This window comes from Cetorhinus maximus, chromosome 15 (genome assembly GCF_964194155.1).
Source record: "Cetorhinus maximus chromosome 15, sCetMax3.hap1.1, whole genome shotgun sequence".
Classification (NCBI taxonomy): Eukaryota; Metazoa; Chordata; class Chondrichthyes; order Lamniformes; family Cetorhinidae; genus Cetorhinus; species Cetorhinus maximus.
In genome coordinates, this window is record NC_135893.1 from 21837668 (window position 1) to 21981846 (window position 144179).

The 144179-nt window shown below is 43.0% G+C and overlaps 2 protein-coding genes across 2 annotated transcripts; both read right to left on the reverse strand.

The window, feature by feature from the left end:
• Positions 1-3409: 3409 nt before the first annotated feature.
• On the reverse strand, positions 3410-7324 carry tmem240b (transmembrane protein 240b). Its single transcript, XM_078558017.1, has 4 exons — positions 6990-7324; positions 6702-6808; positions 5790-5998; positions 3410-5124 (listed from the first exon to the last, which is right to left on the reverse strand). Exons 1-4 carry the CDS (start codon positions 7044-7046, stop codon positions 4976-4978), a joined length of 522 nt encoding a protein of 173 aa, XP_078414143.1. The 5' UTR covers positions 7047-7324; the 3' UTR covers positions 3410-4975.
• A 468-nt stretch (positions 7325-7792) lies between these two features.
• On the reverse strand, positions 7793-110870 carry ssu72 (SSU72 homolog, RNA polymerase II CTD phosphatase). The gene is made up of 5 exons (XM_078558060.1): positions 110678-110870; positions 96303-96446; positions 13889-14028; positions 13680-13798; positions 7793-8085 (listed from the first exon to the last, which is right to left on the reverse strand). Exons 1-5 carry the CDS (start codon positions 110755-110757, stop codon positions 7984-7986), a joined length of 585 nt encoding a protein of 194 aa, XP_078414186.1. The 5' UTR covers positions 110758-110870; the 3' UTR covers positions 7793-7983.
• Positions 110871-144179: the final 33309 nt, after the last annotated feature.

The window sequence follows — 144179 nt, forward strand, 5'->3', positions numbered from 1 at the left end:
CAATAGAGTTTGTGGGAGGAAGTGAAGACAAAGGCTTTGGTTTTCCCAATATTTAGCTGGGACAAATATCTCCTCATCCAGAATGGGAGGTTGGACAAACAGCGTAACAAATAAGAGGCTGTGGAAGAACAGTATGAGCTGATGAGGTGGAGCTGGCTGTCATCATGTGCATGTGGAATCTGACGTTGGGTTTGAAATACTATGAACAGCTCTGACCTCCATAGTATCAAAAGGATAGAGGAGCTTTAGAAAAAGTGCAAACAAAACTCCACAAACATGATACCAGAACTGAGAGGCAATTCTAATCAAGAAAGGCTGAACAGGCTGTGGCTCTTTAAACTAGTAAAAGAGAAGGCTTAGAAGGGATAGAAATCCTTAAGATTATGAAAGGGTTCGATAGGGTAGATGTAAAGAAAGTGTTTCCACTTGCAGGGGGAATCCAAAACTAGTGGGTGTAAATGAAAGAAGGAATGAATGGGTGGGTGGGTGGGAGGGAGGGAGGGTCACATGATATACAAAGAAATAGGGGTCACTTGACACACAAGGGAGTCGGCCTCACATCGGACACTAAGAGAAGAGTCGCAATGTACATAAAGGGAGGGTCATATCGCAAAAAAAGGCAAGTGCGATTATGCTTACATACACAGGTTTATATGATAAAGATGTGGAGAAATCATATTATACACAGTAGAGGGGGCTCACATTAAAGAATATAGGGGCAGGAAAAAAAGGCCCTTCACATATGTGTGATCAGGCAAAAATAGATGCTCAGCAAAGGAGGAAACATTAGGAGGGGTAACTAAATGCTTGGTCAAAGAAGTGAGTGTTTAAAGGGGTTAGGATGTGGAGGTTTGGTAGCAAATTCCAAAGCCTGGGGGCTGAGAGCTAAAGATAGGGTGAAGCATAAGTGATTCCAATTACTATTAGCTCTAATTATCTGATAATTCAACCTTAGCACTAAATTCTTCCTGTAATTTACATTGCTTAATACAAATTTGAGTAAAATATGAGTGAATCATCAAGAGTAAAATGTATGCACCAAAGGGAGAGATATTATACTTGAAGGGTGGAGTCACATTGAATACATGGTGGAGTTACACTGTACACAAATGGCAACGACTAAGACAAATTAATGGGGCAGGAGTCACATTATACGCAAGAGTAGTCATGTTGGACATAAAGGGCCATTACAACACAAATGGAAGGGTTGACAGTAAGGGGAAGTGTTTGATGTCTCACAAAGGAGGTACCTTGCACACCAAGAGGGTCACAGTGTAGACAGACATGACAATATTCCTTTCCATTCATTATGATTCAGTCATTTTATCCATCCAGCAGCAATCATTTAATTTGATGTTTGAATGACCTCCATACAACCTCATCCACCTGCAGTGAACAAGCCCCAACTTCAGAACAAATCCACTGACCAGGGCCTTAACTTCAACCTCCCTCCAGAGATATAAGCTACCACAAGACTGGCAAACCCATAATATGCAAAGCAAACTGTCTGTACCAACTAGACTGCCGGTCCCACCTAAACACAATGCAAGTTGTCATAGTTGTTAGCTTTACAAAAAAAGAGGCAATTTTAAATATTATGGACATGAGCAGAAAACTGAGTGCTGGGAATAAACAGCAAGTTGGTTAGCCTAAAAAAAATAAGGTTTATTAAGATTTCTCAAGAGGGCCTCCATCATTGAAACCCTAGAGTTTGTTTGATCTCAAATAACAGCCCTACCATGTCACCACTACAGCACTTTCAGAATGAGTTGTGTCCTTGTCTTAATCACCTTCCTGAAACCTGATCATATGTCGCCTTGTTCTGTTGCTCATGTACCTAAGAGTACTGTGTCAAGTTTCCTTTCTCTCTATTCCATTATGGATCTAATGAAGTTCTAGAAGGTGCCCTCTGCCAGGCTAAAGACTGAAACTTATCAAGTTATTCTTTACAATTCATCCCTCTGGCACCTCTGTTCTCCTCTGCATTGTCTCTAAGGTCCAGATGCCCCCTTTTGACACAGCAACCAGATTTATACCCAGTACTCCAGTACAGGCTCAGCATAGCTCCAACTCAGTATTCCAAGTGCTGGCTGTTCAGTTTCAGCATGGTCTCTTAAGGGTTTTTAACTCATTAATCTAATATCACCCAGTATATACCTTGTTTACTGCTGCCTCATAATGTTTACAGATGGTCAACCACCAATCAATTTACAGCACTCTTTCATTTACCACTTTGCAAGTTCCATCACAGCCCTGGGGTGTGCTACCTTGTATTAGTACATACTGAACCTTACTCACCACTGATTACTCAGGTGTAAACCCAGACAAACAGTCTTAGCAAAGTCTTGACTGTCTCTTGAATCCAGTTCTACCTGCAAATTTAATGATCTTGCATTGAGACCAACAATCCTAGGGCATTCATGTCAATCAAGGAAGGTGGGGGAGTGGGTCCCAGCACAGAACATCCTTCAATACTTGCCCGAATGCAACCTCGCTCCCTTATGGTATTCCATTTATTAATCCCAGTTCATATCTTACACTTGATCCTCAGTTCAACCAAGAAACTAAACAAGGTGACATAGATATAATTTTAAATATAAGAGATTTAAGAGAGAGCATTAGAACCTCTAACATTTTCTTTAAAAATTCATTCATGGGATGCGGGCAACACTGGCTAGGCCGGCATTTATTGCCCATCCCTAATTGCTCTTGGTGGTCATGGTGAACCACCTGCTTGAATTCAGCTGAGTGGCTTGCTAGACCACTTCAAAGGGCAGTTATGAGGCGACCACATTGCTGTGGGTCTGGAGTCACACACACATCAGACAGGGCAAGGACAACGGATTTCCTTCCCCAGAGGACATTAGATTGACATTAATCAATCAGATGGATTTTAAAAACAATCCAGTAGTTTCATGGCCATTATTACTGATATTACACAGAGGTTTTTAAGGTTGCGGGTGCACTACCAGAGTTTGTAAATTAAACAGAGACGATGTCAACACTTCGGAATAGATTAGATAGGTGGTTGTAGGAAAGGGGGATAATGGAAGATGGGCGGCACAGCTTTCCAGTCATTGCGATTTAGCAAACGGGACTTTGATTATCAGGAGTTCCAGTTACCAGGTATGGTTCTGCTTATGGGGCTTTAGTAACCAGGTATGGTTCTGCTTATGGTCCTGCTAATGGAGTTCTAGTTACCAGGTATGGTTTCACTAATGCAGTTCTAGTTACCAGGTATGGTTCTGCTTATGGGACCCCGGTTACCAGTTCTTGTTACATTAGCCATTTTCATTCTATTCATTGACTCTTTCAGTACTTCACAAATTCCCTGCGATATTGGTCATCCATCCCAGGGGACTGACTGGAGATCTGGCAGCACAGAAAAAATCTAATCTTTACACAAGTCAACATCGAAATTACTTTTAATTTTTTTTCTCTGACACGTTTCACATTCACCTGTTCCATATTTTTATGCATTTTGTGCCTTCAGCCCACCTCATCCTTACACATTTCACACACATTTCCACAAGATAACAAATCAGCACTAGTGAGAAAGGAGTTAACACTTAACAGGCATTGGAACAGCTCATATACCCCACTTTACCCGATCTCTCACACCAGTCAGAATTGTTCAGGTACCTGAGAGCTGACAGCACTGGAGACATGCACAACTGGCTTTGTGGAGATTTATGGACATTCATGGTACTTTCCTATGGGGAAGTGGGCAATTCAAGGTTATTTGTAACGGAATGGTCCAGATGGACTGTGTAGGGGGTTTTCCAGCCTAGTTTGCTCTTGTATTACTAACCAACTGCCATCAGAGCCCTGCTCTCTGTATTAGGTAGACATTCCAGCCTCAGTTAAATCTCCTGTGCGTCGGCAGTGACTGGAGCAGGACTGGCTTGTACCAACCTTCCAGTTCAAGGGGCTTTGTATAGAGACAATTCCTGCGCAGGGCAAAGGAGGGAGGGTGGGATGGGGCGGGGGTGGGGTGGGGGGCGAGATGGGAATGAAGGGAAGAGGCAATTTAACAGTCCTCATATTTAACTACACAAAAAAATTACAAATTTATAAAATATCCAGTTCCTTCTGTTGCAATATTAAACTTCAATAAAAGGAGGAGCCATGGGAATTTATATTTTTAATGATGGTGGGTTGTACAGAATACTGTCGACTATTAAATCTTTACACTTGTCCTTGGGTAGCATTCTGCAGAATTGCACATTTCTAAATTGCTTCAATGGATGGGGTCTGTGACCTGATTTTGGCCTCAAATCGCTTGCTCGATGATGCATGTCCACTTGTATTACTAGAAACCAGAGCAATTTCAGGTCTAAACCTTTCCACTTTCAAATAAAAAGATTCCTCATGAGTGTCTTCGAACAAAAACATTGGGGCATTTTAAAGTTTAAACTGATAGAGTGGGATAAACGTCTAACTCTAACTCCGCACTTGAGTCCCCTCACTCTACAGTGACCCCGGGGCTAACACTTGCCTGGGCCGGTGCAACTGTTCAGGCCGAATGCATTTCATCTACAAATTATGGGTCTTAAAAGTGGCCTTTGAGAAAGGGGAGCCTCATTTAGTTTATCAAATTGCACCGATTCTGATTTACTGGTGGGTTGGTGGGTGGGTAGGTAGAGGGAGGTCAGTGTGTACAGGCAGGGAATGGGAATCTGATAACAAATATTAATATGACGGGATGATTTGCTAAAAAGTTAAAACCAGATTACCAGTGAGTCATCTCCGAGCATCTCTTGGTCTACGTACTCAAATAAGAAAAGATTATAGAGAAGCAGCCGCTTTGGGCAGTAACCCAGGGTATTTACAGAACGTACAGCTCACTCCGGCTGCCTTAGGACAGCCACCATCTCATCGTTAGGAGCAGTGTTTGTTTTTGATCCGGTTTGAAAACGGTTCGGAGTCTCCACAGGCTCCTAGTTTTGAGTCCCAGCCTCCTGCCGGTAGAAGGTTACAGGTGTCGAGGGCTCGGGTGCCCATTGTGATATAGTTTCTGTTTGATATGCACCATGTTCCCCGCTGAATCCTCGTATTGCCGGTGAGAACGCCTCCTGAAATCCTTCAGATTACATAACCTCGGAATCCAGGACCAGGAGTTATCTGAAAAAGGGGATGAAGCAGTAGCTTAAAGAGGTGTATAAGTATGTGTGTATATTTGTTTATACACTGCAGCACCAAAACCCACCCTCGCATCCTTTAACTGAGTCACTCGCTCAATCCAGATTCACCGCACCCAATGCCTGTAACACTTGCTCAATCCGGATTCATGGCACCCAGTGCCCGAGTCACTCGCTCAATTCAGATTCATGGCACCCAGTGCCCGAGTCATTCGCTTAATCAGGATTCACTGCACTCTTTACCCGAGTCACTTGCTTAATCTGGATTCACTGCACTCTTTACCTGAGTCACTCACTCAATCTGGATTCACCGCTCCCTTTACCCGATTCACTCGCTTAATCCGGATTCACTGCACTTTACCGGAGTCACTCACTCAATCCGGATTCACCGCTCCCTTTACCCGAGTCACTCGCTTAATCTGGATTCACTGCACTCTTTACCTGAGTCACTCACTCAATCCGGATTCACTGTACCCAGTGCATGAGTCACTTGCTCAATCTGGGAGGTAGGGTTAATGAAGGGATTTAAACGGAAAGAGCCAAGCTTTGGGCACAGGCCAACCCACATCCAAAAGCCTCATCTTCTTCCCCACCAGCACCTCCTTCCCATCCTCAGAAACTAGGAGCGGTATTTGAGGATTGACTCACCGTAACGCCTGCTTGTCCTCCAAGCCCTGACGACACAGTGAAGGACACCATCCATCCACACCAGGAACCAGCTGATACAGAAGCCCAGGAGCAGGCCCAGCATCAGGTCAATCTCCTGCTTTGTCACATTGTCCGTCACAAAGTAATTTTCTGAGGAATCGACCACAGACTGATCGGCATCATAGGGAATGACGTAGTGAATATGGTGCCTGAAAGAGAGTGGGGGAGAGTTAGAGTTGGGGGGAGAATGGCTGGGAGAGCACAGAGGCTGCAGGCCAAGCGGGAATGGACAGAGGGTGGGGAGATAGAGGGAGGGTGGGTGAGAGGAGGGGGTGGGGAGATAGACGGAGGGTGGGTGAGAGGAGGGGGTGGGGAGATAGAGGGAGGGTGGGTGAGAGGAGGGGGTGGGGAGATAGAGGGAGGGTGGGTGAGAGGAGGGGGTGGGGAGATAGAGGGAGGGTGGGTGAGAGGAGGGGGTGGGGAATAGAGGGAGGGTGGGTGAGAGGAGGGGGTGGGGAGATAGAGAGAGAATGGGTGAGAGGGAGTGGGGTGATAGGAGAGGGGGTGGGCATGAATGGAGGGGTGGGGAGGCAGCAGTGGTGGTGGGGGTAACAGGACAGGGGGTAGGGAGTGAGGTGAGAGCAATGTCAGGGCTAGAGGAGGGGGCGGGGAGACAGGAGGGGCTAGGAAGCAGAGTGGGCTGGGGAAACAGGAGAGTGGGGTGGGGAACAAAGTGACGGGGAGGGGAGTGGGGGTGAGAAGGGGTTGGTGGGGGGGGGGAGGGGGGTAGAGTTCTGTCAGAGATTCCAGTATCACAAGAGTGAGGAGATTTCTCGGTGCTGAGGCCGATGGCGGTGGGGGACACAGGGGGGGGTGGGGGTGGGGGCGAGGGAGGGAGAGGCGGTGACTTACCTTCCACAGTTGCAGTGACAGACCCGGTCTTCGCCTCGTAAATGCGGGAGGATATAATTGTGGAATCGGTCCAGCAGAGCGTTCATATCCACGATGCAAGCTATCGCCTGTAAAGAGCCGACAAGCAAAGGCAGAGCAGGTGAGGGGGGTCTGGGCAGCAAGAACCACAAGCCGGACGAGCAGCTGTGAAAGGTGCCGGCTCGGAAACACTGGCCGCCGCCGCCAGCCTCATGCAAATTACCGCAACACACAGCATGCAGCAGGCGGCCGGCCGGCCGGCCTCCTTACCATCACCATGGACGTCCCCACGAACATGAAGATCATGGTGTTGGCGGTGAGGAGCATAAATCGCAGTCTCTGCTTCCTGCCGTCCGGGTGCAGCGTGTCCTCGGGCACCGGTCACTCAGTGGCCGCTCTCCCCGTCTCTCTGTCCCGGGAGAGTGTAGCCAGTCCTCCCGGAAACTTGACCCTTTCTCTCCCTCCCTCCCTCCCCTCCACTCCACCCCCCCTCCACACACATACACACTCTCTCTCTCTCACACACACACAGTCCTGTCCAGCCCCTTCCCCCCCTACACAAACAGCCCCCCCGCCCCCCTCACCCGGACACCCTCACATGCGCCACATTGCTGCCGAGGCTCCGCTTCCTGCCGCAGTTACAAATTGATCCGCCCCACAGTCGATAAATAATTCAGAGGCAGGGCTTGGGATAGGGAGGGTGGGGAAAGTGGGTGGGTGCAGCAGAGCCCGGGGATGGGGGGGTAGCAGCACAAACCCTTGAGGGGTTTTTGGGCAGATTGGAAGGATTCCCCCTCTCCTCCCCCCTGTTCAGAGGGGCTTGGCGAGCCCCATGTCCGCCCCTGTTCCGGCTGACATTGCAGCTCCCAGAGCCTGGGAGCTCTGTGTGTGTGTGTGTGTGTTGCTGCCAATTTGTATTCACTACCACGTCCCCCGGCTCACATTTAACTTTGATCCCACAAATTAGCGCCACATCCTGAGCGACTGCCCCCACCCCTCTCTCCCCACAGTAAAAAGGGCCTTTAAATGTGAAATGAAACCATTGGAGAAATAAACACACGAGGGGGCTAGGCTCTGACCAAGGGTTTTTTTTTAATGAAGCTTCATGTTCGATACACTTTGCGCCATCGTCAGATGGAGACTCGGTTCTACAAGAGAGATTCATTCGGACACATTACAGGACCAGCGCCGAGCAGCGATTCAAACTTAAAATAGACTATAAATTATATACAGATTAGCACTGCAGAGCCCACCGCCCCTCCCCTCAGTAGAAGCAGACAGTGTGAAGGAAGGTCCGGCCACTCTTCTCCTCCAGTTCCTGGATCAACTCGTCAATCTCATTCTCCATGTCCTCGGTTCGCTGAATCTAAAGACAACCAACATTGGCAAAAGGTCAACATTTAGTCCCGGGATTGTGTCGAGCTGGGAAAGGGGGAGAGAGAGAGGGGGGCAAGAGAAAGTAAAAGGGATGAAGGGAGGAGCAGAGGAATAGGTCCCATTCGGAAAACGATACTAGGGCAATGCCAGCTCATTGGCTGATCTCTGCCCAAATGAAAATTAAACCACACTCCCTCCCTCCACCCCCACCCCCCCCCCCAACACCAACCGAATACTAAATGTCACCTCCAGCTTTCCCAGCTCCAGATCAAGGCCTTAGCTTTCTCCCCAGTCTTGACCTCACACGAACCACAGGCACTATCCAACAGTGCCAGCTCCCATCAAGGTCATGCTTGTTCCCAAACTGGGCTCCTGGCCCAAATCCACAGAGCTCAGCTTCAGGGAGGTTTCCCCTCTTGGAATTCAGTCCACATCCTGGCCCAGCTTCCAACAGGAACACCCCCCATTTTATCAGAGAACCTGCCGTCCAGTCTGAAAGTCCAAGTCCCATGACCTGATGGCATGACTAGTGCCACCTCCCCCTTTCTCCATTCAACCCCATAAAAGACTTAAAACTGTAGAAACACAGCAACATTTTAAGAGTGTAAGAGAGCAATAATGCAAGCTAATTACTGCAAGTTTCAAAAAGAGCCGTGACTAGATTTTATAGACAGGAAAATCTAACCAAGTCACAGTCTGGGAAGAAACAATCAAGTTTTGTATAAAATTACACTATTGTGGTAATTAAGAACCTCAACCCACCTCTCCAGTCAGTGCCATATTGATTATAAACTAGGAGGTCAAAAATGAAATATCATTCAGGTATTAGCCTGCAGAATGCATTAAATCAGGCACCATGTTTTAATGAGGCCATTTAATTGTTTAAGCACTGAGCTGTGGTGGCCCTTACAAAGGCTGGGCCCATGCCAGGTTCAATGCTCCTCTCTGCTGGGTTTCTCAATGTTACCATGGGAAGGGGGGTACACCAGGGCCAAGTATTTCCCCACAGTGGCAAAGGAGAATCACACCTCTGCTATAGGCCAGCATCCCATAGCAATGGGCCCAGTGGCACTGAGTTCCTGGATCAGCTTGTCAATCTCATTCCGCATGTTCTCAGTTCACTGAATCTAAACACAATCACAGCTAGCAGCTTGGTCACACTCTCACCTGAGTCACAAGGTTCCGGGTTCAAGTCGCACTTCATGACCTGAGCATTCTAGTGCAGTACAGAGGGAATGCTGCACTATTCGAGGTGCAGTCTTTTAGAGGAGACGTTAACCTGAGGCTCTGTCTGCCTTCTCATTGCATTATTTTGAAGATTGTCCTGGCCAATATTTATCCCTCGATCAACATCACAAAACAGATTATCTGGTCTTTATTACATTGCAATTTGCAGGAGTGTGCTGTGTACAAATTGCATCCAAGGGTACTGAGGGAAGTGAAAGTGGAAATTGCAGAGGCACTAGTGATAATCTTGCGGTCTTCCTTAGACACAGGGGAGGTGCCAGAGGACTGGAGAATTGCGAATGTTACACCCTTGTTCAAAAAGGGGTGCAAGAAAGCTGCCAACTAGGGACCAGTCAGTTTGACCTCAGTAACAAGGAAGCTTCTGGATACTATAGTTCAGGATAAAATCAACAGTCACTTAGACAAGTGCAGGATAATTAAGGAAACTTGTTGGAATTTTGAGGTGGTAACAGAGAAGGTTGATAAGGGAAACACTGTTGATGCAGTGTATATGGATTTTCAAAAGACATTTGATACAGTGCCACACAACAGACTTGAGCAAAATTCTAGATCATGGAATAAAAGGGAAAGTAGGCACTTGGATAAGAAATTGGCTGAGTGACAGGAAACAGTAGTGATAAATGGTTGGAGGAAGGTTTGTAGTGGAGTTCACCAGGGGTCAGTGTTGGAACCCTTGCTCATCCAGATATATATTAATGACCTACACTTTAGTATTCAGGGCATGATTTCAAAATTTGCTGATGACGCAAAGATTGAAAATGTTGTCAACTAACGAGGATAGTCTTGAACTTCAAAAGGACACAGGCATATTGGTGGATTGGGCAGACAAATGGCAGATGATGTTCAATGCAGAGAAGTGTGAGGTGATCCATTTTGGCAGGAGGAATATGGTGAGACAGTATAAAATAAAGGGACGGACTCTAAAGGGGTTGCAGGAACAGAGGGACCTCGGTGTGTATGTACATAGGTCATTGAAGGTGGCAGGGCATGTTGAGAGGGCAGTTAATAAAGCATATAGTATTCTGGGCTTTATTAATAGGGGCATTGAGTATAAGAGTGAGGAGGTCATATTGAACTTGTATGAAACACTAGTTTGGCCTCATCTGGAGTACTGTGTCCAGTTCTGGGCACCATACTAGGGGATGGATGTGAAGGCATTGGAGAGAGTACAGAGGAGATTCACAAAAATGATTCCAGGGATAAAGAACTGTAGCTATAAGGATAGATTGGAAAGGTTGGGACTGTTTTCCGTGGAGAAAGAAAGGTTGAGTGGAGACTTGAAAGAAGTATTCAAGATCCTGAGGGATATGGACAGGATAAATAGTAAGAAACTGTTACCACTTAAGAGAACACATTCAAAATAATTGGCAAAAGTAGTAAATGTGAAATGAGGAAAAAACTTTTCACCCAAAGGATGACTGGAGTCAGGAACAAACTTCCTGAATGGGTGATGGAGGCAGGTTCGATCGAGGTATTCAAAAGGGAATTGGATTGTACCTGAAAAGAGAGAATGTGCAAGGTTATGGGATAAGGCAAGGGAGTGGGACTAGCTGAAATGCTCTTTCAGAGAGCAAGTGCAGACCCTCTTTCTGTACTGTAATGGCTCTGAGGTTATGTCTCCAGTATCACTGCAGCAGTGTCACTACAGTACAAAAGTACTACATTGGCTGCAAAGTGCTTTGAGCTGTCCGGTCATTGTGAAAAGCTCTAAATACAAGTTTTTCTTTTCATTCAAGAAAGGAGATAGAAAACAGGAAACTATAGGGGTCTGACATCAATAATAGGGAAAATGCTAGTATCTATTATGTAGATGGTGAGAGAGCTCTTCGAAAAACATATGATTAGGCAACGTCAACATAGATTTATGAAAGGGAAACTGTGTTCAACAATCTATTGAGTTTTTGAGGTTGTAACTAGCAGGATAGGTAAGGGGGAAACCAGTGAATGTGAAATTTTGGATTTTAAAAAGCATTTGATATCAGGTATCAGACCAAAAGAAGTTATTACACAAAATTAGAGCTCTAGGACCAGATCTAAAATATTAACATGGACTGAGGACTGACTCTCAGGCAGAAAACAGAGTAGGAATAAGCAGGCCATTTTCAGGTTGGCAGGTTCTACATAATGGGGTACCACAAAGATCAGTGCTTAGCTCTCCGCTATTTACAATCTATGATAATGGCATAACAATATTCTAACAACGACATAGACGAGGGGACTGAGTGTATTGTATCCAAGTTTGCTGACATTACAAAGTTACGTGGGAAAGTAAGTTGTGAGAAGGACACAGAAAGGCCACCAAGAGATGGAGACAGGTTAATTGAATGGGCAAGAACAAGGCAGGTGGAAGTGCAAAGTTATCTACTTTATAGGAAAATAGAAAAGCAGAATTTTTTTGAATGGAATGACTGGGAATGTTGGTATTCAGAGAGACCTGGGTATCCTTGTACATGAATCAAAGTTAACGTGCAGTACAGCAAGCAATTAGGGAGGAAAATGGTATGCTAACCTTTATTAAAAATGGATTGAAGTAAAGAGAGTGAACAGGTCTTACTGCAATTGTTTAGGGCCTTAGTGAGACCACATCTGGAGTAGTGTGTGCAATTTTAGCCTCCTTACCCAAGGAAGGATATGCTAGCCTTGGAATGAATGCAGCAAAGATTCACTAAACTGATTCTTAGTTTGAGGGAATGGTCTTTAAGGAGAGACTGAGTACACTTGGACTATATTCCCTGAAACTTAAGATGAGGAAAGGTGATCTCATTGAAACATATGAAAAAAAAATGGGATCGATAGGGTAGATGTTGGAAAGACGTTTCCCCTGACTGGGGAGTCTAGAGCCACGAGTTACAATCACAGAATGAGATGACTGAGGAGAAACCTCCTCATTCAGAATGTTGTGGAACTTTGGAATTGTCTATCCTGGAGAGCTGCGAATGCTCAATTGTTGAACATATTCAAGACAGAGATTGCTAGAATTTTTGGATACTAAGGTGATAAGGGATATGGGGATAGTGTGGGGAGGTAGAATTGAGGTAGATCAGCTGTGATCTTACTAAATGGTGGTGCAGGCTTGAAGGAACAAATGGGCCCCCTCCTGCTCCTATTTCTTCTGTTCTTATTGCAGTATTGAGTGCAAGTCTGCAATGGCTTTGCTAAACACATTTTGCTCAATGACTCCTGAGTAGGAAATTAATTCAAAGACGTCCTGGAACTGAGCAATGTTTCTTCCCTTCGTGTAGTGTCTAATGGCTGGATTTCCAATTGACAGTGCAGGAGTTTGTCTAAAACCACTATAAGCCATCAGCTTCAAAGATCCACATATTGTGCATTATTACTAGGTGAGCAAAGAATGAACTCAGCTGGGAACGGAGGTTAATGCTTAACAGTGATGTAAAATTTCATCAGGTTGTCCTCTCAATGGTCTATACTCAAAAACAATTCTCTTTTGGGTGTTTCTGCACAGCATGGACATCATTTGGTGATTGAATATTTTCCACTCAATGAATCTTGCTCCATGGTTAGACACTCATCCTATAGTTCCACAAGAACTTGGCATTAGACTCCACAGCACTTCCACAACTTCCAAGATTTTGAGATTAACATTCCCACACTATGATTATCAACCAAACTTTATAACCTTATGTGAAACATCACTGTATAGAATCCATCCATACTTCAGTTTCTTTAACACAGGAAATGTGGAACAGCAAAAGCTGTAGAGATTGGGCAGTAAAAGTGAAAGGAGTGCCAAAATTCCAAGAGGAATTGATATTTTAGAAAAAATTCTATATGGAGTCACGTCAACATTTTAGCACCAACAATATACTGACTGCTTCACCCAAGATAAGCTTGCAGGAATCAAATTTGCATACTTCTAATCCAATTTTGTCAGGGATACGCCTGCAATAAAAGTGGCATAGCTGTAACAAGATGGAGCCTTACACAGAAAATCCTCGAGTTGGGCACAGGACTAGTAATTAGAAATGGCACTGGCCAGTCTTTCAATCAAAAATAGCCCAATTTCTATAGATTGTTTCCCACTCAGGCCACGGCTATCTCCTGTAGCACGCAGAAGGCAACGAGTTGCAAAGCATGTTCCATATTCACTACTCCATCTGGTGACAGTAACTATGTAAAGTTCTTGCACAACAATCTATATTGCAATGTGAACAAAATGTGGTAGTGTTCAAAAAACAGATACATTCACCTGCGAACATTTGTTTGGGTAATAGGAGATCCCATTTGGATTCATTGTGGAACGTTATTCTGTGCAGCGCACTGTTTCATATTCTTCCCCAGTCCGCCCAATACACAAAAGGTGCAAACACTTACACATTGGCACAGTTCACAAATGAGGAAAGCTCCGATTGTGGCTTCTTCATGATTATCCTGAATGTCCACGTTTATGACATGCACTGACTGGAATGTCTCCTGTTCCCTCGAGTTCAGATCTGGGAAATCATAACATGGGGCATCAACAAACCACGTTTCACAAGCAGCTAGGTCAAAGGGTTGGCGAACACAAGGGATGACCTTTTTACCTTCAAGCACCTGATCGTATACTCGCTCCTCACAGGTCACTATCAGATCAAACTGGTCTTTGCAGATCTGGAAACGCTCCGGTCGAGATTTTATCCGCTTGTTTCTGTCCAACATGTGGAGAATTCCGTTCTGTGTATATCTGCACTGAGGTCAAGGAACTTAATGTACACAAGGCATTAACTATAAACTTCCACTTGCCTGGATGAGTGTAGCTCCAACAACACAAGCTAGACGCCATCCAGGACAAAGTAGCCTGCTTGATTAGCAGCCCATCCACTACCTTCAACATTCACTCCCTCGACCAAGGTACAGTGGCAGCAATGTGTAAAATCTACAAGATGCACTGCAGCAACTCACCAAGATTCTTTCGACTGCACCTTCCAAACCTGCAACCAAAGGACAAGGGCAGCAGGTGCATGGAAACACCACCACCTTCAAGTTCCCCTCCAAGCCACACGCCATCCTGACTTGGAACTATAATCGCCTTTCTTTCACTGTTGCCGGGTCAAAATCCTGGAACTCCCTCCTTAACAGCACTGTGGGTGTACCTACACCACATGGACTGCAGCGCTTGAAGGCAGCAACTCGCCACCACCCTCTCAAGGGCAATTAAGGATGGGCAATAAACGCTGACCTAGCTAGCAACACATCCTGTGAAAGGATTTTTAAAAAAGATTTGCATTTGCCATAACCAATGCTTGTATGCTAGACCCAGTTTGTAGATTGAAGTCAAGCCAACCTCATCAATTTACATCTACAAATCACAACTCTGGGCTGAATAAAGAGACAGAAATTCCTACAAGTTGGCCTGATGCAGGCTCCTAATTTGCTTGTTGCCCCTTATATACATACAAAAATATTTTTTTTTTTTGTTCAAGTACTGTGGGTGTCACTGGCTAGGCCAGCATTTATTGCTCATCCCTAATTGCCCCAAGATGGTGGTGGTGAGCTGCCATCTTGAACCACTGCAGGCCATGTGGTTTGATACACTCTCAGGGCTGTTAAGGAGGAAGTTCCAGGATTTTGACCTAGCGAAAGTGAAGGAACCGATTTATTGCAGGAGCATCTCACAAAAGTAATAAATGGTTTTGTTCAAGAGTCTTGAGGATAAATTATAAACCTGTACAGCGTATGGCACTGGTAACTTATTGGCACCAGCAATAATGGAACACTTTGGCCCAAAAGCATTGACAGCAATGAATTGCATTTTCTCAGTGTAATCATCCACCACTATGACATTTGAAGTTTAGGCAGTGAATAAGTTCCTGAGAGGGAAAACTGTTTTCTAACCCCAAAGTTTTACATTAAACATCAGGCTGCAACACTCAAATCTGTCATCACAAACAGCAACAACACAGCCTGGCATGCTGCAATCAGATGGGTTACAGCATGGACAGCCTGATGGTTTGATTACTGCTATGGACAGGGTTTTATGAAACCCAGCAAGCTAAATTATCACTAGTACTCTGTAATACAGAAGCACACAGCAGCTACTTAGAATAATGTGCTTCATTTGGTATTGAGCTAGAAGGTTAGTCAGATGGTCATAAAATTACAGGCTAGATCTCTCCCCCACAGCTGCACATAGGAAAGGTTTCAGTTTGTAAGTATTGCGATTTCTATTGAGATTTAATTTCTCCTCTAAAGTCCTCTAATGAAGTTTACCTGGCAGAGGGAATATCCTATTAACCATCACATATACTGGACATCTGCCATCTAACTGACTAAGCTTTCTATCCAAAAACCCAAGTGCTTGAATCAGTTGCAAAACCAGGGCACCAATAAGAACCGTTAAGGTAAAGGAGAACATGTAACTTTATGGGGAGAAACTACATATTTTAACTGTTTTAAATAGTTTGTAGACTGAGTGAGTGAGGTGGTCAGGTTTTAAGATGTGACACACTGGTGATCAGCTCGCTAACACAGTAAGCCATGAAGATAGCAGCCTGAAAATTCAGCTGAAAAGATACAAACACTACTCATGTCAAAATAACTCACCCCATCTCACTAGGATCTGCTCTGTTTAATCACTGGAGGAGAGACCTGATGGCTGACATTTCTTCTCAGTGTATGGTTACACACAGAAACCAAACAAAGATAAATTTAAACTTTTGAAATATTTTAGAATGGGAACTGCTGTCCAGCTTTTAAGGTTTCTTTAGGATGGTTAGTTATAAGTCATCAGGAATTTGAATTCCAGGAAACTCCATGCTAGCAATCCTACAAAATGAGATTCTGGAAAGGTGGCCATTAAGATAAAATTGACAGTTCATCTCAATCATAAATATAAAAAGGGTTTTCATGAGCAAATTTTGGCAGGTTTACACTGAATTTGTGCAAAATAGGGTCTCTCCAACACAGGTTTGAACTCTCAGAATTCTGACAATCTGGACCAATAGTCCAACCATTTGGAGACAGGAAACACTGGCTCATGAACACCACTACTGAGGATAGGCTTCCCAGATACCTCCAGGCGAGCAAGTACATGCCCCAACATCACTCAAAAGCAACGATGGGGCAGCTTAAATTCAAGTTGTGTGTCTCACGAGATGAACAACCACCAAAATTGACCTGGGTTAGCAGCTCTGTCAATCAATTAGACATTAAAATATGTTGGATTTAAATTCTAACTAGCTACTGTGCTTTGGCTGCTACAGAATGTGTACACGTCAGACCCCAGTAGAGATAAGCAAATTGCTTTAGCCTGGTTGATTCTTCAATGTAGTCACTCCCACAGACTGCTACCAATTCAGGATTTTCTTTACACAAATGATTGGTTAAATTGTTTGTGGTTATCTTGTTCAGTAATTAGCTTTTAAATTCCTTACAACTTAACACTGGAACTAAATGGTACCAGAATTGCCATTAAATGTTCATACATTTTAATTTGCTGCAATTTTCTCCGAAATAATGAGAAATCTGGATTCTGACTCTTGCATTCTGATACAATGAGAGACAGCAATTGTCAGCTCCAGATGGAGATAAAGAACTGGTATGTAAAATAACATCACCTTTCATAGCTTCAGGGTGCTTTGCAGCAAATGTATTACTTGCGCAGGGTGGTCATCTTTGTAATGTAGGGAAACTCGACAGCCAATAACTTGTTAGTGCTGGCCAAACAGACACACGCATTGTACTAAAGAGTTAGGAGGTAAGTTCACACCAATATCCATCTCCTGCTCACAAATTCTGCCTCAGCTGGAATGCTGAGACATGTAGTACTGACGATCAGCCAGCCCCACAGGGTATTAGGATAGAATGATGCAGAGTACACTACCTAGCATGCAGTCATGTCCAATCAGATAGTTAGAAGTTATTATAAAAGTAAAACACTGGGGATGCCGGAAATCCAAAACAAAAATAAAAATACCTGGAAAAACTCAGCAGGTGTGGCAGCATCTGCGGAGAGGAACACATTTAACATTTCGAGTCCGTATGACTCTTCAACAGAAGTTCTTCTTCACCTGTCACTTCAGGTAGCCTCAGTGCATGGCATTGCTTAGAGGGAAGAAGGACTTGTTAAGGCAGTGTGTAACTGAACCACACCAGTGAGGGCCAAGTTTGACTTATTCTGAGTTAACAGATCTAAAATATGCAGAAATACCACAATTGGTCTGTGCATCCCTGCACTTTTTTGGGGGGCGGGGGGTGGGAACGGCACTGGGAGTAGAGAGAATAGACTAGATTCTTACACGCAATTTCCACCCAGCAATTTTTTCTCAACTAGAAAGCTTGCAGAATGGGCTATGTCTGGTCAGGCTCATTTGTCTTTCACTCCAGCTAAACATCCTTTCGACAGTTACTACTCAGAGCCATGGGAAGAATGGCACTGGGTCAGATACAGATGGGCAAGCAGTAATGGCGGAAATTGGCCTAACAACAGTCAGTGCTTTCAGAAGAGGCAAAGAGAAAACACAGGAAAAAAAAAGGTTAAGACGAAAGACCACAGAGTGAAGGGTTTGTACTAGGGTAGGTCAGCGACAACAGGCAGATCATTTGTAGTTGATCAAACAGCAGGCATCACACTGAAGTGGTAAAAAAGCTCTTCTGGAGTAACGGTGAGGGGGGTCAAGGGGTGGGGCTGCAGGAGGCAGGGTGGAAACAAGATGAAGATCAAAACTTACATTCTTGTGAACTAAGCTGTTCGGCAATTTGAGGCAAGGTTAGGCTGAAACCTGTGTTAGTGCTGAATGGATAGTGTCAAGTAGTAATTGCATTTATAGTGCGTAGTTAGTGTGCAGTACATTTATACTACTTGACTTTCACAACCTCAAGATCTTACCTCATTCCTTCTCCTGGGTCCGAGTACAGGTAAAATTAACTAGTTACTAATGGACGAGGCAGAAACGTGAAACTGTCAGAAATTCAGTGATGTCTGGAAATGTTAATACAGAACAAACAAAAACAGACACCAACTCAGAATATGATCATAATGAAACCGCCAAAACATTCTGCTGAGTACAGAAAGATTTATTTTAAATATACAAGTCACTGCAGACTTTTACATCAACGTTCTGAAAGTTTTATGATTAAACCAGCCTAGATTAATTCACCATTTATATCCACAATTATCCTGACTGTTTACATTTCACTACTTAAACACATACCTGTTCCCAGCACAGAATGTCAGGGCACATCACTGCTCCATTCTCTCTCTCTGGAATATCTGATGACTAATTCTGGCTTTTCATCTTAAGCGCGCCAAATATGGACAATTTGCTCTCTGGTGTCCCCAGGCAAAACTTCATGTCCGAGATCTAACTTTTCAAGCATCAAAACATTTTGCCCTTCAATATATGTTCATTTTAATAATGGAGATGCAGAGTAGGCTGAGGTTAGGGAGACATCCCAATGCAAAAAAAGGCTGTGCATTTAAAGCATGGGTTCGTGGATCAGTTTGTCACAATGTTAAGAAAACATCCTTCCCTACTCCAACATATCCCCACCTCCTGAAACTCAAGTACAACACAACGCCGACCAATAGCTGAGCATTTGGAGTAGGAGCTGGAGTGGGAGAGAGAAAGAGTTTGCTTTTTACAGATTGGAAAAACTCTGCACCACAGTCAAAATCCTCACTAGGCATTCAAGCAACTTGTAAAACTGTATCTGCTTGAATAACGATTGACTGCACGCTAGTGTTGACTACCAAGCACCCAGGTTTCATCTAGTAAAATAAAAGCAAAATACTGTGGATGCTGGAAATCTGAAATAAAAACAAAGTGCTGGAAATATTCAGATCTGGCAGCATCTGTGGAAGGAGAAAAAGAGTTAACATTTCAAGTTAAATATGAATGTTCCAGAACTCTTTCTCTCCACAGATTTCCCATCCTGCTTTTAATCCCCAAGTGTTATCTGGTTGATTCACATGGAGATTAGGGAGTATGGACATCTTGAGCGGAAGGACAAGTCCACGAGGTGGTCATTCATGAAATTTGGAAAATTGAGTTTGAACAGACAAATGCTCTTTTTTCATTCCAAGTCACGTGTATGCTCGGCAAGCATGCAAAAATTACAGTCCAGCCTCTGTTGACTCAGCCAAATCTGCTAAGGCAACTGTTGGGTTTTTCTGCCTCAGCATGCAGTGGGGAAAACAACCCTTGCTCACCAGTTTTTTTTCCCTCATGAAGGTCCTTGGAAGTGGTTCTATTTTAATGGAGAATTTTGCTCATCTTTAATGCTTAGTTATTAATGCTCTTTCACACCAGTTCCCGAATATGAAAGCACTGTCCATGTGAGTTAGAGTCTGAACGCACTTCAGGTACAAATGGCCTCAATCTACTGTACATCTACAATGTGGTCAACAGATTCTCACCACGTTTTAATTATTACTCAAAAGGCTATTTAAAGCTGTATTTTCTTCCATCTAATGCTTCTGCTGTGGCAAGTCACTTCTTTTTCCTCCTCTCTTGTAGGTTCTACTGGGCCACAGTCCTCTTGGAACCCACAGCCTCCAAATACTCTTGGTGCGAGCCTAGTCTTTCTCCGAAGCCCAGGTTTCTTGATTGGACAGCTTAACCGTGCCCTCACCCAACTTCTGCATACACTTTCTATTAGGGAGTCACGAGACAGCGATCTGGACAGGAATGGGGACACCAAATTTCCCCTCTCCAACTCCAAGAGGCCAATTTCAGTGTGGTAACCAGCACCTTTGTTGGGCTGGCTAACAGCACAAGCCAGAGCATTTTTTTGGTCTGTTTGGCTCATTCTCTGACTCAGTGTTGATGAGGCAAAGTGTAAACACATTTTAAATTCAGCTTCAGCTGAGAAGTTTGGGGATATTGCCCTTCATATCTGCACCACTTCACCAGTTATTCCAGGTGGAGTTCACTGGAGGCTTCTGGTCTAAATTTACTGCTGCACTTACAATGAAAGATCGTCTGTGCACAATCTATTATAGCCCACATGTGAAGCAGACAAAAAGAACAGCTGTCCCATTAACTGCAACTGCTTTTTCTAACCATTTGAGTACAAATGATCAGAGAACCAATTCCACTCCATAACAGGTGCAAAACAACCAGAACAGAGTATGGATCTGATTATCCACATTCATTATACAGCCTCATTACAGTCTAGGTTCAAACATGGACAAAAGAGCTGAATGCCAGAGATGAGGTGAGAGTGATTGCCCTTGACATCAAGCCAGCATTTGACCGTGTGTGACATCAAGGTGCTCTAGCAAAGTGGAGGTCAATGGAAATCAAGGGGAAAACTCTCCGCTAATTGGAGTCATACCTAGCACAAAGAAAGATGGTTGTGGTTGTTGAAAGTCAATCATCTCAATTCCTTGACATCACTGCGGGAGTTCCTCAGTGCAGTGTGAAGCCAAACCATCTTCAGTTGCTTCATCAATGTCCTTCCTGCCATCATAAAAGGTCAGACCAGACATGGGGATGTTTGCTGATGATCACACAAGTTTCAGCACCATTTGCGACTCCTAAGATACTGAAGCACTCCATGTGAAAATGCAGCAAGACCTGGACAATATCCAGGCTTGGGCTGACAAGTGTCAGGCAACGACCATCTCCAACAAGAGAATCTAACCATCGCCCCATGACATTAAATGGCATTACCATTGCTGAATACCCCACTATCAACACCCTGGGGGATAGCATTGACCAGAAACTGAACTGGACTAGCCATACAAATACTGTGACTACAAGAGGTCAGAGGCTAGGAATCCTGTGGCAAGTAACTCACCTCCTGACTCCCAAAGCCTGTCCACCATCAACAAGGCACAAGTCAGGAGTGTAATGGAATACCCTCCACTTGCCTGGATGAGTGCAGCTCCAACAACACACAAGTAGCTTGACGCCATCCAGGATAAAGCAGCCCATTTAATTGGCACCCAATCCACAAACATTCACTCCTTCCACCACCAATGCACAGTAGCAGCAGTGTGCACCATCTACAAGATGCACTGCTGGAACTCACCAAGCCTCCTTAGACAGCACCTTCCAAACCCATGACCACTAGCTAGAAGGACAAGGGCACATGGGAACACCATCATCTGGAAGTTCCCCTCCAAGCCATTCACCAACCTGACTTAGAAATATATCACCATTCCTTCACTGTCACTGGGTCAAAATCCTGGAACTCCGTCCCTAACAGCACTTTGGATGTACCTACACCACATGGGGACTGCAGCAGTTCAAGAAGGCAGCTCACCACCACCTTCTCAAGGGCAATTAGGGATGGGAAATAAATGCTGGCCTTGCCAGTGATGGCCACATCATGAACAAATCAAAGAAGTTCTAATAAAGGGTTGGTGTTGCATAGAATCTCAAGAATAGTACAGCACAGGAGGTCATTTGGCTTATCACATCCGTGCTGTCTCTTTCAAAGAGCTATCCACTTAGTCCGTCATCACTCTTTCCCCATATTAAGTTTTTCTTTTCTCCAATTTATCGGATTCCCGTTTGAAAGCTACTATTCAAACTGCTTCCACCACATCCGGCAGTGCATTCCATATCCAAACCAGTTGTTGTGTAATACAACTTGTCATGTCACCTCGAGCTCTTTTAATCACAACTTTGTCATCTAGTTATCGATCCTTCGAACATTGGAAACAATTTCTCTTCGTCTAAACGCTTCACAATTTTAAACACCTCCATCAAATCTCCTCTTAGGGAAAACAAACCCAGTTTCTCTAGTCTACCCACGTGGTTGCAATCCCTCATTCGTGGAAACATTCTAGTAAATTTCTTCGGAAACCTCTCCAAAACCTTCACATCCTCCTGATGCGTGGTGCTGAGAATTGGACACAGTACTTCAACTGGGGCCAAGCTAGTGTTTTTTGAAATAGATTTAACATAACCTACTGGCTTTTGTACTCAGCGACAATTTATAAAACCTAGGATCCCATATGGTTTATTAACTGCTCTGTTAACCTGTCCTGACACATTTGAAAATTTGTACAAACACTTGCCCCCTTTGAAATTGTACCATTTAGAATGTATTGTCTCTACTCATTCTTCCTACTAAAATACATCAGCTTCACACTTTTCTGCTTTCAAGTTAATCTGCCAAGTGTGCACACATTCAACCAGCTATGTCCTTTTTGAAGTCTATTACTAACATCCTCACTGTTTACTACACTTCCAAGTTTCATGTCATCTGCAGATTTCAAAATCGTGCTCTGTACCAAGTCTAAGTCATTGATGCATGAGGAGCTAATGTAAATGTGAATTTAGATAGCATTTTGATTGCAAACAGGCCAACAACTTGCATTTATATAGTGCCTTTAACGTAATACAACAGCCCAAGGCACTTCACAGGATTTCACAAAATTTGACCCCAAGCTGCCTAAGATCAGGGCAGATGATCAAAAGCTTGGTCAAAGAGGTAAGGACAGTTATGAAAGGATGCACAAGAGATGGGGAGGTTTGGTGAGGGAATTCCAGAGCTTAAGGCCTTGGTAGCTGAAGGCACAGCCACCAATGATGCTCAAGAGGCCAGAATTGGAGGAACACAATCTCGGAAGGTTGTAGGGCTGAAAGATTAGAGATAGGGAAGAACGAGGCCATGGAGGGATTTAAAAATAAGGATGAGAAATTATTTTTTTTAAAAAAGGTAAATTTTATAGTCACTGCAAATAGGCCAAACACCAAACTGCAGCCCTTCCCCAGGATTTTGAAAAAAATTTTGATTCCATTAAGCTACATCTTCAACTCAACTGATTTTATTTGCTTCAGAGGTGTTCCCTATCCAGAGACAGTAGATGCATTCTGGGACTTTCACATTCCTACTTTCGATTTACACATTGCAATCAAATTCCAAGTTAAATTGAAGCTAAGGTTAGAGATTTGCTCTGTTTTGTCATTAAATCCCCAACATGCCCATACCAGTTTGTTTTCTCATCCACAAGCAACTCTTTTTGAATTATTTCACGGGATGTGGCATTGCTGGCTAGGCCAGCAACTATTGCCCATCCCCAATTGCCTTTGAGGTGGTGGTGGTGAGCTTTCTTGAACTGCTGCAGTCCATGTGGTGCAGTTACTACACCCACAGTGCTGTTTGGAAGGGAATTCCAGGATTTTGACCGAGCGATAGTGAAGGCTTGGCGATATAGTTCCAAGTCAGGATGGTATGTGGCTTGGGGGAGAACTTGCAGGTGGTGTTCCCATGCATCTACTATCCTTGCCCTTCTAGGTGGTAGAGGTCATGGTTTGCAAGGTGCTGTCAAAGACGACTTAGTGAGTTGCTGCAGTGCACCTTGTAGATACGGCAACTATGCATCGGTGGTGGAAGGAGTGAATGATTAAGGTGGTGGATAGAGTGCCAATCAAGCAGGCTTGGCCCTGGTGTCGAGTTTCTTGGGTGTTGTTGGAGCTGCACTCATCCAGGAAGTGGAGAGCATTCCATCACACTCCTGACTTGTGCCTTGCAGATAGTGGACAGGCTTTGGTGAGGCAAGTTACTCATCACAGAATTCCCAGTCTCTGACCTGCTTGCTTGAAGATGGAAAATCATGATGGCAAAGTTTCTGATGTACCTTTGAAGGGTGTGTATCATGGCAAGTGTACCTTGATCAGCCAGATACAAATGATTCAAATTCATCATGCTGGAGTCCACAAACCACACTACTGATAAGCCCACAGCAGGTGTATTTGTCAGATATGGATTGCACAGCAATACAGACTCCCAGAACCAGGCTGATGTCAGCATCCCAATACAGAATAGAGATGGAGGTCCGGTGGGAGCTTAAACTAGTAAACTTGGTGCGAGGGTGGAAGGATGGAACAATTTAGCTTACAGCGACTGGATCAACCACTTGGCAGTGACTTGTGCCTTAATTGAGAGAGCTGTACCAAAGACTAGTCAAGCAACAGCCTGAGAGTCACACTCACCAAAGCATACCTTACAACCAATGTCCCAGACTCCTCCAACAGCGTCCCTGGCTATGTTCCACAAAAGGCAGCACAATGGTATACAGTTGGGAGGGAATGGAGCTGGGAGCCTTCAATATTTGACTCCAGACCCCATGATTTCTCACATCATCAGGTCAAATATGGACAAGGAAACCACCCGGCTACCACCTACCTTCCTCAGCTGATGAATCAGTATTCCTCCATGTTGAACAGCACTTGGAGGAAGCCCAGAGTATCAGGTACAGAGTGTACTCTGCATGGTGGACTTCGGTGTCCATTGCCACAAGTGGTTAGGTAGTACCACTACTGACCAAGCTGTCCAGAAGGGCTTGGCTGCCAGCCTGGCCCCACAGCAGGTGGTGAGAAAACCAAGAGGGAAAAGCCTACCTGACCTCATCTTCTCACCAATTTGTCACAGACGCAACTGTCCATTACCATATAGGTAGGAGGGACCAGCACACAGTGCTTATGGAAAATAAGTCCCATCCTCACACTGTAGACACCATCATGTTGTGTGGCGCTACCACCATGTTAAATAGGATAGATTCAAAACTAGCAACGCAAAACTGGCCATCCATGAGGCACAGTGTGCCAGCAACAGAACTGTATTTCACTACGATCTGTAAACTCATGGTCCAGCATATCCCTCACTACCATTACCATCAAGTCAGGGAACCAACCCTTGTTCAATGAATATGGAAAAGCATGACATGAACAGCACCAGGCACACCTAAAAAAAAAAAGGTGCCAACCTGGTGCAGCTACAACACAGCACTACATGCTAAACATCAGAAACAGTGTTTTAAGACAGAGCTAAAATGAGCCCACAACCAATGATCAGATCTCACTGCCATATCCAGTGATGAATGATGGTGGACAATTAAACATTGGCAGGAGGTGGCTCCAGTATTACCCCCATCCTAAAATGGTGGCAGAGCCAAGCACGAGTGCAAAAGACAAGACTGAAGTATTTGCAACTTGCAACCATCTTCAGTCAGAAATGTCAAGTGGATGATCAATCTCAGACTCCTTATGAGGTCCCCACAATCACAGAAGCCAATCTTCAGCCCATTCGATTAACTTAACATGATATCAAGAAACGGCTGAGTATATTGGATACAAATCTGGGCCCTGACAACGCCTGGCTGTTGCGAAGACTTATGCTCCAAAACTAGCTGCATTTCTACTCAAGCTGTTGTATTACAGCTAAAATACCAGCATCTACTCGTGCCCAGCTATGTCCCACCCACAAAAAGCAAAAATCCAATTCGGCTACTCTCAATCAGCAAAGTGATTCAAGGTGCCGTCAACAGAGCTGCCAAGCAGCACTTACACCAATAACCTGGTTACCAATGCGGAGTTTGGATTCCACCAGGACCCATCAATCAAGAGCTCATTGCAAGTTTGTTCCAAGCCAAGGAGCTGAAATCCAGAGGCAAGATGAGTGTGTCTGCCCTTGACATCCAAGCAGCTTTTGATTGAGTGTAGCATCAAGAAACCTTAGTTAAATTTAAGTCAATGGGAATCAGGGTAAAATTCTCCAGTGGCTCAGGTCATATCTGATGCACAAGATGGTTGTAGTTGCTGGAAGGAATCTTCTCAGGCCCTGGACTTTAATCTCTGGAGCAAGAGGATGATTGAGGGGCAGGTGTAAATTAATAGAACTGTTCAAAATTCTGAATAAGTTTTGACACATTGTTTCCATTGAAATGCTAAGAAACAGCATAAACTAAGGATTGGTACCAGAAGCTTAAAGGGGAGGTCAAAAGGATTTACTTTCTATATAAAGGGTTATTAGAAGACTGAATGCATCAGAAGTGTCCACTGAAGCTGAGTCAACCATAGCACTTGAGGAAACTTGGCGAACAGTTACAAAATCACAGTAGGGAAATGAAATTAGAGTAGCTGTTCCGCAATGAAGCCAACACTGGCACAGATTCAACAGGTCAACTCACCACCTCTGTGCTGAAATGTTTATGCTCCTATAAATGAGTTAGAGTAAATCAATGCATGCCTATAAGATCCACACACTACAAAAAAACTACAACCTACAACAGTAAAGCTTCTTTTTAGATGCTGCTTCAGATTACAGACACCTCAACTTCCTGAGCTACATTAGCTAACTGGAATCCCGCCTGAACAAGTCACTAGAAACAGCATACAACTTCCAAAAAAAACAGATCTGTGCAAAATACAACTGAAACACAAACTGCCAGGAAAACAACTCAACTGTCTGCTTTAAACCCACCCACACTCAGTCCTGTGTAGCTATAAGGGCAGCTGGTTCAAGTCAGTCAGCTCTAAGGTTGCTCCTGAAAAGCAGATTTCAACTATTCTGGAGCACACTGACACATGCCTGAAACCCAGCAAATATGAAATGCCTTGAAACCATTTGTTTTACGTTCAAAAGATACACAACTCTGACTGCCACAGAAAAAGAGTGACATTTACATCTCATCTTTAATACTGTAAACTTCCTAGGAAAACGGTGTTGAGCTGAGGTTAGGAATGGTGACAATAGCATGGTTGAAAATAAGGATGTTGGTGATCACCCTGTGCTGAGGACAAGGCAGAAACTGGACTAGTAGTACTGGTGATACAGTAATAGTTTTGAAGGAAAAGGGAATCATTGAGCTAAATTCCAGGACCTCTTGGAATAAGAGGGCATTCGACTGTGGATAAGGAAACCCAGATAATGAAGTAAATTGGGCCCATTTATCTACACTTACATCACATTAAACACTATACGGTATCTCAAATTGTTAAAAGAACAAAAATATCTTCAGAACAGAATGAGACCAGTACCTCCCACTTCCAAGAGGGGTTTGCTATGCTGTGGTTCAATGAACTGCTTTCAGTTGTTGTTACCCAAACTAATTTTCTTACTTTCAATCTCAGTTTGGTTCTGTGCATCTTTCAGCCACGTGCATTCTCTCTCTCTCTCGTCTTCAAATAAAAAACCCTTTGTACAACTTAAAGAGACTAGATGACAGAGCTAAGAGTTTTGAGTTTCATAACCCTATTCTTCCAAATATTTTCTAATTTTATTAAGAGCTGAAAAATTCTTCAAAAGCAAATGGAAAGACCGCTCAAATTTTCAGACACAATTTCCATCAATAGGAATTGAAGAATTAAAAAAGTGTTTCACACAGCTTTGGGACAACTAAAAAAACCCAAGGATGAGCCAAGATAGTGGAGCGTTAATCAGGAGAAGTTGACCCAAAAGACAACCTCAAGTATCTACAAGATTCACTCAACCTATCAAAGCAGAACAACTTGTTCTGTGGGTGTCAAGACAAAGTTGGTTAAATTGAACTTTCTGAATCAGCCCTTGATTGTCAAGATAGATACAGTGAAGTATTTGTAATTCAGGATACAAATAGAATCTCTGCATATTTGAGTCTGGAAAGAGTTTTTAGAAAGACTGCTGCAAACTTATGGATCAGATAGGGAGACCAGAGTGAGGTAGTTTTCAGTTAATTTATATTGCCTGAATATTCACATTTCATAGCTTTCTCTTGAAATGAAGCCAGAAGTGTTGCTGATAATTCTGTCAGTATCATTTGCATTATAGGTATGCAGTCTAGAACTTGAAGTCCAGTCATTCTACTGAGAACGGCTGTACTTTGCAATGTGACTTTAGTCAGCCTGGCGATGCTGGCAATTAAATTAGCTGTTTCACAAAAGCCTCGCTTGTGGGGTGCTAGCAGTCGCCCCAACACGATCCTTCACACTTCATCAGGAACATAACTTGGTAAAGCAAAACCAGCAAATCTTCAGCTTATATGTATTTTAGCACTCAGATTTCTGTACAGCGGCTGGTGTGGGAAGTGTTACTTTCTGAATTTAGGAGTCATAGAAGCAAGTCTAAAATTCTGCCGAAGGACTCATGCTGTTAAACGATAGCTGCGAATATCAACCGTGAAAAACAGATCACTGTTGAGGACATTGTTTTAGAAACTGCACTGCATCTTGTTTGTAGAAAGCAAGAGACATTGGGATAGCACAAGGGGACAATGAGGAGGGAAGATGATGTAACCTGTTTTAAAGATTACAATAGTTTTAGGGTTAAAGAAATTTCAGGGATCTGTGGCAAATTGTGTCAGAGAGTAGGCATAAATTTGCAATTGTTTTAACTTGTAGTATTCAAAGAGAATGAAAGACAATGTAGTCTATGCCCTGCATAACATCACTTCACAACAGCTGCTGCAACATGAAAATGAACATTCATAAAACCTTTAAAAAATTATACATGTCTCTGCATGACCCATTTGTTAGCTTAGGCCCATTTCCATTAGCAGCAGGCGGTTGCTAGGAGATTGTCTAGTGGATCATTTAAGGACATTTTAAACAGGAACTTGCCCATGGCATAAATTGAAGACCAAGAACAATTGCAGAAGCTCAGTGTATTGAAGGGAATGCCGCTGAACAAAATTAATACCCAGTATCAGAGTATACTGGGTGAAGTTAAAGTTTAAGTGAAATACAGTACAGCTGATTTAATTCTGCTTCATTTTAAATTACAACTTGAGCTCAGGGGGAAAAAGATAATTTCCAAATTCTTCAAGCAATGTTGCCATTGTGTGCTAGTAACCATTTTGATGAAACCCTGTCCTATCATTCAGTAAATTACCCAATTCAGAAAGGAACAAATTTATCTGCAATTTTAAAATAAGAACTTGATATAGATATAGATCAGCCGCTTTAAAACAATGATAAGTTCAGAAAGTGACAAATTGTGATATTGCAATCCATCTGTCAACTTCAGATGATGGCTGGCAGGCAAAAGCACCACTCAACACAACACATCATCATACAAAAAGCACCAATTTCAATTTCTGGTCTGCACTGAATGGACTAATCTCAGCTGGGGTGCTACAATTGCCCTCCATGCTGGGGCTGGAAGGGGGCAGATGAGGTTGAAGGAGAGAAAGAAGTGTGGGTAGGGAGAAACTTGGTATAAAATATTTACATTGGTTGAAAATATAAGTTTAAGATTTGAGAATTACTGGTTATGGTTCAGAACTAGTCCTTATGCTATGCTCTATAGAAATCACAAATCCAATGCTAGAAAGTTATTGAGATTGGGATACAAATATTGGGCTGCAGCACAAATTGGCAATTGTGATTTCTCTTAACTTAGCCTCAGCTTTCTGGGAACACACATTCATAACAATGAAAGAACTTTAACTGAACACCCACAATCACTGTACATGTGGATAGGAATTTGGGAATGGTACAGTCATTGGATGGCATGAGTGGGATCTAAAAACAACATGCACACAGAAAAGGGAATAGATTGCAGGCTGGGGCATTCAAAAGTAGAGATGTAGGACAGCAGGGGAGGGGGGGGGGAGCTGAACAGATACCTTCAGGTATCGAGTTTTGTCTGCGGCTGTGTATAATATTGTCACTTGTAAGTTAGGAGGTTATGATTCAAGTCCCATTTCAGAAGCCAGGGTACAATTTAAGCTGACACTCCAGTGCAATGCTGAGGAAACACTGCATCATCAGAGATGCAGTCTTGTGGATGAGACATTATATCATCTGAGATGCCCAAAAAATATCCCACTGCTCTATTTTGAAGAGGGATTTCTCTTGTGTACTGCCCAATATTTATCCCTTCAAAATCAGTAAGAGAGCTTATCTGTAGAAGCTTGCTGTCTGCAAACTTTCTACTGCATTTCCTACTTTACAACAGTGCCTGCACTTCAAAATTATTTCACTGTCTGTGCAGAACTTTGGAATGCTCTAGCAGTCATGAAAGGCACTGTATAAAAACAAGCTCTTTCTTTCTGTATTTAAAAATCAGAAAATCTCCACAGCCTGACTTTTCTTCAAATCCATAAGCGGATAATACTTTGCAACCAGTGTTCCAGCAGCTACAACACTGGCATTCACCCAATGTGTAAAATTGCCCAGGTATATCCTGTCCACAAAAAGCAATACAAATCAAATCCGACCAGTTACCGCCCAGTCTCCTCTCGATCATCAGCAAAATGATGGAAGGCGTTGTCAACAGTGCTATTAAGCAGAGCTTACAAAAACCTGCTTACTCATGCTCAGTTTCCACCAGGGGTCTGCGGCTCCTAATCTCATTACAGCCTCGGTCCAAACACGGACAGAAGAGCTAAACTCAAGAGGTGAGATGAATGCAGTATTTGACTGAGTATGGCAACAAGGGCTCCAGGCAAAATTGGAAGTCAATGGGAATTTGGGGGGGGAGGGAAAGAGACAGAGAAAAAGAGAGTAAACTGTCCACTGGTTGGAGTCAGATGGTTGTGGTTGCTGGAGGCCAATCGTCTCTGTTTCAGACAGGCACGAGTTCCTCAGGGTAGATCTAAGTCCAACCACCAGCAACTGCTTCAATGACCTTCCCTTCATTTATAATGTCAGAAGCGGGGATGTTCACTAATGATTGCACAATGTTCAGTATCATTCTCAACTCCTCAGATACTGGAGCAGTCTGTGCCAATACACAGCAAGACCTCGACAACTTAAGTGGCAAGTAACATTCACATCACAAGAGGTAGAATTTAAAGGAGCATCTTAAAAAGGAAGAGGTGAGGCAAGGGAATATTGAGAAATTAGGGTCTAAACAGCTGAAGAAAATCACCAATTCTGGGCTGCAAGATGGATAAGAGATCAGATTTGGAGGAATGCAGAGTTCTCAGTTGTAGGAGGTTGCAGAGACAGTGGCAAGACAGTGGAGGGATTTGAATGCGAAAATTTTAAAATCAAGAGGTTTCAGAGGAACTTAACCCAACGTAAGGCAGCAAGCAGGGGAGTCATCATGAATGGGATTTGGTGGGCATTAGAATTTGGGCAGCAGCGTTTTGAATGAGCATAAGTTTACAGAGGGTAGATGATGTGCGACTGGTCTCAGGAGCTTTGGAACAGCAGAGTTTGGAGTTAACAAAAAGATGGATGAGGGCTTCAGCAGTTGTTGGACCAAATCAGGGATAGAGATGGGTGAAAGTAGGAGTAGGCTGCCTTGGGGATGAGGATGAAATGAGATCAGAAGCTCAGGTCAGTGATGGGAGCTTTGTGCTACTAAACAAGCGCTGTTAATACCACTGAACATTATGCACCTCCACAAATAGCTCTGCAAACTTCACATTATAAGCACCAGAGGGTACGCAGGGTACCAGCAAGACAGTTAGTGTTGCTAATGCAAGAATCAACAAATTTATCAATAGCTGCTACAAGAATTAGAGGTTACATGCACCAATATCATCAGCACAGTGTTAACCTTGGGGTTTCAACCAAAGATAGAATGTTGTACAGTAAAATGGGGAAACGATGGATGAATGCACTGCCCAACAATGCCAGTTCTGGCAGGAAAGTACAATATGCACTATTCCGAGCACATACGCCAAACCCATATAGTATCAGGGATACACAGTTTAGTCCTTGAAGCTTCTGCTAGCCAAAATTTTAAACAACGGTACCTAATCCAATTGTTCTAGTATTTGAGTCAGAAATTTTCCTTCCATCGGACATCAGAACACAAGAGAGGCTTCAATGAAGCATACAGACAAAATCTTAAATGGAGATTACATTTGAATCGTAATAAATTCCTTCTAATTTTTATACTAAATTTTTCTTTAAAATAGTTACAAACTGCAGGCATGCTCATTTTCCAAATGCAGGGTTCCTTATTTCAGTTCATTGTGGGGAGGCTGGCACACTAGTAATCCAGAGACCCAGGGTATTGCTCTGGTAGATGATGGAATGGTGGAATTTGAATTGAATAAAAATCTTGAATTAAAAGTCTGATGACCATGGAACCAGTCGATTGTTGCAAAAACCCATCTGGTTCACTAATGTCCTTCAGAAAAGGAAATCTGTCGTCCTTACCTAGTTTGGCTTACATGTGACTCCGGACCCACAGCAATGTGGTTGACTCTCAACTTAGTGGGCTAGGCAAGCCACTCAGTTGTAACAAACCACTACAAAGTCACAAAAAAATTAACTAAACCAGATGGACCACCCGGCACTGGTATCGACCTTGGCACGGAAACGACAGCAGCAATCTCAGCCCTGTCAACCCTGCAAAGTCCTTACTAACATCTGGGGGCTTGTGCCAAAATTGAGAGAGCTGTCTCAGACTAGTCAAGCAACAGCCTGACAGTCATCCTCACAGAATCATACCTTCCAGATAATGTCCCAGATACCACCATCACCATCCCTGGGAATGTCCTGTCCCATCAGCACGACAGGCCCAGCAGAGGTGGCGTCAGTGGTATACAGTTGGGAGGGAGTTGCCCTGGGAGTCCTCAACATCGACTCTGGGCCCAATGAAGTCTCTTCGAATCAAGTCAAACATGGGCAAGGAAACCTCCTGATTACCAAATACCACCCACCCTCAGCTGATGAATCAGTGCTTCTCCATGTTGAACATCACTTGGAGGAAGCACTTGAGGGTGGCAAGGGCGCAGAATGTACACTGGGTGGGGGACTTCAATATCCATCACCAAGAGTGGCTTGGTAGCACCACTACAGAGCCCAAAAGGACATAGCTGCCAGGCTGGATCTGCGGCAGGTGGTGAGAGAACCAAGAGGGAAAAACATACTTGACCTCATCCTCACCAACATACCTGCCGTAGATGCTTCTGTCCATGACAGTATTGGTAGGCGTGCCCACCGCACAGTCGTTGTGGAGACGAAGTCCTGTCTTCACGTTGAGGATACCTTCCATCATGTTGTGTGGCACTACCACCGTGCTAAGTGGGACAGATTTTGAGCAGATCTAGCAACTCAAGATTGGGCATCCATGAGACGCTGTGGGCCATCAGCAGCAGAATTGTACTCAAACACAATCTGCAACCTCATGGCAAAGCATATCCCCCATTCTACCACTGCTATCAAGCCAGGGGATCAACCCTGGTTCAATGAAGAGTGCAGGAGGGCATGCCAGGAGTAGCACCAGGCATACCTAAAAATGAGGTGTCAACCAGGAAGCTATAACACAGAACTTGTGTGCCAAACAGCATAAGCAGCAAGTGAGAGACAGGGCTAAGTGATCCCACAACCTACAGATCAGATCAAAGCTCTACAGTCCCACCACATCCAGTCGTGAATGGTGGTGGACAATTAAACAACTTACTGGAGGCGGCTCCACAAATATCCCCATCCTAATTGATGGAGGAGCCCCGCACTTTGTAGCAAATGCTTCAGCCTTATCTTTTGCACTAATCTTCAGCCAGAAGTGCCGAGTGGATGATCCATCTCTGCTTCCCCCAGAAGTCCCCAGCATCACAGATGCCAGTCTTCAGCCAATTCGATTCACTCCATGTGATATCAAGAAATGGCTGAAGGCACTGGATACTGCAAAGGCTATAGGCCCTAACAATATTCCGGCAATAGTACTGAAGGCTTGTGCTCCAGAACTTGCTGCGCCCCTAGCCAAGCTGTTCCAGTACAGCTACAATGCTGGCAACTACCTAGCAATGTGGAAAATTGCCTAGTTATGTCCTGTACACAAAAGGCAGGACAAATCCAGCCTAGCCAACTACCGCCCCATCAGTCTACTCTCGATTATCATTAAAGTAATGAAAGGGGACATCAGTGCTATCAAGCGGCACTTGCTTAGCAATAACCTGCTCACTGACGCCCAGTTTGGGTTCCGCCAGGGCTACTCAGCTCCTGATCTCATTACAGCCTTGGTTCAAACATGGACAAAGGAGCTGAACTGCAGAGGTGAGGCGAGAGTGACTGCCCTTGACATCAAGGCATCATTTGACATTATGGCATCAAGGAGCCCTAGCAAAACTGGAGTCCATGGGAATCAGGGGGAAAACTCTACACTGGTTGGAGTCATAACTAGCACGAAGGAAGATGGCTGTGGTTGTTGGAGGTCAGTCATCTCAACTCCAGGACATCACTGCAGGAGTTCCTCAGGGTAGTGCCCTTGGCCCAAGCATCTTCAGCTGCTTTATTAATGACCTTCCTCCCATCATAGGGTCAGAAGTGGGGATGTTCGTTGATGATTGCACAATGTTCAGCACCATTTGCAACTCCTCAGATACTGAAGCAGTCCATGCCCAAATGCGGCATGACCTGGACAATATCCAGGCTCGGGCTGACAAGTGGCAAGTAACATTCGTACCACACAAGTGTCAGGCAATGACCATCTCCAACAAGTGAGAATCCAACCATTGCCTCTTGACATTCAATGGCATTACCATCACTGAATTCCCCACTATCCTGGGGGTTACCTTTGACTAGAAACTGAACTGGACTAGCCAAATAAATACTGTGGCTACAAGACAGGTCAGAGGCCAGGAATCATGTGATGAGTAACTCACCTCCTGACTACCCAAAGCCTGTCCACCATCTACAAAGCACAAGTCAGCAGTGTGATAGAATACTCCCCACTTGCCTGGATGAGTGCAGCTCCCACAACACAAGAAGCTTGACACCATTCGGGACAAAGCAGCCCGCTTGATTGGCACACATCCACAAACATTCACACCCTCCATCACCGACGCACAGTAGCAACAGTGTGCACCATCTACAAGATGCACTAAGAATTCACCAAGGCTCTCTCGACAGCACCTTCCAAACCCACAACCACTACCGTTGAGAAGGACAAGGGCAGCAGATAGATAGGAACGCCACCACCTAGAAGTTCCCTTCCAAGTCACTCAACATCCTGACTTGGAAATATATTGCTGTTCCTTCACTGTCACTGGGTCAAAATCCTGGAACTCACTTCCCAACAGCATTGTAGGTGTACCTACACCACATGGACTGCAGCAGTTCAAGAAGGCAGCTCACCACCACCTTCTCAAGGGCAATGAGAGATAGGCAATAAATGCTGGCCCAGCCAGCGAAGCCCATATCCTGTAAATGAATTTTAAAAATGTTGAGCCCGGAAGGTACCGGAGGAGCCCAGTTGGTAGGAAGCACCTTGGTCCTCCAATCATCAGGGAACTCTCTACCACTCCGTTCCCAGCTACCAACAGCATTCTGATGGTTACCAGTGGCTAGAAACTTAACTGGACCAACCATACAAATACTGTGGCTGCAAGAACAGGTCAGAGGTTGGAAGTGATGTCAAGAGTAACTCACCTCTTACTCCCCAAAGCCTGTCCACCATCGACAAGGATGTCAGGAGTGTAATGGAATACACTTCACTTGCCTGGATGACTGCAGCTCCAACAACATTCAAGAAACTCAACACCATCCAAAACAAAGACTTGCTTGGTCCCCCATCCACCTTAACTGTTCACTGCCTCCACAGTAGTAGCAATATGTACAATCTATAAGATGCACTGTAATAACTCACTAAGGCTCCTTTGACATCACTTTCCAAATCTGCAGCCTCTACCACCTAGACAATGCAGCGGACACACGAGACCACTAGCACCTGCAAATTCCCCTCCAAGCCACACACCATCCCGACACCAAATGCAACTCCATTCCTTCACTGTCGTTGAGTCAAAAAACCTGGAGCTCCTTTCCTAACAGCACTGTAGGTGTACTGACACCAAACTGACTGCAGCGTTTCAAGACAGTGACTCACCACCACCTTCTCAAGGGCAATTAGGGATAAACAAAACATTGCTGGCCTTGCCAGCAACATTCACACCATGAATGAATAAGAAAAATCAGACTGGAAACTCTACTGGGCAGTGGGCATCCTCCTGGTAACCAGATCAAGACGAGATGCAACAAGGCTGAATGGAGGACATTTGCACAGCTGCCATTTCGAGAAGGATATGCAGAGATTCATAACTGGATGGAACAAAAAAAGGTTCAAAACAGAAATCACTGAGAATAGGCGGTGTTAACTGTAATATCTATTAAAGTGACCTGTTGATGTCTAAAAGAGATGCATCAGTCCATGACAATATCAGTAGGAGTGGCCACCGTACAGTCCTCGTGGAGATGAGGTCCCATTTTCACATTGAGGATACCCTCCATTGTTTTGTGTGGCACTACCATGGTAAATAGGATAGATTTTGAACAGATCTAGCAACTCATGACTGGGCATCCATGAGGTGCTGTGGGCCATCAGCAGCAGAATTGTACTTGATCACAACTGTACCCTGGCATATCTCCCAATCTACCATTACCACAAAGCCAGGAGATCTACCCTGGTTCAAACAAGAGTGCAGGAGCAGCATCTGGCATACCTAAGAATGAGGTCCCAACCTATTGAAGTTACAACACAGGACTACTTGTGTGCCAAACAGCATAAGCAGCATGCATTAGACAAAGCTAAGTGATCCCACAGTCAATAGATCAGATCTAAGCTCTGCAGTCCTGCCACATCCAGTTGTGAATGGAGGAGGACAATTAAACAACTCACTGGAGGTGGCGGCGGCTCCACAAATATACCCATCCTCAATGATGGGGGAGACAGCACGAGTTCAAAAGATAAGGCTGAAGCAGTTGCAACAGTCTTCAGCCAGAAGTGCCGAGTGTATGATCCATCTCAGCCGCCTCTGGAGGTCCCCAGCATCACAGATGTCAGTCTTCAGCCAATTTGATTCACTCCACATGACATCAAAAAACAGCTGAAGGAAATGGATAGTGCAAAGGCTATGGGCCCCGACAATATTCCCGCAATAGTACTGAAGACTGCTCCAGAACTTGCTGCACTCCTAGCCAAGCTGTTCCAGTACAGCTACAACACTGGCATCTCCACAGCAATGGGGAAAATTGTTCAGGTGTGTCCTGTACACAAAAAGCAGGACAAACCCAACCCAGCCAATTACCATCCCATCAGTCTAATCTCCATTCGTAAACTAATGGAAGGGATCATGAAGAGTGCTATCAAGTGGCACTTGCTTAGCAGTAACCTGCTCACTGGTGTTCTATTTGGGTTCCCACCAGGATCACTCAGCTCCTGACCTCATTACAGCTTTGGTTCAAACATGGGCAAAAGAGTTGAACTCCAAAGGTGAGGTGGACTGCCCTTGACATCAAGGCAGCATTTGACCAAGAAGGTGTCAAGGAGCCCCAGCAAAACCTAGCCAGTGGGACTCAGGGGAAAAACTCTACGCTGATTGGAGTCATACCTAGTACAAAGGAAGGTGGTTGCGGTTGTTGGAGATCAATCATCTCAGTTCTACGACATCACTGGAGGAATTCCTCAGGGTAGTCTACTAGGCCCATCCATCTTCAGCTGACCTTCAATGACCTTCCTTCCATCATAAGGTCAGAAGTGGAGATGCTCACTGATGACTATACAATGTTCAGCACCATTCACGACTCCTCAAATACTGAAGCAGTCCATGTCCAAATGCAGCAAGATCTGGACAATATCCAGGCTTGGGCTGACAAGTGACAAGTAACAAGTAACATTCATGCCACACAAGTGCCAGGCGATGATCATCTCTAAGAGAGAAACTAAGCATCATCCTTTGACATTCAATGGCATTACCATCGCTGAATCTCTTACTATCAACATCCTGGGGTTACCATTGACCAGAAATTGAACTTGACTAGCCATATAAATACTGTGGCTACAAGAGCAGGTCAGAGGCTAGGAATCCAGCAGTGAGTAACTCATCTCCTGACTCTCCAAAACCTGTCCACCATCTACAAGGCATGTGATGGAATACTCTCCATTCGCCTCAATGAGTGTAGCTCCAACAACACTCAAGAAGCTTGACACCATCCAGGACAAAGCAGCCCGCTTGATTGGCACCCCATCCACAAACATTCACTCCCTCCACCATCGATGCACTGTGGCAGCAATGTGTACCATCTACAAGGTGCACTGCAGGAACTCACTAAGGCTCCTTAGACAGAACCCTCCAAACCCATGACCGCTACCATCTAGAAGGACAAGGTCAGCAGGTGCATAGGAACACCACCACCTACAAGTTCCCCTCTAAACCATACAGCATCCAGACTTGGAACAATACTGCCATCCCCTTCACTGTCACTGGGTCAAAAGCCTGAAACCCTAACAGCACTGTGGGCGTACCTATACATGGACTGCAGCTCACCACCAACACCTCAAGAGCAATTAGGGATGGGCAATAAATGTTGGCCTAAAACGATGCCCACATTCCATGAATTTAAAAAAATGAGCTGCACTTGCCCATTCTGCATTCCCACAGAAGTAGCACAAGAAGAAAGATAACTCAACACTGCAATTACTCTTAAAAATTTGGAGTAACTATAATGGTTACTTTCTGACACAACCTTGCTTTTTAATAGCTTTGAAGCTAGGCCTTGAAAATTACTTCTAAAAGGACTTAAAGGGTATTGAATGGCAGTGAGTTAGCATACTGACTTTTCACTTCCAGAATCCGCACTCAAATCGTGTCCAATTTGATGGGACTCATGCTTTTTTAGCTGCTTGCTACTCATCTTGTGTGAAGTAAGCTGCAGCAGTTCCAACCCAGCTCCTGGAAGGTGGAGCTCTCAAAACCAAACTGTAATTTAGCACACATGGGCAACAGTATACGCTGGTCTGGGTAATGAAAAGATGCACATGGCTCAGCAGAATGCACTCTTCCCTGGCTACAGTCAAGTCTACTGTTGGACCATAGTGAAGAAGTTTTACACAGCATCAAGATCCGAGGTCAGCTACAGCACAGCTGCATGACAGAACAAGAAAATACTCAATTTTCCAGGACAGAAATCCCTCACATTGACTGGCACAACTTTTCTTAAATTATGAGATTGTAGTGTGCAGGTAATGATGATTGCTGCTACCCACTCACTGCAATCAGTTTGTGGGCGGTGTCAGTTGTGGATGGAAGGTTTCTTCAGATTAAATTCTTCTCCAAACCATTAAAATAAAACTGGCATGGTGCTTTTCTCAATTGGCTGACGTGTATATTGGTAGCTTTCACACAGAAATGCCCCAGAGAAATGGCAGCAGTACTCCTGTCAAAGTTGTTGAATTATATCTCATGTCAAAACCTTACTGCAATTTAATAGATCACTTTTTATGTTGAATTTGAGTAAACAGCTATTGTGTTGTGCAAAATCATTTCATACCTCCAAGCCCTTGATGTTGGAGTTGTTGAAAACTTGAACATTTAAGTGCTCAGATTTTGCATCACTGACGCATTCAATAGATGCTCCACAGTAGTAATTTAATGAAATAACTCTCAAACTGCATATACCTTCCTTTGAGGACTTAGGTGGGGGGTGCAGGTGGTGTGGTGAGAGTCAGGGAAGTTCTTTGCGAAAAATCTAAAGACTTAAGCCCATGAGGCATAAATGGAGTAGAGGCCACAGTCTTTAGGAGCCCATAAAGATTATTTGAAGAGCTGTTGGTTTCTTAAACATTAACTCTACATTATCTGGAGGAAGGTCCTGAGCTAGAATACAACTGCACCCCTGTTCCATACTGCAAATAATTCCTAGTTTCTGGGAGAGTCACAAGAAGTTTGCTTCCCACAGCTAATCCTGCTTCAAAACAGTGGTGTTGGATGCTATTTATACAAACTTCCAGAAGGCATTTGGGTAAGATCGCATACAACAAACCATTAGCAAAAGTGAAAGGAAGTGGAACTGGAAGCAACCAATTGACATAGATTGGAAATTAGTTAGGAGTTAGAGAAAATAGGAATAATAGACATACATGCCAATTTGAAAATGTGACCAATGGTTGCCCCCTGAAATCTGCATTGGAGCTTCACCTTATTAAATTTACAAATGAATTAGATGAAGGAACAGTCATACCTCCAAATCTTCTGACATCAAAGTCTAGGTGGCACAGTAAGTAGTGTAGAAAGGAGCAGAAGTTGCAAAACGGCATCAATAGATTAAGTGAATGGGAAAAACTGTGGCAAACTGAATTCAATGTGATGAAGTGTGAGATCAGCTGCTTTGTATCTTAGAGCTAGATCAGGGTATTTCTGAAATGCTAAGATGCTAGGAACATTAGAGAAGCAGAGATTTAAAGATCTATGTACAGAAATCATACAAAAATTTTTTTTTTTTTTTTTTAAAAGTGGCTAATGGAATGTTAGCCTTTATCACAACGAGAGCCAGTATTTAAAAAGGGTGAATGTTAAGCTACAATAAAGCTCTGGTCAAAACCTTATTTGGAATACTGCATTCAGTTCTGGCACCACACCTCTGGAAGGCTATATTGCAGCCTTGGAGGGGTTACAGAGCAGTGCAGATTCAGAATGATTTTGGAGCTAAAAGGGTTAAATTACAGAGGACAGTTGCATAAACTAGGGTTTTATTCTCGCTTATAGAAGATTAAGGAGTGATCCAATTTAGGTGTTTAAGATTATTAAAGAATTTGTTGAGCTAATCTTGAAGGGGAGATTTAATCCTGAGAGATTTGATCGAGGTGTTCAAAATCATGAGAGATTTGGAGAGAGTTTTTTTGGGATGTGGGTGTCACTGGCTAGGCCAGCATTTATTACCCATCCCATTTATTACCTATGCCCTTGTTCAGAAGGCATTTAAGAGTCAACCACATTATTGTGCATCTGGAATCACATGTAGGCCAGACCAGGTAAGGACAGCAGATTTCCTTCCCTAAAAAGGACATTAGTGAACCAGATGGGTTTTTTTTTTATGACAATTGACAATAGCTATTAGACTTAGTTCCAGATTTTTATTGAATTCAAATTCTACTATCTGCCATGGCAGGATTCAAACCCGGGTCCCCAGAGCATTATCCTGGGTCTCTGGATTACCAGTCAATGACAATACCACGGCCTCCCCAAGTAGATAGAGGGGAACTGTTCCCACTTGTGAAAGGTTCAAGAACGAGGGGGCAGAGATTTGAAGTGGTTTGCAAAAGAAACAAAAGCTACATGTGAAAAAACTTTTTCACACTGGAGTGGCTAGGGTCTGGTGTGGTGGAGATAGGCTCAATCAAAACAGTCTAATTCCCTCTTGAACGTTATCTGAAAAGGAAAAATGTGCAGGGTTACAGGGAGAAGGCGGGAGAACAGAACTTGGTGAGTTTCTCATTTGAAGAGCCTGTGCAAACACAATAGGCCAAATGGCCTCCTTCTGCACTGTAACAATTCTGAGATTCTGTAAAAGAGGATATCAAAAAAAATACAAAAGATGATAGGAGGGAAACTATTTCTTCTGGTGGGAGGGTTCAGACCTAGGCTGCACAACCTTAAAATTAGAGCTAGGCCATTCAGGAGTGAGATCAGATGCACATCGCATGAAAGAAGAAGAAATTTGGAACACTCTTCCCAAAAAGCTGTTGAGGCTAGGTCAATGATCTAATTGATGGCAGAATAGGCTCAAGGGACAGAATGACCTACTCCTGCTTCTATTCAGAGTCACTGAAGAGGATTGCAATTCTAAGTGACTCAAATCCTATCTTTGTTAATGTCAGTCCATTGAACAAATGTTGTACTTAATGCATTAAAAGTTAATGCTTAACTCTTAACAAATTTAACCACAAACAACTACAGCCATGTCATTGTAAAAGGGTACATGACAGGCACACAAGTAAGGAACAAGTGATCTTCCAGGTCCTGCAATACATAATCAGCAAAACCTACTTTGGCCATTTGATGCAGTTCAATAAGGCAAGAGGCTCAAAATAGCTTCAAACCTGTCCTGAAGGGGTAATTTAACATTATAACCAAACTGCCTTTTTAAAATTGTACAGGAAGGTGGTATCTGCAGTGGTGATGCATTTGTTCACACTATTACCTACTTGCAGCCATAACAATCATGGTCCATTACAGGCTCTTGTTCTGTTGGGGGGTGGGGGGTGAAAAAGAGGGGTGCTGGAGGAGGGTAGGTAGGGAAGAGAAGTATGTGGAGGAAATCTCAATTCAGAAGCACAAATCTCATTTCTTAAATAAAAACAAAAAACAAAAAACTAAAAACTACTGCGGATGCTGGAAATCCAAAACAAAAACAGAATTACCTGGAAAAACTCAGCAGGTCTGGCAGCATCGGTGGAGAAGAAAAGAGTCGACGTTTCAAGTCCTCACGACCCTTCAACAGAACTGAGTACAGTTAGGAGAGGGGTGAAATATAAGCTGGTTTAAGGTGGAGGGGGGGGGGGGGGGTGGGAGAGAGGTGCTGGTTGTAGGGACAAGCAAGCAGTGATAGGAGCAGATAATAAAAAGATGTCACAGACAAAAGGATCAAAGAGGTGTTGAAGGTGGTGATATTATCTAAGAAAATGTGCTAATTAAGAATAGATGGCAGGACACTCAAGGTACAGCTCTAGTGGGGGTGGGGTGGAAAGACTGACAGGGCATTAAAGGTATAGATTTTAAAATAATGGAAATAGGTGGGAAAAGAAAAATCTATATAAATTATTGAAAAAAACAAAAGGGAGGGGGAAGAAACGGGGTGGGGATGGGGGGAGGGGGAGTTTAAGATCTAAAGTTGTTGAATTCAATATTCAGCCCGGAAGGCTGTAAAGTGCCTAGTCGGAAGATGAGGTGCTGTTCCTCCAGTTTGCGTTGGGCTTCACTGGAACAATGCAGCAAGCCAAGGACAGACACGTGGGCAAGAGAGCAGGGTGGAGTGTTAAAATGGCAAGCGACAGGGAAGTTTGGGTCTTTCTTGCGGACAGACCGCAGGTGTTCTGCAAAGCGGTCGCCCAGTTTGCGTTTGGTCTCTCCAATGTAGAGGAGACCGCATTGGGAGCAACGAATGCAGTAGACTAAGTTAGGGGAAATGCAAGTGAAATGCTGCTTCACTTGAAAGGAGTGTTTGGGCCCTTGGACGGTGATGAGAGAGGAAGTGAAGGGGCAGGTGTTGCATCTTGTTGCATCTCATTTCTTGTTGTGACTGGCCATCCAGAGTCAAGAAATGTGACCTCCATGATCAGGAACAGAAATGGGCAGCTCTTTCTGCAAAAAGCTCACATCTAGACAATCCTGTTTCGAAAGGCCTTAAAGAATCAACAATCCATTACTGATAAACCTGCACTGTCCCATATCCTGTATCGGTCTAGTTTTACAGGGATTTATCATCCTGACCATGTCAAATTACCTAGCTTCAGAATTTAACTTGGAAGGCTCGCCCTTAAAACCAGAAAGCCCCTCAGTTTTCATTTAGCATAATCCCAAAGAGAGAAAAAACGTGCCTTTATATAGCACCTTTTTACAATCTCAGGGTGTGCCACATCAGTTTCAGCCAATGAAGTATTTTTGAAATGCAGTCATTGTTGTAATGTAGGAAATGCAGCAACCAATTTGCACATAGCAAGCTCCCAAAAACATGAGATAAATGTCAATATAAGTTGTGATAAAAGCAAAATACTGCAGATGCTGGAAATAGGAAATACAAACAGAAAACACTGGAAAAACTCAGCAGGTCTGGCAGTATCTGAGGAGAGAGAAACGTTTCAAGTCCTTATGATCCTTCCTGTTCTGTTCTCACTCAACAGATGCTGCCAGTTTTTCCAGCATTTTCTGTTTTTATATAAATTGTGGTGTTTGTTGAGAGCTAAATATTGGCAACAGCACCAGGGACAATTGCTCTGCTCTTCTTTGAATAGTGCGATGGAAACTTATGTTAGCTGCTTTTACTCCCCAAGAGGGGTGTGGCACAAGTGTCAAATGCTAGGGTAATATTCAAGGTCCCCAGCCAGTATGGATGGAGTCATTACGGCAAGCACTAATATCCTGAGCACAAAGGACAGATCTCCATTGGCAACACAAGTCCATTACTTGAAGGCTAAGAAAGCTTTGAAATATTCAGATAGCTACCTGATCAGTTCTTGACTCGTTAGCCCCCAGACAACATAAGTGCATTTTGTAAAAGTACACATTTCCCTCAATTTCAACTTGCAGAACAGAAAACAGGTTTGCTACCTTGTTCTTTAGGCAATGAAGGAACAGAAATAACACATTTTGTCTGATTGAGGTGACCTTTCGCGATTTACTGGATGACTGGCACACATGCAAATACATTGCCATGGGAAAGAGTCTTCCATTCAAGCTGCGACATTTACATACACCTCTAAGGTTTATGTTTGTTCAATATGGATTATCGACAGCCGCTATGGACACAACCAACTTGGGAGTTTAGAGAACTTGGGTGGAAATTAGAAGATCCCAGAATGAGGGATCCAAGGTCAACAAGGTTACTTGCTAAAGTTCAGCCAGTTTACCAGGGTAGATCACTTGCAAGCTTCCTGCTAGTTGTCCAGTTAGGTCCACTCGACCCATTAAAACTGCAGGGTTATCTGAAACTTTAAATGGAAAGAATTCAAGCCCCAACAGCTCTACCTCTCCAGATTCCATTGGCGAGCAAGGCTGGGTGGTCAATCGATGGGGCCTTGGTGGTGGAAGTTTGGAAGCCATCCAAACTTGATGCTTGGGCATCAGATGACCAGCTGGCTTCCAAACTTCTACCACCAGGCATGTCACTTGGAACAATAATCCCAAAAGAGACCTCATTTACTTCTTCGACTCTCCCCATTCCCAACTTTCAGAATGAAAACAGTCACAACTTTCAACATGGCAATGGAAATCTACAGGATAAAGCTGCAGTGGTTTTGTCAACAGGACTTACCTTGAACATTTTAAATCTCAGGCAGGTCAACATTGAAGCATGGTCTCTTCAGTCTCATTACTTCCCCATTGGCCACACCCAAGTCTCTCCTAGCCCATGTCACACCCAGCTGATTGGTTTCCTTAATTTTCATTGCTGACCTTCTCAACCAGTGAGACCATTAGAGAATGGTTTATCTTTCTGCAAGACACTACAGATGATCAACTCACCATTACAAATACCCCATAGCCCTTCCCAGGCAATTAGTTACCTTTGGAGTGTAGTTAGTTATGTAGTTGAATGTGGCAGCCAATTCATGCATAGCAAGATCCCAAAAACAGATGAGTTGTGTTGCCAGTTAATTTGTTTTTGATGGTGGCGGTTGTTCAGTGAAGATAACTTGGAGGGAACTTCCACTTTCAAAATAATGCCATGGGTTATTTTACTCCCATCTGAACAGGTAAGCAGAGTTACGATTTAGTAGTTCTGAAAAAGAGATGTCAAAGCTTTTCATCTTGCACTCATTAGGACACTTCACAGGAATACCAAGGGGAAAACAACTTATACTATATGAAGAGTACTGATTGGTTGGCAAGAGGGCTCTGATTGGTAGAGGTTGCCATGGAGAATGCAACAATTGATGGTGACTGACAGTTAGTTGCCAAGTATTGTTTGAATTTAAACCAGACAGCTTAACCCTGATTGGTCAAGGCATTGCCCTGAGGAATGAGTCAGTGAATGGCTGTCACTTAGTTTGTTCAGCTGAAACAGTCACAATGTGTGTACACGTTCGTTCTTTCTGCAAAGAAAAGGGCTCTGTGTATTAATAAGTAGCTTCCATATATGCAAATGCACCACAACTGACAATCTTAAATTGGTTGCCAAAGTAATTCTTAGCACATCGAGGATTATTTAGCAAATATTGTCCAATTGCAGAATCATACGTAATGTTGGACATTGCGTTTTGAATTTTGCAGGCACGGGCAGCTGGTTGGTACGGTCTGTACCTTGACCATTGCGAACAGCGGCTGGGCCACACTGCTTGATACGATCCGCCAATCTTTGGGGCATACGGCCTACATACCTAGCATCAACACTGGCACTGAAATTCACCATTCACTAAAAGTCATCATATATGAATTTCAGTGTTAATATGATACTAGGTATGTAGGCCATACATCCCAAAGACTGGCAAATCATATCAAACAGCATGTCCCAGCTGCTGTTCGCAATGGGCAAAGTACAGACCATACCCAACCAGCTCTGGCTTGCAAAACTCAGTGTCTAATATTAGATATGATTCTGCAATTGGACAACATTTGCAAAATAATCCTCAGTGTGCTAAGAATTACACTGACAACCAATTTAAGATCGACAGTCAGGCTCGCAGTATGGCACATAAGCATAAACTGGAAGCTACATCTATTAATACACAGGGCCCTGCTCTTTGCAGACAGAAAGAACATGTAGACACATTGCATCCGTTTCAGCTAAACAAAATAAATGACAGTCATCTGCTGACTCAATCCTCAGGGCAATGCCTTGACCAATCAGGGTCAAGCTGCCTGGTTTAAATTCAAACAATGTTTGACAGTTAACTGTCAGTCACCATCAATTGGTGCATTCTCCATGGCAACACCTCTAACAGAGTCCACTTGCCAACCAACACTTCAGTATAAATTGTTTTCCCCTGGTGTTGGTGTTCTTGCAAAAAGTGTCCTGATGAATGCAAGACAAAAAGCTTTGACATGTCTCCTACATTATCCATTCAAATCCTGGAGTGGAGCTACCATCCATGACATTCTCAGTTGCAAGAGTTTCACCAAGCTGATGAGTGGCAATAGGTTACATAAAAGCCAAGCCCAAACTGAAGGGCAGCTGATGAATAAATGAGCATTTTTTGAGTCTTTCAGGATGTCCCAAAGTGCTTCATAGCCAATTAATTATTTTTCAAGCTTAGAGGTTGTATATGTTTGTTTCACTAAGTAGGCAAGGCAGCAATAAATTGGTGCACAGAAAAATCTCACAAATAGACAGACAAATAGCTAATTTGTCTGGTTCTGATTTAAAGAAACCTTGGGATTGACTTCCTGCATTGTCAAATGTCTGTGAAAACAGCATTTCCAACAATGCAATACACTGTTTTGAAGTGTCAGAATTGGGTGAGAGCATGGGGTTTGAACAACTTTCTAACTCACGTGAGAATGCCACCAACTGAGACAAGCTGACAAGTAGCAAAGGATTGCAAAAAAGCTACTTGTAACAAATCTACTAAAGAAAGCTGCAGAATCGGCTTGGTGAGATGACACACAGTAGTTACCCTGGAGTGATTTCCTGGGCCTAGCTTCCCTATTTTACACCAGGCAATTAAATGCAGTATTTAAGCTCAAGAAGCTATTCTGGCAGATATTTTTAATTCAATGCTCTACATATTAAAGTTCATATAGCTTGCTCTGTATTAGAAAAATAGGTCACTCTCCTCAGATCTAGCTCGACACCTTGTGGCGAGTATTGGATTGCTACAGTCCTTTAAGAGAGAGAGAGAGAGAGAGAGAGTGTGTCAGTTCGAGGGGACAAATGATTGGTTTAAATTGTGATGTGCCATGTTGACAGGAACTTTGCCCAATTACCTTGGGGAATGATCAGTATTTCTTCAGTTCCCCCCCACCCACCGCCCCCCCCGAATGGGCCAGTCTTTTTCTTCACCTCTCAAGACAACAGTATTTCTTAACGAGAATAGTTGCAAGCATTTGCTGTCTATTGAAAGAGGTCAGCTTAATAGGCTTGTATTTTTCTTATCTTTCATATGCATGTCCAGATTTTTTGGTAAAACTTTGTTTACATCACATGCTGGTTAAAATGCTTAGAGGTAACCTCTTCCTCAGGGATTCGTACCTCATAGACACTAAGATTTCCCCGACAGAACTAACTGGAGAAAACTTGCATTTATATAGCACCTTCAAAGTTCTAAGACATCTCACAGGAGCGTAATCTGACAAGAACATCGACATCAAGCCAAAAGGAGACAACATTAGGGTGAGTAACCAAAAGCTTGGGCAGAGGTGGACTTTATAAGTGGCTTGAAAGGAGAGGTAGTGAAGTGCAGGAAGAAAATTTTAGAGCTGAGCATAGGCAACTAAAGGCCGAACATGGGGCAAAGGAAGTGGGGGATACACAAGAAGCTAGTGTTCGAGAAATGCAGCATTCTCAAAAGGAGCATAGAGTTGAAGGAGTTGCCAATATTACAATGACTACACTTCAAAAATATTTAATTAGCTACAGAGCACTTTGCGAATTTTTGACAATGATGGCGCAAGAGCTAGAACTTCGAGGTCCAAAGGCCACTTACAGGTGGAGGATCCTTCACAAAGAGGGTTTGTGTTGCCTTTAAGCACACGAGGAAGGCCATGGGAAACCACTTCATGTACTTCTTTATCCCTAGTCATATTGCTCATTAAAATTGAAAATGGGAGGCTCCTAGTAGCAACTGAAGAGGAAAGCGCAAGACAGCGAGGTGTGGATAAATGACCAGAGGACTTGCTATTTGGCAGGTCATCATCACTGCATGTTGGGGCACTGAGGTCACGAGGGCTTCTACCTAAACGCAAGTTCATTCTTATTGTAACCTCCCCCAGCTTTAAAGAGAAGAGGGAGGGTGTGAAGGAGTTTAAACACAAGGGTGAGAATTTTAAATTCAAGGCACTGGTGGCCCAGAAGTCAACATAGATCAGCAAGGGGTTTTGGGTGAACGGGAGTTGGTGCGGCTTAAGATACAGGCAGTTTTGGAAGAGCTCGTGTTTATAGAGGGAAGAGGTGCCTCAGTTTCTTCCTCCTCAAACTACTTGCTATTCAACTCTGATTAAAAACCCTCACAACCTTCTAAACTCAATGGGACGCAAGCCAAGTTTATGCAACCTGACTTCATAATTTAACCATTTGATTCCTGGTATCCTGATGAATCTACACTGTACGCCTTCTGTTCCCACAGACATCCCACAGCAATCTTCTATTGTGAGGTTGGATACATGCAAGTCTTCATGGCATGCATGGTCCCCCATATTTACATGCACAACAGCTCAAGTAGCTTCTGTGACTACTTCACAAAGCTAGTGAGCTTTACCCATTCAGTAATTTATCTGTTTTCACAGTGGGCGAAGAGGACAAAATACCAGTGGCACAAGTGAACCTAAAAAACAAAGAACTTAATGGAACTAATACAGGTTTTAAAAAACTGTTAAAATAATAGGATTCAAGGTAGACAAATTGCCAGCTCTGATGGCTTCTACCAGTTAGCCAGAATTTTTCAGCTTCAGCAAGGATTGTGCCTTTGGATTGGAAAATTTCAAATGCCATCCCATTATTTAAGGTGGGAGGGAAGGAGAAAAGAGAATTACTGACCTGAAAGTTTCAATGTGGGAAACTGTGGAATCGCAGAGGCAGAGTAACTGAGCAACAGTTGAACAAGTATCAGCTGATCAGAGAATCAGCATGGATGTGTGATGGGTAGGTCACATATGATTATTGGCATTTGTTGAGAAGGTCACAAGAATGGTAGATAAGTGTGTCTCTGGGTGTTGTCTATATGGATATCCTTAAGGCATTTGGTAAGATTCTGCCCAGAAGATTAACAAAAATGATATGCGCTGAATTGAAAGCAACTTATGTTATGGGTAGGCAATTGTTTGGGAGGTGGGGAAGAGTATGGATAAAAGGACTCATTCTCTAATTGGTGGGATGTAGCAATGTGGTGCTCCCCAGGGATCTATGCTAGTGGGGCATCAGCTTTTTATATTAGTATATATTAAAGATTTGGGTGAAGGAGTGGAGAATTACATTGCCAATTTATAGATTACATCAAGTTGGGGCAATAAGCCATGTGGATGGAGGAGGAAGTTATAAGGGGTTAGTTTAAGTGGGCAAAATTATGGTAGATGGAGTACAATGTGGGAGGTGTGAGCTCAACCACTTTGGATTAGAGATAGACTGGAATTTTTCCTCAATGGCAAAAGACTGGAGGAGAAAAGCAAATGGATTTCGGTACTCATGTAATCAAAATCAATAAAGAGCTAGAGCACAGATATAGAAAGTAATGACAAAGGCTAATTCAATTTTGCTTTCATCTCAAGAAGGTTGGAATTCACAAATGGCTCAGATTTGTCCTGGAAAGTAACTTTTTTCTCTTTGGCTGTAATGAAACCAATGCTTGATCGAGTAACTTCAGATAGAGATCACCAATGAGGAGCAACTTCTTCAGTGAGATAAAGCAATAGTATGCAAACAGGGCTAAGCTATTCAGCCCTTCAAGCCTGTTCCACCATTCATTTAGATCATGGTTGATGTTTACCTTCACTCTGTTTACTCAGCTTTGAATCATAGCTCTTGATACCCGTACCCAATAAAAATCTGTCTACTTGAAAAGCTCAGTTGACCCAACACCCAAATCTTTTGGGGGCACGAGTTCCAGAATTCCATTACCCTTTGTGCCAAAATGCGTCCTGATTCCAGGCTCCACCTCAAAATACTGCATTCAGTTATGGGCACCAAACTTCAAAAATATACTGGCACAATGAATACCAGGAATCAAATAAATTATGAAGCTAGATTGCATAAACTTAGGCTTTTAACCCATTAGGTTTAGACAGTTGTCTAATCAAGGTGTTTAAAATGAAAAGAGGTTTAATGGAGTAGATTCTTCTGGTGGGGGAGTCCAGACCAAGAGGACATATCTTTAAATTAGAGCTAGATCATTATGAAATGAAATCAGGGTACACTTTGACACAAGGAGTAATGAAATTCTGGAACTCTGTCTCCAAAAGATTATGGGGTGCTGGGTGAACTGAACTTTTCAAGTAGAGAGATTTTTATTGGGCCAAAAACAAAAATTGCTGGAAAAACTCAGCAGGTCTGACAGCATCAGTGGAGAGAAAGACAGAGTTAACCTTTCAAGTCCACATGACTTCTTCAGAAGAGATGCTGTCAGACCTGAGTTTTTCCAGCAACTTTTGTTTTTTTTTTCAGATTTCCAGCATCCTCAGTATTTTGCTTTTATCCTAGATCTTTATTGGGTATGGGTATCAAGAGATGTTATCCAAAACTGAGTAAATATAGTGAAGATAAACATCAGCTACAATCTAAATGAATAGTGTAACAGGCTTGAAGGGCTGAATAGCTTACTCCTGTTTGTATACTATTGCTTTATCTCACTGAAGAAATTAGTTCTCTTTGGTGAACTGAATCTGAAGTTCCTTGATCAAGCATTGGTTTCATTACCGCCAAAAAGAAAGTTACTTTCCAGGACAAATCTCAGCCATTGTATTGTGTCTTAACGTGATGACAGGACATCAGCTAATAATGAACATCCCCATGGTAAGTGACCAATTTTAGGTCTGGAAACTGTCTTATACTGGAAAGTGTGCACATCCATAAGATTAAGCTGGTCTGGGATGCCCTCCCCCCCACCCCCTTATTCAAAAGTCTTGCTGATGCTTATATGTATGATCAATGGTAATTTGGTTTCAATATTAAAAGGCTGTTTATATTGTGGAACTATATCTTAAGTCTCTATCTGAGATGTGAAGAAAACTGGGCAGAATAAGTGTTAAAATTGAGAACTTTTAAGACAATGGTCCACTAATTATCCTAATAGCCACTTGCGAACTGGAGTAACAGTTGCCCTCAATACCTTTAACAAACACTCAGCTTTGTTAGGCAAGGCTACTAAGGGGCTCGAAGATAAAGATCAGCCCATAATCCAATTGAATGGCAGCACAAGTTCAGATGGCTAAACAGCCTACACCCACGCTAGGTTCCTAAGCCTGTTTTCACTAAACGTGGATAAAAACATAGCAACATCCGTTCCTTGTAGGCCATCAAGTCAAGTAGTGAGTTACACTCCAATGCTCATCATCTCTTCCCCATAACCCAAAAGTGTAAAATGCTGATAGATTTCACAGTCTACTTCTTACTACGTAAATCTCCTGCTCAGTAAGATCTTAAAATGAGTTCAATATGGCACAACCAGCAAGGTGCTCAAGAAACTTACAAACGAGCATGCAACTCATCACAAGAATCATGATTCTTGGGGCCAAGTTGCTCAACAGTTCAACGGAGTACAATTAACCAACTATCCAAGGAAGATAATGGTATTTGTTAGTATATAGATCAATTTGAAATGGACTTTAAGACCACTTTCGTGTACAGAATGGCTGTTGAACTACTTAGGTCTACTGAAATAGTCTTCGAGCAGACTGTCACAATACTGTCGTCTCTCTTCAGTGAGATCATTTTCTTCAGGTGCTTTGCAGCTTGAGGCATTTGATGAAACTTTGAGATGGAATTTACATAATCACCTTTTAGTCATGTGCTTCAATAATTTGAGCATGAAACATCAACTCCCATTATAAACCTAATTGGTGGGTTTGCAGAGAACTGTGGTGCAGTAGCTAGCGTCCCTGCCTCTGAGCCAGAAGCTCTGGGTTCAACTCCCACTCCAGGACGTTCATAATACAGACATCAACCTGTAAATCCTTCCAACATGCCTATGGTGGGCAGTAAGAGCAGGAGACTCCTGGTCAGCCAAGCTTGATGTGGAGTGGTGCTCCTCAAACGACAGCCTCTGACTTCAGACTAGTGACCTGATCCAGGGAAAGCAAGCTATAGAAAACAGACAAGCATGTGCTTTGCCTCATGCATCTCTAGATGTGGGAAGCCTTCTAAGTCTAAGAACTGATAACACAGGTAGAAGTGGTACCTACAGTACTGAATGTCACAAGACAGAACTGTTCAGAAAATTAACTTAAAGTTAAACTGATTACCATATTGTATTCAGTTTTTTTAATCATTTATCTTTAGGAAGAATTTTAAGTATTCAGCTTTCAATGTACTTTTAGGAAGAGGTACAACACAATAGTTGGGTGCTTGATTGGTTAGGAAAATAAACCAGAGGCAAAGCTGCCTCTTATCCATGTAATGGAAATCGCTAGTCATAATCTTAAATACAAGATAATGTTAGATCCTGTCCCACAAAAGCAATGTGCATCCAAATGGATTGGGCCAGGGAAAGGCCAGCATGACACCCTGAAAGGTTGTAGAGATCCCCAGTGCCTGAACTACACATCAGGACAGATCTTCCTGAACAAAAGGTCAGTATAATGTCAAATATGCTCCTGTAACTAAATCAGTGCTCAGTTCCATTATAAGTTAACCTCTGCAAAATTCAAACCAAGAGTTAGGAGATGATCCTTTGTCAGGTTTAGAACTGCTGGAGTAGATGAGTGCTCTCTATGCATAAATCCATCCCCTCTCTCCCCATCCCCCAAATTAGGAGCTGTACCACTCCATGTGATTATAGAGGGTGCCGCAATTAAAGACAGTTTCATGGTTGGCATCACCAGAAACCAGTCCATAAAAAAACACACTGAATTTCAGTTTAAATAGATTCTTCACAAGATCGGAGATAATTTACACAAAAGCAAAATACTGCAGATGCTGGAGGTCTGAAATAAAAACAAAAAATACTGGAAATACTCAGCCAGTCACACAGCATCTCTGGAGAGAGAAACAGCGTTAACGTTTCACATCTGTGACCTTTAATCAGAACTGCGAAAGTTAGAAATATATATTGGTTTTGTACAAGTGCAAACCAATTGGTTTAAACACGAACAAAAGGGATGGTCTGCAATAGAATTGAGGGCAGCAAAGACCAAATGACAAAGCATTTCATGGTACAAGGCCTAAAGGAGTAGGCAAAGTAGAGACACAAATGATGTGTAGAGGAAATAAAAGAACAGAAAACGTTTGGAGTATTCAGCTGGTCATTGAACTGAAATGTTAAGTCTGTTTCTCTCTCCACAGATGCTGCCTGATCTGCTGCGTCATTTCAGCATTTTCCATTTTTATTTGATTTCCCTGCAGTTATTTTGCTTTTGTGTACATGTTTAGAGGAGGTGTGAATAGCAGGATCCTGAATAGCTGCTGTCCAAAGGCAAAGAAAGAGGCAAACAAGAAAGGGAAAAAAAGGAAAACAAAAAATTAAAAATGGGGCAGAGGTAACGATCTAAAATTAATGAACTGAACATAGAGTCTAGAAGGCTGTTAAGACACCCAGTTGAAAGAGGGCGTTGCTTGTTGAACTTCAATGGAACACTGCAGCAGTTCAAGGGCTGAAAGGTCAGAGTGGGAGCAAAGTGGGAAATTAAAATGAGAGGTGGGTGGAAGCTTGGGGGGTCACACTTGCAGACAGAATCAACATGTTTCACAAAGCAGTCACCCAGTCTGTGTTTGATCTCCCCATTGTAGAGCATGCCACAGTGCACAGTGAATAGTGTTCACTAAACCAGAAGTAGTAGAAGTAAATTGCTGTTTTGCCTGGAAGGAGTGTTTGGGGCCTTGGATGGTGAGAAAGGAGGCAGCAAAAGAGCAAGTGCTGCATCTCCTGTACTTCCATGAAAAGGTGCTGTGGGAAAGGGAAGCAGTGTTGTAAACGATCAAAGAATGGATCAGGGTATCGTGGAGGGAATACTGAAAAGGGAGGGGAAAACATGTTTCATGATGGCATCATATTGGTAGTGGTGGAGGATGATCAGTTTGAATACAGAACCTGGTGGGGCGAAAGACAGGAACCAGGGAGCTCTACTGTCTTTCTGAGGGAAAAGAGGCAGGGGCAAGAGCTGAAGTGCATGACATAGAAAGGACACAGTTGACGACCCTTTCAACTAGTGAGGTGGAATCCCCGACTGAGCAAAAAGGAAGATACATTGGAAGCATGAATATGGAAGGTTGCACCATAATGTAGTCTTTACATGAAACTAGGTGGGTTGGGGGGGGAAGAGAGGAAGGTGTGTGTGTGAGAGGAAGTGCAGTCAAGGTGACTGTGGGTTTATAGTGAATAGTAGTTGATAACATATCCCCAGAAACAGGAGTCAGAGAAGTCAAGGAAGGGAAAAGTTGGAGATAGACCATGTGAAGGTGACAGAAGGGTGGAAATTGGAAGCAAAGTTGATGAAACTTTCCAGTTCAGGATAAGAGCAGGAAATGACAATAGTCAGGAATGTAGCAGAAAGAGGCGAGGTAGGACAGGAACAAAATGTTTCACATAAAAAAAACCACGCACAACTAGGACCCATGCGAATACCCATAGTACACCTTCTTAATTGGAGTGAGTGAGTGAGTGGTATGGCGAACAAGTTCAGCCTGGCAGAGTAATGAGGTGGTGGATGGAAACTAGTTGGGCCTCCAGTTAAGTAGGAAGCAGAGAGCTCTCAGACCAGGGTTGTGGGGGAATAGAGGTGTAGAAGGATTGGATGTCCATAGAAACTAGGAGTAGGCGAAGAGGCTTATATGCCACCCAGGACAAAAATTACTACTCTTGAATAGTAAAGTTCAAAGCAATCAGGCTGGCCATCATAGGTTTATAATCCTATTCCTTAGATCAAATAATATTCTCCATAGCTTAATTATCTGAAGATGTATTGGTTGTGCAAAAAGGAGAGCATCAAGATTTACAACTACAAAAACAGAATTTAAGTCTAATCCCAACACTGGATCAATATACTGCACTACAACTTTCTAACCAATGTAATGATTTTCTTACACTGAATGAGATTCATATATAGGAAGCACCAGAATTCATACTGTAAAGGAACAAAAACCCAAAAGAAACCACAACCCAGGGATCCAAATCAAAACAAACATGATTGAAATAAAAGCAAAAATGTCAGCCAAAATCAAATGAGAGAAATCCAGATAATGGAGCTCTAACAATTTTCAGTTATACATTTCTCCACCTCAACTTCAATGGCTTAAGTAAGCTATAAACAATTGGAATTGAGAGTTTAAGCCATAACATGTTTCAAATATTTCTCATTAAATATGGACATTTTGCCAACAAATTGCTGGGACTAAGACTGCTATAGAACAAATGTGAACATACTGAAATGTCAGTTAGTTCAGGACTGCAGCTGGACTTCATGTGATAGGGTTGCATCCAGAACTGTACTTAGAAGCTGGACTAAATTTAGTAGAGTTTATCGCAATTACTATTCCTGTGTCAAGAAATTACTACCATATCGATCACCAGTGCTCTGAAGTCAGTCAAGCTTTGAGGATAAAGGAGAAACGCTGTTCATTCCAGAGCAGAAAAATAATTTAAATCCCCAGTTCAGATATGGTCCTATCTACTACCTTGAAGTTACCAAAAGATTTTAAATGCCGATTTGATTAAATGCTTCTCATGATAGCCATCTGGAAATTTAGACAGACTGAAATACAAACAAGCACATGTGGCTGCTTAAACTTTCCAATACTGCTTGGACTACAGTAGTCAAAGAAATAACTTCAAAATTTGGTTCCAGATCAATGGAACAAAGAAACAAAATGCAGCTAAACGTTTTAGCTTGGTTTCAAAAACAAGTTCTTATTGAGCTGGTTTTAAACTTGAAAACACCTCATCTTGTGTATGAATTTAGCTACCCCAGAAATTCAATTTTTACACCTTTTTGATGCTTGTGCTCAGATGCAGTGCAGGCTCTACCTTATATACCCTGTTCAGATCTGCCCCGTTCCAATCACTTTTGTTAAATAATATTAAAAAGCTAAGAGTCAAGCTTGAATACTGATGATGAGTGCAGATGCTGCCTGAAACATGCCAGAAAATGGTTAGTTCTGCTAGCTTGTGAATCATTCCTTTGAATGAATACGGTCTTAGCACCTATCAGTCAAATTAAAGTTACAAGGCTTGCAAAATATAGCATTTAATACTTTTAAAAATGCTTGCAGATGCTAATAGTAAATAAAAAGACTGAAAAGTGGTAAACTGCCACATTTAGCACCTACATATGAATATCTGTCAGCAGAAAATACCTGAATATCTGTGTACTGTTTCAGACATTCAAGAGACCAAATCCTTTTCAAAGTCATATTTTTTTTTTATTGGGTTTAAAAAGTTGACTACATACATATTCAACACAGTTCAACACCCATCACTTCTAACCCTCCATTTAGTTTGCTCATTCTAGATTGCCACGCATCACTATACAGCCAAGAGGCAAACCAGTTCCAATATTCTGTGAACACTTCCTGGCAAACCGCTTGCTTCATTGCTTCCTCTGTTTTTTTTTTTGGGGGGGGGGGGGGGGGGTCATGCCTAATGTCCATTCAATCTTGCCCGAATGGCACAATTAAGGTCAGAAATTTATATCAGAAATGGACACGAAGCTACATCCTGGCTCTGAGCACACTTCATAGCAGTTATATTGCATCTAACTCAGAAGGATTAAAACAAGCAAATGAAATTTATGCTAAAGTTCAGTAGCTGGTAAAGTCTTATACACTAGAGATGCAGAGCAGACGTACAAAAGTTACATCAATTTTCAAGATTGCTGCTTTTTAACCAGCAAAGGCCCACTTGGGGGTTTCTGCAGCATCTACCCCAGAGGTGGGTAATTTATTCCCCTGTTCCTAATGACAAAATCACCAGTAAGAGGTTAACACCAATCAACTCAACTTTGCTTTCCAGGTGAAATTCAGCTTGGTCACTTGATAGCACTGCAGTGGTATCAGTCTTGTGGATTCAAACCCCACAACAGGACTTCATCTGATAATCTGGGCTGACACTCCAGTGTAGTACCAAGAAGCTGCTGCATTATTGAGAGGCGACTTCCTTTGGATGAGATATGGAACGGAGATTGGTCCCATTCAAAATGCAAGGTTGTGTCTTGCGCCAAACTCAACTTCTCCCTAAACCAGTAAAGGCAGATTAACCAGGGCTTGGCATCTTGTTGGACACCGTGGCTGAATATCTGCTTGTGTTTGTCCACGCAAGTCCAGGCACCCTAAAAAGTGCTATAAAATTACAACTATTAACTGAACCCTCAATGGAATGTTTAATGATTACAATAAATCCCAGTTAGTGATTTAATCACTAATCAGCAGCTCAAAATGATTACAATAACAGATAGCCAATTCTCCATTTGTACCACTCCTCAGTGCAAATAGCCTTTAACAGCTGATTAGTCTGTTCCTCACCATCAGCATGTCAAACGTCAGCTAGTAACCCTCAATTTAACAATTCAGCTTTGTGGGGGGGGGGGGGGGGGGGGGGTGTGTGTGTGTGTGTGTGTGTGCGCGCGGACGATTGGAACATTACCTTCACCCTTAGCCAAAGTCCAAGTTCCGACTTTGAAGCATAATTTTAACGGGATCAGGAATTTTACAAACCGCTGTTCAGTGGCATTTTATGCTAGGCAGCCAGGTTTGTATCAACAACTACCTTGATTATCTTTGCTGCAGAAGCTAATTTTTCACCACCTCTGGAAAACAAAGTGACTGATACTGACTACTATGGGCAACAAGTACAGCTTCCAAAATGTAATATGTTCACAATAAGCAGATGCTGTTGCATTGGAGTTTAGGAGTTTATCAAATGAAGTATTACAAATTCAAAAAATGCATCTCACTTTCCATGTCCTCTTATTCCAAGCTTCTGCAAAATAGTTGGGGTGTAATGACATCACCCAGTTTTTCCATACCACCTTACATGGGCTCCACCCCAAATGTAGACACAAAACAGAGGGTAAACTGGCCTGTGTGTTATTTTATGCCAGTGGACCAGAGAATGGGGATGGGCAAGAAAGGAAAGTCAAAGCAGGTTTAAATCACCTTGATTTTCAAGATTAGATCCATCAACAACAGCACTTTCTCAAGTTTCAAGGATTTCTTCAAGTCCAAAACTTATACTGGTACTTCAAGTTGGATCCCTCTGCTTTCTCGCCCATTTTCCTTGGTTATGTATGATATCCTCAAGGGAATAAAGAGACAGCTTACATACATTTATTCATCTTCCAGTAAAAGATTCACAAACCAAATATGCAATATCTTACTGTTCCATACCCTAGGTGTCATCTTGCTTTTCTACACTTAGTCATGCTCAAGACTTCACCATATAGATACTGCAAAGTCTATGGACCCTGACGACATTCCAACAATAGTGCTGAAGACTTGTGCTCCAGAACTGGTTGTGCCCTTAGTCAAACTGTTCCAGCACAGCTACAATACTGACATTTACCCAGTAAAGTGGAAAATAGTCCAGGAATGTCCTGTCTATGAAATGCAGGACAAATGCAACCCAGCCAATTACCATCCCATCAATCTTCTCTTGGCCATTAGCAAATTGATGAAAGGTGTCGTCGACAGTGCTATCAAGCAGCGCTTACACAGGAATAACCTGCTCACTGACACTCAGTTTGGGTTCCGCCAGGCCCACTCAGCTCCTGATCTCATTACAGCCTAGGTCCAAACATCAACAAAAGAGCTGAACTCCAGATGAGAGTGACTGCCCTTTATATAATTATGATTTGCCAATGTACGACATCAGTGGCCCTAGCAAAACTGGAGTCAATGGGAATCAGGGGAGAATAGTCTCCACTGGTTGGTGTCACAGCTAGCTCAAAGATGGTTGTAGTTGCTGAAGGTCAATCATCTCAGCCCCGGGACATCGCTACAGGAGTTCCTCAGGGTGGTGCACGAGGCCCAACTATCTTCAGCTGCTTCATCAATGACCTTCCTTCCATCATAAGGTCAGAAATGGGATGTTCGCTGATGATGGCACAATGTTCAGCACCATTCGCAACTCCTCAAATACTGAAGCAGTCCGTGTTCATACACAACAAGACCTGGACAATGTTCAGGCTTGGGTTGATAAGTGGCAAGTAACATTCATGCCGCACAAGTGCTAAGCAATGACCATCTCCAACAAGAGAGAATTTAACCATCCTCCCATGACATTCAATGGCATTACCATCACTGAATCCCCCACTAACAACATCCTGGGGGTTACCATTGACCAGAAATTAAACTGGTCCAGCCATATACATACTCTGGCTACAAGAGCAGGTTACAGGCTGGGAATTCTACAGCGCATCTCACCCCCTGGCTCCCCAAAGGCTGTCCACCATCTATAAGGTACAAGTCAGGAGTGTGGTGGAATGCTCTCCACATGGCTGGATGAGTACAGCTCATGAGTACAACACTCAAGCTCAACACCATCCAGGTCAAAGCAGTCCACCTGATTGGCACCCTATCCACCACCTTCAACATTCACTCCCTCCACCATCACAGTGGCAGCAGTGTGTTACCCTCTAAAAGATGCACTGCAGCAATTTACCAAAGTTCCTTCGACGGCACCTTTGAAACCTGCGATCACGACAATCTAGAAGGACAAGGGCTGCAGCTGCATAGGAACACCACCACCTGCAAGCACTCCAAGCCACACTATCCTGACTTGGAACTATATCACCGTTCCTTTAGCTTCACTGGGTCAAAATCCTGGAACTCCCTTCCTAACAACACTGCAGGGGGATCCTACAACACATGGAGTGCAGTGGCTCAAGACAACAGATCACCACCTTCAAGGGCATTTACGATGGGTAATAAACGTTGGTCCAGCCAGGGTTGCCTGCATCCTGTGAACGAATAAAAATAGCATTTCCCCTCCATGTCAAAAAATAAATCATTAACGATCAGCATTAAGCTGACATTCAAGTTTGCCTAGAAAGATTCTTCACTGCACTACTTATATGCAATGTCAACTCTATTCTTACAACCTGCCACCTGCATGCTTGGTAATGTGGCATCAGCAAGCATAGAACCAACTGCTAATATTCAGCGCACCGTACTGCAGCAAGTGAATGATTAGAGGATCAACATCAAGGCCACTATCGCAGAATGCGCTTTGGATTATACTAAATAGGAGAAACGCAATGGTAAGGTCAAGCATTAGGGTTCTTAACACAGAATATTTGATCTTCTCAAGGAGGAAGAAGCCCTTCCTAAGGCTTGGTACTCAGATCACTGCTTTTCTTGATATATATTAATGACCTAACTTTGGATGTGCAGGGCACAATTTCAAAATCTACAGCTAACACAAAATATGGAACAACAGAGAACTGAGGGCATTGGTCTTTTAGACAACATAGGCAGATCGGTGGAATGGGTAGATATATAGCAGATGGAATTTAATGCAGAGAAGTGTGAAGTGATACAGTTTGAGCAAAAGAACAAGGAGGCACAATATAAAGGGTACAATTCTAAAGAGGATGCAGGAACAGAGACCTGGGATTATATGTCGACAAATGGTTCCAAGTGGCAGGGTAGTTAAAAAAGTAATTAAAAAGGTACATGGGATGGTGGGCTTTATAAATAGAGATAGAGTTCAAAAGCAAGAAAGTTACGATTAACCTTTAAATAAATAAAATGCTGGCTCAACCTCAACGGGAGAAGTGTGTCCAATTCTGAGCACGTCACTTTAGCAAGGATGTGAAGGCTTTAGAGGGTTTGCAGATAAGATTTACTAGAATGGTTTCAAGGATCAAGGACTTCAGTTACGTAGACAGATTGGAGAAGCTGAGGCTGTTTTCCTTACAGAAGGTTGAGATGAGGTTTGATAGGGGAATTCAAAATTGAGGGACGTACATAGAAAGGAAATATTCCCATGGCAGAAGGGCCAAGAACACCAATTTAAAGTGAATGGCAAAAGAACCAACGGCGACATAAGGAATAGCCTTACACAGCAAGTGTCAAGCATCTGGAATGCATTGTCAGGAGTGTGGTAGTGGTGTTCAAAAGGGAATTAGATAAATGCCTGAAGAGATATTTTGCAGGGCTACGGGGCAAGGGTGGTGGAGCGGGGCTAGCTGAGTTGTTCTTGCAGAGAGTCAGTACAAACACAGCAAGCTGAATGGTCCCCTTCTGTGTTGTAATCATTCTATGACTTATTATAGACACTGATAGACAAGGAAAGGAGCCCATGAAGTTTCATGGCATCAGGTCAAACGTGGGCAAGGAAACCTCCTGCTGATACCACCTACAGCCTCCCCTCTCAGCTGATGAACCAAGACTCTTCCATGTTGAACACAACTTGTAGGAAGCACTGAGGGTGGCTCAGGCACACAAATGTCCTCTGGGTGGGGGATTTCAATGTCCATCCCCAAGAGTTGCTTGGTAGCCCCACTACTGACCGAGCTGGCTGAGTTCTAAAGGGCACAACTGGTAGGCTGGGTCTGCGTCAGGTGGTGAGGGAACCATTATAAGGGAAAAACCTACCTGACCTTGTCCTCAACAATCTACCTGTCACAGGTGCATATGTCCATGACAGTTTGGTAGGAGTGATCACCGCACAGTATTTGTAGAGATGAAGTCCTGTCTTCACAATGAGGATACTCTCCATCCTGTTGTGTGGCACGACCACCATACTAAATGGGTTAGATTTCAAACAGATCTAGCGACTCAAAAATGGGCATCCATGAGTCGCTGTGGGCCATCAGCAGCAGTGTATACAACCACAATCTGGAATCTCATGGCCTGGTACATCCTCCATTACATCAAACAGCGGAATCATCCCAACTTCAAAGAAGAGTACAGGGGGTCATACCAGGAGCAGCTCCAGGCATACCTAAAAATTAGGTGTCAACCTGGTGAAGCTACAACACAGGACTACTTGCATTCCAAACAGCAAAAGCAGCATGCAACAAACAGAACTAAGTGATCTCACAACCAACGGATCAGACCTAAGCTCTGCAATCCTGCCACATCCAGTCGTGAATGGTGGAGGACAATTAAACAACTTACTGAGGAGGCAGCTCCACAAATATCCCCATCCTCAAGGATGGGAAACTCAGCACATCAGTGCAAAAGACCAGGCTGAAGCACTTACAGCAATCTTCAGCCAGAGGTGCCTAGTGATCCATCTCTGCCTCCTCTGGAGTCCCCAGCATCACAGATGTCAATCTTCAGCCAATTCAATTCACACCACGTGATATCAAGAAACGGCTGAAGGCACTGGATACTGCAAGAGCTATAGGCCCTGGAAACATTCCCGCAATAGTACTGAAGACTTGTGCTCCAGAGCTAGCCATGCTCTTTGCCAAACTGTTCCAGCACAGTTGCAATCTACCCAGCAAAGTGGCAAATTGTCCAGGAATGTCTGGTCCACAAAAAGGACAAATCAAACCCAGCCCCATCAGTCTACTCTTGATCTCTAAGGGCTCATCGACAGGACCATCAAGTGGCACTTATGTACCAATAACCTGCTCCGTGACACACAGTTTGCTTTCCTCCAGGCCCACTCAGCTCCTGACCTCACTACAGCCTTAGTCCAAACATGGGCAAAAGAGCTGAACTCCAAAGGTGAGGCAAGTGTGACTGACCTTGACATCAAAGCAACATTTGACTGAGTGCAGCATCAAGGAGCCCTAGCAAAACTGGAGTCAACTGAAATCATGGGGAAAACTCTCCACAGGCTTAAGTCATACCTAGCACAAAGGAAGATGGTTGTGCTTGTTGGAGGTCAATCATCTCAGTCCCAGAACATCACTGCAGTTGTTCCTCAGGGTAATGTCCTAGGCCCAACCATCTTCAGCTGCTTCATTGGCCTTCCTCCTCCCACACCCCCCCAATCATAACATCAGAAGTGGGGATGTTCGCTGATGATTGCATAATGTTCAGGGCCATTCGCAACTCAAGTACTGAAACAGTCCATGTCTAAATGCAGCAAGAGTTGCACAGCATTCAGGCTTGGGCTGCTAAATTGCAAGTATCATTCGCGAGCCACAAGTGCTGGGCAATGACTATCTCCAACAAGAGATATCCCAACCATCTTCCCTTGACATTCAATGACATTATGAATCCCCCACAAACAACATACTGGGGGTTACCATTGTCCAGAAACTGAACTGAACCAATCATATAAATACTGTGGCTACAAGAGGTCAGAGGCTAGGAATCCCGCAACGAGTAACCCACCTCCTGAGTTCCCAAAGCCTGCCCACAATCTACAGGATACAAGTCAGGACTGTGATGGAATACTCTCCACTTGCCTGGCTGAGTGCAGCTCCAACAACACTCAAGAAGCTTGACACCATCCAGGACAAAGCAGCTTGCTCAATTGGCACCCTATCCACCACCTTCAACACCCATTCCCTCCGCCACGATGCATAGTGGCATCAGTGTACACCATCTACAAGATGCATTGCAGCAAGTCACCAAGGCTGCTTCAACAGTAGCTTCCAAACCCACAACCTCTAACACCAAGAAGGACAAGAGCTGCAGCTGCATGGGAACACTGCCACCTGCAAGCTCCCATCAAAGCCATACACCATCCTGACCTGGAACTATACCACCATTCCTTCATTGTTGCTGGGTCAAAACCCTGGCACTCACTAACAGCACTGTGGGTGTACCTACACCACACGAACTGCAGCGGTTCAAGAAGGCAGCTCACCAACAGCTTCTCAAGGCTAATTGGGCATGGGCAACAGAAATGCTGGCCTAGCCAGCGATATCTATGCTCATGAAAGAATAAAAGATAAAAATTCTCTTGGGCAGAAAGAGACAAATGCAATATTCTCTATATTCTAGATTTGTCTTGATCCCATGGCTTACAGAACCAATCTCTTCAACAAAGACTCATCCCTGGTGAGATAGGCTCAAGGTCACAGGATCCTGCTCTTTATAACAATTCCTAAACGTTGAAGGAAGTTAAGGAGATCTCAGAAGAAGACATTTAGTTGGACTTCACCAACCTTAAAAGAACTGTTTTCCTTCTTTAAATTGAAGATCCTTCACATACTATTAGAATAAACCCCAGAAGCAATCAAAGCACGGGTTCCACTCTCACTAACTTATCCAGAACAGCTTCAACCAATTCAGAGTCGCAGGGAGTCGGAGCCTATCCCAACAGGCAATGGGCGCTAGGACGCCAGTCCATCACAGGGTGCGCGCACACAGACACACCATCTGAACATTTACTGTAGCCAATTCACCTAATCAACATGCCTTTGGACAATGGGAGCATCTGGTGGAATCCCACACAGACACAGGGGAGCATGCAAACTCCACAGGTACCAGAGGTCAGGATCGAACCCGGGTCCCTGGAGCTGTGAGGCAGCAGCATTAACTACTGCACCACCCCCAAGCACAGATTTCAATTTATATAATAGAAAACCTACACAAGCAATCCTCATGCCTACAGCATCTCTTAAGACTTGGTCTCTTCAAAATTGCTCCTTCTATTCCCTCCCAGAGTAAAACTTAATCTACATACAAAACATTAAAAATGTAGCAATATTCAGGGTCTCAGCAATAACTTTAGAAAATACACAAAATTTGTTGACTGTGTCATACATCGCCAGGATACCCAAAAGGGTGTCTGCTACTTGAGTAGTGAGTATGTGAATTCACACTAACTACTTAATGACACTTGTCTTGCACAATTCTGCACAAGAACAATTTAAGTTAGAGGTTTAGAGATATAACTAACACAACTAGCTGGTGTTTCAGACGAGGCAGAGGAAAGAAATTGATGGAATAAACTGCATAGAATGGACGTGTTTATAACAGTCCAGCTTCCATTATTCCCAAAGTATTGAAATGGTTCTGGCTTCGGTCAAGAAGTGCGTCTTCTGCGATAGTAACCAAGATGCTTTCTTTCTCCTTGTCTCTTAGTCTCCCGACTGCATCTTATAATTAACCACAACAACCTCTGCCTCTAAAGTCTAGCTACATGACACTGCCTTGCATGGTTTCAACTTGCACTAGCTTTGTTTGGATAGACATCTCCAGTTACTCTTCACATACATGCACCATTGTCCCCCACCCACATCCACCACAAACACCTCCATACAATCAGATTGATCAAGTCATCAAGCCATGGTAACTTGTATTTACCTGATTTTTAATGTCATAAAACATCCCAAGCCACTTCACAGTAGCGTTATCTAAATTTCACACCAAGCCACATGAGGTAATATTGGGCAGATGAAAAAAGGCTTGGTCAAACAAGTAGGTTTAAAGGAGCTTAAGGTATGAAAGGAGGAAAAAGGGGTAGAAGCTGAGAGTTTTAGGGAAGGAATTCTGGAGTTCAGGGCCTTGGCATCTGAAGACAAGGCCACCAATGGTGGAATAATTAAAATTGGAATGAAGAAGCCAGAACTAGAGGAGCACATATCTTGAAGGGCTGTAGGGCTGGAGGAAGGGTGAAACCACGAAAAGCTTTGAAAACAAGGTTGACAATTTTAAAATCGAAGCACTGCTTAACTGGGAGCCAATATAGGCCAGCAAGTACAGACGTGATGGGTGAAAAGCACTTGATGCGGGTTAGGACACAGGCAGAATTTTGGATGACTGCAAGATGACGGAGTGTAGAATGTGGAGGCCAGCCAGAACATAAGAAATAGGAGTAGGTCATTCGGCCACTCAAGCTTGCTCTGCCATTCAATAATATCATGGCTGAACCGACTCTGGCCTTAACTCCACTTTCCTGCCTGTACCCCATTACCCTGACTCCTTTCCCAATCAATAGCCAAGTTTAGAGCTAACAAAAGCATCATTACTCTCTTCAACAGAAGATCTGGAAGGCTCAAACCAATCACTGCCCCACCATAAAATGAATTCTCTTGCCACTAACAAAGCCCTGTTAGCCACTACAGATGAACAAGATTGTAAAACCTTGACATCCTATGTTGACCAGAGCTCAACTTCAAATTGTACATCTTGCCCTTCATAAAGATCATTCAACTCAACCATGCCACACATGAAATGCTTAAAGCTCTTCACTTCAACTCTAATTCCAATGCATACCTTGCTAACTTGGTACCCTCCATTCATACTAACTTGTCCAAACAAATTGCATATGTAATTCCAATTACCACATTCCACACTAATCTATAATGACTAATCATTCCCTTCAACACATTAAATTTACAATCCTCATCCATCCCTCAAATACCTTGTTTCCTTTCTTCTGTAACCACCTCCACATACTCAATACCCTTCATTTGAACTAAAAATTTTAGTACTCAGATCACCAAATTTTTGTTAGGCAAGGGTATTAAAAGGATCTGGAACCAAGGCAGATAAATAGAATTAAGATATAGATTATCCAAGATCCAACTGAATTACAAAACAAAGGGATGAATAATCTACTCCTGTTCCCACCTATTCTCCCCTACCTTCACCCACCTTTGGTGGCAGAGAGCTTAGCTGCCTTGGTTCTTCCCCAGAGCCCTCCACCTCCACTATTTATTTTTTAACGGTAGAAGCAAATCTCGTCACCCTAATACCTCCAGACTTGTTCTATATTAAAGATGCTGCATAAATGCAACTTTTGTTGAATGTCAATTGACAGAACTGATTCAAGCACTTCTAGTGAATTACCAAGCATGGAATCCTTGATATTTCTGCTTTGGTGGCATATCTTCAATGATATACTCTGTAATGAGCCACTTCTGCTCAAAAAAAGTTGAAGGTTAGCCACGTCGAAGCATGGAAATCCACTTAAAAGATTTGACTCTGAAATAAAAAGAGCATGTATACTTTAACACTAAGAATTCATGTATCTGATTTTAATCTTCACTGACCCAAACTCTGTTAAGTGTCTGGATTTTTATTTAGGTGTTGAAATGTTTCAGGCGTTCATAGGTGAGGAACATTTGAGTTACTTGTTGCGTTAGCCGTGGCTCAGTTGGTAGCACTCTCACCTGAGTCTTAAGGTTCCAGGTTCAAGTCCTCCAGGGTTCGAGAACAAAAATCAAAACTGACGCTCCAGTGCAGCACTGAGGGGGTGCTATATTGTTGGAGGTACCAATTTTCAGGTGAGACATTAAACTTAGGCCCCTCTGCCTGCACAGGTGGATGTAAAAAATCCCATGGCACTATTCTGAAGAGCAAGGGGGTTATCCCCAGTGTTCTGGTCAATCTATATTACACAAGAGAGATTATGTGGTCATCACATTGCTGTTTGTGGGAGTTTGCTGTTTGGCTGCTACATTTCCTACATTAAAACAGTGACAAGTCAAAAGTATTTTATTGGCTATAAAGCGCTTTGGGATATCTGGTGATCATGAAAGGTGCCTTATAAGTGCAAGTTGTTCTTTCTTTGTACTACCCCCCCATTTTATAGAGTTTGATTACTTAGACCCACTTCCTCAAAAAGGACATTATTCTAACATTCGGGGAGGCAGTGGAATCGTGGTAATGTCACTGGACTAATAATCCACAAGCCAGGCTAATGCTCTGTATGACCTATCCCACCAGCAAGACAAACCCACCAAAAGTGGCAGCACAGTGGTATACAGTCAGGAGGGAGTTGCCCTAGGAACCAAGATTGACTCCAGGCTCCATGATGTCTCATAGCATCAGGTCAATCATGGGCAATCTCCTGCAAATAACCACCCACCAAACCCCCTCAGCTGATCAATCAGTATTCTTCCATGTTGAAGACCGCTTGGAAGCAGCACAGAGTTGCAAAGGCACAGAATGTAGTCTGGCTGGGGGATTTCAATGTCCATCACCAAGCACTCCTACTTGACCCCGTCCTCACCAATCTACCTACTGCAGTTGCATCTGCCCATAAAATTATTGGTAGGAGTAATTACCGTCCAGTCCTTTTGGAGACAAAGTACTATCTTCACATAGAGGAAACCCTCCATAATGCTATTTGCCACTACCATCATGTTAAATGGGATTGATTTTGAGCAGATCTGGAAACTCAACCAGACACCCATGGGACACTGTGAGCCATCAGCAGCAGAACACTATTTAAAAACAATCTGCAATCTCATGGCCCAGCATATCTCCCACTCTACCTTTACCATCAAGCCAGGGCACCAACCCTAGTTCAATGAGTGCAGGAGGGCAAGCCAGGAACAGCGCCAGGCATACCTAAAAATACAGTGCCAACCTACTGAACCTACAACACAGGACTACTTGCATCCCAAACCAGGAAGCAGCATGTTAAAGACACAGCTAAGTAATCTCTCAACCAACAGATCAGATCAAAGCTCTGCAGCCCTGCCACATCCAGTCCTGACTGGCAGTGGACAACGAAACAACTAATTGGAGGCGGCGGCTCCACAAATATCCCCATCCTCAATGATGGAAAACCCAGCACATCAGTGCAAAAGACAAGGCTGAAACACTTGCAACCATCTTCAGCCAGAAGTGCTGAGTGGATGTTTAATCTCAGCCTCCTCCCGAGTCCCCAGCATCACACATACCAGTCTTCAGCCAATTAGATTCACTCCACGTGATATCAAAAAACAGCCAAATGCACTGGATATTGCAAAGACTATTCGCCCCTGGCAATATTCCAGCAGTAATGCTGAAGACCTGTGCTCCAAAACCAGCTGCGCTGGTTGTTCCAGTACAGCTACAACACTGGCAACTACCGGGCAACATGGAAAAAGGCCCAGGTATGTCCTGTCCACAAAAAGCAGAACAAATTCAACCCAGTCAATTATTGCCCCATCAATCTGCTCTTGATCATCAGTAAAGGGATAGATTGTGCTATCAAGTGGCACTTACACAGGAATAACTTGCTCACTGACAAGTTTAGATTCTGCCAGAGACATTCCACTCCTGATCTCATTACAGCCTTGGTCCAATGATGGACAAGAGCTGAACTCAAGTAGTGAGATGGGAGTTGCTGCCCTTGACATCAAGGCAGCATTTGACTGAGTGCGGCATCAAACTGGAGTCATTGGGAATCAGGAGAAAATGCTTCATTGGTGGAATCATACCTAGCACAAAGGAAGATGGCTGTGGTTGCTGGATGTCAACCACCTCAGTCCCAGGACATCACTGCAGAAGTCCCTCAAGGTCGTGCCCTAGGGGCCAACCATCTTCAGCTGCTTCATCAATGACCTTCCCTCCATCATAAGTTCATAAGTGGGGATGCTTGCTGCTGATTGCACAATGTTAGTACTATTCGCATCTCCTCAGATACTGCCCGTATGCAGCATGACCTGGACAACATAGTCAGCCAGATCAGTAGCAAGTAACATTAGCGCCACTCTAGTGCCAGGCAATGACCATCTCCAACAACAGTGAGTCTAACCAGCTCCCCTTGACATTCAATGGCGCTACCATTGCTCAATCACCCAATATCAACATCCTGGGGCTACCATTGACCAGAAACTGAACAAGCCATATACTGTGGTTACAAGAACAGGTGAGAGGCTAGGAATTCTGTGGCATGTAACTCACTTCCTGACTCATCAAAACCTGTGCACCATCTACAAGGCACAAGGAAAGAATGTGATGGAATACTCTCCACTTGCCTGGATGAGTACAGCTCCAACAACACAAGTAGTTCAACACCATCCAGGACAAAGCAACCTACATGATTGGCACCCCATCCACCACCTTAAACATTCGCTTCCTCCACCACCGTGAAGCAGTGTCTGCCAGCTACAAGATACACTGCAGCATCTCACCAAGGCTCTTTCGACAGCACCTTCCACACCTGCAACCTCTACCACCAGAAGAGCAAGGACAGCAGACCCACGGCAATATAACCCATCTGCAAGTTCCCCTCCAAGCCCCACACCATGCAGAAGCTATAATACTGTGCCTTTAGAGTTGCTGGGTCAAAATCCTGGAACTCCCTCCCTAACTGCACTGTGGGTGTACCTACACACACATGGACTACAGCAGTTCAAAGCGACAGCTCACCATCACCTTCTCAAGGGCAATGAGGGATGGACAATGTGACGCCTACATCCTGTGAAAGAACATTAAAAAAAAATAGCCTGCTCAGCTAGCGAAACTGAACAAAGATCCAATTTTTTGCTGCCTCGTTGAATTATATATAGCATTACATGGAATAGGCAACCCAGGATACAACTCGTCAGTCAGGCTACAAAGCCAAAAAATAATTTAGTGAAAGGTAAATCTAAAGTCGAGCTGAAATAAAATCTCATCCTACACAAAATCTTCAGTGAGGTAAAAAGTCCAAGGAACTTCATGGGGGTGGAGAGTCCACAGACAATCAAGCAGAAACTAAGTAAATCTAGGGGAAGAAAATTCTGGAGCACCCTACAGACGTCCTTAGGAAACTAAAGGCAAGATACTTGCACGTTGGGAAATCCTCTTATGGACAAAGAATTCACAGATCCTACTATCACTCGTTTCTAATTAAGATCCTGGTGAAAGCCGAGCTGGGCACCAAGCAGAAATGCAAGCCAGAAGGCTGATCAACAGTTAGTCCTTAAATCAAGCCAATAGGAGAAAAATCTTGTAGAGCCTGGATATTTTCGAAGGGCATTCCTTACAATTTAAACACTGGATAACAAAAATGAGCATGAAAACTAATTGGAGTTCTGCCCTTTATCAAACTAATTAAAATGAACCTATGTCTGACATTTGTCCTTCTGGCTGAATACCATGGAAAGAGTTTGATCAAACTGATCACCTTGGTTAGTTACTAACAGTCACATTGTCTATGTGGGGCTTCCTTACTGATACTGATTTGTTATGCTTTACCCCCCCAAATCACAAGGTTTACAAAAAAGTTCTCAGGAAAGGAAAGTTAAAGGAAGTTGTAAGAGGTCTTGGAAGCAAGTTTTTAAAATGCCAAATGTGATAAAATTCAGTTAGGAAAGTTGAGAGATAAAATCATAAAGTGCATCTCAACCATTAAAGTTTGAACCCAGAAAGCAAAGTGCAGTACAAAGGTGAAGATTAGTTAAGCTAGAATATGATGACTGTGACCAAAAGATGACAATGGCCATGGATAATAACTTGCCTAGGCTTTCTTGGAAAAAACTCTATTCCAATGAAAGGCAGGACTATTAAACACCACAGCAACTGTGTTATGCTGTGAGCGATATACCTTTTTTTAAAACCAGCGAGACATAGTTGATTACCAGGTTCACATTCTAAGTAATTTTTAACATAACTCGAACTGTACCTTTGCCTAGATATTTGATGTGGTAGAGGCCTAGAGGGAGTGGTGTTGATATTTGCAGGTTATATCATAAACGTTAATTCTTTAAAGAGCAAAGGAAACTGAAAAGGGATTTTGATAAGATGCAGGAAATGGTTTAGAAATTGGAATCCAATAGATATTAAGTGGGGGGATTGCACTCTGAAAAGAAGTAGACAAAGGGTTATTAGAAAAATCAGATGGATTTAGATGGACAGGATCACTGGACATTAAAAGGCAACACACTGGATTGATAAGGTTGTTTAAGAAAATGCTATTGGAATTCTAGGCTCTAATCCTGAAAGGCACAGAACATAAAAGCTGACATAGATAATGGCGAGTCCACATAAAACTTTAATAGGGCCTCGGTTAGTGTATTGAGTACAGTATTGGACTCTACAATACAGGAAGGATTGATGCCTTATAGTGATGCAACCTGATACAAGGAAACAAATACAAAAGAGAACAATTCTGGGCTTTTGTCATTATAGCAATGCGGATTAGGTGATACGACAGAAGTGTTTAAAATTATGGAAAGAAAGAACAGGGTATATGGAAGTAGACTCTTTCCAGTAGTTGAGGGGTCCAGAACAAAGGGCCATAGATGCAAGATTGAGAGCAAGAGAAGCTTCTTTACTTAGAGCTGCAAGGATGTAGAATTCACTTCCAGGGTTAGTGATTGAGGCAGTAACATAGATACAATATTAAATTGGATAGATAGACAAAGGCGAAAAGAATAAGGGGCAAGACAGGTAAATATGATTAGGACTATTTTCTCAGGTGAAACCTAAACAGTAACACCGACTAGTGGGGCTAAATGGCCTGTTCCCCACATTGCAACTCTTACATATGCTACAATGCACTCAATGTTATGCCTACTAGACCATTGTTTATTAATATATCCAAATTATATGTGCAACCATCAAAGCCGAGCCTTGTGATGTTATTACCTGTAGTTGTTTTATCATGGATGTTAAATAAAGTAGTTAACATACATCAGTGCTTGATCCATTTAGCTCAAGTAACTGTCTATATAGTAGGGACAGGCTTATGTGAGCCAGACTGAAGGGGAGGTAATTTGAGCATCTTGCAAATCTTTTGACCCAATTTGACCATCCAACGTCTTCGAAAAATTTCAGAAAGATTTGGCTGACAATAGGTTATTTATTGGAAATTTGGATACATTTTTTTCTCATCTATTCCGACATTTAGCCTTCAGAAACCTCTTCAAAATATATTTCTACTTTTCCATGTCACAGAGAGCAAAGTACATTGGGAAGAAAATTCTAATGTTAAGGATTCAGATGGCTTGAGACTGAATGATAGTACCATCAAAAGGAATGCACAGAAATTTAAATATATTCTAGAGGGAGGTTGTAAGCAGTAAAGAGCTCTGTAAACAAGGACTTTCAATTCACCAAGTTGAGGAACAGGGTTGGTTGGTACAACAAGAACCAGAATGATGTTTGAGGACAGGATATGGGCTACAAAATTCAAGCTAACTTAGAGGAGTTTACCTAGGCTGAGACTTGAGCAGGCAGTTAAAAAGAACAATGGGAAAAGTCAAGCATGGTGACAAGCACAAGAATGAAGGCTTGAGCTTTGGAAAAGGGTATTTTTGGACAGGTGTTGGTTATGGGGATTGAAAGTCAAGCAGAAAATTAATAACTATACACACATTCAAGTGTTAGTCAGCAGTCAAAAAAGCAATGAGATTTGGGGTGCTAGGGAATGTTCCTGTGACAATCCAACAGGATAGATGGGATTAATCCTATCAATGGTTAACTAGAGGAAGCCCTGGCTCATCTAAAATACTGGACAGACAGCAAGATGACAGCAGCAGACAAGAGTGGAGGATGAAGCAGAAAGATAAAATTGGACATCACTGGCATACAAATGGAAGCTGTTGCCCCATGCCTATATATGTCAGAGGGAAGACGCAGATGAATAAGTGAAGGTTAATGTTAGTATCTTGGGACACAGTGGAATGATCATACCCAAAGACAGTGAAATCCAAGACACAATGGGTGCTAGGCTGGTCAAATTAAGCACACAATAAAACAAGGTCAATACACCAATAAACTTATCCCCAGGTTTTGTAGTAACTGAAGAATCTTTACCCTTGAAGATACAACCTCAACTTCTCTCAGCTTTCAGGACTTAACCACATAATCTAGATGATATTCAGTGCAATACTGAGGGAATTTTGCATTAAATCTTCTGATTAAACCAAGGCCCTGCCTGCCTATTTAGATGGATGTAAACATCACATGGTACTTTTTCCAAACAGCAGAGTTCTCCCTGTGTCCTAGACAACAATGATCTCAAACAACAGCAAAGCAGATCAAAAGCACAAGACTTCAGATATCCAGGACCAGCATACACAGAGTAGAAAGTGCCGAAAATACTTAGCAAGTCTAAAATGTTAACTGTTTTTCTCTCTACAGATGCTGCCAGACGTGTTGAGCATTCCCAGCATTTTGTGTTTTTATACCAAAATAGATCAACTAGCTAGTAAATTACTGTTTGTGGGATCTTACTATGGACAAATTGGTTATGGTTCTTTCAAAGTGATTAGCTGTGAAGTGCTTTCAAGCATTGGAGGGGACATGAAGGGCAGTACATAAATGCAACTCAATTGTCAATCATTTTGGCAATTGGATATAGTGTCAGAGAACATAGATTCCCATCATTAACTCTTGTGCATCTAAATCATTTGGATGTTGCTGCTCCAATATTTCCTGAATAAAGCTGCTCCAATGATGTCCTAAATTAATTATGAGCACATCCAGCCTAGTTTGTCAGACAGATCTCCAAGTTAAAATCCACAGGAACCCAGAAGAATCAACAGAAAACAATAGGACAAGAGGGAAAGGAGTGGCAAAAGGAGTACAGCAAGTGTGAATGCTTAGATCCTAGCAAGAACCAAATGCACTTAATTGTGTAAACATTAAAATGAAGACAATATAGTTAATCTTTACAGGAGGATTTAAATCCATTATGCAACCAGACAGATAAATGGCAAATGAAAATACTGAATAATGTAGTCTAGCACATTGTAAGAGTGTCATATGTAAACAAATGAAGTAAACAGAATTAGCACATGACGACTTTGGAAAGGACCTGGAAGTGACAACAGATTTATCACCATCAATATTAAGGCAATGTAGAGAAATGATTAAAAGATCATCGGCACACTTGGCCAGATCAGCATATGCCTACAGATGGTTTTACTGAGACTACAGACCAGCTAATTCAAACTGTGATGGAAAGCTTGGAAACAATAACCTGGCATAAAATTAACAGTTACTTGGATTAATTAAAGAAAGCCAGCATGAATGTTTCAAGGGCAAATCATGTTTAACTAATTTGATTGAATATTTTTTAAATGAGGTGACAGTTGATGAGTGTAATCTGGTTGATGTGGTGTACATGGGCTGCCAAAAGGTGTTTAATAAAGTGCCACATAACAGGCTTGTCAGCAAAGTTAAAATTCATGGAATACAAGGGACAGTGGCAGCACGTTGGATGAGTGATAGGAAACAATAGTGGTGAGTGGTGCTTTTTCAGACTGGAGGATGGTAAAGTGAGGTTTGTCAGGGGTTGGTAATAAGGACAACTGCTTTTCTTGTCCTATATTGTCTTAGACTTGGATGTGCTGTTAGATGACACAAAACTTGGAACCTGTGCAGATAGTGAAAGACTTCAAGAGAACCACAGACAGACTGCTGGAATGGGTAGACACGTGGCAGATGAAATTTAATGCAGAGAAGTGAGGGTGATACATTTTGTGAGGGAGAGCAAGGAGAGGCATCATAAAGTGAAGGCTACAATTCTTAAAGGGGTACAGAAGCAGAGAGACCCGGATACATGTGCACAAAACATTGAAGGCGGCGATGCAGGTTGAGAAAGTGGCTCATAAGGCACACCGGATCTTGGACTTTAAAAATAGAGGCACAGAACACAAAAGCAAGGAGGTTGTGAAACCAGTTATGAAGATAGATAGAAGAAGCTGAGGCTGTTCACCTCAGTGAAGAGGGGTTTGTGGGGGAATTTAAGGTATTCAAAAATCATGAGTCTGGACAGGGTACATGTTCCCATTAGTAGAAGGGTCACGAGCCAGAGGATAATAATTTAAGGTGAATGGCAAAAGAACCAGATGCAACATGAGGGAAAACCTCTCTACACAGGATCTGTAATGTACTGCCTGAGTGTGTGCAGGAGATGGATTCAACCATGTATTTCAAAAGGGTATTGGATAATTACCTAAAGAGAAAAAAAATTGCAGGGCTACAGCAAAAAGGCAGAGACTAGCTGAGCTGATCTTGCAGGGAGCTGGCACAGTCACAATAATCTGAATGGCCTCCTCTTGTGCTTTAACCATTCTATGATTCTACTTTATAACATACAAGGAAGATCTCGTTGAATACTGACCTCACACTTGAAAGGAAACATACATGCACTGTAGAAGAGAAACAAGAATGATTCCAAGTATAAGTACGATATGAGTAAAGACGAAAGTGGCATAAACTATAGTCTGGAGAAGTGATTAAGGGACTAAGTATTAAATGGTATAGGTAAGGAAAATGGAATTTACTTTGCTTGGCTAGAACAAATTTAAATGAGTAAAAAAGTAAGTTTAAAATCATAGAATTGGTTCTTGACCTTTGCAATAATCTATCTGCAAGTTATTGAAAACAAAGTGCTGGAAATACTCAGATCCAGCAGCATTTGTGAAGAGAGAAACAGAGTTAAGGTTGAGTCTAATATGACTCTTTGTTAATAGCTGAGCAATTCGATGACACCACAACAATGGAAATACGAGGACAAAATTTGATGCATTTATGGTCTTATGATGTCACAATTGTCATTTGCTAGATCTAGCGTGAATAGGGCTGTGCACATCCACACCATCACCACTACCAGACATCCAAACAGACAAGGAAACTTCTAGCTGGTAACTTGTATTTACATAGTACCTTTAACATCATAAAACATCCAAGGTGATTCACTGGAATGTTACAAAACAATATCTGACACCAAGCCATGTAAGGATATATGTATAAAAACAAAAAGCTAAAAGCTACTGCGGATGCTGGAAATCCAAAACAAAACAAAAACAGAATTACCTGGAAAAACTCAGCAAGTCTGGCAGCATCGGCGGAGAAGAAATCAGTCAACGTTTCGAGCCCTCATGGCCCTTCGGCAGAACTGTCGAAGGGCCATGAGGGCTCGAAACGTTGACTGATTTCTTCTCCACCGATGCTGCCAGACTTGCTGAGTTTTTCCAGGTAATTCTGTTTTTGTTTTGTTAAGGATATATGTAATTAGGGCCGATGACCAGGAGCTTGATCAAAATGGTAGGTTTTAAGAGTGCCTTAAAGAAGAGAGAATAGTAGAGTGCTGGAGGGGTTTAAGGGAGGTTGTTCCAGAACTTTGGTCCTTGGCAGCTGAAGGTGTGGCGAATAATGGTGAACTGATTAAATTCAAGGATGCACAAGACAGAATTCGAAGAGCACAGGTATTTAAGGACTGTGGGGCTGGAAGAGAATTCAGGGATATTAAGAGGTGATGTCACAGACAGACTTGAAAACAAAGATGAGGATTTTTTTTTAAAAACCAAGGTGTTACTTAACTGCAAACCCATGTAAGTCAGCAAGAATAAGGTTGATAGGTGGATGACACTTGGTATGAGCTAGGATACACAGCAGAATTTGGGATGACCTCGAAGCTTATGGAGGACAAAGTTTATGGAGGTCAGAAGAAAGAAGCCAGCTAGGAGTGCACCATAATAGTCACGTCAAGAGGGAGTAAAGGCACGGATGAGGGTTTCAGAAGATTGGCTGAAGCTGGGGCAGAGTTGGGCAATGTTACAAAAGAGGAAGTAAGAGGCTTTGATGATTAATCAGCTGAGGGAGGGTAGTAGAGGGTAATCAGTAATAATCTACACTGAGCACTATTTGCAGGTAGCACTAAGTGGCAAGGAGTCAGAATGTACTGTGGGTGGGGGACTTTAATGCCCATCAAGTCTGGCTTGGTATTAACATCACTGACTGAGCCATGAAGGGTGTTGCTGCCAGGCTGGATTTGTGGCAAATGGTGCCAATGCCAACATGGCAAAATAACCTACTTGACTTCATCCTCACCAATCTATCTATTTCTGGTGTCTGTATTCATGATAACTTTGGTAGGTGTGATCACCACAATCCTCGTTATGACCAGGGCCTTTCACATGGAGGGGACACTCCATTGAATTACATGGCACTACCATCCTGTTAATGAAGATAGTCACAGTTCAAAACTGATTTATGAGGCGCAGTCCATAAGACGTAGGAGTAGAAGTAGGCCATTCGGCCCATCGAGTCTGCTCCGCCATTCAATGAGATCATGGCTGATCTGATAATAATCAACTCCACTTTCCTGTCTTGTCCCCATAACCCTTGATTGCCTTACTGATTAAAAATCTGTATCTCAGCCTTGAATATACTTAACGACTCAGCCTCCACAGCCCTCTACGGTAAAGAATTCCGCAGATTGACTTCCCTCTGAGAGAAGAAATTCCTCCTCGTCTCTGTTTTAAATGGGTGTCCCCTTACTCTGAGAATATGCCCTCAGGTCCTAGACTCTCCCACAAGGGGAAACAGCCTCTCAAGCCTGTCAAGCCCCTGAAGAATCTTATATGTTTCAATAAGGTCACCTCTCATTCTTCTAACTCCAATAAGTACAGGCTCAACCTAATCAACCTCTCCTCATAAGAAAATCCCTCCATACCCAGGGTCAACCTAGTGAACCTTCTTTGGACTGCCTCCAATGCCAGTATATCTTTCCTTAGATAAGAGGACCAAAACTGTTCACAGTATTCTGGGTGTGGTCTAACTAGTGCCTTGTACAGTTTTGGCAGGACTTCCCTACTTTTGTATTCTATTCCCTTTGAAATAAAGGCCAACATTCCATTTGCCTTCCCCATTACCTGTTGAACTTGCATGCTAGCTTTTTGTGATTCATGTATGAGGACCCCAATTTCCTCTGTGCTGCAGCTTTCTGCAGTCTTTCTCCATTTAAATAATACTCAGCTCCTCTATTCTCCCTGCCAAAGTGCATAACCTCATATTTTCCCACATTATATTCCATCTGCCAAGTTTTTGCCCACCCATTCAGCCTGTCTATATCCCTCTGTAGACTCCTTGTGTCATCCTCACCACTTCCCATCTATTTTTGTGTCATCCACAAATTTGGCCATATTATTCATTTTCCTCATCTAAATCATTTATATTGTAAATAATTGAGGCCCCAGCACTGATCCCTGTGGCACTCCACTAGTTACAGGTTGCCATCCCGAAAATGCCCCCCTTATCCCAACTCTCTGCCAATCCTCTATCCATGCTAATATATTACACCCAACACCATCTTATTAAGTAGCCTTAAGTGTGGTACCTTATCAAATGTCTTTTGGAAATCCAAATATATTTCAACTACTGGTTCCCCTTTATCTATCGTGCTTGTTACATCCTCAGAATTCTAATAAATATTTTAGGCATGATTTCCCCTTAATGAAGCCATGCTGACTCTGCTTGATTAGTTTATGTATTTCTAAATGCTCTACTATTACATCCTTTATAATAGAGTCCAACCTTTTCCCAATGACAGACGTTAAGCTAACTGGCCTATAGTTACCTGTTTTTTGTCTCCCTCCCTTTTTGAATAGGGGTGTTACACTAGTTGTTCTCCAATCCTCTGGGACTTTTCCAGAATCTAAGGATTCTTGGAATATTACTACCAGTGCATCCACTATCTCTGTAGCTACTTCCTTTAATATCTTAGGATGCAATCCATCAGGTCCAGGGGACTTATTGGCCTTTAGCCCCATTAGTTTCCCTAGTACTTTTTCTCCAGTGAGTTATTGCGTTTATTTCCTTCCCCCCTTTTGCTCCTTGATTATTTAGTATTTTTGGAATGCTATTAGTGTCTTCTACCATGAAGACTGAAGCAAAGTATTTATTCAACTCCTCTGCCATTTCTTAGTTCCCCATTATTATTTCCCCAGCCTCATTTACTAAGGGGCCTATGTTCATTTTGGCCTCTCTTCCATTTTATATATTTAAAGAAGTTCTTGCTGTCTGTTCTAATATTACTTGCTAGTTTACAAAGTTTATTTTCTCTCTCTTTTTTTGGTCATCTTTTGTTGGTTTTTAAAACTTTCCCAATCCTCTGGACTACCACTAATCTTTGCCACATTGTCCTCAAATATTGAAGCAGTCCATGTCAAAATGCAGCAAGAACTGGACAATAGCCAGCCTTGAGCTGACAAGTGGCAAGTAACATTCGCAACACACAAGCGCCAGGCAATGACCATCTCCAACAAGAGAGAATCTAACCATCACTTCTTGACATTCAGTGCCATTACCATCACTGAATCCCCTATCAACATCCTGGGGGCTTACCATTGACCGGAAATTGAACTGGACTGGCCATATAAATACAGTGGCTACAAGAGGTGCCAGAGCCTAGGAATCCTGCGGTGAGTAACTCACCTCCTGACTCCCCAAAGCCTGTCCACCATCTACAGGGCCATCAGTCAGGAGTGTGATGGAATATTCTCCACTTGCCTGGATGAGTGCAGCTCCAACAATGCTCAAGAAGGTTGACACCATCCAGGACAAAGCAGCCACTTGACTGGCACCCCACTCACAAACATTCACTCCCTCCACCACCAAAGCACAGTGGCAGCAGTGTGTACCATTTACAAGATGCACTGCAGGAACTCACCACGCCTCCTTAGGCAGGAACTCCCTAACCCACGATCCAGGACAAGGGCAGCAGACATATGGGAACACCAGCACCTGGAAGTTCCCCTCCAAGCCACTCACCATCCTGACCCAGAAATATATCACCATTCCTTCGCTGTCACTGGGTCAAAATCCTTTAACTCACTCTCTAACAGCACCCTGGGTGTACCTATACCACATTGACTGCAGCTGTTCAAGGCAACAGCTCACCACTACCTTCTCAAGGGCAATTAGGGATGGGCAATACATTCTGGCCTAGCCAGTGATGCCCACATCCCATGAATGAATTAAAAAAAAAACACTTAAGGGCCTCAATTTGCGGTGGGGTGGAGAGGCTATTCCCAGGGTTTCCCGCACTGGGATTAATCGGGCCAGTGGTGGGAAGGGAGCCAGGTCCCCGCTTGCCATCCTCCTGCCTGATTAAATGCCTCACCGAGACCAAACTCACCACAAGGAAGGGCATTAAATTCCTTGAGCAGACAGCACAGTAAGACTTCAGACTTTTATTTGGGCAACTCCATAGTGGAACCTGTTATTTATGCATGCAATGCGAGATATTTACACATATCAGGTACTGCTTGCCTCTACGCTTCAGTTATTGCATGTGTATATTTGTTTCCAAACAGGCAAGATGTATGGCAGGTTCTACCAGGTTAAAGTAATGGACAAAAGAGAGGGCATGCCTACAAATCCAACAATGAATTACATCACACTGTAAAGATAATTGTGATGGTAATTGTTTACTTTGGCAGTTGTATTGAACTACACAATTACGGTTTAGCACATAGACACCATAACACAAAAAGTATGATCATTAGGTGTTAAAAAAGTGTAATTTCCAAAAAATTTCAAGTGTATAAATATATATTGGCCTGGATTTTGCTATAGTAATGGTGGCAAAACTGTCAGTATTCGCTGTCATTACTCCACTGAAACTGACAGCAACTTTGAGAGTTCGGACATGAGCAGAATAATGCAAAGAGTGTGCTGTAGAGGTTCCCACGGACTGCTAACTGCCTTGCAAACCATGAATGGATGAGTAGTTCACTTTCATGCTATTCGTCTTGCTGTAAAAGCCCTGGAAAAGTTACACCTTGGTGAATGAGGTGTAACCGGGTTTCCAACAGTGTACAAACTTCATAATTACTGCCAAACACACTCACTGGCCCTGAAAAAAAATTAAATTTGTGGTATATCAGGTTTCTCCAGAATGATAATACTACATACTTCTAAAAAAGTATTTTTAATTCGGGTGATCAGCAACAGAAGTGCATCACCACACGCTTTGTAATTTCATCTTGGGGAGATGTTGGCGTAATGGTAATGTCACTGGACTAATAATCCAGGGGCCCAGGCTAAAATTCTAAGGACACAGGTTTAAATCCCACCACGGCTGGTGGTGGAATTGAAATTCATTTAATAAATCTGGAAGATAAAGCTAGTCTCAGTAATGATGACCTTGAAACCATTGCCAATTGTCATAAAAACCCATCTGGTTCACTAATGTACTTGAGCAAAGGAAATCTGCCATCCTTACCCAGTCTGGCCTGCACATGACTCCAGATCCACAGCAATGGGGCTGACTCTTAACTGCCCTCCAAAATGGCCTGTGAACCAAACCAATTAGTTCAAGGGGAAATAGGGATGGGCAGCAATTGCTGACCGTGTCAGTGAAGCTCACCTCCCATGAAGGAAAAAAAATGGTCTGGCTTATCCCTCACCATCAAGGTGGCCAACCCGGATCCAATTGAGAATGTAGAATATGCACCAGGCACAAGTAAAAATGACGTGCTAATCTAGTGAAGTTAATACACAACATGCATACTAAATAGCGGAAGCTGGCTATGAGCATAAAGCAATCCCACAACCATCGGATCAGGTCAAAGCTCTGCAACCCTGCCACATGCAGTAATGAATTTAATGGGCAATTAAACATCTAAGTGAAGGAGGAGACTCCATGAGCAATTCTATCCTTAATGCTAGAACACTGCATTTGAGCACAAAAGGATGATGTGTGTACAATCTTCAACTGGTGTGGTTAATTCTTTTCAGCCTCGTTGGAGGTCCCCACCACCAGAGACACTTGTCTCCAGCTACCTTGATTCACTTCATGAGACATCAAGTAACAACTAAGAGCACTAGACACAGCAAAAAATGCAGCAGCAGTGCTGAAAAATTGAACTAGTAACATGAGAAATCTGTTCCAGTACAGCTGCAACACTGGCAATCAGCATCAGCCAGCCAATGTGGAAAATTGGCTTGGTGTGCCCTGCCCACAAAAATCAGGACAAATGCAGCCCAGACATTTAATGCCCCATCAGCCTACACTTAGCAGCAGCAAATGATGGAAGGTGCTTAATGTGCAATCAAGCAGCATTTAGCAATAACCTGCTCACTGATGCTAAATTTGGATTCCGCCAGAACAATTTGGCTTCCAGACCTCAATACAGCTTTGCTCTAAACATGGACACGAGAAGTGAGGCGACTGCCATTGTGGAATGCCACCCTTGATGACAAAGCGTGGCACGTAGTAAAACTGAAGTCAAGTCGGAGAAAAACTCTTGTGACCGAGTCACACATTACAACCACAACCGTCTTCCTTTGTGCTAAGAGGTCAATCATTTCAGCCCTAGGGCAGCTTCCTAGACCCAACTATCTTCAGTTGTTTCCCTCAATGACCTTTGCCCCATGATAAAGTCAGAAGTGGTGCTGTTTGCTGATACCTGCAGTGTTCAATGCCATTCGCAATTCTTCAATGAAAAAATCCAATGCAACAAGCACTGGGCAACATATAGCCTTTGGCTTAAGTGGAAAGTAGCATTCACACAAGAGTGCCTGGCAAAGACCATCTGCAAGAGCAGCATATAACCACCTCCCCTTGACATTTATTGGCATCACCATTGTCAAATCCTCCACTATCAGGCAAGTCACCACTCCATCTCATGACATTCAATGGCATTACCTCACTGAATCTTCCACCAACAACATTCTGGGGGTTACCATTGACCAGAAACTGAACTAGACTAGCCATATAAATAAATAGTGGCTGCAAGAGCATGTCAGAGGCTGGGAATTCTGCAGAGAGTAACTCACCTCCTGACTCCCCCCAAAGCCTTTCCACCACCTACAAGGCACGTCAGGAGTATGATGGAATACTCTCCACTTTCCTGGATGAGTGTAGCTCCAACAACACTCGAAAAGTTTGACACCATCCAGGACAAAGCAGCTGACTCGATTGGCACCCCATCCACCACTGACTCAAAGTGACAGCAACGTACCATCTACAAGATGCACTGCAGCAACTCAACAAGGCTCCTTCAGCAGTACCTTCCAAACCCACAACCTCTACCACCTAGAAGGACATGGGCTGATGCATGGGAAGAACCACCATCTTAAAGTTCCCCTCCAAGTCACTCACCATCCTGACTTGGAACTATCTCGTCATTCCTTCACTGTCACTGAATAAAAATCCAGGAACTCCCTTCCTAACAGCCCTGTGGGTGTAATTATACCACATGCATTGCAGTGGTTCAAGCAGCAGCTCACCAGCACCTTCTCAAGGGCAATTAAGGGTGGGAAATAAAAATGCTGGCCTAGCCAGTGGCTAGGGGCATCCAGTGCCAAGGGCATCCCATGAAATAATACAAAAAAAAGTCCAGAAACTTAACTGGGCCAGTCACAAAGACTGCAGCTATAATAAGGTCAGAGTCTGGGTATCCTATGGTGACTGGCTTATCTTGTCTAGTCTTGGATAGTCACGTGGCACAAGTCAAGTGTGATGGAGTAGTCTCCACTTAGTTGCATGCTCCTGCAACAGTGCTCAAGATAATGAACACCAAAGGCAAATTCGGTCACTTCATTGGCACTAGCTTAAACGTCCACTCCCTCTACCATCAGCTTACCATGAGTGCAACATATACAATCTACAGGATGCATTACAGCAAATCACTAAGGATTTTCATCAGGATCCCCCAAACTAGTGAACTCCAGCACCCAGGACCAGAATTCCAAGTTTCCCTTCAGTTACACACTATCCTGAGGTGACAGATTGCTCCTTCATTCTTAGTGGGCGAGAACCCTGGAACTCAAACAATTTTGTGGTTGTGCCTTCACCATATGAACTGCAGCAGTTCAAGGTAATCCATCATGGCAGTTGGAGGTGGGCAATAAATGCGTTGTTAGCAATGTCCACAACCAGAATGTAAAAAGGTCCACAAATTCTACCAGAGTTGCTGCATTTAACATTCAATGGTTTTGAATTCTCAAATGAAATGGCTAACCAATGAAACAATTGTTACTGGACTACGTGAAGCTCAAGATGGAAAATATAGAACATAGTTGCACACCTTAAGTGATGTTAGAACTGAATACTAGTACATTTCTACCCAGTGCCAAGGGGTAGGAGCCAATTGGCACCAAATCCACCTGATACATGGGCATATGAGCTGGTTCATGCTTTCCAGCATGAGGAAAAAATATTTTTGCAGTTTTGTCAATTACATTCAGGTTTTAGTCATCATAAAACCAAAATGCCTGCCATGTTTTAAACGTGGATGTATAACTGCTCTGTGTGTTCATTTGCACAAACCTAGACCACCCCTCACATTGTTCAGGTATCTCAAGAGGTGTTCCAGATCTGGGTTGTGGCAGCAGTTGGGAACATCTGTAGTCTATTCAGAGCAATAGCTGTAGAACAAAAAGGATCACTGGCTTTCCACCACTAAAGATTTTGGCAGAATCGAAGACTATTTAAGAAAGTTCACTTGTACCAGTTTCCCAAGATAAGTCAAACTACACAAAGAGAACCCTCACACATGTAACACTAGTGCACATTCCAAAAAAAAAGGTAATCCTTGCATTTTTGAGTGTAAAGATAGAAATTAATCTCATCATCCATTCTGGAATTATACTATGATGAACACGGCACTCTCTCAACCTCGAAATTCAGTTAATGAGCTTCTATCAATTCCAATTAGTTTGCCCCAAGTGGGTCGACTTCAGGAATAACAAAGGAACTGGCAGCAATGCTAGAAGTCTGGTGGGATTTAATTCAAAAATATAGGGCTAGTAAGCAGCTCCAGACCTGCAGCAAACTCCTTTGCATGTGCATGCCTCCCAAATCATAGGAGTTTTTCTGAGGCACCCTGCATGAACAGTTAATCACAGGCATCTTTCTAGATTCCCAAAAGGTCCAAAGTCAGATAACAGAGAGACAATAACAAAGGCATCAACTACAAATTTATACATTTCAACCCCTTTAAAGGGCTCGTCATACAGTAGGGGGATGGGGGAGGGGTGGTGGTGGTGGCAGTGGTGGGGGAATGATGTAATTCGGCACAGAAACACAGCAAGTTAACAGCAGCCAGCCAGAGCTGCATTGAGCATTTGGTGCATTTCTAGTTTCAGCACACTCTTGATCCTTTGTAATTCAGTTGCAGTAAAATCCCTCACCTGAATTCTTGGACTTTTAAAACCCAAGCTTGAGCTCACTTAATTTTACCTACTAATTGTTTTAAACACTTAACCTGGGAGGAGCTGTTTACATGATTCTACACCCTACATTTATTCTCAAAAAAGATCCATTGATAAACTCTTGCCAAAGCTACCCATGAGTTAGAAATGAAGCTACATGTGCAGTAAGTATTTACAGCAAGTAGCAAAGAACTCTAGCCCTCCATTTAACATGGGGAAGTATTACCTACTGACTCATTGGTTCCCTCATGTACATGCACAGTGCATGGGAGAAACATAGGGAAATCCAAAGCAAAGGGCCATAAATATAAGACCGTCACTAATAAATCCAATACGTTTTTCAGCAGAAACTTCTTTGCCCCAAGAGTTTGGAATGTGGAACTCACTGCCACGAGGAATAGTTGAAGTAAATGGCATAGATGCACTTAAAAGGAAACTAAATAGGTTATGCTGAAGTTTAGGTGAATGGAGTAAGAGGTGCTTGGTATGGCACATAAACACTACCATGAACCAACTGTTGGGCCAAATGGCCTGTTTATGCTGCACATTCTATGTAGCTATGTAATGAAGCTTTTCTTAAAAGCTTGACTCATTTTCAGGCACTCTAGTCTGATATCTGAAAAGAGAGTGTAATGTGTCATCAGTCACTGATTATAGGAAAAGCCATAAACTGGTTAATGGCAGATTCTGAAGGCCATCTAAATGTAGCTAAGATTAAGTATCTTAAGACTCAAAAGCATAGATGGCATTATTGAAAAAAAAATGCATGAATTCCACATCAGGCCCTGAAGTTAGGGATTCTGTTAATTTTTCAATATGATTCACTGCCAAAGAATGATTTTCACGAATGTAATGAAACTCAAATGATTCATGCAGGTAACATTCACCAAAGCAATACCAGAGCACAGGAAGCATAAAATAACCAGAAGTAGCTTCTCCAATGATTCAGGATAACACAGGACCATAAAAATCAGGGAGGTTCCTGCTCTTCACAAAGCAGCTGAAGTTTCAACAAGAGTGCTGCAAAATGCCTTGGAATCCATGGGGTGAAGAGGTGGAAATCTCATGGCTATCCTGCTGGGAAGCACACCTTTGTAGCTGTCAAGTGAGTACAATGCAGCTTATCTGTGACCCTGCCAATCCTCTATTTTCCCCATGTAGTGCAACATACTGTTAATACTCACTATTGGTATTCGCAAATGAAGGGACCACTTGACATGGGATTAAAGGGATGCTGGCCCTCTATAGAACAGCACCAGAACATGTCAGTGCCTTCAATCGTAGGCAAGAGCTAGAAGGGATCATTATATTTACTCTATGATCATCTGAATGGAGAGTTTATTAGGGACACACTCAAATTCTAGGAAAAATGTTGAGTTTTACTAATCAAATTGAATCTTTAGAATTTGCTAGGATGAACAAAATCTTGGGTTCACAGACAGCTTTTGATAAGGTGCTGCACAATAGGTTCCTTTATAAGCTGATTTTTTGGAATAGATGGGAAGATGTCAAGACTGAACTGAAAATTCCTACATGCATAAATTAATGGTTGTAGATCAGCTTGGAAACGAATTACCAGTGATGTCCAGGAGGGACCAGTGTCATAGTTTTTACTATCTTCATTACCAAAATATAGGCAACTTGTGCGGGCAGCAAGGGGAAGAAATGGTCCAAAAATTTGTGGATGATATATAGGTCCAGGCAAGCACTAGGACGATTCAATGGAAGAGTGGGCCTACATTTGGCATATGGCATTTAACACCGTTGAATGTTATCCAGGCAAACAGGGCCAATGCCATGTATACTTACACACCACAGGGTACAAAATTAAAATCCATTGAAAAATAAAAATATTGCTTTGGTGCTTAATTTTCTTAAGGTTCGCAAAGAGTGCCATGAACCAATACCCAAAACAGAGTATTAAGTTGCATCACTAGAGCCGTTTAATTAAAACAGAAAGCATCATGTTGTCCTTGCACAAGATTCTGCTTAGGCCACACTCAGAAGTGTCCAGATTAGAGGGGAAGGGCTGACAGGAATTATACAATTTCGGTCACCTCGGTTAACTGGATACAGGCTTTTTTTTTAAAAAAAGAGAAGCGCAACCTCAAAAGGCCGATTCGTTCAAGGTGCTTAATCTAATGAAGGGCCTAGAATGTGTTTTGATATTAGATAGGTTAGGGAAAACCAGGGAGCCATGCATATAAGTTGCACAAGGGGATAACTAGGTCACCCAATATCAGAAGACCTTTTTTTCCAGGTTCATAGATCTACAGAGCAAATTAGTAGCACAAAGTGCAAATTTGCTACATATCGTCAACATCATGCACCTGGCTTAGATGGCTATCACAGCATCAGGAGAGACATCAAATATTATAAAAACAAGGTCAATCTGGTCTCCTGGCCTAGCTGATCGCCTTAAGCAAGAGAAGAATCACCCACTTTTGTCCCCTCCCTGGATTGGTCATGATTTAAAAAAGCAATTTTTCAATACATATTCTCTCCTGGGGTGTGAGCATCACTGATAGGGCCAACATTTGTCGCCCATCCCCAATTGCCCTCGAGCTAAAGGGGAGCCGCCTTCTGGAACTGCTGCAGTCCATCTGGTGCAGGTATCCACATAGTGCTGTTCAGAAGGGAGTTCCAGGATTTTGACCCAGCAAAGGAGGACCAAACCCCACCACCTGCAAGCTCCCTCCCAAGACAGGATGGGGTAGGACTTGGAAGGGAACTTGCAGGCGGTGTGTTCCCATGTGTCTGCTGCCCTTGTCCTTCTAGGTGATAGAAGTTGCAAGTTTGGTAGGTGCTGTCAAAGGACTCAGTAAGTTGTCGCAGTGCATCTTGGTGTACAATGCTGTCACTGTGCAGAAATGGTGGAGGGAGTGAATGCTTAAGATAGAATGCAGATCAAGTGGACTTTGTCCTGGATGGTAACCAGCTTCGAGTGCTATTGAAGTTGCACGCATCCAAGCAAGTGCAGAGTATCCAACTCACTCCTTACTTGTGGCATTTATGCAGTAGATATGTTTTGGGGATTCAGGTGAGTAACTCACTGCAGAATTCCCAGTCTCTGACCTGCTCATTGCCACAGTATTTATATGGCTGTTCCAGTCAAGTCTCTAGTCAATGGTGAGCCCCAGGGTGTTGACAGTTGCGGGATTCAGCGATGGTTATGCTGTTGAAATATCAAAGGGAGACGGCGAGTTTCTTTCTTGTTGGAGATGGTCATTGCCCAGCATTTCTATGGTGCAAACGTTACTTGCCACTCTTCAGCCCAAGCCAGAATGTTGTCCAGGTCTTGTTGCATAGGCACAGACTGCTTCAGCATCCAAGAAGTTTCAAATAGTACTGAACAATGTGCAGTGAACATCCCCACTTCTGACCTTATGCTGTAGGAAGGTCATTGATAAAGTATCTGAAGATGGTTGAGCCTAGGACATGATTACATAGCTGGAGGACAAGGGATGTTATGAACACACATGATCCAGTGTGGCAGACTAGATTGATTTTTTTTCCTGTCCAATGCTTTGCATGAAAGGAAGAAAATTGGAGCAAATTTGTATGGCCTTTTTTGCTGTGCGCTATACAGATGAGTCAGATATACTGTTAGTACACAAATGACTATACTTCAAAAGATCTTTAACTGGTTGTGTTTTGGAGTATACATGAATAAGATGTTTCTCTGCCTTCTATGACGGCCAATTTAATATGGATTACACTTGACAGTTAGCAAAATAATGACCAGAGAATTCTCAATTTGCCATTACAACTAGACCGCAGACAGAACATCTATATAATGGATGATGTGCAGGGAAATTATGAACCATAATTTAATCAAGGGATCACAACATAGGCCACAAGATTACTGCTGAATGTATTGGCATCAATCTGAATTTCTACAGTATTCCTCAAGCAAAAATAACTTGACAGAACCTAAAGTTAAATCACAACCTTGTTACTTTGCCCACAGCATCCATTGCTCCTGTTCAAACAGTAATATTCCAATTCTACTGGCAAGTTGAGAATTTTCCTCATTCAACTGTTGTGTGTACACAATTTAAAATGCCAAACCTACCCCACCACTCCCACCACCCAAACTGGAAGTGCCATTTTGACTTAGGCAGGTTGGGGGACCTGCAGCTGCACATTTAGTGTGACCCAATTTCCAAAACAGCATATTTCACAGAATAAAGTAACAGGCTGTTTTCCATCTGTCACACTACCTGTCCTGGATACAGCAGAGGCTGGGGAGGCTGCTAACATAATTTAATGTTAAAAATAGATTTTGAACAAGAATATCCTAAGGAGTACGTAAAGGCAGCACATTTTCTGCATACTACATTTCTAATATTCAGTGTGGTAAGTGACACTGGAGATATACACAAGTTGAAACAGGAGGGAGAAATCTAAAAAAATTGCACAACAAATGGTAATTGTACAGTTAGATTGCAGAGCAAATAACTTGCAACAAAAAGCCATTGCAGCAGTAGGCTCAGCAACTTAACAGGTGCAAAACGAATCCCAGCTCCACCCACCCAACAGAAAACATGGTATTGCTGAAAAAGAGACATGTCCAGGCTTTTTGTCTTGCACTCATCAGGATACTTGGAAGAATACCAATACAAAGGGGGAAAAACAACAATTTCCTGACAGGTTTTAATGGGTTCCATCCTGCATTCAAATTCACCTTTGAAATGGAACAGTCAAACGAACTCCTCTTTCTTGACGTACTATGAGAAATCTGCCAGGGGATTCTCTGCTACGGTCTACCGCAAGCCTACCTTCACTAGTCAATATACGCGTTGGGATTTTTGCAGTTCCAGATGCTGCAAGCTTGGTCTTATTGACAACCTTGTAAATGGGGCCCGAGCCATTTGCTCACCATGCAAGCTTGATGCTGAAATAAGGCACATCAAAAGCATCCTGCAGGATAATGACTACCCTGATCAGATCATTTCATGCTGTATATCACGCAAACTCATGAACGAGCCTCAGGCCGTCACTTTCAGTCCTGAAGAGTGCCCAGTCTACCTCACCTTGCCCTTCCAGAGTAATCTCTCTCAAAAATTTGAGCAACAGGTGAAAACTAACTGTTTCACGCTACTACTATGCAGTAGCAACATAAGCGGTATTCGCCACTAACAGGGTGCTGTCGTCAAGCCAAAAAAGCATTCTGCCTATCACACAAATGAATAATGTGATATATGAATTTCAGTGCCAGTGTGATACTAGGTATGTAGGCCATACGTTCCAAAGACTGGTGGATCTTAACAGTATGTCCCAACCACTGTTTGCAACAGGCAGGCTGCAGACCATACCCAACTAGCCCATGTTTGCAAAACTCAAAACTGTGTCCAACATTAGATGTGATTCCGAGATTGGACAACATTTGCTAAATAATCCTGTGTGCTAACAATTACGCTCACAGCCAACTTAAATCATCAATCAGGCTTGGAATCTGGCACATTTGCATGTACTGGGGGCTACAGGGCCCTGCTCTTTGCAGACAGAAAGAACATGTACATACACTGCGTCTGTTTCAGCTAAACAAAATAAGTGACAGCCATTCGTTGACTCATCCCTCAGGGCAATACTTTGACTAATCAGGGTCAAGATGCCCTGTTTAAATTTCAAAAAAGGCTTAGCAGTTAACTGTCAGTCCCCATCAGTGGTGCATTCTCCATACCAGCCGATTAGCACTCTTCGCACACGGTATAAATTGATGTTTTCCCTCTTATATTGGTATCCCTGCCAGCAAGATGAAAAGCTTAGACATGTCTCTTGGGTTGAGTGCCTTTTGAACTCTCTTCCTCAAAGGCAGCTGCAGAGTCTTTTAAGGCAGAGCTAAATAGATTCTTGATTAACAAGGGAGTGAAAGGTTATTGGGGGTAGACAGGAATGTGGGATTGAGGTCACATTCAGATCAGCCATGATCTTATTGAATGGCAGAGCAGGCTCGAGGGGTCGAGTGGTCTAATCCTGCTCCTAATTCTTATGCTTGTATGTTGTTCAGCAATACTCAAGTTCTGTACTACCAGAAAACAAGGTCTTAGGATGCAGAGCCAGAGGCTGACTGTATCTATAGCACAGAAATCACTTGGCCCAAATGATCAATGCTGGTGTTTATACCAGGTTTGGAAACCTATGGTACAAAGGTGGCACACAAGCTGATTGTCCGGTCTAAGCAGCCAGGGCAAAAATCGGAACCGGAGTTCTGATCGATTTAAAACAGGTCCTTCAGTGTCTGTGTCAATTTCAGCAAGTTGCTGAGCTGCTGCTTCCAACATTCAGGTAGCAGCATGGCTCCAATTTTATTTTTTGAAAAGCCCACCTGAAAGCCAAAGCTGCTAGAAGGTAAGCAGCAGTGCAGCAAATATCAGGAGAGCGGTCTCAGTTAAAAAAAGAAAGCCAAAGTCCCTGCAATTTTAGAACCAACTGATGCTGTGCATGTAAGGATGGGGGTTGGTGGGAAGGTTAATGGGGGTGTTATATATTATAATTACATATAAAGACCTAATAAACATTAAAGTGTATTACTGGCGCGCAAAACCTTAAATTAGAGCGAATAAATGAAGACTCAGCACAACACTTCTGACAGGTTGCTGACCCCAGTTTATGCAGTTAACTTCTACAAAGTACTGGCCCAGCTCCACAGTGTAGAATTCTGGTCATCATATCAAAATAGAGGCTTCAGGGATCTGAAAATGGTGCAATGAAAGGCAACTAATTCAACACCTTGATTTAGGTACAAAGCGCCAAGTTACAAAAGCTAAGAATATTTACAAAGGAGAGAAGGTAGCTTAGAACCATCTTGTTGACTATTCAAGAGCCTAAGGGCGACAGATAAATTGAATCCTAATAGAATCATAGACTAACAGGCACATGGACCATATAAAGGGAAAATAAACTTGATTCAGATTTTTAATTACTTTACATGCAAGACACTGAAAACTTGGCTTGCAATCCCAGAAATTGTGCCATGTCAGCAAGTCAAAGCAGGAGACGGATACATAATTAGCAAACAAAGGCTATGAAAGGTAGGAGGTGGTTTTTAAACTTAGGAACTGGCCAGATGGATTTGGTGTGGCGAAGCGCAAATATAGATCCACCCAAGATGAGGTAGGGACAGAGAAAATTTAAAAGTCAAGACATCTTCAAATATTTACAATTAAAATTAGACACAAGGCCTGTGTGTGTCTGCTCTTTAACAAAGCTAAGTATTTCCCAAGAGAATGCCCCTTACCATTTAGCTTTATCTGGTCAACCCAGAAACAGAATTTAAAGCAAAACTTGGCAGTTTCAGTTTCTAAAAAGTTGCAGGCAAACTAACAGCTAATCTTCTCAAATTTTAGGTGAGACTACTCAGAGGTGAAATACATTTGTTAATCATTATGTATATCAGGTTAAATGACCATCTTATAGTATCAGTAGCCTGAGTATTATTTCAAGATATAATTTAATGCATTGTTCAGATATGCCAGGCAAGTGTCATCAACGGATCTTGTAAGTACTGCCCATGCCATTTTATGAATTAATCCATTTTTATTCCCCAATTTAAGCATGGAATTAGGCGGCATTAAACTGAATTTTAAAATCTGGCTGTTACGTCTGCTGCACACTTGTGCATTCAGTTCCCAGTCGCCCCTTCTATACCTTGTTAAACTAGAGACATACTCGGCCTTCTACATTACCAATTTCTTGTTTTTAATAAAGGCTCCAATTACCGTCTTAACTACTTTCCACAAATGTTAACCGCAATCTCAAACCAAGCAATTTTTATGACTGTTGGGGGTGAACAGGAAGAAACAGCTTACATATTTTAAGTGGACAGCTAACTGTACCAAAATCCTTAGTGTAAATGAAGTTCAGGGCACCAACAGTTTTGTAAACCCACTAAAGCACACATCTATATCCTTCAGGTTATGGTTACCCAATCCTGTAAAACCAATAAGCCTTTGCAGCAGCAACTGAATGGCTATCAGGATTCCACATTAGACAGTGGAGTCCAGGGACCAGCACCTGACAAATGTTATAAATGAGGGAATGGTGCATGGAAGTTTCTTTGACATTATGTATCAAGCCTATTTAAATGTTCCTGCAAATTTTACAGGAATTGGAAACAGGTAGTTCACATGTCCAAGTTTTGTGTCTTCATGAGCCACAATGCAAAGGCTGAATGAATGCTGCAATTAACTTGCACATCTGTCAAGCTACTGATATTGACAGCTTTTATGTTCTAATTTAAAATCATCACTGGGGCAACTGCACAAAGAACAACCAGTTGCAAGCCTCTGGGACAAACAAGCAATGAATCAAGCACAAATAGAAATGAATTGGGCCAGGCTGCCAGGATTCGAGGATCACCTATAGCTTGGCAGCCTTCAATTTGGTCACCAATGGCTCAATGTTCATGCTGTTTAGAATGCAGCACACTGCTGTTACAAAGTTACTGCTTACATAGCTAAAGCAATTCATTAAACAGAAAATGGCGGTAGTTATATCTCAACTAGATTGTATATCAATTTCCCTCTTCTCCCAAGGAATGCTGCAGTTTGAAGTTTGTTTACAAAATATCCACAAACATTTAAACCTTAACTTTCCTATTTTTATCCTTTCATTTTTAACAAAGCCAGTGATGTTAGTGAAAGTTTGGGAAGCCAAACAACTGCAAATTATTTAACATGGGGTGTTAAATACTGAACAGATTTTAAATGCCTACTTAAATACTATTTAATTCTATCCTTTAATTAAAACTGCCAAATTTTCCCTTCTCTTCAAGTGAATACATTGAATGAAGGTACAGAACTTTAAAGGTAACTACAGTAGAATCAGAAGTATTTAAGGTAGAGATGTATAGTGAATGATTTTAAGCTAATCAGTATTCTCTCCATGCTATTTAAGTGTACTCTTGAGTAGTGTCACTTACTGCCTGTGCTATTTAAACACACACTGAATTCTACTGTAAGGTTGGTTTCCTGATTAACAAAAACAAGAAAATGAATATGGTTGCAATGAAGCATTAGTTAACTACAGCTTAATGATATTTAAATTTAACCATCCATTTTATCTTTAGTTTCCTGGATTTTAGCGAGGGATAAATAAGTCTATCTGCTATAACTAAATTATACAATTTTCAAAAAGGTCTGCACAACAATCATATCAATTTGCAGAATCTGGACTAGTTGGAAAACAGATTTTGTGGACTAATTGGAAAACAGATTTTGAACCCAGTTTTCAGCCAACAAAAGCTACCGGAGAAAAAATTCTTCCCATCTCCAAAACAGATGGCATCAGCAGTTGAAAGGGAAATGAATTAGGAATATCTTAGTTAGGAAAAAATAGGGGAAACTATGTAGGTAAAAGATATATTTGTTATAGAACTAGTAACACAAGTTCAAATAAACCAGAACAGAAGGGAAACAATTGAGAAAAGGATAAGAAGTAGGTGAGCACTGGTAAACTGCCCATTTAAAAAACTAGGTAAAGTTACTTTTAGCAATTAACTTGGGTGCAGGGGCAATCCAGTGATCATTACCACTGGTCTAAGTAATTTCAATGCAGTATTAGTATTTGCTTCAACCTGGGCACAAACTAAGAAAAGAATTGGCCAGGCCAACTGGAGTGGCGGCAATGAAGGCACTCACCATCTACTGGTTAATGTTCCAATATTTTCTATTCAGTTTACTTACTTTCACCTTTCAACCAGTGTGAATGTCACTAGTCGTTTGCTCAGAATTGACTGTTACCAGATGTTTAACTTCCAAAATTAGTTTAATTATCTAATTGCCAGTGAATTTGGTGCATGTACTAGGGATTACATATTTAGTTCAATCTCAGAATGATAATGTGGAGTCTAGGCAAGATTTCCCCCACAACGTCAACTACTTTGAATTCAAACGTGGGTCAGGCCACATTTCCTGCATTAAATTTTGGCATTCCAAGATCATTGGAATTCAGATGAATTACGTACACTGAATAAGAATCAAGGACATTTAACATCACCGCACCCTCGTAATTCAGTGTAATAATATCTTTGTCATTTACACTCCTTTCCTAAGACTGTTCTAGGCAACAGTTAGAACTACAATTGTCTGCTCCCCACTAGAAAAAAGTACCAAGTATATTACTAGAGTTACATCATTCAGCTCTAAATTGGCCGTTATGATTCTGCTATACCTCAGTGAAGAAAAGGGATGCCCTGTACGAAAGATCTTATCCCTTCAACTTAGAAATGATGTACCTTATATGATCCGGTGTACCCTAAAAGGGAGAACTTAAAGCTGAAAGGGGGAAATTTGCTGGATATGCAGTGACTGAACCAATCTGCCCCTGCATTAACTACACATTATCGTGCAACCTGTAAAACAGGAGTTATTCTACCTGCGCACAGCTGTGCTTAGTGTAACACTTGGATTAATTGCATTACTCCACTAAAGCAAACTGACAAAACACCAGAAGGCGCAGGAGACCTGACTCATCCTTGGCATTGTATTTTCTTACCCTTTGAAATTACAAAACTGCAGCATAGGTGCGCCACTACAATAAAAATACAAACACAGACACCTTGGAACCAGTGACCTAAAAACAAAGTGTGCCTCATGGATACAGTTCTTTGTCTTTCCTAATGAGATCACTGTACATCTGATCATATGTAGTTTTGAAATCGTATATATTTGGCTTGTCCGGAGCCGGTCCCGGTAGCTTCACGTGTGTCCCTGTTCCAAACGATCGGACATTGAAGCCTTTTTTACTGTAAAAGAGGGGAGAAAATAAACCAATTTAGAATTCAGAAAAATCTCATGAATAATTCCAACTTAAATCTATTTTAAGAAATCTCTAAACAAGCCAGAATTGTATAAATATTTTTGGAATCTAGAAGATACAATGCAGCTTGATTTTTAAAGGTCAATATGTATCCCATTAGCAGAAATACACAAGATAAACATCTCAAAAGGGTTCATTTGAAACACAAACTAAACTGATGGCAGATAGGGAGGCAAATTCCAAACTGCTCAGAAAGAAAGGTGACAAGGCATTGGTGGCAAAATCTTGAGTGTCAGAATCAGCTAGGTAGTGATGTTGGATGGAGTGGGAGAGGGATAAGATGGGTGCGATGCTGGACAGAAGGCTTAAGGTGGTCTGAACAGTACTCAACTACAGTCACTATGAAGCCAGAAGTTTAAATACTAACTAAATAATGCTTTCAGGACTTGCTTTGCAACACATACACAAGGTCATTAGCCAGCCAATTGATTTTAGTTACATTTTCCACAATTTAACAATTAGGGTACAAGTCATCTAAATGATATGACGATCTTTCACTAACTATCATAAGCCTGTGACTTCAAGGGTGAACTTTCAGATTCCACTTTCCAAATTGTACGAATTGTCTGTCTTACTAATTGCGCAAATGCACAAAGACCTTGTATTTCAGAAACATCACTTCAAAGGTTGTCCACTTCCATTGGGTAGCTATTTCCAATAGTGTGTATATATTTATATGAGCACTGCCTGCCCATGCACTATCGTTCATTTGTTCCAATTCACTCCCAGGTCACTGAAAGCTTGGAATGCTAGTCTGATTTTAACAGTATTAGGGATTTTTTTAATCCCATCACAAAAAGTGCATTTACTTCAATGCCCCATTTTATAAATACGAGCATAAGGCAATCCAGTTCCAGCCAGGTTTTTCCCAATGCCTCCACAGTAAATGGTGTCACAAGGCAGTCCCCAGATGCTTTGCCTTGTCACAATAATAGTTATCAAATGCCAAAAAAGTCACACCTACTGACATGCTTAATGGCTAGCTATTCCAATATAAAATCACAATCAACAGATGAGAATTTGTGCCAATGCTTTTGCATCAAACAGATGTACAGTTTCCTGCATGTAGCAAATTGCATATTTGCCTTTTGTTTATTCAAAGTGCACCCACAAATTATATAAATAGCATAAAAAGAAACTGGAGGCAAGTGTGGTGCACAGCAACTGCAAAATGGTTCAGTTCATTCTGCAGGTAACTTCAAGTCGCTGCCTTGCATAGACTATGATCAGAAAGCCATCAAACTGCCACAAGCAGAGTTTAAAGAAAACTTTTTTCAAACAGCAAAAGAAAACCAATCCAAATGCAATAACAACCAATATTTGCAAAAGCAAGTTGCACCAACCATTGGACATTGAGGCTTACTAACATGGGTAATCTAAAAATGTTATGAACCAAGATACTTAAATTCAGTTAAGTAGTGATGGAGGAAGTGGCCACTGCACCTGCTCAAAGATTTGGATGTTAAACTTTAACAGAATAACCACTACAAGCAGTTGCAAAGTCACATTCTGCATAGTCACATTAACGCTTCTGATACTAGAAAACCATTTCCGTTAAAATTTTATGTAGAAGCCTCAGGAAACTAAAGTATCAACCACTGATTTTAAAATGTTGTTTGGCTATATAAAAAGGGTACCAGTTTCTATGCACACCTTGTGGGTTAGCTATCATCACTGCCTTCTCAATTCTTTAGGATCAGAGGAAAATCAGAGGAATTGGCTGGGTAACCAAATTGCTATTCGAGCTCCACAACCCCAGGAAAAAAATTCTGGTGGATAAAGCAAGTGTGACATATATGGGTCACTATGCCAATTGGGGTCCAAAGCCAGGTTCTAATTTGATTTGGCCTTGCAGACTCAAGCAGGCTGCTCCAACTTTGAATTGAAGCCACCTTCCCAGGGGAAGGTCTGTCTTATCATGCAATCTATGACAGAACTCAGCAATTCAAAGTTACTAAGTTCAAATAATTAAAAATAGAGCACATTATTATTACTCACCACTTGAGAATTATCTCCACCATATAATCGTTAAGTATTTCTGATTATTGTACTGCAGTATGACCCCATAAAAATGCTATATTTTGAAAGATTAAAGCTTGCAGACAATAAATGCAGTGCTTGGGATGGTATTACTCAACACAGGATAAGAAAGGTTTTAGGTTCAATTTTTGTTTTCTAAGTTAGTTGATCTCAGCCAGGGTAGCATTAGAGTCACCTGATCTCAGTTTTTGGGTGCAGGAAGAAAAAGGACATCTCAATAGGCTGTCAATACCCCTTCCTGGAAAGCGCACAAGAATGTTGGGCAAAAGCTGGTCATCTGGGCAAGGAATCAAAGGCCTCCAAGGAACTGTACCCCAGCAGCAGTCAATGAGGACAGGGAAAACTTAGTTTTATGCAAAATTGACTTTAATGCTCAGTGACAAAGAGCAAATGGAATTCACTTGATTAGCAGTTTACAACCATGATCGCTTTCCTTTCCACATGGAAAACTCCACTGCATCAGCCCATTAAACACATTGTGGCCTGAAACAGAAGTTTAATGTGCAGACATTAAAATTGGTAGATACCAATCAATTGGCGACTGCTCATTATACATTTCACACAAGCATGGCCAAACAAAACATGCATACTAAAAATGTAACATTTGACCTACAGAACAGGCAGGGATGTAGAAAGTAATAGGAACTCCCACAGGATTCATTTTCACTGCTCTATTTAAAGTGCTGCTCGACTGTTGAACCCAAAACCTCATTCTTCTGCTAAGGAAGTGTCCTGTGTCAAGTCATTGATCAGGGTAGGTGCAGGATAATGTAAAATTAATGCAAATGGTAGGATCCCATTGATAGGAAACCAGAATAATCCCTGTATCTAGTAAAATTTACTGAACCCTACCTAAATAGCTTTTCAAAGAGATACAGATGAAAATAACTGGCAAAATAATCCAAGAGAATTCTTTTATTTAAACACAGCAAGTTCAGATTTGGAATAAACGATGAGGAAAGGTGGTGGAAGCAGATTCAATTGCAACTTTCAAAAGGGAATTTTGCCTTGACTAATGAGCCAGCAAATGGCTGTCATTTATTTTGTTTAGCTGAAACAGGTGCAGTGCATACACGTTCTGTCTGCAAAGAACAGGGCCCTGTGTATTAATATGCGTAGTTTCCGGTACAGCTTTGACATGCCTCTTTTTTCAGCAACGTATCTGCTTGAAAGGGAGAAATATGCAAATTTGGGCGAAGAGTGGGACTATTTGAACTTCAAAGAGCCACCATGGTCATGGGCTGAATGGCCAGGTTGTGCGCTGGATGATTTTACGACTGAATGTTCAGCACCTCCAAGAACTTCTCTCCAGGAAGACTTCACACCAGATAGCAAGATAAAACTACCCAGCACCCAAAAGGCACTACATTCCAATGAACTAATCTGATGTCACCTAATCAGACCTTTGGATTATCCAGCCTGCCATTTATGAATGATCTGGACGTTGATATTCTTGAATTCAGCGATTCCAGCTGGGAATAAAGCCACTGAATACAGTTATAAGCAAAAGCTGCAAATGCCACCCAGGCAGACAATATGGTGGAACTCTGTTGATGCAGGAAGAGAAATTATGTCAAGTTCACAGTACATACCTACTTCAATATGAATCTGAGGTTATCAGATGGTCCCCCAAGTTGAAGTCCTTTCATGGGATGTAAGCATCACTGCCAAGGACAGCATTTGGTGCCCATCTCTGATTGTTCAAGGTGGTGGCAGTAGTGATGAGCCAACTTCTTGAACAACTGCAGTGGTGGTGCATGTGGTGTAGGTGCACCCAGAACACTGTTAGTAATGGAGTTCCAGGGTTTTGACCCAGTGACAGTGAAGGAACAGAGATATAGTTCCAAGCCAGGATGGTGTGGGGCTTGGAGGGAAACTTACAGGTGGTGATGTTAAATGATGAATTGTAGAAAGGATACATAATCTGCACTAGTGATTCTTGAAACAAAGATGACAGGGAACTCAAGCCCATCTCCATAGTGACAGACAAGAATTCTTTCCAACCTTCGAGACAATTTTCCTATGTCCAAGGTGTCTCTGTCCAAGTAGTGCTCTGCACTTACAGCAAAGTAGTCCGGTAGGGTTAAGGTTTTGTGGCACTGTTTGAAATCTAGTGCACTCAGTTACAATCCAAGTGATGTAATATCAATTAGTTTAGAGGAAAATGGGCTCAAGTAGTTGGCCAGACAATAAGAATTGGAATTCTGGCCCACGCACAAGATCTTTTAATTATTAAAAATCCGACAAAATGCCAAAACCATCAAAACAATTTTTGAATATTTATTTTCTGTCTTGGATATTCTGAAAGGACAAAACACGAGAACATATGAAGATGTGGATTTTATTCATTTCATGTGGCAAATCAACAGACAATTTATTGATCTTGAGCAGATTGAATAGCTGAGAACCCTTCTAAAAGGAAGGGTTCAAAGACCCCAAACACACTGGCTCGTGTTGGATACAGCTCCACATCATTTAGCCAAATGCCAGTACTTCACTCAAGCAAACATCTGCATACTGCTGGGAGACATGTTGTCGAAGTTTTTAGTCTTGCACTCATCAGGACAGACAAGAATGCCAAATTTCAATGGAAGCAACAATTTATATTTTATTGCTGATTGATTCTTCATGGCACCGCCTCAATTAATGTACTAGGGAACTATTGTCCCCCATGTTTTTATTTAATTCAAAGGCGTAATGCCTGGACATGTTATTTTTTGCTTGCAGAGGCCAGGTCCCTCCTGCATGTGAATATATGTAGCTTCTAGCAAGTGAGTCATATTGCAATCCCAACCGATCTTAAATTGGTTCTTGGTGTAATTCTTAGCACACTCAGGATTGTTCAGCAAGTGTTGTCCAATTGAGGAATTACATCTGTCAGACATTGCGTTGAGTTTTGCAAGCATTATTTCATGGGTTAACCTACATCAGAAGTATCCAAGCTTTCTGCATTCGTATGGTGGATAGTGCAGGGCTTCAATACTGCATACACAGTTTAAATTTATACTCCCATTAATCTGCATATATCTCAGGTTACTGATATTAACAAGTCTTGGCATTCTGATTTTGGATTTATCAACAGCGCTTTCATAGAAATTGTAACAAACAGGCCATGCAGCCCAAGTCAATTTTTATTCTCCACTGGGTAATGGCCCTCATCCATCATGTCAGCTTTATTCCCATATTCCCTTTTCCTTCAACCATGTAATGAATCCCATGATTAAAAAGTTTCAATTAACTTTGGTAGCACATTTCATCAGCTGAAGGTTGTCTTTTTAATTTTTTTTTACCCAACCTATGCCCCAAATTTCTCATTTGATCCTCTACACTCCTCCTGTTCTAGATCCCACAGCTGTCCAAATTTCCACAGCCACAAAATTCAAACTAGTGATTAACAGAAGCACAAAGATGATTACACTGCCTGGACTTTGCTTGTCAAGACTCAGATAGCCTGATGCCACCCAGTGTCCCCAACTCCAGGCAATTAATATTGATAAACTTTTCATTGATGAGAGGGCATCCCAGCTGAACCAAAAAAAACCATCACAGCCACCCAATATCCAAATACACCTGAGCCTTCCAGCAGAAAGGGTTGTGCAGTTACTTGGAAAGAGTGATGTTTACATAGAAAGCATTGGAACTTTTGATTATGCCCACAATGTAGATCAGTGAAAGGTTCTGCACTCCCAAGTTGCTGGTTGTTCAATAACCTGTGGATTAAACAGATAATTCTATCTACTTAAAGTTGATTGAGCTACTTGAGCTCAGCACTGCAGTTACTTTGCAATGCAATAATCGCCAACTAGTGTGAATGGCTTGCATCTTAATAGAAAATGTGCGGCATCATTTAAAGCAGATAAAGTGGTTCGGCTTCTCTTCAATCAGGTTGCTTCTAGGTATTTATTATGAGTTAAACGGTGTTTTCTATTGCATTTACAATGTCATTCTATCATTGGCACAGTGCTTTTATTTCATATCAACAATAGATGAAACAAATGCAACCTGAACTGCTGCCCAAATTAACACTGCGTTGAAACAGAGTGAGACACTCCATGGGAGGAGGGTCATTGGGCTTTTGAGTCAATTCAGTCCATAGAACTAAATTTAACATTGGCACAAAGTCAAACTAATGAACACCAATGCTAAACTTTTAGTGCAAGTGCAGCGAGACACAAAAGCTGACTAATAGTAAGCAGAGTACAGTATCAAATTTGAAGTATTTACCACATTATAATATATTCCCCAACAGTTTTTTTTACCCTAAATTCAGAGGATGAGAAAGGGCCAGAGGTAATCCTGAAAACTCACCCTTTTCCAGTTTGCTTCTGCGTTCAAGCAATTTCACTGAACTTCCCAAAAAAATACATACTGTAATTTTGATTCAAATTCGCTGATCTTTGGCTATTACTGCACCTCTACTTTGATAGTTGCAACACTTCAGCAGCATTTGCTTCCAATATCATCCTAATTAAGTCACATGGTTTGTTTTAGTTTTACTCACACTGTTGCAACTCCCTAACTAGTATTACTTCACTGCCTTGCATCCCTTCTCACAAAATGGAGGAGGCCCTGTCACATCATACTGAGCAATATTAACAGAAACAGCAGACACACCTGAGCGATCCCATCTTCCCACTTTGGATACGGCACAGAAAGTACCTATTAGAAACCCTTAGAGTCATCCACTTATGGAAAAGTAATCACAAGAACTTAATCTGTAGTATGTCAGGAACTTGCGGCTCTCTGATCAAAACCAACTGCTGAGTCAGCCTATGAAATACAGTAGCTTAGTTTTTATGCAACAATAATTCCTTTTATAGACATGTCAGAACTTGCCAAGTTTTAAACTGTGAGCTATGTGCCTTTACTTAAACTCAACACTCACTGAACATTCTGTTGGCAACAACATTTCAAAATTTCAGGGGCCTAGGATTAATTGGATTGCTCTATAAAGGATACGATTGGCTGAATGATCTGCTTTTTGTGCTTTATGATTGCGCGTTAATACAGATTTCCTGTTTTCATGCAACTTTATAGACCATAAGGCCATAAGACATAGGAGCAGAAGTAGGCCATTCAGCCCATCAAGTCTGCTCTGCCATTCAATTAGATTATGGCTGGTCTGATAATCCTCAACTCCACTTTCCTGCCTTCTCCCCATAACCCTTGATTCCCTTACTGATTAAAAATCAGTCTGTCTCAACCTTGAATATACTTAACGACCCAGCCTCTACAGCCCTCTGCGGTAAAGAATTCCAGATTCACCACCCTCAGGAGAAATTCCTCATCTCTGTTTTAAATAGGTGATCCCTTACTCAGATTATGGCCTCTGGTCCTAGACTCTCCTACAAGGGGAAACAGCCTCTCAGTATCCACCCTGTCAAGTTCCCTAAGAATCTTATTTCAATATGGTCACCTCTCATTCTTCTAAACTTCAATGAATACAGGCTCAAGTAAAGAAAATCTGTTTCATAAAGTTGAGAAAAGGGTTAACAAGTGAGAGGAAAAAGCTAACAGAGGGGCAGAAAGGATGAAAACAGTCAACCAAATGAGCATTCGGGTTTAACAGCAGGGATAAAAGTAAAGAGGCGCAGTTTGAGAGAGTTCCAAAAAAGGGTGTAATGGTTGAAATGGCCATGGCCTGCAGAGCAAGGAACATTTCAGTGTCAGAGGAGTTTGGAGCACTGACTGTGCAGAGTATACTGCTGCCAACTGTTGGAATAAAACAGGAAGAAACAACACCACATGTCTGATCACCAGCATCATCTTTGTTCAAACAGGGATCTGAACAAATTCCAGATGGCTCTGTTCAAAAAGCAGAATGAATTAATGGTTTAATAATTTCTGCCACAACCTTTAGTGAGTTTTGCATCAAACCCAAATACTGAATATTTTTCCACATTTGACTTAGAGAACAATCCCTTGATTACATTCTGAACAAGTCACCATGAAAACTTTTAGACCCACATTCCAGCACAATATTGGACTAAGCAATTAAGCAATGTGTACCTGACATCAATTTGCAAAGATTGCAAATGAAACTATTCTGCACAGAAATTTTGAAATACTGCAAGAAGAATTACAAAAATTTTTAATTATTCAATTGGAATAATTTTCAGTTCCTCCAAATGTGAGCAAATAGAAGCACACCCAGGTAGAACATCCAGACAAGCCAGTGTGCTCCAGAGGTGATTCTTGAACAATGCTGAGTTTGCAAGTCTCAGTTGGAGAGCAGTTAACTTAGCTAATTGACTCTGTGGGAGAGAATCAGACAGTTTAGTTGGTGGTACCCCCATCTCAGTCAGAAATTGCAGATCAAGTTCATACCAGTCCAGTACTGAGGGAGTATCTGCAGTGCTATCAGATAGACAAGAACTGTTCACCCATGTGTTTGCTGGTCTACATTGCTACCTGGTCCAGCAATGTCTCCATTTTAAAACTCTCATCTTTGTTCCAAATCACGGCCTTGTCCCACCCTAACTTTTTACAACTCTCAGATCTCTGCATTGTTCCATTCCTGGTCCCTTGTGCATTTCCAATTCTTAAAATTGCTGCACTATTGACAACTATAATTTCAGCAGTCTAGGCCCCAAACTTTGGAATTCTCTCCCTAAACCTCTCCAACACACACTCCTCCTTTAAAGACATTCCTTAAAACTTTACTCTATAACCAAGCTTTGGTCACCTGTCATATCGCCATGTGGCATAGTGTTAATTTAGTTTAACACTTCTTTGAAGCACCTTGGAATGTTTCGCTTTATTAAAGGGTCAATACAAATGCAAGTTGCTGTTGAGACATTAAACATCTGTCTTTTCTAATTAATTGGGGTCATTTTCTCTCAGCTATTTTTGGAATGTTGGTGTAGAAGGGCTGCCCTGTTGACCCAGAGAACATTCACAGCATTTGAGAATAAGTGAAAATTTGATGTGATATGGCAAAACATAAGTACATTAAAAACTGGCAAGGATTCATGCTGATTACAATCCAGCAATCACCCAACTAGAAAGGGCTGCTTTGGGGACATTGGAATCAAGTCAGAGATGGTCTCCATAGTCAAATATCCTGCTGATAATCAGTGTCCATGTTTATGCATGAATAATGGCAACCTGTGAAGTATAGAGGCAGCCAGCAATCACGGAAGCCATACAGCAGCAAGGAGATGGCAAATGGAAAATAGCTCATAAGAAAAATTTCACTCGTGCTAAATCTCCAAGGCCTGAAATGGAAGTTCGTGCAAAAGTTGGTTTGCTGAAGCTTGTACTATGAGATGTACATTAGGATAGAAAATATTTGCCCTGACTTTCACAAGAAATGTTTCTGCAATATTCAGCCAAAGACCAGAATTTGTAAGAATACAACCCATGATCAGAGCCCAAGCATTCCAGGGGAACATGGTGGCCTCTCCTTTAGCACACTACCAATCTTCAATACTTAATAAACATCAGCACATTATGATTGCCTCAAACTCAATAGTGTGGCCACCCCATGCAAATTTCACGTGGCTTATGATAAAGTGCTAAGAATTTCTAGAAATTTAACCATCTACCAGGATAAGGTTACAAATGGATTACACCAAGCAGCAAAAGGAGCTTGAAAGCAACATTAGTACATGAAAAATCAAAAGCATGTTCCAAATTCTGCAGGTGTGATGTTTGGAATCATTTGTTACTTAGGACATACAGCACAGAAGCAGGCCATTCACCCAAACTAGCCTGTACTGATATTAATAATCCGAGTCTGCACCTCCCCAACCACCCCCCCATTCCATCTACCTCATCTCAGCCATTCTGTTCCTCACTCTCTCATGTACTCATCTAAGTTCTTTTGAAAGCTATTTACCTCAATTGCTCCCTGTGATGGCGAGTTCCACATTCCAACCCATGAGAGTTCATGGAGTTTCTCAAAATTTCCAAACCGAATTAGTAACTGTGTTGTACTTATGGGCTCCTAGTTTGGATTCTGCCAGAAGGGAAACATTTTCTCCACATCTACCCTGGTCTACCCTTTCATAATTTTAAAGACCTCTATCAGGTCACTGCTAAGTCTCCTTTCTGAAAAAAAACTGTTCAATGGTTGAGATGACAGAAGAATTGTAACAACAGCTTACAACATACAAAGATAACTACAACTGAGTGAAACTAATCAGCCCATTCTTCTACAGAAGCAGGCAATTCTTACTCCAATACTGCGGCCAAGCCTTTATTGAATGGTATTTACCCCTATCCATTACAATGACATTTGACTCAGTATTACAATGCAACAGAAGCTGTTGTGAAATACGAAAGGCTTGTTTTCTTTTGTATTTTCAGCTAGAGACACAAAGCCCAGACTCTGATGTGGCATTAGACAAACTGTGGACGTAGCCAAATGCATCAAAAGTCCCTCGGCAAATTTTACAAGTCAAGTATGCACACTCACCATGCCCTCTGGGGATTACAAGGTCACTAATTTTCCTGCGGTGCTCTGCACCAACAAACCAGCTACCCAAGTCATAATCTGGCAAGTATGGTAATCAATGCAACTGGGTCAGAACAAAGAGGTGGAAGTGGGGCTGAAGTTAGTTGTAAACATAAGTTATGAATTAATGAGTGAGTAAACCATTCCTTCCCTGAACAATGAGCAGTCTGAATTAACACTGCCATATGTGGGCACAGTCCAATCAAAATCTAAAGTCATGGAAAACACCAGCAACCACCATCCCAAATCATGAACATTCCCACCTTCAAATAGCATCTTACCAAATCCCCATGAAAACCAGTAGCAAACAAAGAAAAACAAGTCTTATCCATCAGGATAAAAATCCATTATGTTAAGTGTTTGATCAGTCTTGCATGTCTTAAAGGCACACTTAATGGAATCAGTGTTGAAATAGTGCCATCTGGAAGTTTGCATGCATCACTCCTGCAAAGCGTGGTGAGCTGAGGTGAAATCAAAAAGAAATCATTTACAAAAGGACTCTCTAGGGTCGTGGGATACATTAATAGAAAGCGTTCAAAACCTAAGCCACCAGTCAGTGGGGAAATGCTAAAAAATACACTTTCCCCAAAGGATAATCACTGTTAATGAAGACCCTTATCCTGCATCAAATTATTACTCATTTACTTTCACAAGTCAAAGTATACTGAAAGGTTTACTGTCAGTACTGTAATTAACCGAGGATAATAGATAGCCAGAAGCAAAACTAGCAGGCAACAAATCCTGGCAGCCTCTGGTGACCAACTAGCAAAGCTTCAACAATCCAAGTCACCTTAACTTCAACATGTAATTACTATACAGTAATCACAAAGTGAAGCCATTTATGGAATCAGATGTTTAACAAGTGACAGCCACCCAAATAGTTCAAATTCAACAAAATCTATTGGGATGGGTAAACTTAACCCCTTTCTAATTTCAAATGAGTTGAGTAATCCCCTCATTTTGCTGAGTTTTCTCCAGCTCAGGGGCCACATGTCTTCTCTAAAGCGAAGCAGAATAAAAAAGGGCTCCCGTGAAACTCCAAGCAGCTAAACAGGTGCAAGGCAGCCCCACAGCACAGGCCAATGAAGAGCAACAGGGATAAGAATCAAAATTTTTAGAGCTACACTCAATTTTGTGGAAAACTGACTCCAAAGCCACATGCATGCTCAGGTTTGGGCATGCTAGTATGTACTTTAAAACCCAGAAATGCTTCAAGGAATTGAATCAAAAGAAAAGTAATTAACAAAAAGAAATCTGAAGTTTTTTTTTCCAAAGAAAGCTTTACTTCTGGCGCAGAATTTATCACATCCAAATGATTTAAAATTTTGAATCATTTGATCCTCAGATTCAAAGCCTGCCAATTATTCCAGTCTCAAGTAACTTTCCAAGGCCATTGTCCAGGACTAAGTCCAAAAATGTTTTATTTGGTAAATCTTTGGTGAACGGACCTAAATAAACAAGGATATTGCCAAGCAGAGTCAGCAGAGTTCAGTGGTCCACGCCCCATAGGGACCGGCGCAATTTGTACTAGAGGAGAAATCAACCCCCGGTCACACAAGTGCACAGAGGATATGGTGGGAAGGAGAAACATCTGCACACAGCGGGGGCGGACGGAGAGACAACACAAAAACACTTCCTACAGCACCTTTAGGGTGTAAAACTTCCCAAGGCACTTCACAGGAACATAATCAGACAAAAGTTGATGTCGAGCCAAAGGAAGGAAGGAAGGAAACAGTATGTCAGGTGAGGGAGAGTTTGGTCAAAGAAGGAGGAATATCTTAAATGAAGAGAGTTGAAGAGTTTTAGGGAGGGAATTCCAAAGCTTAGTCTAATATGGCTGTACCTTCAGCTACCAATGGTGGGATGAAAGAAGTGGGCTCTGCACAAGAGGCACAAGGTGGAAGAATGCAGAATTCTTGGAGGTTACAGACAAAGGGAGGGCAAAGTCATGAAAGGATTTAAAATTTTAAAATAATATAGCCAATCGTCAGCCAGCAAGCACAAGAACTTGTGTGAATGGGACTTTGTGCAAATTAAGTTATGGGCAGAACTTTCAATGAGATTAAGTTTATGGAGAACGAAAGATGAGAAAGGCAGCCAGAAGGGCATTGGATTAATCTAATCTGGAGTTAAGAAAAGAATTGATGAGGGTTACAGCAGCAAATGGGCCGAGGCAGAGGTGCAAGTTGAAAACAGTAAATATGGTGTGGGAAGTTCAGTTCAGGGTCAAAAAGCACTCCAAAATCACAAACAATCTGAAACAGAGATCAGGGAGAGGGCAAGGGGACAGAGTTTGTGGCGGGAGCCAAAGACATTAATTTTGGTCTTCCCAATATTCTATTGTAGATTACAGTTTATCCAGAACAGGATGTTGAACAAGCAGTCTGACAAGGGGCAATGCAAGGGGGAGGGGGACCAGTGAAGTAAAGTTGTGCATCATCAGTGCACACTTGGAACTAGACATATTTTTGATTGATGTCACGAAAGACTGATCCTAGCGCCACCCCAGAAGTAATGATGTGGAGATGGAAAGAGAGACAGCAGATTCTTTAACTATGACTGGAGAAGCAATACTCACCTGATCAATGGGGGACACACTGAAGGAGGATGGTACAGTCAACCATGTCAATGACTGTAGACAGGTTGAGGGGGATTAGTACAGTATGGTCAAACACATTGAGTTGTAGCTAAGACAGACATTGATTTCAGGTAGTAATACATTCAAGACCTTGAGGGGAAAGGTAGGCTGAAGTTGGAGTAGTTGTGTACCAGGAAAAGGATGGCACAGAGTCACATGCAGAAAGATTTGTTTGGGGGTGGGGAGGGGAAAAGAGTGGCAACATGCAGCCAGCACACAGTGGGTCTTTTTGTGGAGAGTGACAATGGTAAATTTGAAAGGGAGGAAGGTAGTAAAAGTAACAATTCACAATGAAAGCTAGCAAAGAGGCCAGAAAGGGAAATTACATAGTCATCATTTTAGTAATATGGTCAAAAATAAGAGGTGGGTCTTAGATTCAAGTACAGGGTCAGGCACATAGATCTGGATAGGTGATCAAAGAGAAAGGGCACAGGGGCAACTGGACAGATGGTGATCTTAGTGACAAAATCCACGAGTTTTAAGGAAACAATGAATAGTGGAAAAGAGCCAGGGATTAACTCTGTATTCCAGGATGATGCCAGACAGGAGTGAGGTGGGGGCTGAAGAGGAAGAGATTGGATACGATCACGTGCTGAGATTTAGGGAAGAAATTTAGGGAAGAAAAGACGAGGCACACCAGCAGACAGTGTATGTGTGTTTTTGGAAAGGGGTGGGGAAGAGATGGCACATAACTGCAGAAAGATTTGTTTGGAGGGGGTGGTGAGAGGACGGCAGGCAGGCAGCCAGCCAGCACACAGAGTGGGAAATAAAGCACAATCCCAGCCCAGCAACAAATTCATCTACAGGGGTGCGGCCAAGTAGGCCATATAGGCCCGAAGTAGTGGGTTTAATATATCGAGGGCGCGCGTTGGCCCCGGGAGGATGGAACGGCTTCTGGAAGGTGCACGACTGGGGTGGGGTTGAGATTAAGTCCCGGAGGTAGGCCCGGAGCCAGGGAGGCGGCGGGGCTCGGTTTGTTCGCTCCTGCCCGGTAGGCCCGGGGAGCGGCGAGACTGGTTACCTGAGGATGCTGTGCGCTTCCATGCTCCGGTTCTGGTTACTCGAACACACCACCGCCACTCGCAGCGGATTCTGGGGCATCTCCTCCTCGCGCCGCCGCCAAAAAAAAAACGAAAATATAACGACCGGAAGCGGCGACCGCGCGACCGGAGCCCGGTCAGACACAAAATGGCTGCGCACGACCACCCACTTCCGGCGGGAATAATCCAAGTGCGCACTTCCGTCGACGGAAATGACCTCACACGGGACTCGCTTTGCTCTCCATTTTGAGTTAGGCGCCTGGTTAGAGCACCAATCAAAGGCTCGACTTTTTATCGCGCCTTTCACAGCCAAAGGATTTCGCAAAGCGTTTTGCAACCAATTGAGCACTTTTGAAGATAAAAGCAAAATACTGCGAATGCTCGAAACATGAAATTAAAACCAGAAAATGCTGGAAAAACTCTGCAGGTCTGACAGCATCTGTGGAGAGCGAAACAGTTGATGTTTCGAGTCTGCATGACTACTTCAGAGCACTTTTGAAGTCTGGTCACTGTTGTAAAGTAGGAGATGTGGCTACCAATGTGTGCAAATGCAAGCTCCCACAAGCAGTAGTGCGATTATGATCAGATAATGTTGATTGATGGATGAGTATTGGCCAGGCAATTGGGAGAGCTCCCTTGCTCTGCTTCAAAATGGCACCATGGGATCTTTTAGGGAGATCTGAGAGCTGATAGGGCCTGTGTTTAATGTCTCATCTGACAGCACCAGCAATGCAACAGTCCCTCAGTACTGCGCCAGAGTGTCAACCTAGACTTTTGTGCTCGTCTGGAGTGGGACTTGATTTTGAATCCACTTCTGACTTAGTTTCAAGAGTGTTACCAACTGAGCCACAGCCAACACATTTCCTGACTCACACTTGTGATGGGTAGATAGGTTTAATTTAATTTATGAGATTCTAATCTGTCACATTGTTTACAAGATAATCTCACCTGTTCCCAAAGAGCTGATTTTGGAATACTATGTCACAATTTCTATTTGGTCACTATGAGTTTATATCTTTATATTATGATATATCACTATTTATGTTCTGTCACTGCACTAGCTATAACATAATATATAAGTTACTATATATTTAGGGCTTAGTTTTGGCACAGCGCTAACCCTCTCACCTCTGAATCAGAAGGTAATGGTTTGAAATCCCACTCCACATTCTTGAGCACATAATCTCAGTTGACACTCTAGCAGAAGTACTGAGAAATTGCTGCACTGTTGGAGGTGCTATCTCTCAGCTGAGACATTAAAAAAAGGACCATCCTGCACCCTTAAATGGATGCAAAAGATCTCTGGGCACTATTTGAAGAAGGAATTCTCCCAGCGTCCCTGCCAACATTTATCCCTTAACCAACACTTAGAACAGATGATCTGCTAATTTATTTTGTTGTTTCTGTGGAAGCTGTGTGCAAATTGGTTTCCCAGACTCAACAGTGATTATGCTTCAATAGTACTCAGGCATTTTAGGATGTCCTGAGGCTGTGAAAGGTGCCAAACAAATGCAAGCCTTCCTTTCATGATTTCAATTCAATCTTAATTGTAGAGAAAGTGATAACAGCTGTGATACATGCAGATCATGAGTGTATGAGTTCCTTTACTGCAGCTAACCTGACTAATCACTTTCTACAATACAAGAAATAAATTAGCTGACTTTTTCTAATCATGAGATACAGTGTTAATGACTTATCAACTATTCCTAATTTGGACTGCAAAAAATTGATCAAGTTGCTGCAGGAACGATGTCTAAAATTGGTTCAGCCTTTCACTCCCAAGTTCTTAATTCTTGTTCAATGATGGGACTTAACATGAAACTTGAGAAACAGTTGGAGCAGTTTACATTCTTGGATAGAACATCTGCTTTTCCCCAATGGGGGAAGCTGACTCCATGACTGCAGATGATGTTGCCATGGAGCGGTGTACTGTCGAGGGAGAGGAGGTAGCCAAGGATGGAACCTCGGGCAACTCCAGAAGTGATGTCATTGGAGGTGGAAACAAAAGCCATTGCTAGAAATGCAGTTTATTATCAAATGGGTAAGAATTGAACCATGCAAGTGTCAAACTCACTTCTGGACAATGGAGGAAAGGTATTGGATGAGGATGGTGTGGTCAATTATGTCAAAGGCTGCAGAGAGATCAAGAAAGAGGAATAAGAACACAACCACATTCATGACTTTGTCAAGGACCATTTTAGCACTGTGAGATGGGCAGAAAGCAGCCTTGAAGAATTCAAATAGGCATGTTGCGGAAGCTTTTCATTTTGTACTCATCAGGACAAACACAAGAATTCCAAATTTCAAATGACTACCACATTTATACAACCAGACAAAAGGGGTGCTGATTGGTTGGAAAGTTGCCTCTGATTGGCTGAAGCATTACCATGGAGAAAGCATCAAGGAACTATAGGCTCGCCATGCTACCGGGTAATTCAACAAAGGCACAAAGCTTGAACGTATTCCTTTTGTTTGCAGAGAACGGGTCCCTGCAATGAATGTATGTTGCTTCTAGCAAATGTAAATGAGCCAGATTAAGAGCTCAACTGATTATCTTAAATTGGTTGTAGTATACCTGTTAGTGCACTCAGGATTGTTCAGCAAGTGCTGCCCAAATGCGGAATAACATCTAATAGTCGATTTTTTAGGGAGTTTTGCAAGTGTAAGGTTGAATGCGGCCTGTACTCTGCCTGTTGTGAACAACTGAAGGAACATGCTGTTTAATTCGATCAGCCAATCATTGCAAGGTACAGCCTACGTACCTGGCATTGCACCAGCACTGAAGTCCATACACAACGTTGCTTTGTGTGGTAGGCAGAATATCTTTTTAAACTGATGGTAGCGGCCCGTTAATGGTCTACCTCAAATTACCCTGGAAAGGCAAATTATCTCAAAAATTTGAACAACAAGTTAAGCAAGCAGCAGGTTCCTTCAGCTGTTTGTTTGAATTACTTGCGAGCCTATAGGTCCCTGTTGCTTTCTCTATGGTAATGCCTCAGCCAATCAGAGTTGACTTTCCAACTAATCAGCACCCCTTCTCTCCTGTTGTATAAACTGTAGTGATCGTTCAAAATTTGGCATTCTTCTGTTTGTCCTGATGAGTGCAAGATGAAAAGCTTCGGCAACATGTCTCTCTTTTCAGCAAGATTCAAGTTCTGTACTACCAAGCAATTCAAATAGAGTTATGGAGGGTGTTAGTTCTAATAGGTTCTGTTGATGGATGTTAAATACCTCGTAGTTTAAGGTAATAAGGTGAACATGTGTTGAGTCCTGTTTAGTTAATTGTACTCATATGTATATAAAGAGTCAGCCAGCTCTGATGGGATTGTGAAATAAAAACAGAAAATGCTGGAACAACTCAGCAGGTGTTGCAGCATCTGTGGAGAGAGAAACAGAGTTAACGTTTTGAGTCTGTATGACTCGTAGAATCAGGCTTGGGAGTTTCTCTAACAGAGGATTGGCTGTGGAGATAGGAAGCAATGGTATAGCCAAAAATCTTTGAGAGGAAAGGAAGATTGGAGATGAGTTGATAATTGTCAAGAACTGGTGGATTTTCTGATAATGATTGCAAATTTGAGGGCAGATGGTCAGTACCTGTTGAGAAGGAATAATTTACAATGTCAATTAGCATGTGAACAAAGAAGGGGCTTTGGTAGGAATGGGATGAAGGGAGCAAGAGTATGTCTGTCTCATGGACAAAATTATCTTAGAGAAGGCATAGGGAGATGAGGGAAGAAACTAGACAGGGACAGAGGCCCTGACTTTGGACAGTTGGTCACACTGGAAACTCACTCAAGGAACTATAGGCTCGCCATGCTACCAGGTAATTCAACAAAAGGCACTGCAGCAGAAAATAAGCCCAGGCTAGTCCACTTCCTGCTTGTTCAAGTAGGAAATAGTCGACCGAACACTGGGTGGCTAACATTGCTAAGGGGCAAATGAATGAAGGGAGGTCTTGCAGTCAACTGAACAGGGACACAAGTAAAAAAAAATCATAAGCCTTAGGCAAGATTCGATTTTAGAGAAAAAAATCCCCATCAATGGTGAACATATTCCAGAGAAGGAAAGTGATTCAGGATCAGTTGATACCTTGAGGAGCTGGATTGGTACCTGTTGAGAAGTGATTGAGGATCAGAATGGTATTGACAGCTCTGTTTGATTTTCTTTCCGGTGAATTAGGGGAAGGGACTCAGTAGTTCCGTGAAAATAAGAACTCAACAGGCAGTATGGGAGGGAAATCCACAACAGAAGAATTATCAGCTTTGGGTGGGTTGGGACTGATAGCTGATGGCAAGAGCAGGTCAGAGGCTGGGAATCCTGCGATGAGTAACTCACCTCCTGACTCCCAAAAGGCTCTCTACCATCTACAAGTCAGGAGTGTGATGGAATACTCTCCACTTGCCTGGATAAGTACTTGTCTCACAACATTCAAGAAGCTCGACAGCACCCAGGACAAAGCAGCCTGCTTGATTTACACCCCATCCATAAACATTCACTCCTTCCACCACCGACACACAGTGGCAGCAGTGTGTACCATCTACAAGATGCACTGCAGGAACTCACCAAGGATCCTTAGGCAACACCTTCTAAACCCATGACCACTACCATCTAGAAGGACAAGGGCAGCAGACAGATGGGAACACCAACACTTGCAAGTTCCCCTCCAAGCCACACACCATCCTGACCTGGAACTATATCGCCATTGGGTCAAAATCCTGGAAGCCTCTCCCTAACAGCACTGTGGGTGTACTTACACCACATGGACTGCAACAGTTCAAGAAGGCAGCTCATCACCACCTTCTCAAGGGCAATTAGGGATGGGCAATAAATGCTGGCCTAGCCAGTGACGCACATATCCCATGAATGAACAAAAAAAAGTTACCTTATTCATTCCTCTCAAGGTCACTGCAACCTTCTACATGCAAGCTGATGACACCAGTACCTACCTCTCCAGCACCTCTCTTTACTCCTCCACTGACTCTTTTCTCTCAGACTTCTTGTCTGACATCCAGTCTTGGATGAACCCTAACTTCTTCCAGTTAAACCCTGGGACAACCAAAGCTAATATTTTCATCCCCACCACAAGCTCAATATCGCCTCTATGAACTCCATCCCCTGCCCTCAACTACTGTTTGAGATGAGCCAGACTGTTTGCAACCATGGCAACCTGTTCAACTCCAAACTAAGCTTCCAACCCCCATGTCCATCACAAAGGCCACTTACTACCAAGTCTGTAACGATGCTTGACTTCCACCCAACTTCAGCCCATCCACTGTTGAGAGATTTCTAAGTGCCTTTGTAAGCTCCAGACTTAATTACTCCAGTGCTCTTCTGGCCAGCCTCTCATGCTCAACTCTCTGTAAACTTTAGCTCATTCAAATCTCTGCTCTCCAAATCGTATCCTGCACAATTAAATTTTATTTACCTATCATTCCCATAATTACTGACCTATAGTAGTCAATGCCTCAAACTACAATTCATTTCTTTGTGTTTAAAACTCCATGGGCCAAATTTTTAAATGGCTGCAGAGGCAGGACCAGAGGCAGATGTGCCTGCAATTTCCTGCCACCAGCTGGCGTGCCAGTCTCCCACCATGTTCCCACCTCTGACTAGCCTATTAAGCCAATTAAAGGTTGGATCAAGGCTAATCTGAGAGGAATTTGAAAGTCAGCATGTGCCCCCACCCACTGAGTTTGAAACATGAAACATGAAACAGGATGTAAGCGGCCCCCTGGTGGCAGACCCTGGTGGGATGGTTGCGGGAATGGGGTGGAGGGACGGGCGTATGGGGAGAGGTGCTTGCCAGGTCCTGGGAGGGGAGATGGTTGCTGGGGGCCAGCTCTCCATCCACCCCAGAAACCCCATCCCCCCAGAGCCCCCACCCACCAATGGCCACAGTTGCAGCCTCTGGTTATCCAATGGAGGGCTTGCTCCCTGATGGTGGGGCTGGTGATGTGTCAGTACATCCTTAATTGGATGGGGCTCCCAGAGGCGGCCACATAATTGGCCGCCTCCTCAAAAATCCATCTGGATCCCAGTACCAGCATGTGTCCTTTCCGTACATGGATTTCCTCCTGATGGTGGGATCAGGGCCTACACATGAAAATTCAGCTCCATAGTTTCATCCCTCCCTATCTTGAAATATAACCTGCTCCCTCAATCTCCCTGCTTCTCATCTGGCCCCTTGCACTCTCCCCCCCCCTCCACCTCAGTTTGCTGTAAGGCACAAGTGTTGATAAATACACGAGTCATGAAAATAACATCATTGCAGGTGACATCAGGCCTGTGAGAAACCCTCATCATTGGGGTTAAATCAAGGTTTGAGCAGGGCAGACTAAGTATAACTTAGTATAACTAAGATCTGTACAAGCTAACTTTAACATTGAAATAAACAGAGTGATCGCCCTAACCTGAAATCTGGGCTGGTGGAGTCTATCAAATTTACATATAAATCGAATGTACATTTAGATGGAAGTTGCATTCGGTCTCTGAATGGAGCAGGGCTGACTAGCCCTTGGATCTTCCTACGATTTAATAATCGATCTCCTCGCTGACAATGACCTTTTATTAACTGACTAAAGAATGTTAGATATAACAGACAGACCGTTAATGAAAATCTACGTTGTATTAGAGGAGGACTGAATGCATCTAATTTAATTTCAATCTTTTTTTACTTTTAATCGAGTCGGAGAGCAGACAGAAAGTGGCTGCTGACAGCAGCGATCTGATTCTCTAAACAACGTTTGGCATTCTGCTGGGAACAATGCGCTGATCACTTGAGCTGAAAGATGCGCCAGGAGAGAGCTGTCAGTGCAGGAGGAGAAAGTAGCCTCGCTGACAGATGAGTCTGGTCGCCACTCCACTCAGCTCCAGAGATGACAGATGTTGCCTAACAAATAACTCGGGGACTGCCAATGGTGCTCTGTTTATTTTCAGGAGTGCAGATTGCATGAGGCATGACTGTCTGTCCAGTGATTGGCACGAGATACAAATTGATAAAGTGGCAAAGCTCACAAAGGGGCAGCAGGCTCATCAGAGGCTGATATACTGTGAACGACACAAATGCACAATTAGCTGCACTGAAGCAACCAAGGTCTTGCCATACACTAGGCAGCGAAAAATCTGCCTGGATTCCTGCTCCTGATCACTATCAGTGACCTTTGATGGAAAATGCATATATGGAGACTGGGCAAGGACAAAGGAAGACTTGCATTTATATAGCTTCTTTCATGACCCCAGGGTGTACCAAAGCGCTTTACAGCCAATAAAATATTTTTGAAGTGCAGTCACTGGTAATGTAGGAATCACGGCAGCCAAATTTTGCACAGCAAGATCCCACACACAAAAAACCACAGTGATAATGACCAGATAATCTATTTTTGCGATGTGGATTGAGGGATAGATATTGGCCAGGACACCAGGGATAACTCCCCTGCTGTTAGAAATAGTACCGTGTGAGCTTTTACATCCACCTAAGAGGGCAGATGGGGCCTCAGTTTAATGTCTCACCCGAAGGACAACCTCCCAGACAGTGAAGCATAGCCTCAGTATGGCATTAGAGTGTCAGACTAGATTTTTGTGCTCAAGTCTCTGGACTGGGACTTGAACCCACAACCTTCTGACTCAGCGCTATCAACTGAGCCACAACTGACATAATTAAGAGGAAAGGATTAGGTGAGGTGATGTTGGATATAGTTGTGAAATGCCCATTGTTGAACGGTCTCTGCCTTTCACCATCCATTGTCCTTGTGTCTCCCTAAGTATCATTAGGATACATTTTTACATTATTATATAAATGTAGGTTGTCCAGGATCTCTTATAAAGCGAGGGGAGACCTTTCAGGCATGTGCATAAAGGTGGCTAGTTGCCATGGAATCTGCATCCCACTGAGAGTCAGGGTCTCTGGAGAAAGGAGGAGGGAAAATTGGCAGAAGAGGAATTCTTGCATTCTTAGTTCCTATCTCAGATTCTGATTTGTTTCCATAACCAGAAATATTTATACAGACTGAAGACAGCAACAGAAATATTGGCTGCATTTATCAAGTGTTTTCCTCAAGTGCACTGCTGGGCCTACACTGGGCCCACAACCCTCTGAAAAAGAAATGTTAAAGTACAGCTCAGTTAGAAAAGCAGATTGTTAAAGTCAGAATTTACAATCTAGGTGCATTGAGGAGGTTTTCAGATACAAGAAATTATTTAACAAAATAAAGGCCATAAACCTTCAGATTCTGAGACGAACAGCCCATCCGCTTTACTCAACATAATCAGTGCAACGCCCATCATGTTCATGGAGAATACCATCTCTATTTATCCTGGCAACATTGAATCTTTTTTTCATTATCTATTGGTACAGTGAGTCTTTCAAATGTACAGAAGAATTTTCAGGAATAGAGAAAATGCCATTATAGCCCAACAAACCTTTCTCCTTCTTGAATATCATCCTCATCAACCCAACTTTTCACCACACCCCTTAATCCCAGCCAGCCACCTTCTCACCATTTCCTTCAGTCATGCCAAGCTTCTCAAAATGTCCCTCATCTCTCCCAACTACCTTCTCACAATAATTGTACTTTTTTACACTGTATTTCAAACCTACCTATTCATTTTCTCACCATAAATTTCAACCTCTTCTTGCTCTGTAAGCATACCATCTCAACTCCATGTATACTGTCCATTTCAATACCCTGAATGGGCCTATTCCACAGCTCGATTGTCCATCGCATGAGAAAATCTCTCTTGATTTTCTTTCTTGCTGTTCTTCATTTTTAACTTATTGTGCTTCCAAGTATTTGAGCCCTTCACCACAGGAAACTATTTGCTGGAGTAATTTAGTCACTTCCCTGTAAAACAATATTTTCCTTTAGCTTTTATTGACCATTTTACAGAAATATGTTCCCATTAAACACTCTAACAGCATTTGTACACATTAATGGGTAGGCCCAGTGTGAGCACAGGCCTGTGGGTTTAATGAAAGGCTTCACAGTTGCTCATACCCATACATAGAAATGAATAGCGGTTACAACAGGCAAACAGGCTATTCAGTCTAACCAGTCCGTGGAGACATTCACCCTCCAAATGAACATAGTCCTGCTAACATCTACCCACCCTGTTCCCCTATCCCTTCATCATCATCTCCCTCATCTACCAATCAAAACTAATCTTGAATGTTGCCACATTTTCTGCCTCAACCACTAATCCTGGAAGTGAATTCCACAGCCTGACAAACCTCTGTGTAAAGAAGTTTCCTTTGCTCTCTGTGTGCCTTGCATTTAATCTTGCATCAATGACCCTTCACCTACTGGAAACGGTCTGCTTCTACCTACCGTGTTCCAGCTTTCATCAATTCAAACACTTCCATCAAATCACCTCATAATAAGGCTATCACTACCTCTTAGCTTTTATATTCCATACCTCTTGTTATAAGACCTAGAAACCATTAGGTTTTCTTTTCAAACAACTTTATCAACCTGAGATGCTGCCTTTTCATGTCCTGTGATCAGACATCCCCAAATCCCTCTGATCTTCAATAGCACTAGACCAATTGCCATTCAGAGTATGACTGCTGATGCTACTTTTTGTGATAAATTGTATCATCTAACACTTACTGACATTGAATTTCACCTGTCGCTTTTTTGCCCATTCCTTCACCATACCAATATCCATTTTCAGCTTTTTTTGGGTTTTTTAATGAACCAGCTAAAACTTATATTTTATACACCGTGAACAAAAGTAGCCCCACAATGAGCACAGGGACACCACTATCCACTTGCAAATGCCTTGGACTCCTACTCTCAGTTTTCTCCCTTCTAACCAATTTTAACCCAATGTGCTATCCTTCACCAAATACATAATGCTTTAATTTTCTTCAGTAAAATTCTGTGTGGTGTTGTTAAAGGCTTACCTAAAGCCCTTATATATTACATCCATTTCCCCCACCTGTCATTGTTTGTTAACTTCTTAAGTAATTCTATGAGGCTTGTCAAGCACGATCAGCCCTGGCTAGTTCTATTACAGTTTATCTAGATATGTGGTAGATCTTCCTTAAATGTTCTATTTTTCCCCTTTCACTGGCTAACCGGCTTATGATTAACCAGATTAGCACTGATTCCTGTTTAAGATTGGATACTACATTGGTATCTCTCCAATCCTCCCATCTACATCCATACTCAGTGTAGCCCTGAGATATAGGGATATTTTAAACCTAACCCAATAGTCAGAAAATGGGGTTATTGGAGGGTGTTGGGGTCAGCCATACTTTTAATATGCCACCCATTTGACAGTAAAAATGGACAGGGTGTAAAATGAAGAGTTGACCCAACCCCTCCCCCATCCCTCCGCCCACCCCACTCCTCCAACCCTATTCCTCTGCAGCAAGTGAGGTTAGTGTTTCCCCCATAATTTCTAGAACCTTGACCTTTTCCTTCCTCAACTCCCTCAGGGTCATAGGATGTATTCTAGCAGGCACTGGCACTTAGTCTTCCTTTACCGAACCAACTTAGCTAAAATTGTTCTCTTATCCCTCACGCTATTGTTAATCTCCTCATTCACCTCAGGATTCATCTCCCCTCTGATATCCTTCTCTTTAGTAGAGGACAATGTAAAGTACTTAAATAACTCTGCTCATAGTTTGAATATCATCTACAAATTGCCAATTCTGTCCTCTCAAATATATCATCCGGCTTTTAACAATTCTCCCTTTACTGGCTTCCTTGTAATATGTTTTACTGTCGCTTTTACCATTTTTGACATTTTTCCTCATTTCCTTACCTTTCTTTCTCTGCTTTCATCCTTTTATTTTCTCATATTCTCCTTTAGTTTCATTTTTATTCTTTATAGAACTGCTTCTTAAACTATAATTAGTTTCTAATATTGTTTATTCATGGTACCCTAGAACTATAAGTAGCTTCCTCCTGAATAAAATGCACTTATTCTGTACTTTCACAATTTTTAAAAATAAAAATGCCCCACTTGTTGCTCTGCAGTCTTGTGTGGCAATTTCTCCTTCCACCTTAGCTCAGCTTAACTTGTTCCTCAACTTGTACATAATGTTCACTATCGTCAATGAACTCCCAAGAATGTCTCCCTGCCTATGGCCCCTTGTTCAGATGATCAGTGTTCGTGTCACTCAGGTGTGAAACCTTTCTGCACAAGGAAAAGGCAGCTGTCTCAGTCCAGGGCCTTTTCCCTGTGCTTTGTGCAGCCTTCAAGGATTGTCCGGCCTCACACACCCTGAACACATTACTGATATCTGCACCTCGATGGTGCTTGTCATTGCTGCCAGAATGTAGTGGGCAGGAGTCACAGAGTTCCGTCATTCTCTCTGTGTGCTCTCAGCACCTTTAAGGTGGGGCTGGCCCCCATCTCGTCAGCATCTGTGTACGGTGATGCTGTGCTCCTGAAAGGGTCAGGTACTGAAGGCGGAGAAAGGATCGAGTGCTGCTAAAGTTTCATGGCTGCATCTCTATGATATGACCCTGATCACAGAGCACAAGCGAGCTGCCCTCAGCCAGACACGAGACAGAGATTCTCAGAGGCTATGTGAAGATTTATGGAGTGTCCTCACTGCATGTCATCATCATCCTCCTGCAATCAAACGACTATTAGGGCCTCCATTGGTTTCCATGATAGGAATATTAACACAGAGGGTATGCGCGCTGCCATAAGCCAGACTGGAGTCAAATGTTCACAGGTGCAATGTGAGGAATAATGGACTCTCCTCACTGCATGTTGTCATCATCCTCCACAAATCTAGCACCTTTGAGCGCCTCCCGAGCGCACCTGCCTCATCTGGCCAACGCGAGGGCCTCACCCCCATCATCGTCGCCTTTGAGGACCTCCTCACCCTCATCCCCGTCCTCCTCATCCAAGGAGAGCTCCAGCTCCTCCATCTCTTCCTCAGCCAGCTCCTCTCACCGTTGCAACACCAGGTTGTAAAGGGCGCAGCAGACAACGACAATGCGTGACACCGTCTGCGGACTGTATTGCAGGGCTCCACCAGACAGGTCCAGGCACCGGAACCTCATTTTCAGCATCCCGATGGTTTGCTCCACCAAATTGCGAGCTGCTGCATGAGCCTCATTATACCTTCGTTCTGCTACAGTCTGAGGCTGCCACATGGATGTCATCAGCCACGTCCTCTGCGGGTAGCCCTTGCCCCCGAGGAGCCATTCCTGCAGCTTCTGTGGACCCTGGAAGATGTCAGAGATCTGTGACCAACTGAGAATGTAGGAGTCATGCACATGACCTGGAAACCCTGTGCAGACCTGCAGGATGCGTTTCTGGTGGTCGCACACGAGCTGCACGTTCAGCGAATGGAATTCCTTGCGGATGATGTAGTTGACCGCATGTTGTGACAGAGACCGGAGCGAGTGTAGTCAAAGGCACCCTGCACCTGTGGGAAACCCGAGATCTGGGCAAATCCAATCGCTCTTGCATCCTGGCTGTACTGGTCCCGGGTGAAATGCACAAAGTTGTGTGCCTTCGCAAAGGTGGCACCCGTGACCTCATGGATGCATTTGTGGGTGGGGGCTTGTGAAATCCCACAGAGGTCACCTGTGGAGCCCTGAAAAGAGCCATTGATTTAGAAATTGATCGCCGCTGTCACTTTCACGGCCACTGGCAGTGGATGCCCTCCATGTCCCCGTGGCACCAAATCCTGCATCAGATATGACTGACTAGTTCCTTAGACATGCACAGTCTTCGGCGACACTGGTTCTCGATCATCTGCAGGAATGAAAGGTGACATCTATAGACCCTGGGTGTCACTAAGTGCTGACCAGCAACGGCTCGCTGTGGCTCTTTGGCAGCATGTGCGGGAGTCCCAGCCGCCCCTTCTTCCTGAGGGTGCTGCTCCTCCCTCTGTGCAGGCAGGCACCTCAGTAGCTCTCTCCTCCGTCATCTTTGCTCTCTGTACGCCACGAGGCATATAGCTAGTTCACCAGGCTCAATGATCCTGATGTACTCCTCCTGCAGGATGAAAGAGAGACACACGTGGGTTAGCACAGGTGTACTATGAACCTGTCCTGGCTAAGTGTGAAGGTCCTTTAACGCCTCGCGGAGAGTGCTGGCCACTACTTGGATGGCCAGAGATTAGTGCGCTGCATGGCTGCCCGAAACCCCACCTACCTCCGCCTCACTCCACCCGACCGATTGGCAGCAGCTTGGCCCATTGGGCTGCATGCTGTGCTCTCAGCTCAGGTGCAGGCATTCTCCTAACCCACACTGCAAGGCTGCACTGTTGGCTTGAACCATGGGGGAGATTGGTCCAAACTGGGATGATGACGTTGCAAGGGACTGTGAGCGCCTCCGCCAGTGAATGCTCCACGGTGAGCTTTACAAGGAGATTGCACAACATGCACAGTCGTCCAACTGTTCTGCAGTCCACTAAAATGCTCATTACTTTGCAGTCTGTGCTCGGGAGGGGGGTGAAAAGCTCAGGAGAACTTGGTGGCACTTTCATGCTTCTGCGTTGCTTGAGTGGGCAGAGAAGATAGAAGCCCGACTCCAATCATATCAACGTGGTTGTGTCTGAACTGTCTCAGCTGCAGAGGAATGGTCACTTCATACGGCCTAATGCATGGCCGCTTCGCTCGGCCCAACCTACCTCCCACTCCGCATACTTGTGCGCTACATTCAACCGCAGGGCAGCCCTTGCAACGCCCCCCACAAGTCACCTCAACCACAAGTCTACCCTTGCTCACCAAGCCACCCGAACCACAAGACTGCCCTTGCAACACCCCCCACTCAAGCTGGAAATCCAACAGGCGACCCTGGCAAGCACTGCACAATGCTCCTGTGCACTCACCTCCGAGTTGCCCTCAAAGTGCAGCCCTGCCAAGTGCACGCCTTTCATGTGCTGTTGTGAAACACATCAGCGTGCTTCCCTGCTGATGTGGGCGGATGATCCAGCGGAGGGGGGACAGTTCCGGCAGGCAGGCCTAATAATGATATGCGGATGCATTACAATGAGGTTCCTGAAGTCCGATGGTGGGAATACATCGGCAGGCTGAGCAGACGATCACAAACTGGTTTCACACCATCGTGAAACCGATCACGCTATATTGTCCGCTCACGCCACTGAACACACCCGACGCACTGGCATGGAACATCTCTTCAATTTAAACTGCTCCTAGAGACTAGCCACTGGTCCAACAAAATAATCATTTTGGAGCAGATACTCCCTTGCCCCAATTTTGCTACTTGTAAATGTCATTGTTCAATGAGACTTTGGTGTGCTTATACAAGAACACAGAAAGTTAGCATGCAGGTACAGTAAGCAATTAGGAAGGCAAATGGTATGTTTGTTGCAAGGAGATTGAAGTACAAGAATAAAGAAGTCTTGCTACAATTGTGCAGGGCTTTGGTTAGACCACATCTGAAATACTGTGTGCAATTTGGTCTCCATATTTAAGGAAAGATATACTTGCATTGGAGGCAGTACAGCAAAGGTTCACTAAATTGGTCTTTCTGCTAACCAACAGATGCTACACTTTAATTAAACTCTCAATGTTTTTAAACAAAATAAGACTTGAAATATAGTTCTAAAAAGAAAAAATTACATTCTATTATTATCACTGCAGAATAGGCAATAAATACTCGGGAATCATAACAGATTTTAATTCCTTTCACTTCTTTGTGAATTTGTACAGCAGTTGGATTTGCAAAATGTGTCACTTCTGCAATCATAAACTAACACCCCAGCCAACAATCCACCTGATGCTAGGAGCTCTGTTTTATGCTGTTTGTTGCAAGAAATGTACAGCCCATAAATGTCAAATAAATTCATCATTAGACAAATATACTGCTATTGCCCCCTACTGGCACTACAGAGCAATGGAGCTGAGAATATTCTCACTGCTCCAATTGGGAGTGAACTAATCAGGCTTCCGAAAGGGGAGGGGTTAAAAATGCTGACACAGATCTTGATTTCACTGACAGTTTAAACTACAATGAAACTGGTGGAGCCAAAAACTAGGTAGGGCATTGGCATTGTGATCAGAATCAGGATCACATTTGGAAATAGCAAATCTAATTGCTGTACTTATTGTTGGAAAAGTGACTCATATTTAAAGAGTCAACACACAGATTCATGCCCTTTCTCTCCTGGGGGTGATGATTCTGACTGGAGTACCGGACTGTCTGCTCTTTGGTTCCTCATGCACATATGTAACTATTCTTCGTGTATGAACCTTGACAGCAAGATATTCACCCATAGGGGCATCGCAATCTGATTGTGGATTTTCAGCTTCACGTCGCTGGTTTGACTTTTTGTGAAATATTACTGGCTGTGCAGGGGCATCATTCAACCAGCCTAATGCACCAGTTTCTCTCCGTAGGCACAGACTCACAAGTTTCCCCCTCAGGCCCAAACCGACAGGTACAGTTTTAGGGCCCAGACACGTTCTTAATCCCAGTCTCACAGTTCATACAGTTGCTAAAGGTTATGACATAGAATTACATTGAATATCCAGCACAGGAATAGGCATTTGGCCAGCTAGTCTGTTCTGGTGTTGATGCTCCACACAAGTCTCCTCCCAATCTATCTATCTCAGCTCAGCCTTTCAGCATATCTTTCTATTCTTTTTTTCTCATGTACTCATTGAATTTTCTTTTGAAATTGTCTAAGATATTTGCCTCAATTACTTCCTGTGGTAGCAAGTTCTCTATTCTAACCACTTTCTATTGGATTTATTAGTCACTATCTGGTAATTATGGTCCCTAGATTTGTAGTCTCCCACAAGTGGAAACATTCTTTCTATATCTACCCTCATCAACCCATTCATAATTCTAAAGACCTCTATCAGGTCACCTCCAAATCTTCTCTTTTCTAAAGAAAACAGCCTCATCCTGTTCAACCTTTCCCGATAGCTATTAATGCTCAGTTTTGGTACTGACCCTGTATATCTTTTTTGACTTGACCACTTTATACTTCTATACCTCTCGAAATGAATCTCAATGTTCTGTTAAAATTTGCTTTGCTGACCTGCAATGCTGCTTTTAATGATTTGATCACTTTTATCCCTAAATCCCTTTGCTCTTTTCTAAGGCATGGGTGATGCTCCTGTTTTATCTATTTCATGTCTGTCTGTGTTAAAGTCCATTTGGCCAGTCTGAAAGTTTTCTAATGGTTTCTTGTATTATGTTGTATTCTTCGACAGTATTATCTATATCCCGCTGTTTGGTATCAACTACAAACTTTGATATTGAGTTATTTGCTTCTAAATTCAAATAATTAATGAAAATGATGGATAACTGTCCAAGCATTGGTCCTTGTGGGAAACTGCTTTCTAGCTTCCTCCATTCTGAACAATTACTCTTTATCCCTGCTCTCTGCTTTCTATTTTTTAACCAACGATTCAATGTCATTTCTGTAGTTCAGATAGTACATTTCTGGTGCAGGCTATCAATCACATATCTGAAGCCAATTCCTGATACAAGACAATGAGGTGTAACCCATAGCCTTGGGGAAGACTTGATTTGGTGGCCATGATTAGGACCATTGCAAATGTGTTAACAGAATCATAGAATGATACATCACAGAAGGAGGCCATTTACCCCTCATGCCTGTACTAGCTATTTGGTGGAGCTTTCTAGCTTCTAGAAAGGAGAAGAGAAGAGTCAGAGGCAACTTGATTGAAACATATAAGATCCTGAGGGGTCTTGACAGGGTGGATGTGGAGAGGGTGTTTCCTCTTGTAGGAGAATCTAGAAATAAGGGGTCACTGTTTAAAAATAAGGGGTCGCTCATTTAGGATAGAGATGAGGAGAATTTTTTTCTCTCGCAGGGTGGTGAGTCTTTGGAACTCTCTTCCTCAAAAGGTGGTGGAAGCAGAGTCTTAGAACATTTTTAAAGCAGAGCAAGATAGATTCTTGATTAACAAGGGGGTGAAAGAATATCAGGGGTAGGGAGGAATGTGGAGTTGAGATTAAAATCAGGTCAGCCATGATCTTATTGAATGGAGGAGCAGGCTCGAGGGGCCGAGTGGCCTACTCCTGCTCCTAATTCGTATGTTCGTATGTATGTTCATATGTAATAAGCCCCATTTCTTTGCTCTTTGCCCATAGATCTTTCCCTTCAAGTATTTATCCAATTCCTTCTTTAATGTTACCATTAAATATGCTACCACCACCCCTTCAGGTAGTGCAGTCCAGATTTTAGTCTAAAAAAGTATTTTCTCAGCTCGCCCTCTGATTGGACTTGATGGGTTTTCCTGTATAAAGGATTAGAGGAAGATCACACAATGGACTCTGTACTAGTATTCACCTGCCACTTCTAATTCCCAAGGACTGAGTGTACCTCCCAGAGCCCAGGTGGTACTCACTGAGCAAAAACATTACTCAAAAGAGCCTAGGTGTTATTGACTGTGCCCAGGTATTTCTTGGCCCAGCGCATCAAAGAAACCATAAAAAGCAACAATCATCTTGATTTGGCATAAGTGACACAGAAAACGTAGAGGAAATGGAAGTCGTATTATCCCGGGGGGGAGTCAGGAATATCTAAGACCAGTGGTCAGATACATACAGTTAAGTCCAATGAAATGAGGGGACAACTGAAGCAAACAAATTGGAAGAGGTCATTCAACAACCCTTCAGCATAAGACAGATGGAACACCTTTAAAAGTACATTGCTGAGCCTGCAAGATAAGTATATTCCTAAAACCTACACACTCAGCAATGTGACCCTAAGTCGTTGAATGACAAATTCAAAGAGAGGTAAAAAGGAAAGTGGCCTGTACAAATCCTGAGGGGAGGAAGGGTTCACAGGGGTGAATCCAAAAAAAAAATACAGAAACAAACTAAAAGGGTAAATGTGAAGCAAGGAGAGACCTTGACGAGAAACATTGTAGCTGAAACATAACAGTAAAAAGAAAGCAGTAACACAACCGCAAGAGAGCAGTCAGAGGAGAGATGATAACCTTAAAAACTGGCTTGAAAATGAGGATGAGCACAAAAGCATAAATATCCTAAATGATTGCATCCTCCATTCACAAAGAGAGACATCAGCAACATACCCTCTCCAAACAACAGATGTCACAGGTAAAATAAATGGGGTTGATTTTGGCAGACGACAGAAAGGGGGTATTGGCGGCTGTATAGATTGTATAAACAAAATCCGTGAGCCTCTCATATTTGGTGTATGAGATGAGAATGGAGTAACCTGAGGTGATGGTTGGGCAAAAAAAATGCCGAGGTTATCCTTGCCCCTGCAGGATGCTCCTAGAAAAGTGTGGGCTGTTATGGGTGAGGAGAATGAAACACCATGGTTCTTGATGTGGTCGCGCCAAAACTTACAACAGTTGACAGCTGTGCATCAGATACACTGGAGCTTGCACTCCTCAGAGGTGAGGGAGCAAAAGCGGGTCATGTGCCAGAGGGATTGCAGGGCTGGAGTACAATGATGGTTTTGCCGGGAACAAGACAACTAAATCTACAGGTAAGGAAGTGGTTAAACAGGTCTGACAGTGGTGGACGTGTATTGGCAACTGGAGGACCAAAGGCAAGGGATTTGAGAAGTTGAAATAAGCTAGTAACAGACTGAGGAAGAGTTTTATTTTCCATGAATGTAAGGTGAAAGTAGCAGGATTTCAGAACAGAATGGGAGTGGGGGCTGGGGAGGTCATGGTGTGGATTGTAAAGGGTATGAGAAAATGGTGAGTGTTCAAGACTAGGGCCAGAATATTACGTTCCATCGCTGGCAGGTTTTTAGCCGGTGGGTGTTGTGACCTGTGAGTCCCAATTACATGCTTGTTGCGGGGTGACCAAGTTGGTACTTTAGATAGGTTAGTTCTGTAGACACTTCATAGGTGGAACACATTCTGTTTATTTACAAGGTACTCAGCAGTACCTTGTACATGTGTGCTTTTATACCAAACTCCATCAACATACTTCTGCTGCTCACTTGCAGATTACTGACTTCCAACTAACTGCAGAATTAGCCCGTGCTACTCCACTATTGGTTACACAAGATCATGTGATCTTCCTTTATAACATTCTTCTTAAAGGTATACTATACATTAGGTAAAACCATAGTTACCACAGGGCGGGAGCATGAAATTGAATGGATGGGATTCCCTTCAGGTTCCCGCCCACCCTGATCACACAGCAATTTTACGCTGGGGTGGGCAAGGCCTTGGATGGGAAGCCCGCCCTTGCCCCAACTGATTCTCTTAAGTGGCCACTTAAAGGCCATTCCATGCCCAGCCTCAATTTTTAGGCTGGCGGGAGAATTGAACTTCCATGAGGAAGGTCTGGTGGTCTCCAGACCTCCCTCCCCCCACGACCTCTCCCCCAAGACTCTGATTGCCCCTTTTACGCACTCCGCCACAGGCCCTCCCTAACCAACCTGCCCCCTTTGGAACCCCTTGAACTTACCTGGGCCTCCGGTGCCCAGACTTAGGCTCCGACATCCCCCTGCATTTCTTCTTCTGTTCACTGCGGCGCTGTCACTGCAGGAACTGGAGAGCTGCTGGCCAGTCAGATTGGCCGGCAGCTCTCTAAGGCGGAGCCTCCTCCTGAGTGAGGGTCGGAAGTCCAGCCTACAGCCAATGAGCACTCACTCGAGGGTGAAATGGCTGCAGGGCACTCAGAGTCCTCTTTGGAAGGCGGGAAGCGAGACCCCGCCACACAAAAAATTCAGGCCCAGGGTGCAAGAAGCCCACATAAGATAGTGAGGTACATGGGGCGTAGAGGAGTTTATGTGAAGAGTGAGATTGAGGAAGCATGGGAGATTGGTGAATCGAGAGAACAGGAGACTACAAGAGTTGAAGTGAAAGTTGAAATCACCAAGATGACGAGTTGCTCAGTGCAAAGGGTAGGAATCTTTGGGAGGAAGAGCGTGTGGCTTGCGGACAGCAACTGGCAAGCATTTTAAATGGAATGCTGTTCTCTCCCATATTCTGCTTTTTCACAATCTGTTCTTCGTTGGGATACAGCACAGAGGGAAACGAGCCAAAAATAAACTCACTAAGGAAGCTCTGCCTGAAAATATCTCTTCAATGTTTAGAACAGCTGACTTTGTTTGTATACTGGGAATATCAGGTGAATTTAGCCTTCTGCTCAGCTTGAAAGGAATCATAACTTGACTAATGGTCCCTGCATTCTGAGCCGATATGAATGCAATTTTCTGAAAATGACCTGCCACAGGCACAGGCAGAATGAATTATCCTGTGTGAGATAGGACGTGTGCTTAAATAACAAACCCTGCAGCATCTCAGGCAGAAAATGAGAAATTAAGAGTGAGCTTTCCATGGAATTAGCCCTGCCTTAGGGAACAGCTTTGCCTGAGCAAATACAGGCCCACCTAAGTGACCCGAAATTATTCTCAGAACACATTATTAGAAACAGCAATAAGTGGGAGAAATGTACAGTGCACAATGCATGGCTCAATCTGATGTGCCACAACTATTACGCCCAAGCCCCAAACCAGCTTTTCTTACACCCGCTTTTTCCTTCCATGACTGTGTTAATTTCTGATTTTCTCATTGTCTCCTCTTTGCAGTTTTTATTGATTTTACTCAATTTCTTACTATCAGCGAGCTACAGTGAAAGTGCATTAAACAAGTACCTGGCCACAGCTGGTGCGCCCAATGAAGCAGGTGTGGGATTTAACAGTACTAAATATTTAATAGTCACTAATCAGTTAATAAACCCTTGCAGGGTCATTCAGCCTGCCCCTCTTCCAGAGCCACGTGTCCCTGGAGAGGGAGCATGCAGTGTCTGCTGGTACACTTGAGGCCTTCCCTGACCAGTTTTAATTTAATTTAATTTAATTTGTTAAGTTTCCTTTGAAGTTTTGTTTTTTTGTTACAGTGCCCCTTTAAGGGACTGTTAACTAATTCCATTTGTTTCTTAGTTCATTTGTTTATTTTACTGTTCTACTCAAAAAGAGTAGAATTCTCCTTGCAGCATGAGTGACAGACTCACATTCAGGGGTGTTGAAGCTTTTACCTTCATGGGGTGGGTGAGTGTGTACAATGGAGTCTTGGGGGGCTGCAAATTCTGCAGTGCTATCACACCACTGGATATCCAGCCATGTGGAATTACCACCTACTGCTTTGACCTGGATACTAACCCCTTCGAAATGTTCATGACGGGTTCACTCAAATAATAGGGCTGGGCACCTCACCTCACCTCACCCTGTAGTGGTGCAAGAAGGACACCCAGCCAATGTTCCCGCCAGGAGCAGCACCCTGCCACTCCGATTCAGGACACTGCTGGCCAGTCAGGCTGAAAATCTGGAATCACCGACATTGGCAGATTTTCATTTCATGCCAGGAGGCAAGAGACCCGATCCCACATTGAGAGGTAAGTCGGACAAATGTAGGCCCTGAGTTCCTTCTTGGTGAGGCCTGCATTTGGCCAAGAGCAGCACCTACACCAGCTCTCTCTACATACTGCTAGGTCCATCAGGATTTCACCCAATGGGATTCTTGGGCTGGTCTTGGAATTTGCTCAAATATCACCTGCAAACAGCTTCTGGGACATAAGAGAAAGTGCCACAGACCTTCACCGGGTCAGGATCGCCTTTCTCTTTGAGAATAAGGTAGAAACCCAGCAGATTCAGGGTTCAGCTCTATTTCCAGGCCCTTTGGACTAGAATCAACAAATCAAAACACCCAGCCCAGGCAAGGGATTTCTAGACTATTTTAAATCCATGTTCTCATTAATTGGCATATATCACAAGTTTCTAATACAAAAAGGTCTTCCAATCTGATTTGGAATTATTCCCCAAGCCTGGCGACTGCACTGAATGCAGCCCTTTCCAAAACTCTAGGCCATCACTTGCCTGGGCTTTGAGGACTGAATTGCCAGGGATCAGAATTCATATGTGGCCCTGGATCTGCAGGCTAAACATCCATGACTTGGAGAATCTTCCAGAAGGGAGCTGATGGTTGTTGGTGGATCCATGGCCAGATGTGCTACTTAGGCACACAGACTTGAATGGCCCCTGTGCTGAGTTATATGATCCCAGCTGGGCAGTGGTTGTCTTCAGAGGGCTCCTAGGTTAGCAAAGGTAAACAATGAACCAAGGTTCCAGCCTCTGCTCAAAAGCGTGGACTGGATTGGTCTCAGCTGCCATACCTTCTAGAGTTGAATTGCCTGCAAGAACTTAGTGCCTAGGCTTTTTTTTTAATACATTAATGGGATGTGGGCATCGCCGGTTAGGCCAGTACTTATTGCCCATCCTTAATTGCCCTTGAGGAGGTAGAGGTGAGCCGCCTTCTTGAACTGCTGCAGTCTTGAACCACTGATGCTTGAGGGAAGGCCATTCAGGGCAGGCCCTGCAAATTGGTATGAAATCTTCAATAAGGCATGAGAGGGAGTTAGGGGAGGAGTTGAAGAAAATCTTTTGGGCAGTCATTATGTCTGATTAACAAATTTTAGGACCTGTTGAGTTCACAAACACGCAAATAAAAATTGTTTAAATTGAATCACTGTGCAGAGTTCTTAAAGTTTAAATTCAATGCCTTCCAATAGGCTGTGTAGTAAGTAACGCTACTTTCACCATGAGGGCAGCATTTTTCTGACCTATGACATGGTAAAATGTGTTTGGCTCTGGATTTGGTTAAACTTTGGACAAAAGGTGCCAATTGGATCATTCTTTGCAGCCTGAACCTCTCAGTCATTCTGTCGGTGATTTAATCGGAACAACAGCAATGCTGAGGTATTTTCCAAGATAATATTTCACCCAGAAGTCCTGGCACTGTTGTTTTGAAGTAAATTTGGCAACAGCAGCAATATTGCAGGAGCAGGATTTATATTTGTATCTGTCGAGCATAAGCAAATATTTGACAAATTGGAATAATTCAGGTTTGCATCTCCAAATTTCTTTTGAGTATTATCAGGCTCAGGAGAAATAAATTGGCTTTCTAAAGAGCATCCAAAGCTGTTTAAAGCAGCTTTACTCTTTTGCAGGAACCAATATCAGCAGCAAGCAAACTGAATGAATGATGTCAACACATCCTATTGCCTAGGAACCTTGGCACAAAAACACTTCCAAACGATGCCTCAGTATTGTATGTCTCACTGTGAAAATATTCCACAAATTTACCAGAGAATATTCTGTAATCCTTGTCTCAGACACAGTTATGACTCCCAGCAAATCTTATTATTACGCTAGAGGACAGCATTGTTTTTGGGCTGAATACAGTAGACTTTTATAATCTTAGGATATGGATTATAATTAGTGACATATACAAATACTGTATTTAGGCAGCATCCTAAGGATTACAATTACAAAGAATTCCACTCAGGGAACTCACCAGAGAATGTTTGATTGCTGTTCGTGTGGACTATCACAATCCAGTGGTATAATTAAATGGAACTATGTGTAACTAAAGGTTTCTCCAACTTAACAGACATCCCACGAGACATATCATTGCTATAGAAACAGGGGAAGCACAAAAGCCAGTTTGCAGTTGGCAATCATATTTGTGTGGATTTCAGCATTTGCACAGCATATGATTTAAATAGACTTGCATAATTCAGTGTTTTGAGATTAAACTCAAAACATACAGTCTTCCCAGGTCACCTGATATGATGCTACAATGCCCATTGGCAGTTTGTTTGTGATTTAATTTGGGGCAAATCTATCAGTGAAGGAGCTTCTTACGGACTTTTCTGCATTAATGAAAATCATATCAACCTTCAAAATTCCTGACTGACAGGAAGGCAAGCCCCTCAAACAGCAGTCTCATTTACTGAGCTATTATTAATTTTTATAATGAGATGCAACAGGGTGCATGACATCTGACCTCAATTTTTTCTGCAATTACAGCAGCCGCTGCACTAAAACTAAATTGGAAAAAAGGCAGGAGCTTTATAAAACATTTTTTTTTGTCAACATATTTTTCTGATTTGCTGCCCTCTTCCACAGTTGCTAACTTAGACCAGGGTATAGTTCCACATGTACTGATGTTTTAAAAATTCTTTCACGGGATGCGGCTAGGCCAGCATTTTTATTGCCCATCCCTAATTGCCCTTGAGGAGGTGGTGGTGAGCTGCCTTCATGAACCCCTGTGGTGTAAGAACACCCACAGTGCTGTTCAGGAGGGATTTTGACCCAGCGACAGTGAAGGAACAGCAATATATTTCCAAGTCAGGATGGTGTGTGGCTTGATGGGGAATTTGCAGTTGGTGGTGTTCCCATGCATCTGTTGCCCTTGTCCTTCTAAAGTAGTAGAGATTGTGGGTTTGGGAGATGGAAGCAACTGGAGTACAGTTCTCCTGGCCCTAACGCAACTGGGAGTATGGCTCTCCAGGTGTCACCATGTACTTGGACACAGCTTCCTGGGCACTGACCCATGCTGGAATACAGTTGCCATGGCACTGACATCCTGATGCATCATTCCTTAGGAGCTGACTGGGTGGGATACACCTTAACTGACACTGACCCATGTTGGAATACAGCACACACGGCACCAACATGCTTCCAATGGGGGAAATCTGACTAGGGTACATTTCATCTGGCACAGACTCATCCCTGTGCCTTAGGTAGTTTACCTAACGCTGATGTGCCAGAGGGCAGGATTTCCCCTTCGTCGGGCGGGTGCATCGGGCAGGCCCGGAAACAGCTGCGAAACAGACCTCCGACCGCCATTTCACACTGGCTGGCAAATTAACGGCCAACCAGCCTGAAACGCGCACTAAGAGCCTCAGCGCTGCCAGGGTGGGGGCTGGAGAAGCGCAAGCGCTGAAGCCTGCGCATGCGCAGTGGGTGCGCGCACTGAAAGCTCCCTGAAGGCAAGAGCTGCCTCAGGGACCTGAAGGATATTACAACGAAAAATTAAGATTTAAAAAAGAAGGGAAACATGTCCCCACATGTGACTCAGTCACATGAACAGGGACATGCAAAAAATGATGTTTCAAAATTTTAATTTTTTGTTTTAATTACTGTTGGAAACCTCATCCCCCACCACCTGTGGATGAGGTTTCCTCAAAAATGTAAAGGCCGCCTGGCCCATTCGCCCGCCCACCAACCGTAAGGTTGGACGGACAGCGAAAATTAGGATTGAATTAATTCATTAATGGCCTTAATAGACCTCTTAATTGTCGGTGGACGCGCTGCTGCCTCTTGCATGCGCCCGCCGATCGAAATATCACATGAGTGCGTGATGACGTCGGGACACTCGCCCGATGGCATCGTGCACTATTTTACGCCTGATCTGGTCGGGCATGCGCCCGCCTGCAGGACATAAAATCCTGCCCAGAGTACATCTCTCCCTTTGCTGACTCAGGCTGGGGTACAGCTCCCCTGCTGTTGACATACACTACACCACAGCTCCATGGATATCCCAACAATGTATTGCTGTGTACCCTTTCCAACGGGAACACTAGAAAAAGAGCCCTCTCACTATCCCAGGAGATCTGAAGCTAAATGGAGTGCTAACCACCCCCCAACCCCATGATCTTCTTAGTAAGGCTCAGTTCCATATGTGGACAGATCATTTACCCGATGACCATCAGGATAGTAAGACACATTATAAATAATATATGTTAGCTGTGTGATAATTGGCCAATGAACATTAAGAAAGAGTTAAATGCAAAATATTGCGGATGCTGGAAATCCAAAACAAAAATAAAAATACCTGGAAAAACTCAGCAGGTCTGGCAGCATCTGCGGAAAGGAAAACAGTTAACGTTTCGAGTCCGTATGACTCTTCAACAGAACTAAGTAAAAATAGAAAAGAGGTGAAATATAAGCTGGTTTAAGGGGGGGTGGGATAGGTAGAGCTGGATAGAGGGCCAGTGATAGGTGGAGATTGCCAAAAGATGTCATAGACAAAGGAACAAAGAGGTGTTGAAGGTGGTGATATTATCTAAGGAATGTGCTAATTAAGGGTAGAAAGCAGGACAAGCAAGGTACAGATAGTCCTAGTTGGGGTGGGGTGAAGGAATTGAAATAGGCTAAAAGGTAGAGATAAAACAATGGATGGAAATACATTTAAAAATAATGGAAATAGGTGGGAAAAGAAAAATCTATATAAATTATTGGGAAAAAAAGGGGGGGGGATCGGAAAGGTGGTGGGGATGGAGGAGTGAGTTCATGATCTAAAATTGTTGAACTCAGTATTCAGTCCGGAGGACTGTAAAGTGCCTAGTCGGAAGATGAGGTGCTGTTCCTCCAGTTTGTGTTGAGCTTCACTGGAACAATGCAGCAGGCCAAGGATGGACACCAAGACGTAGCTTGGCTGGTGGTGAGAAAGGCCCTCCCCGTCAGATCCTTCCTACACGCCAGGAGGCTCACCCCCTCTGCACGTTGCCCTCGAGGTGGCTGTGGTGGGGAAGAGACCGTTGTTCACCTCCTTGTGGATTGTGCCTTTGCAAAGAAAGTCTGGAGAGAGATGCAGTGGTTGCTGTCGAGGTTCATCCCGAGCAGTTCTGTGACACAGGACTCTGTGCTCTACGGGCTGTTCCCAGGGACACACACCGAGACAAACATCAACTGCAGCTGGAGGATCATCAACTCGGTGAAAGACGCGCTTTGGTCTGCCCGAAACTTGTTGGTCTTCCAGCACAAAGAGTTGTCCCCGACCGATTGTTGCGGACTGGCACAATCCAAAGTCCAGGACTACGTGCTGAGGGACGCACTAAAGCTTGGGGCAGCTGCCGCAAAGGCGCAATGGGGAAGGGTCGCTGTCTAAGACCTTTCTACCACAGCGCACCGAGAGACTGGGAACTGTTTAGAGCCCCTCGGGCTGTACAGATCAAAATGAAAGGCTGTAAATGATTGTAATATTGTTTGTACTGATGCACCTGGTGATACATTTTGTAAAAGTTTAACCTGGATTGTACCCTTGTAATGTTGTTTTTGAAATGGTTTGGAATGTGATTGAAGATATTTTATGAATAAAGTATATTTTTACAAAAAAAAAAAATGTGGGCATGAGAGCAGAGTGGAATGTTGAAATGGCAAGCGACAGGGAGGTCTGGGTCATGCTTGCGGACAGACCGCAGGTGTTCTGCAAAGCGGTCACCCAGTCTTCATTTGGTCTCTCCAATGTAGAGGAAACCGCATTGGGAGCAACGAATACAGTAGACTAAATTGAGGGAAGTGCAAGTGAAATGCTGCTTCACTTGAAAGGAGTGTTTGGGCCCTTGGATGGTGAGGAGAGGGGAAGTAAAAGGGCAGGTGTTGCATCTTCTGCGGTTGCATGGGAAGGTGCTGTGGGAGGGGGTTGAGGTGTAGGGGGTGATGGAGGAGTGCACCAGGGTGTCCCGGAGGGAACGATCCCTGTGGAATGCCGCCGGGGGGGGTGAAGGGAAGATGTGTTTGGTGGTGGCATCATGCTGGAGTTGGCGGAAATGGCAGAGGATGATCCTTTGAATGCGGAGGCTCTTGGGGTGATAAGTGAGGACAAGGGGGACCATGTCATGTTTCTGGGAGGGAGAGGAAGGTGTGAGGGCGGTTGCACGGGAGATGGGCCGGACACGGTTGAGGGCCCTGTCAACCACCGTGGGTGGAAAACCTCGGTTAAGGAAGAAGGAAGACATGTCAGAGGAACTGTTTTTGAAAGTGGCATCATCAGAACAGATGCGACGGAGGCGAAGGAACTAAGAGAATGGGATGGAGTCCTTACAGGAAGCGGGGTGTGAGGAGCTGTAGTCGAGGTAGCTGTGGGAGTCGGTAGGCTTGTAATGGATATTGGTGGACAGTCTATCACCAGAAATTGAGACAGAGAGGTCAAGGAAGGGAAGAGAAGTGTCAGAGATGGACCAGGTGAAAATGATGGAGGGGTGGAAATTGGAAGCAAAATTAATAAATTTTTCCAGGTCCAGACAAGAGCATAAAGCAGCACCGAAGTAATCATCGATGTACCGGAGAAAGAGTTGTGGGAGGGGTGACTGACAGTGGGACAGGATATGTACCTCTGGGGTGAGACTGCAGGTAGATGCCCTCCTTTAAGCCTCCTTCAATTAGCCATGAAGCGGCCACTATGAAGTTGACAAGAGCAGCCTGATAATGGTTCTCCTGAATCCCGGGACATATCTGGACCTTGATTAACCTCATGGTGTCAGGAATTGAAGCTGATCCTTGTGATTTGTGGCATTCAACGCGTAACATACTGTCTTGTAGTAATGTTCTAGCCCACAAACAATGTGCTTTAAGGCTCCGGATTCTGACTCCATTCTTCAACAGCTGGCAATTGCAAAGCTTCTGTGAAAACTTATTTTTAGAACTAAACTCCAATAATCTCCTCCTAAATATGTGACTTTGGACAAATCACTGTGCTCAGGCCAGCCGTCTGCTATTGTCCATGAAGATATGAATCAATCCCCAAAGGCTGCACTGACTGACTTTCCTCACTGATGGCAGAATATTCTGCAAAATCATCAAATTGTGACATTAATGAAAGCTCGTGTATGTTTTATTGAAACACCTGATCTAACTCCGTCAGCAGTATTTTTGCAACCTTGTCAGAATAATTCTAATATGAAGCACATTATAAATTTCTAACTTTATGGCAGACCATTCTAGGCAAAAATCCTTACCTTCGCAAAGAGTGGAAAACTGGAACGGTCTTCCCTAAAAAAAAAGCTGTCGAGGCCTAGTCAACTGAAAATGAAAATACTGAGATTCAGAGTTGCTTTGCAAGAATGCTAAGGGTTATGGAACAAAGCAGGTCGATGGAGTTAAGATACAGGTCAGCCGTGGGCCAGGATTTTACAGCCCCACTGCAGCATGTCTCCCCACAGCGGATGCTGTGAGCCATTTAAATCCCCATTCAGTTCAGCAGGACCGTAATATCCCGCCGGGTGGGAGGGGCCGTGAAATCCTGGCCATTGTCTAATTAAGTGACGGATCGAGCTCAAGGAGTTAAATGGCCTTCTCCGGGGCTCCTATATTTCAATGTTCCTATTGTACCTAAACAATTCCTATTAATTCTACTGCATAAAACCCCAATGTGCTTGAGCAATTCCTGTTCACTCCCGCTGTACCCAGGCAATGCTCACCTGTGCAGGAATCGGCTGCCAAGGAGCCCATGACAAAGAGACAGCTTGCCCACCATTCACGTCAAATAGGGGGCCCTGTTTGAAGAGTTAACTTCTTTTCAGAAGTGTAATAATCTTTTGCAGCAGCCTGTTATATCTCAAATGCCAGGCTTTCATAGAAGGAAGAGGTGTTAGAATAGGGCAGATAAAAGCTCCGAGTATAGTTAGGAGAGGGGTGAAATATAAGCTGGTTTAAGGTGGGAGGGGGCGGGGGGAGAGAAGTTGAGGGTGGGGTGGTTGTAGGGACAAGCAAGCAGTGATAGGAGCAGATAATCAAAAGACGTCACAGACAAAAGGATCAAAGAGGTGTTGAACGGATGATATTATCTAAGAAAATGTGCTAATTAAGAATGAATGGATGGATTCTTAATTAGCACATTTTCTTAGATAATATCACCCGTTCAACACTTCTTTGATCCTTTTGTCTGTGACATCTTTTGATAATCTGCTCCTATCACTGCTTGCTTGTCCCTACAACCACCCCACCCTCAACTTCTCTCCCCCCGCCCCCCACCTTAAACCAGCTTATATTTCACTCCTCTCTTAACTATACTCAGTTCTGTTGAAGGGTCATGTGGACTCGAAATGTCGACTCTTCTACGCCGATGCTGCCAGACCTGCTGAGTTTTTCCAGGCAATTCTGTTTTTGTTTTGGATTTCCAGCATCCGCAGTAGTTTTTTGTTTTTATCAGATAAAAGCTCTTGTGCTCACTATGCATGTGCATGGTGACATATGAATACAAAATAATGGCAGGCAGGAACAGACCACGTGGCTGATCCAGCCTGTCCCACACTGTATTAATATTTGAAGCATTGTGATTAAGCGCCCCTTACTCAACTGCAGCCATGTGATCTCCTGGAAGAGGCCAAATATCATTAAAAAAACCAAGGGAAAAATCTGGAAGATTCCCCTTCAATTCACTTCAGTGATTTAACCTAGTCCAAGAGGCCACATTGACCAAGGTTATAATCAAAGAAAAGAGCAGCAATTTCCTCCTTTGCAACAGGTCCTATTCCCTAAGAAGGCATTGGCGACCATGGGCTTCCATGAGGTGAGTCCATGATTATGCTTGGCAAAGTACTGCAGTTGTTTGCCATCATCTCCTGCAGTATGTCTGACCAGGAAACTCTTCCATTTTTAACACCTGCCATCAGGGATATAGGAAGGATTTACAGGCTGATAATCAACCTGTTTGGTCACATTATGAATACATAATACACTCGCACTCCTCATGACTGCCACCCCAAGCAGCATGAAAATTACCTGCTCCTGTGGCCCCTTCTTCAGCCCAACAGGGAGCCGAGCCTGTGAATCAGTCTGACATCCTGCCAGGAAACCTAATAAAAAAAGAATTACGCTTGCTGCTGTGTTGAAATTCCTTATTTTCTGGGGTTGACCAGAACCCTACCCTAACCCCGTTTGGATTGCTCCACCACAGTAATTATTGGGGCCAATGAGTCTGTTTGGGAACATTGAAGTGATTTACCCAAGCCTAACACCTTCTTTACATATTACTTAGCACAATGGAAGATGGTTGTGGTTGAAGGCCAATCATCTGAGCCCCAGGACATCCTTGAAGGAGTTCCTCAGGGTGGTGTCCTGAGCCCAACCATCTTCAGCTGCTTCATCAATGACCTTCCCTCTATTGTAAGGTCAGAAGTGGGGCTGTTTGCTGATGATTTCACAGTGTTCAGTCCCATATGTAACTCCATAGTATATGAAGCATTCTGTGCCCACATGCAGCAAGACCTGGACAACATTCAGGATTGGCCTGATAAATGGCAAGTAACATACACGCCACATAAATGCCAGACAATGGCCACCTCAAACAAGGGAGAATCTAACCACCCCCCCTTGACTTCAACAGCTAAACCATCATTGAATCCCTCAGTATTAAACTCTGGGTGATACTATTAACCAGCTACATAAATACTGTGGCTGCAAGAGCAGATGAGAGGAGTAACTCGCCTCTTGACTCTCCAAAACCTATCCACAACCGACAAGGCACAAGTCAGGAGTGTGATTTTTTTTTATATTCAATTTTTATATTTTTAATTGTAACAATCATCTTGCATGGTACATTTAATCAAAGAGACCAAAGCCCATGTCATCACCAGACTCCTCCTCCTTTTTCTCTTCAGCAGCAATGGGGGCAGCACTGGAAACAGCTGCTGCAGCAGCTGGGCCACTACCACCAGCACCAACATTGCTAGTTGATGTCAATATTAGCCAATGCCTTGGCAAACAGACTGGGCCAGAAAGGCTCAATAGTTACACCAGCTGTCTTGATCAGGGCATTGAGTTTGTCTTCAGTCACGGTGACCTCGCCGTTGCGCGGGATGAGTGCGCTGTAGATACAGGCGAGTTCCGAGGTAGAGGCCATGGCGCTGGATGTCTGCAGGTCCGATGATGCTAGTCACCGGGAGACTCTCAGCCTTAGCTTCGATCAGAAGGACCAAGCACTTCCGAACCAGGCAGAGCAAGAAGGGGAAGTATGGAATACTCTCCACTTGCCTGGATGAGTGCAGCTCCAACAGCGCTCAAAAAGCTCAACACCCTGCAGGACAAAGCAGACCACTTGATTGGCAACCCATCCACCATCTTCAACATTCACCCCCTCCATCACTGACACAGTAACAGCAGTGTGTACCAGCTACAAGATGCATTGCAGGAATTCACCAAGGCTCCTTCGACAGAACATGGCAAACTCATGACCTCTATCACCTAGATGAACAAGGTTAGAAGGCACATGGGAACACCGCCACCTGCAAATTACACTCCAAATCACATAACCTTGACTTGGAAATATATCACCATTTCTTGCTGGGTCAAAATCCTATGACTCCCTCCCTAACAAGACTGCGGGTGTACTTTCACCACATGGACTGCAGCAGTTCAAGAAGGCAGCCCGCCTTCTCAAAGGCAATTAGGGATGGCAATAAATGCTGGCCTAGTCACCAATTCCCACATTCCATAAACAATTTTATTTAAAAACGCATTGCTTTGTTCTGTGTGTCATCTGGGCTGCACCTAATCTGAGAGTGCTACATGAGTTAATGTAGAGGCAAGTTTTATTTTGCATCCAGCCTGTACTGCTGTAGGTGACCTGAAAGTGCTCAGTATGCAAATGGTGCCAAAATCTTTATTTTTCTCATTTTTGAATGCTTAATTTGTCCCCAAGAGCATTAATGAAAAATGTTGAAAAGAACTGGGGCTTAAGTTGATAATAAACCCAGTGCCACCAAATGGCATTCAATGATTCATTAATCTGCTGTAGGTACTGTTTAGTGAACTGCACTTGAGTTTTGATTGGCACCAGATGTTCAGCCTTCAGTGCACTGCACAAGATTATTGGTCAGGTTCCTATCACTAACAGCTGCATGCAGGTCACTCAATGTGTGAATGAAATTTCAATGACAGGTAGTGGAAAACCAAGGAGATAATTACCAGGAAATTCAGTATTTAAATGGATCCTTGAGTGATCTCAGTATGAGTAATTAAGGGTACTCCATCATTCAATGAGCTGTTATCTACACAGATACATTTTGATGAGCAGAGACAGATTACTCATAGCAGCCTATTCACAGCACAAGTGCCGCACTCTACCAGATGATCGAGAGCTCACACTTGGCCCCAGCTGGCAGGCTCAGATTCATGTTAGCATTCAGGACTCATTTCTTATGAACTGCCAGACCTGCTGAGTTTTTCCAGGTAATTCTATTTTTGTTTTCTTATGAACATGTGTTTTAGGACGTGTATCTCTCTCTCTCTCTAACCTACAGATCATTAGCATTCCATTCTGCAGCCCTATCAGTAGCTGGAAAAGTGAGATGTACCTCAGTGCCTCGGGAAGCCAGGTTTTAATCGAATCCAGGGGGAGTCCAGCATCCTTACAAAGAGCTTCCAAGAAGAGAATAGAATTATTATACAGGGGATTTTGACTCTGACTAGATTATAGTCGTGTTATCATTGTTTGTGCAGGTATTGCATTTATAAATCCTTCCTCTGATTGATGAGGTTGATGTAAAAATACGGCCAAAAGCAAAACACTTAATGTCATTTGGATGAACTGTTAAACTGAGACCTCGACTGCTTTCTTAAGTAGACATAAAAGATCCTATGGCACTATTTTGAAGAAGAGCAGGGGAGTTATCCCCAGTGTCCTGGCCACAATTATGCCCCGCTCAACACCAATAAAAAACAGATTATCTGGTCACATTGTTGTTGTGGGAGCTTGCTGTGCACAAGTTGGCTACCGCCATTCCCTACAATTCACACTGACTACACTTCAAAAGGCTGTAAAAGTGCTTTGGGGCTTCTTGAAGTCATGAAAAGCACTAGACAAATGCAAGTCTTTCTCTTTCATTGATCAAGCATTAAAAAAATGATTTAAATTAACTCAAGTTTCTTCACATTTATTGAGCTTTTGTTAAAATCTAGAGATTACAATAATCAAAATGGAAAGAATTCAATGAGATCATTGAAAGCAG

Bases quoted from the DNA above. Each gene is read 5' to 3' on its own strand.
- tmem240b (XM_078558017.1), bottom strand. From the start codon at position 7,046: ATGCTCCTCACCGCCAACACCATGATCTTCATGTTCGTGGGGACGTCC. The intron at 6,809-6,989 runs GTAAGGAGGCCG...GGCTCTTTACAG, and splicing joins TGGGGACGTCCATGGTGATG to GCGATAGCTTGCATCGTGGA. The intron at 5,999-6,701 runs GTAAGTCACCGC...ACTCTCTTTCAG, and splicing joins TGTCACTGCAACTGTGGAAG to GCACCATATTCACTACGTCA.
- ssu72 (XM_078558060.1), bottom strand. From the start codon at position 110,757: ATGCCCCAGAATCCGCTGCGAGTGGCGGTGGTGTGTTCGAGTAACCAG. The intron at 96,447-110,677 runs GTAACCAGTCTC...CCTCTTTTACAG, and splicing joins GAAGCGCACAGCATCCTCAG to TAAAAAAGGCTTCAATGTCC. The intron at 14,029-96,302 runs GTATCCATGAGG...ACCTCAGTGCAG, and splicing joins ATTAGGAAAGACAAAGAACT to ATATACACAGAACGGAATTC.